This window comes from Papio anubis, chromosome 13 (genome assembly GCF_008728515.1).
Source record: "Papio anubis isolate 15944 chromosome 13, Panubis1.0, whole genome shotgun sequence".
In the NCBI taxonomy this organism is placed as follows: domain Eukaryota; kingdom Metazoa; phylum Chordata; class Mammalia; order Primates; family Cercopithecidae; genus Papio; species Papio anubis.
The window spans coordinates 17396174-17532109 of NC_044988.1; the positions used below are offsets into that span (position 1 = coordinate 17396174).

The 135936-nt window shown below is 37.7% G+C and overlaps 1 long non-coding RNA gene across 1 annotated transcript; it reads right to left on the minus strand.

The window, feature by feature from the left end:
• Positions 1–19633: 19633 nt before the first annotated feature.
• On the minus strand, positions 19634–77455 carry LOC108582447. Its single transcript, XR_001895973.3, has 3 exons — positions 73946–77455; positions 24906–25091; positions 19634–21360 (listed from the first exon to the last, which is right to left on the minus strand). It is a non-coding gene; the product is annotated as an uncharacterized LOC108582447 (long non-coding RNA).
• Between the last annotated feature and the right edge of the window lie 58481 nt (positions 77456–135936).

Consider the following 135936-nt stretch of genomic DNA (forward strand, 5'->3'; position numbering starts at 1 on the left):
TTTGTAGTTTCATACAGATTTTAGGGTTTTTTTCGATTTCTTTGGAAAATGTCATTGAAATTTTGATATGGATTCCATTGAATCTGTAGATTGCTTTGGATAGTATGGACGTTTTAACCATATTAATTCTTCCAATTCTTGGATACTGGATATATTTACATTTATTTATGTCTTCTTCAATTTTTTCATCAATGTTTTATGATTTTTATTATACAGATCTTTCACTTCCTTGGTTAAATTTGTTCCTAAGTGTTTTTATGCTACTGTAAATGGAATTGTTTTATTTTTTGGATAGTTTGTTTTTAATGCATGAAAACACAGCTAATTTTCATATGTTGGTTTTGTATCCTATAATTTTACTGAATGCACTTACTAGTTCTAACAGATTTTTGGTGGTGTCCTTAGGGTTTCTATATATAAAATTATGTTGTTTGCAAAAGACACAATTTTACTTCTTTCTTTCCTATTTGAATGACTCTTGCCTTTTTCTTACCTAACTATTCTGCCTAAGACTTTCAGTACTATATTGACTAGAAACGACAAAAGTAGGCTTCCTTGTCTTGTTCCTGATCTCAGAAGCAAAGCTTTCAACTTTCACCAATAAGTATGTTAACTGGGTTTGTCATGCAAAGCCTTCATTATGTTGAGGTGCATGTCTTCTACAAAGAGTTTGTTGAGATTTTTTTTTATTATAGAATATAATGTTGAGTTTGTCAAGTGCCCTTTCTGTATTTATTGAGATGATCATACGATTTTTATACTTTATTCTGCTAATGTGGTGTGTCACAAGAATTGATTTGCATATGTGTAATCATCCTTGCATCCTGAGGTTAAATTTCACTTGATCATGGTATATAATCCTTTAAATTTCATTTGCTTATATTTTGTTGAGGAGTTTTGCATCTATGCTCATAGGGATACTTGCCTGTAAGTTTTTTCTCTTGTGGTGTTCTTGTCTGGCTTTGGCTTCAGGGTAATGCTGCCTCATAAAATGAGTTTGGAAGTATTCTTTTCTCTTCAATTTTTTGGAAGAGTTTGGGAAAAATTGGCATTTATTATTCGTTAAATGTTTTCTAGATTCACCAGTGAAGCCATCAGGTCCTGGACTTTTCATTCTTGTGAGATTTTTTATTATTGATTCAATCTCTTGACTCATTATTGGTCTGTTCAGATTTTCTATTTCTTCATTATTCAATTTGTGTAGGTTTTACGCGCCCAAGAATTAATACATTTCTTCTAGGCTATACAATTTGTTGGCATATAATTATTCATAGCAGTCTCTTATAATACTTTGTATTTTTGTATTACTGTGGTATTAGTTGCAATGTCTCCTCTTCCATTATATTTTATTTGAATATTCTCTCTTTTCAAAAGAAAACTCAGTTTTATTAATCTTTTTAATTGTTTTTCTAGTCTCTATTATTTTCTTCCTTCTGGTAATTTGAGGCTTAATTTGTTCCTTTTGCTTTTAGTTTTTTGAGGTATAAAGTTAAGTTGTTTATCTGAGATCTTTCTATTTTCTTAGTGTAACTGTTTATCATCAATACAAACTTCCCTCTCAAAACTTAGTTTTCTGCACTCCATAAGATTTGGTGGACTGTGTTTCTATTTTTGCTCTTCTTTTTTTGTTTGTTGAACTTATTTTTAAATTTTTTCTTGTAATTTCCTCTTTGACCCACTGGTTGTTCAGGTGTGTGAGGTTTAATTTTTGCATATTTGTAAATTTTCTAATTTTCCTTTTGTTATTGGTTTTTAGTTTCATATCATTTTGTTTGCAAAAGATACTTGATATAATTTCAATCTTCTTAAATATATTAAAACTTGCTTGCCACCTAAGATATAATCTGTCTGGAAGAATAGTCCACGTGCAATTGAAAAGAATGTGCATTCCGCTGCTGTTGGGTGGAATGTCCCACATATGTGCATTACGTACATTTGGTCCATAATATTGTTCTAGTCTGCTGTACCTTATTGATTTTCTGTCAGATTATCTATGTATTATTAAAAATTGGGTACTGAAGTCTTCTACTATTATTATATTGCTGTTCATCTCTCCCTTCAGTTCTTATATCTTTGGGTGCTCTGATGTTGGGTGCATAATATATTTACAATTGTTATATCCTCTTGATGGATCTATCCTGTCATCATTATATAATCACCTTATTTGTCTCTTTTGATAATTTTGACTTAAAGTTTTTTTTTTCTGATATTAGTAAAGCCACCTCCACTCTGCTTTGGTTGTCATTTTCATGGAGTATCTTTTTTCGTCAATATGTTCTTAAAGGTAAAGTAGGTTTTATAGGCAGAGTATAGTTATATCTTGCTTTTTATCTATTCAGCCACTGTCTTTTATTTGGAGAATTTAATTCACTTGCTGCTTAAAGTAATTATAGAGACATAAGTGCTATTGCTACTTTGTTAATTTTTTCTTACTGTTTTGTCATTCCTTTGTTTCTTTCTTCCCCTATTGCTGTCTTCTTTTGTGATTTGATGTGTTTTTGTAGTGGTGTGCTTTGAGTCCTTTCTCCATGTTTGATGTATCGAATACAGGCTTTTTCCTTGTGGTTAACATGAGGCTTACATAAAACACCTTATAGTTATAGCAGTCTATTTTAAGCTGATAACAACTGAACTTCAACTACATTAAAAAAACAAAACAAAACTCTACATGTCAACTTTTCTTCCCTTCTCATTTTATGTGATTGATGTCACAAGTTATATCTTTTTATATTGTGTATCCATTTAGAAACTATTGTGGCTATAGTTATTTTTTATTCTTTGGATTTTTCAACTTTTATGCTACCATTAAAGTGATTTATATACCATCATTACAATATCAGACCATTCTAAATTTTACTATATCCTTACCTTTACAGTGAGATTTGTATTTTTAATATGTTTTTATGTTGTTAGTTAGCATTCTTTCCTTTCAATATAAAGAACTCCATTTAGCATTTTTTATAAGATTGTTCACATGGTAATGAACTCCCTCAGCTTTTCTTTATCTTGGAAAGCCCTTATTTCTCCTTTATATCTGAAGGAAAATTTTGCTTGGTGGAGTATTCTTGGTTGACAATTTCTTTTTCCTTTAGCACTTTGAATATCTCATCCTATTCTCTCCTGTCCTGTAGTTTCTGCTGAGAAATTCACTTATAGTATTATAGAGGTTCCTTTGTGTGTGATGAGCTGCTGTTCTTTTGATGCTTTTGAAATTCTCACTGTCTTCGATTTTTGAGAATTTGATTATAATGTTTCTGATTGAAAATCTGTTTATGATACATTTATTTGAGGTTCTTTTGACTTCATCAACTTGGGTGTTCATTTCCTTCTATAATCCTGGGTAGTTTTCTATCATTATGTTTTAAAATAAGCTTTCTTTCCTCTTTTTTTTTCTGCACTTTTGAAAATTCCATAGTGTCTATCTTGGTTTGCTTGATGGTGTCCTATAAGTCCCATAGAATTTCTTCACTGTTTTTTATTCTTTTTTCCCCTCTGACTAGGTAATTTTAAATGGCCTGCCTTCAAGCTCACTGATTCTCTTCTTCTTGAGTCTGCAGTTGAACTTCTGGAAAGTTTAGTTCAACGATTGGTTATTCAGCTCCAGAATTTCTGTTTGGTTCTTTTTTATGGTTTCTCTTTTTTGAACTTCTAATTTTATTTATATATTATTTTTCAAATTACATTTAATTGTCTATTTGTATTTTCTTGTAGCTTATGAGCTTCTTAAAAATTATTACTTTTAATTCTTAGCTAGGCAGTTTGTTTTTAAGGTCAGTTACTGGTGCTTTATTTTGTTCCTTCGATTGTGTCATGTTTTCTTGATTATTGGTGATCCTTGTGGTCTTGCACTGGTATCTGTGCATGTAAAGAAGCAGACACCTTTTTCAGTCTTTACAGGGAAAGCCCTTCACTAGTCGTCTCCTATAGATTTTGAGCAGACTGGCTGGGAGGATCTATGATGGGCTTGTTGCTGGAGTCTGAGAGTAGGATGGCCTGGTTCCTCAGTCAGTGGGCTGATGGGCCTGGCACCTAGGTCCACAGAGGCTGGCCCGGAAACTGGGTCTGCAAGGACCAGTCTGACTCTGGGGTTCACTGAGGCAGGCCTAGCACTGGGGTCCATGGTAAAGTCAGGTTCTCACTTCACTCTCCTTTCCTTATGCAGATGGTATCTCTCTCAATACTGCACTGTGTAAGCTTGAGGGAGGAATCTCATGAGTAATGTGAAACTGTTCTTCCTACTCTCCTCAATGTGCCTTTTATTATTTGTTCACTTCCAGGCGCAGTGATCTCTCTCATGGATCTTTTAATTATTCTGAAGGTATTTTTTTTGCAAGGATGATTGTTCAAATTAATGTTTCTGTGAGAAGGCAAATGCTGGAAACTTTTACTCAGCCATCTTTCTGACATTAGTTTCCCCTAAAGATTATTAAGATAATAAAATGGTAAAACAACCCAGAACATAAATAGAATACATGACATCAGGACATGTCCCTATTCCTCACCTCACATAACCATTATACTTCTTATAATTCGCAGGATTCTACAGCTTATTTTATCAAAATATAGAGAAGGGTTTTCAAAAACAAGCTTTCTTGAAGAATGATATTTTCATCCAGTTGATTAGTTACTATTACAAAGGTAATCATGTACCATTATAATAAAGAGATATGAGAGTCACCACCTTAGTCAAGTGATAATATGTGGCAACATCAATAGTGGAACAACCTGACATTAAAAGTCCCTGGTTGTAAAGCAGTACAAAACACTTATAAGAACTGAAGATGGTTCTTACCGAAATCTTTTACATAAATCTAAGTATGAGGAAACACAAATACAGCATGTGGGATGCTCTGCAATGCAACCTACTTGGACACTTGGACTGTTTTTAAACAGTTAATGTTATTAAAAATACACAGATTAAAAGTTCAGTGAATAATATTCTAGATTAAAACAGACTAAAGGCAAATATAATCAACCCAAAGAGTAAATATTGATTAGCTTCTGAGCTTAAAATAAGTGGCTATACTTAATATTTTTTCTTCAGGCAAATGAAAATTATGCAAGATTATGTATTAAATGATACTAGTGAATTAATAATTTTTAATATGTGAAAAAATTGTGTTTTGGTAAATAAATGTTTTTATCCTTAGCATATATACATATATTGAAATATGTAGTGTAATGTTATGTTTATCACTTACTTTCATATGGTGCAGGAAAAAATGTACCTAGACATGTATATATAGAGATAAACATATACATAAGCAAATACGGCAAAAAATTAACAGTTGGTGAATTATCCTCTCCAATTCTCTGCTTAAAGCTATATCATGCAAAGCTCTCAATGAAAAATATTAATTAATGGTAGAGTAACCATCTAACAGGTAATTCTATGCATAGCCATGCTACACCTCACTCCCGCATTTTAAAAATAATAAAATGATAATAAACTGTGTTAAAATATAATGAAGAAAATATATAACAATTTGGTATTTTGTTATTACATAAATTCACTCAGGCTGCTAGTACTTTAAATACTGGAACATGTGTGGGTTCTGGGAGACATTTATATTCTTGTAGGCTCATAAAGTTCCAGCTGGTAAGTCATGAAGACCACAGGAGGCAGCCAAGATTGGTCTCCTTAATGGCAAATGTTCACGTTCACGTGCTCCACCTCAGACAGAGAAGGAAAGTGAGTCCCGTGTCCCTTAACTTCTCTGGGATGAGGGAGATCAGCAGAGATTCTCCAAACCAAAAGGGGTCAAAGGTGCCCTTCCTCTCCACAACACCTGCCAACCACGGGTCCAGATCTCTGCTGCTAGCCTTTAGGCTTACTGCTTTTCCAGAGGGGAATGGGGTCTTGGAGGTCCACTCTCTTTCTTCTTTTTTTCCTCTAAGGCAATCACTGCGGGAGCTGGAGGATTCTCACAATCAGCTCATGAATGGCTGTTGATCAGATTGAAGCTTAGAAGGGAGGATCATCGCAGTGATGCATAAATGGACAACCTACTGGAGCCTACAGCCGTTGCCCTGAAACCAAACTCCCCTCAAGAAGAGTGTGCTCTCAAATACTGCAACAATTGGTGCGGATCTGAACTTATGCTGTCCTATATGTGTGTCATTTCTGCAACATTCCCACCCTGCACACACATTGTGTAGCTTGTATCTATAGAATGCTTTAAGTGACTTAAATTCATCTCTCTAGTGCAGATCCCTGGGGATCATCAGGTTAAGGAATCAGAGTCTAAGAATTAGACTCCAGCCCCGTGATATTCTCTAAAACAAAACGAAACAGAAGTACCCACAATGTTAGAGTACTAGACAGTGATTTCCAGGAGCACCTTCCTATGAATTCCAACTGAATATAAACAAATTGCAGTTTCATCATCTTACAAAACCTTCAGACAAACGGCTGTTTATTTCTTAGATTAATCTGATTGATTACACTCATCCCATTTTAGAAACAGGAAACTAAATATCACATCCAAAAATCCACCCTCCTTTCCCAGCACTCACACATGGTAATACCAGAAAGCCAGGAAGATATGGATCACAGTTGCCTTCAAAGCTTTGAGAAATCTGTGGAAATTCATAGCCATGGTTTCCAGATCATATTTTTAACCTGATTCTGAGAACTTCAAGTCACTGCTATTCAGAAGAGTGTGGGAACAAAAACACTTATAACTTTCTAAACTTGGAAAAGTTTTTTTTTTTTTTTTTTTTAAATAATCCAACTTTCTTCCAGCTTGGAAGGGCCTAATTTACATAAATCCCCTCACCCCCACCTTACCTCTGACAGTGGAATTCTAAACAAAGCAATCAAGCTGGCAGATGAGTCAGATTTGCTTATTGTATTGTATGCACGCCTGTTAAAGAATGGTACTAGCTCTCTCTTGTTATTTATTGGTGTCAAGAGGTACAATTTTAAAATTCTGCTCTTTAATTTTTTTTTCTCTCCTATGACAGGCAGATTGCTTCCCCCTACACCTTCTTGAGAGCTTGCTAAATATTTGAGCATTCAGAAACCTTAATTTCTCCTCTTAAAACTAACTAGAAACATTTATTTTGATTTAACTTTTTAGACAAAGAGAACCCTTTGATTTGGGGGCTTTCAGGTTTTGGAATAAAATGATTTTTGGTAAATTAACTGCTTAAATTACTATTATTATGCTCATAAAAGCTGCTAAAAATAATCAGTTCATAGGGCAAAAAAATTCATATATATATTTTGTTCCTGACAGATATTTCAGAAATTTGGCCTATAATAGATGTTAGTTTTTTTTAACTTGTAACAGAATTAAATTACCAAGAAAATGACTGTTGCACCTATAAATCTTTAATAGCACTGGTATTTACGTAAGTTGGGCTTTTCGGACACAAAATGATAAATGCCCAAAGACAATTTGAACCATATCTGTCTGCCTTTGTTTCTGATCCAACTCAAGAAATATAGGTAGGCGATAACAAACACCACATTACAAATTGCTTTGCTTTTACTCTTAGGCATTTTTTGTCTTGTTGAGCAAATATGTCCACTGGATAGTGGCTGTCCCCCATCTCTTCTCAGTCCCCATTAGAGCAGGAGCTATTTGAACATGAGAAATAGAGCTCTTCCAAACAACAAATCTTTGCTCATATTTTCAAGCATGGAGGCAAACATTGGCAGCAAACATGAACAGCAATGAAAAAAAGTCATTTGAAATGTATTTTTCCTCTCTTTAGAATCAGCAGCACATTGGTTGGTGCAGTCACCACAGCAAAGAAGTGCATCCTGGTGACTAATGCAGATGGTCTTGACCCTGAAAAGGCTTCCCAGGGGTTGTTCTCTTCTATCTCCCACTTCTGGAATTAGAGTGGCCCAAATGCTCTTCCTTTTCAAAACATCAGCTATCTGCCTTTTCCTATTAAATATACAAAAAACAAGCCAACAAAACCTTGCTTTATACTTTGTGTCAACAATTCCTAATCCAGAGATTGAAGAAACTCTAATATCCTATTACCTTAATTCCATTTTTGACAGTTCTAGACATTTCCCTCCTGTCTACTGAGTAAAAACATAAACTTGGGCTATATGACACTCTAAAATTATTTTTTCAAGAAACATTCAACAGTCTAAGTTAAATGTGATTTTGTTTGAATTATTAAAGATTGCCTTATATTTGAACAACACTTTATAGCTTATAAAAATTATTTTGTGTAGCATCTCATCTGACTCGACTAATAGCCTCCCAAGAAGGGCAGAAGAGGTATTGTCCCCAAGTGCAAATAAAGAACCTGAGGCTCTGAGAAGTTTAATAACTTACCTCAAGAAAGTAACCATGTCAATTCAGAGTCAAGACTAGTATTGACTCATCTGATTCCCAATTTAGTGCTGTCCACTCCAGCAAATTGTCTTTCTTTCTCCGTTGCATTTGGTGTTTATTTCCCTTGAACCTTCTGAAACTTCTTTCACTTCAGATACAAAAAACTGGAGCAGAATATGGTGGATTTTTTTTGTTGCTTGTTTTTTGTTTTTGAGACTGGATCTCATTCTGTCACCCAGGTTGAAGTAAAGTGGCCCAATCACAGCTCACTGCAGCCTTGACCTGCTGGGCTCAAGTGGTCCTCCTGCCTCAGCCTCCCAAGTAGCTGGGACCACAGGCCACTGCCACCATGCCCAGGTAACTTTTTGTAATTTTTGTAGAGACGAGGTCTCCCTGTGTTTCCCAAGCTGTTCTCAAACTCCTGGGCTCAAGCAGTCCTCTCATGTCAGCTTCCCAAAGTACTGGGATTACAGGTGAGAGCCACCACGCCCAGCCTAGTGGTTTTATATAAAGTGTATTTATGCGTAAGAATTAACATACTTCTGAATAATGACTTTATATTTTAGTACGTCAGTGGTGATGTAGATGTAATTTGAAAACCATGATGCCTGTAGATATTTTTCTAACTTATTTACATAATATTAGTCCTTGAGTGATCAACAATTCCTAAATTTTATTTGTAGTTGTTTTATTTATAAATAGTATTGGTGTTGATATGAATGGCAATATCAGGAGAATGCAAGAGCTGACAATGAGAGGGCTAGTTTTGATACAGTTTTATCATATGTGATTAGAAAACATATATGTGACTAGTGATGCTTTTCTGAAGTTTTACGCTTTTACATAGTCCCCTTGCAATGCCCTACAAAGAGAGGAGATCCTTTAATGAAATGGAGATTCATCCTGTACCTTCGCAGCTGCCTTTCCATTTGGTGTGCAGTCAACTGTGTATTTAATACAAATATTGCTTCAGGATTTCCATAGCAGATAAGAAGTCTGCTGATGTCAGAATGCAGTACAGAGAGAATCTGCACACAGGTAGCCCTGTGAAATTTAGCTTGGTGAATAATTACCGTGATGATCATAATTAATAATTATCTTGTGCCAGTGGAGAATTGTACTAATTGGTAATCTCTTCTCTTAAAAGTCCTAATATTTTATTTCTGCTTATTGCTAACTATCAAGTGGAATGCTAATGGAAGTGTGGATGACTGGTATTGTAATAATTATAACTGTAATCACATTCAGCAGCTAACCTCTAATTAAAATAAATCAGATGATGTAGCAAATTGGCTACGTAGACTTGTGTTTCCAATAATATATCTTATTGGGAAAAAATTTTTTTTTTCCCACAGAAAACCTTTGAAGATCAGATTAAAAATTATGTGGATGTGTTGTATTTCTAAGGAGATGTTTTCTGTGGTAATAAGTAGGTTAATTGCATATTCATCAGGTGGTGGAGTTTCAGGACAAACACAAGTTAGCCTGTAATAAGTACGACTCTTTCTAATGGAATTATAATATTGTTATCTTGCAATTATATGCAGGTCACTCTTGAATATTCAGCCAGTAATGAATATATGTACACAAATCTCAAATTTCTTGACTGAATTCTGAAAAGCAACCAGGTTAAACTATTCCTGTGATTTTTAAAATTTTGAATCATGTGATTAGGGGGTAATCATGTTTTCTTTATTTCTGAGCATTTTCCAAAAAGAGTCTAAAATTAAAAATGATATATGTCATATACATGTGCATATATGTATGTCTCTGTGTGTATGTATATATATATACACGGATGGATGGATGGATGGATGAACAGATGGATGGGTGGATGGCTACATATCCCAAATATCAGTTCAAGTTATCTTGGACTGATCACTATTATCATTCACCATCAATAAAGACAAGAAAGCTGACAATAACTGCATATATTCCTATCTTCATGTGGATGGAGATGAAAGACAAGGAAAGTCTCCTGAAATGACAAATGTGAGTAATAACTAAATATTTTTAGAAACATTTTATGCTGCTCTCTGATCGTGCCTCTCCCTGCTACACAGCCCATTTTCATTCATTTGGTCAGAAAATTTTCTGTGGAAAGTGCCGTATAGTAAATATTTAGGCTTTGTGGGTCATACAGTCTCTATCACAGCTACTTAACTCTGCCATATAGAGAAAGCATCCATAAGCGATACGTAAAGGACTACCTGGCCGTTGTTCTGGTGCGGTGGCTCATGCTTGTAATCCCAGCACTTTGGGAGGCCGGGGTGGGTAGATCACTTGAGCCCAGGAGTTTGAGACCAGCCTGGGCAACATGGCAAAACCTCATCTCTACTAAAAATACAAAAATTATCTGGGTGTGGTGGGATGTGCCTGTTGTCCCAGCTACTCGGGGGTGCTGAGGCAGGAAGGTCACCTGAGCCTTGGGAGTTTAAGGCTGCAGTGAGCCATAATTGCACCACTGCACTCTAGCCTGGGTGACACAGTGAGAACCAGTCAAAAAAAAAAAAAAAAGAATATGTGGCTGTGTTTTATTAAATCTTTATTCATAAAAATGAATATCTTCAAGAAAGGAAGATATAAACTGCTATTGCATACGATTTCATGAAGATGTTGCCATTTGAAGATTGTCAGTCATAGTTATATCAAAGGCAAAGAGCTACAGAAGATGAGGGCGTATTTGAGACCCAGTGAGTGTCCTGGGAGAACACTAGTTAATAAGAATCAATGACGATGAGCCTGGAAAGTTAATTTGGACTGAATTGTGGATGCTCTCAATCTCCATTTTGAAGACTTTAAACTTTACCTAGAGTGACTGGTGTGAAGAAAGTGGAGCATCACAGAGTGTTTCTAAGCATTAAATCTGAGTATCAGATTTAATGATTTGATCTGAGTATCAGAAGAATGAGTGTGGGGAGAGTATGGAAAGTAGATTCGGAGGGGAGCTTTGTGGGACTACAGGTTAAAACTACAATTCAGACTGTAATATAATAGCCTTATAAAATACAATGAAGGCCTGAGGTCACTTGTTGTCCGGGGTTATGGAGAAAAAGATGGCTTCTAGAGGCTTCGTCTAGAAGGGGGTTAGAAGATCTTGGCCTAAAGCAACTCACCTTGCTCTAATCACAGCCTATCTAATGCTTACACTTGAGTTCAGCTGTCTGATCACACTTATTGTTAGCTTTCAATGAAAGAAAATGAGGAACGAGTAAGTGATGACAAACAGCTCTTAGAGACAGGTGCAAAGCTTAATGTACTTTTTCTTCCAAGTCTGAGTGGGAGCAGGAGAAGAGGGTCACAAAAGCTAGTAAATGCTATCCATTGTTAATATGTTTGCTTCCTTTCTAAATGGGCCTGAGTTCATTTTCACTGCCTTTCCTTTTCTAAAAACAAAAACAAAACAAAACAAAAAAAACAAGCTTAAAAAAAAAGTTTCCTTGATGTTCTTGCCTGTCGAGGTGAAAGCCACATAATCCGGGGTCATTGGATTCTAGGATTAGTTTAAAGAAGAACCCTGGCACCTGGACTTGCAGCACTGCAATCTTAAATGTCTACAGGTTTAAGTGGTTTCTGAGTTCTAGAAATACGATAAAGATGGCTGAGATTCATTTATTAAATGTATCACTCCAAAAAGTAACCCAGTGGAATGATAAAATACGGAAAACTACTTCAGCGATACAATGTTTAACTTCAACAGATTTGAATTCAGGTATTGTGTATTAATCACATCTATTCACATTATCAGATGATTTTTACTTATCTACTTTTCTTTGGGAGCCAAAAAACCCAAAGTGTTACGTGAACATGAAAAATTTGCCAAAATGGGTGTAATTCAAATTCTACAACTACATGAGGAAACTCACCCCCATATACAGACATGCATGAATGTTCATACAAATTCTATTTGTTAAAGAGAAAAATTAGAAATTACCTACTTTTTAATCAACAGGATAACAAAGAAACAAAATGGAACAATATGTAGTAGCTGAAAGAAATGAAACAGATACATATAAACATGGCTAAATCTCAAAAAGCATAGCATTAACTAAAGTAAGACAAATTACAGAATGGCATATTTTATTTGACACCATTTATAAATAACTTTCAAGACACAGTAACAATATATTGTCCAGACATAGAGATTAAAATGTATGTAAATTATTTAAAATTTATTAAAGTAATTGTCTTTGGAATGAGAGACGGTAATGAAACTATTGAGGACTTCAACTTCATCTGTAATATTTTATAACTTTTTATTCCACAAAGATTTGAAGGAAATGTTAAAAATTAGCAGATCTGTGTGGGATTATTCTTTGATCACAGTCAGATTTCTTGGAGGCAAGAAATACATTTTCAATCATTTTAAAAATAGTTATGTTTTAAGGGCATACAGGTTTATTTCAAGCTAATTTTTGTCACATGTATATTTTCTTTGTATTTATTCAATTTGTGACATTACGTTCGCACATTTTACTTAAATATTACTGATTAAATAGCAATTTTTTTCAATTAAGTGCTGTTTTTCAATTAAAGCTTCTATATAATGAGAAACTTTTAAGATTAAATTTTGACCAGCAGTATTTACCTAGAAACTTGCATTTTGACTCGGTAATATGGACAGTGCTTTGGAATCGATGGAGGTGATGGTTCACCAGTAAAATCAAGGTATATTTTGCATCTAACTGAAAAACACACACCAGAGCTAGGAGAGCAAATGAAAAGGCCAAGTATATCTAAAGCACAAGCCAAAGAAAACCACTAAAGCACCAACATCTGTGAAAAAGTTTTTTATATATATATATAATATATATATAAACATATATATATTTACATATATGCTCTCTGTGTGTGTGTGTGTGTAGGGGAATGGGGAATATGATACATACGAGGAGATGTCAAAAAGTTTGTGGAAAAAATGAATTAAAAGGTAAAAATAAAAAATATAAACCTTATTTCTCAACATGAACTCTGTCAAGTTCAAGACATTTCGGTATGCAATGATGTCAGCTGTTTAGTCCATCTCTGAAGATCTGAGGGTCTTGGGAATTTAATCATGTCAATGCAACCTTTTTTACATTATTAATGGAAGAAAAGTGGGTGCCCTTCAAAAAAAACTTTTAAGAAACAACAACACAATAAAACCAGAAGACGCCAAAGCTCATAGTCTTATAGCAGACTAAAGCCTAATGCTTTCCCGTTGAAATGCTCACAAAATTGTCCCTGTTTATAAGAGGAATGAGAAGGGCATTTTCATGGTGGAAGACTCCCTAGTGAAGCTTTCCTGGGCATTCTTCTGCTAAAGCTTTGGTTAACTTCCCCAAAGCAGTCTCATAATAAGCACGTCTTATCATTCTTTGACTTTCCATAAAGTCAACAAGCAAAATGGCTTGAGCATCCCAGAAAACTGTTGCCATGACCTTTGTCCTTGACTGGTCTGCTTTTGCTTTGACTGGACCACTTTCCACCTCTTGGTAGCCATTGTTTTGATTCTGTTTTGTCTTCAGGATTATACTGGTAAAGCCACACTTCATCTCCTTACAGTTCTTCAGAGAAATGCTTCAGGATCTTGATTGTACTTGTTTAAAATTTCCACTAAAATTTCTGCTCTTATCTGCAGCTGATCTGGGTACAGTTGAGTCGAAAGTTTCCTCAACTTTAATTTTTCTGTTAGAAATGTGTAAGCCAAACTAACTGAGATATTTGTAGTGCTGACTATTGTTTCTGCTGTTAGTCACCCATCTTGTTCAATTAGTTCACAAACAAGGGTGGGCACAGTGGCTCATGCCTGTAATCTCAGCACTTTGGGAGGCCACGGCAGAAGGATTGCTTGAGCCCAGGAGTTCAAAACCAGCCTGGGCAACATAGCGAGACCTTGTCTCTATGAATTTTTTTTTTTTTTTTTTTAATTAGCTGGTTGTGGTGGTATGCAACTGTAGTCTCAGCTACTTGGGAGACTTAGGTGGGAGGATCTCTTGAGCCAAGGAGGTTGAGGCTGAAGTGAGCCATGATCATGCCACTGCACTCCAGTCTGGGTGAGTGAGTAAGACCTGATCGCCAAAAAAAAAAAAAAAAAAAATTAAGAACACAAACAAGATTAATTTTTTTCTGGCAAATTAATGTGAATGTCATATTCAACATCATCTTTTCCCTTCTTATAACAAGTTATCCATTTGTGAACTATTGATTTCATTAAAGCCTTGTCTCCATAAACTTCATAAAACATCAGCGATTTCAGCATTCTTCCACCCAAGCTTTACCATAAATTTGATGTTTGTTCTTGCTTCAATTTTGGCAGAATTCATGTTGCTCTGGCACGCGCTCTTTTTACACTGATGTTTTATCCTTCTTAGTGTCTCAAACTAGATTCTGTTCAGACATGTTGTAACAAGTTAGTATGAGTTTATTTTGTTGCAAAAAATTGGAATTTATGCACAGATTTTTTCATAATATGCACTTTCCATGTACATTTTGAAGGCCCACATACATATACCCATACACACACATATCTGGAAAAAATTAGAACACTATTTGACTTCTTTATACATATTTTACTATTTAGATTTTTAAAATTTGACATCATATGATTGGTTATTTTCTATACTGTTTTCAGTGTTTTGGGCATCTTAATCTAGTTCTGCACATGCTTTTTGTCTATTCAAGTTTACATAGGGAGAGACTCTTCTGGACTTTTCCAGATAGATCTCTTTGCAAAATGGTCTTTTATCAGGGATCACCTAGCTCTGTTTCATATAAACTTGAACTTTTCAGAGTCCAAAGTGAGTACAGGAACATGGGGCAGGCTGTACTCATAGACTCCACAGAAATGACCTCTAATTCACAAAGCGGAAGGAAGGTCTGTTCCCCAAAACCAAGGGGGTTGTGGGAATGATGAACACAGGCCAGTCGGCCCGTGCAGATGCCAATCAAAAGGCAAAAAAAGCTCTTCACCAAACGCTGCAACCTGGGAGAACAGCAGACGCTTGAGAGGTTTGACTCCAGCACGTCTGTTTTCCACTTTGCCTGAGATCTCATGGAGGCTGCTCTTTGTTTTTCCCCTGGAGATCATGCAGGAATCAACTGCCAAGCATGCCTTACACCTCCATGCCATCTAATTATAGCCTGTAACTCTCCGGAGTGCTGACAGTGCTGAGCTATTGACTCTTGACACTCTCTAAAGCTCTTAATTATCTTTTCACATAAGCCCCTTTCAGACCTGTCAACTTCTTTGTATTGTTTATGGAGGAAAAAAAGTAGCATATTAAGATTTCAGGTCTGTGCACTCAGAGGCAAACTTGCAGTTACACTTGTGAGTGCTCTTGAAGGTCTGTGCACTCACACACACACAGAGACAAGTGAAAAGTGTGGAACACACCTGCCGGATGACAATTCAGATGCCAGTTTGCCATGGGGATAAGTAAACTTAATCAGACAAAATAAAATTAACCCAAACCTTAATTCATATATTTGAAGTCATTTTAACCTTTTTCAAAATTCAAACATATAGGGATATAGATATAGGTATACACATACACACATTACAATGACTGAAAATGTTTTTTAAAATTTATTCAAAACCTTACAACGTTTTTTAGCTCATCATGGAATCAGGGAATTTCAAAAGGATACCAATGCTTTACACTCTCTTAGAAATTATTATTATATAACTGAAATGTTTAAGTACTTAAAATATGCACATATATTTTTCTTATTAAATATTCAAAACCTCTGAAAGACACAGACATTTGGGCATTACTGCTAACTGTGAATATTTCAAATAAAGCGTAGCTCAAAGATCTAGTGATGTGACCAAAGTCCTCTAATAAATAGCGAAATAAAACTACATTTTGGCTGGGTGCAGTGGCTCATGTCTGTAATCTCAGCACTTTCGGAGGGCGAGGCAGGTGGATCATTGGAGGTCAGGAATTTGAGATCAGCCTGGCCAACATGGTGAAACCCCAACTCTACTAAAAATATAAAAATTAGCCAGGTGTGGTGGCGCATGCCTGTAATCCCAGCTACTCAGGAGGTTAAGGCAAGAGAATTGCTTGAACCTGGGAGGGTGAGGTTGGTCTCACCCTCCTCCTCACCCTGGCAGGAGGGTGAGATTGCGCCACTGCACTCCAGCCTGGGTGACAGAGTGAGACTCTGTCTCAAAAAATATATAATAATAATAAAGACTACATTTTGGCTGCTTTGTCTGTTGAGTAGCCATTCTTAATTTCCTTTTCTTTCTTAATAAACTTGCTTTCTAAGAAAACAAACAAACCAAAAAAACCAACATTTCAACTTAAAAGAGTTTCTATCCTAAAGTTAGCATGTATTGCAAAAATTGTAATTAATTAAAATTACCATGGAAAAATCTATATCATCCATAAAATAGAATGCACGGATGCACTGTGCACGTTATTTGGCTGGTGTTGTCTTGGATGTTGCTGCCGCTATTTGTTTCTCTTACCGCTGGAATCAACTTCTGCCTCCTCCGCAGAGAATTCTGTGATGTTGCTGGTTGGCATTTAGGTACCATGTTGAATAGGAAACATATCTGAAAACCCCAGCATCCCTGTTCAAATGTGGGGATGCTCAATGAGAGGTAACAGGAAATGAGGCCGTTTTGAAAGGTCAAGGATTTACATTCCATAAAGCACCGTCCCTCCAGGGCATACCATCACCCACCAGCATCACTGGAATTATTCCACTCCCCTAACTTTCTTACTATTTCTTCGCTGATGTGTACGGTTGAAGTCAAGTAAGTTAAATAGACGTATCGTGACCCTCTGCCAAATGAGGCTTTGGACCCTGATTTCAGCCCTTTCCTCATATGCTCTTTCATTCATCTCTAACTTGCTGAGCTGTGGAAGCAAATGGAATAAAGTCTGGCACTGAAAGAACACAAGCCTGGGCAACCTAGTGAGACTCCATCTCTACAAAACAATAATTAAAAACAAATTAGGGGACCAGGTGTGGCGGCTCACGCCTGTAATCCCAGCACTTTGAGAGGCCGAGGTGGGCGGATTACGAGGTCAGGAGATCGAGACCATTCTGGCTAACACGGTGAAACCCCGTCTCTACTAAAAATACAAAAAAATTAGCTGGGCATGGTGGTGGGCACCTGTAGTCCCAGCTACTCAGGAAGCTGAGGCAGGAGAATGGCGTGAACCTGGGAGGCGGAGTTTGTAGTGAGCCGAGATCGTGCCACTGCACTCCATCCTGGGCAACAGAGCAAGACTCCATCTCAAAAAAAGAAAAAAAAATAGCCTGGCATGGTGGCGCACACCTGCAGTCCCAGCTACTCAGGATTCTGAGGTGGGAGGTGAGGTGACTTGCCTGAGCCCAGGAGGTCAAAGCTCTAGTAAACTGTGATCGCCCCACTGTACTCCAGCCTGGGCAACCAGGTGAGATCCTGTCTCACAAACATAAAATAAAATAATAAAATAAAAGAACACAGACTTCTTGGTTTTCCTTATGGAACAGAAAAATAGTGAAACTGCCCATGTTCAGCAATGAACCTACCGAATGCTTCAGGCCTAAAAGTAAAACTGAGAACAGGAGGGCAAAAAGATACCAGTGACCATGAAATGGGAAAGAAACATTCATTTACAACTCAGGACGATGCTTTTCTAATGGGGAGAGACAGAAGGGGTCATCTTTCATTGGATGGTTTATACCCCAGACACGATGTGAATGAAGAGCAAGGAGCCTTAGCTGAGAGAGCAATGTGAGTAACGCACCTAGAAGAAAGTCCTGGCCCTTACCTAAATTGTGGTACTTTGTCTTAAGATAGTGAGGGGTGCCCAGCAGGCCCAGGTGTAAGCAAATCTCAGGCTCAACCATGTGCAGTTAAACAAATTCTCTAACTCCTTGGGTATCAGTGTTCTAATCTGTAAACTTAGAGTCATGATACTTAGTTCACAAAGTTGCTGCAAAGATCAAAGGTGGAAATATGTACAAAGTATCTGCAACACCAGGTTTGGCATTCAAGTCTTATCTTTCACCAAAATCTTGCAGGGGCAAAAGGGACACAGAAATTCACAATAAAGAGACGAAACTATCAAATGCATCAGCTCTAATCTCACAATTGCATTTAATAATGATTGAGAATAAAGTTTTATCAACATAATAATGACCATAATTGCTTAGATAGTATATTATAATGGGATTAAAATTATAAGAATTTTAAGAATAAGATAAAATTATAAGATTTTTTGTGCTGCTTACATATGAAAGACATCTTCTATCAAAAAAAGAAACCATCATATTTCAAGAAGCAGCGTAAGACTGAATTATCAATTCTCTCATTTGTAACTTCGTTGTAGAACCAATTTCCAGACATTCTTTTCTTTCATTTTTTCTTTTAAGAAATGCCATTTCTTAGCATGAAAAGACTTGTAGGTTGAAAATCTGAAAAGTTTAATATAGAAGCAGTGGGTGATAGTTCCACTGCATAAAAGCATAACCAGGACTGTAAGATGGATATGAGTGTGCTCATGATCTGGTGGAAGACCACCAATATGTTTTATTTCTCAGTCTAACTTTTGCACATCCCTGCAGGTTTCTCCTTCTTCTAATAGCAATAATGCAGAGTGGACTCCAAGGAGGAAAGCTGCACTGTAACTGCCTTGAAAAATTCACTATGAGGTAGAATTTTATAGTCTGGGTTAGAAAAGAAGAGGAGGCCTCCGGGCAGGAGGCAGTAATAGGGAGGTAAAGAAGAGCGGTAGCAAAGCTCAAAAGATCAAAGGGCTGAGCAGAACATAGAAAGCTCAGCTTTAGTTTACATCTACCACTCAGACGTTAGCTCCAACTCAATCTCATTGGATATTAAATGAAACATTTTCCAGAGCCACTTCCTAGCAGGGGTACAGCATCTCCAATAGTCCCACCTTCCACAAGCTGCTTTCATATGACATCAGGTAATTGGGCTTTATTGGACATTTGATATAGAAAGATAGAAGAGAATATATGTGATATTCAGAATAAGTGAGAAGACCAAATGTACCAGTTACGATGATTATCAACACTGGTGAATGCTGGCTAGTCTTCATTTCCCAAGTAAGCTGTGTTAAAAATAATTTTGTAAATCAATGTCTAAGAATTTAGAATATATTTTTCTCATAGACACTAAATCACCAGTAATTGTCATTTTTGAGACTAGTCTCCACAGTCTATTTTATCGACATTCTAACAAACATGTTTTGCAATGTGCATGGTAGAGGGGACAGTATAAGGAAATAGAACACGAGAATAGCTTTGGCTTAATTCAAATTTTTCGTTAGAACTTATTACAGGATAAGTCAAACTTGTTAAATTGCACATTTTAAGCTTGTGCAGTTTACTGCGTGTCAATTAAAGTTCAGTGAAGCTATTTTTTTTTTTTTTAAGTCCAAGAAGAGTTAAGGGAGCTCTTTCTTTTTCCTGTCTTAGGCATCACATAATAAGAGAGAAGACAGTAAATTTCAGTTTCTCTTATCAGTGCTGAAGCTAAACTAAATGAAAGTTTCAGAGGTCTTTGTGAGCTGACCTCAAATCAAAACAGAATTTAAATTGTCATCTTTATCTAAAAACGTGGTCTTATCTACAATCAACATATTTGCCAATGAATTAGGCTTATTCAGAATTTGAGAATTGGCTCTATCTGTTTATCAACAATTATCTCCTTTAATTTGTTTACTAACCTGTGTTAATTGTAGAACAATCAGAAAATAACAATGTGCAGACAAAAATCACATTAAATCCTATCCCTGGAGATCTTCTTACCGTCAACTTTTGATTTTTTAAATTCTGCTTAAAGGCTATGGATACAAATTATCTGAAGTGGTACAAAAATCAAAAATAATATGTATTTGGCTTTAGAAATTCCCTTGGATTTGATTTTTATATATTGGGAAATCATTCACCTATCAAATTACTACTATCTTCCTGCCTTGAAAAAGTAATTATTTCATTACAAAGGACTGCTTCACCAGCTCCTTATGAACTAGAATAAGTAGTAAGATTTATGCCCTTATTATTAATTCACATAAATTAGATACAGTTGCAATATGATGATTTTCTCAATTCAGAATTTACTTCCTACATTCATACTGATAGGTAAATATGACACCACAAAGATCCCGTCCCTGCCCCACTCATGCACAGACACACACTTAAACAGGATATCGTGCAGTCTAGCTTGTTAACATTGCACTACTTGTGACATTAAAAAGGGACCACTGAATTCTGATTATGCTTTTTATTTACAAATATATAAATATTTGGAAGCAAGTTTTATCAATATTACTTCAAGAAGTTACTGCCATGATTTTTAAAAAATGTTCTGATGCCTAAGAATGGTGGTGGTAATAAAGCAAAATATAACAAATGGTCTGTTTTTCCTTTCACCTCGTTTTGGCTTCCATTATTGTCTTTTCCTTGCCTTATCCGTTTCTTAGTCCTCATTATTTTCTCTTTCCTTACCTTCACAAGAACACAGCCCATTAGCAAAAACCCCTGTTGCTTCACATATTCAATTACATGGTCTTTCTGACTCTTGCCTCTAATTCACCAACAACAACTACTTTTATTGCAAATCGTACTCTAATTTTACTTTTGTTTATCTCACAGAATAAACAAGTTTGGAAAACACTGGTATGGATTCTACTAGGGAAAGAGTATTTGTGAATTAGAAAGCATGGTCTCTGAGATCAAACACACTTGGGTTGTAATCCCAACTCTTTCATTAACTAATTAGGTGACTCAGTTAATAGCTTAAAAACACTGATTCTCATCTATAAAATACTATGAAAATGTATACTTCATAGGCTTCTTCTTCTATCATTCATAGAAACAGAAGTACAATCAAAACCTAAAATCAAAATCTCTCAGAAGGATTTTTCCTGTGACCTACAGCAGTCCCAGAACTTCAGGGTAAATTACTTGTCTTCTCATCTGTAGGCTGCTCTCCTCTTGCTGTCTCCTACCTTTTCTGCTGTCTCTACTACGTCCTCAGCTCCAGCATGTATCTCCTGCCATGACTCACTCGAGATACCAGTATCCCAGCCAGAAGCTCTGGTTTGATCTAGAGCAAATGAAAAGGCAGAGAACCAGAATCAAACAGTAGGATACAAATCTAGACTCTGCCACTTACTATCAAACTTTAGCAAGTGATATAGTTTGGAGGTTTGTCCCTTCCAAATCTTATGTTGAAATGTGATTCCCAATGCTGGAGGGAGGTCCCAGTGGGAGGCGATTGGGTTATGAGGGCAGATCACTCATAAATCATTTAACATCATCCCCTTGGTAATAAGTGAGTTTTTGCTCAGTTAGTTCACAAGAGATCTGACTGTTTAAAAGCCTGGGACCTCCTCATTTCTCACTCTCTTGCTCCTACTCTCACCATGGAATGCATCTGTTCCCTGTTCACTTTCTGCCATGATTGTAAGCTTCCTGAGCCTCTTACTAGAAGCATGCTGGCACCATGGTTCCTATGTGCTCTGCAGAATCCTGAGCCAATTAAACTTCTTTTTAAATTACCCAGTTTCAAATACTCCTTTGCAGCAGCACGCATACACTAATACAGAAAATTCATACCGAGAAGTGGGATATTGCTATAAAGATACCTGAAAATGTGGAAGCAGATTTTGAACTGGGTAATGAGAAAAGGTTGGAAGAGTTTGAAGAGCTCAAAAGAAGACAGGAAGATGAGGGAAAGTTTATCACTTCTTAGAGACTTGTTAAGTGGTTGTGACCGAAATGCTGATGGGAATTTGGACAGTGAAGGCCAAGCTGATGACCTTCACTGTAAAGTTTACCCATCCTATACCTTAGCAAAACACTTGGCTGCATTGTGTGTATGACCTAGGGATCTGTGGAAGTTTGAACTTAGGAGTAATGACCTGGGGTATCTGGCAGAAGAAATTTCTAAGCAGCAAATCTTTCAAGATGTGGCATGGCTGCTTCTAACAGTCTACGATTAGACAATGAACTAAAAAAAAAAATGACTTAAAGTTGGAGCTTTTATTTAAAAGGGAAACAGAGCATAAAAGTTTAGAAAATTCACAATCTGGCCATGTGGCGGAGAACAAAAAAAAGCATTTTAAAAGAGAAATTCAAGTACGGTGTAAAGCAACCACTTGCTAGAGAGATTAGCATGACTAAAAGGAACAAAGTGCTAATAGCCAAGGCAATAGGAGGAAGTTCTTGGAAGCACTACAGAGATCTTGGAGATAGCCCCTCCCATCCCAGGGCCAGAGGTCTAGAAGGAAAGAATGATTTCAGGGCTCAAACACAGGGCTCTGTTGCTTGTGAAGACAGGACACTGCTCCCAGCATCTGGGCTGCTCTGGCTCCAGCCTGGCTCAAAGTGCTCCCAAGTATAGCTCAAGCTGCTGCTTTGGAGAGTGCAAACCACCACAAGCCTTGGTGGTTTCCACGTGATGTTAAGTCTGTGGGCACACAGAACGTAAGTGTGAAGGAGGCTTGGCAGATTCTCCCTAGATTTCACAGGATGTATGGAAAAGCCTGGGTGCCCAGGTAGAAGTCTGCAACAGGGGCAGGCCCGCACAGAGAAACTACTAAGGCAATGTCAAGGGGAAATGAGTTAGCACCCACACACAGAGTTCCCACAAGGGCACTGCCTAGTGGAGCTCTGGGAAGGGGATCTACTGCCCTCCAGACCCCAAAATGATAGATTCACTGGCAGCTTGCATCCTGAGCCTAGAAAATCTGCAGGCACCCAACTCCAGCCCATGAGACCAGCCGCAGAGGGTGTACCCTGCAAGGCCACAGGGGTGAAGCTCCCAATGCCTCGGGAGCCCAGCCCTTGCACCAGTGTGCCCAAGATAATGGGAGATGGAGTCTAAGGGGGTTATTTTGGAGTTTTAATATTTAATGACTGCCCTGATGGGTTCAGACTTGCATGAGGCCTGTACCCCTTTTCTTCTGGCCAATTTCTCCCTTTTAGAATGGAAGTGTACACCCAATGCCAGTTCCACCATTGTCTTTTGGGAATAAATAACTTGTTTTTTATCTCACAGGCTCATATGTGGAAGGAACTTATCTCCAGGTGAGACTTTGGAATTGGAACCAGGGAATTGGGACTTTTGAGTTAATACTGGAATGAGTTAAGATCTCAGGGGACTTTTGTGAAGGCATGATTGTATTTTGAAATGTGAGAAAGACATGAGATTTGAGGGGCCAGGGAGGGAATGAAATGGGAGTCCCAGTGTTACAGGTGGGGCCTGGCGGGAGGTGGTTGGATTGTGGGAGTGGATCACTCATGAATGGCCTAGCCCCATTCCTTTGGTGATGAGTGAGTTATTGCTCATTAAGTTCAAGTGAGATCTAGTTGCTTAAAGGTTTGGGACCTCACCCCTCCCATTCTCCCACTCTCAACATGTGATATGCCTGCTCCCCTTTGCCCTCTGCAATGATTGTAAGTTTCCTGAGTCCTCATCAGAAGCAGATGCTGGCATCACACTTCCTGTACACCCTGCAGGACCCTGAGCCAATTAAACCTTTTTTCTTTATTAATTACCCAGTCTCAGGTATTCCTTTATTGCAATGCCAATGGAAATACAATTTAACCCCTTTGTATTGCAGTTTTCTCAACTATAAGATTGACTCAATGATAGCCACCTCTCTTGGTTTTTTTGAGACATGAATATGAAGTGTCTGGTACAGTACACTTTAGTGGAAAATAGTAGATGCTAAATAGCTGGAGTGATATCAGCATATCTCTTACAATGCCCACAAGTTAAATTACCTGTTTGATCCAAATCTATTGTACCCTTGCTGACTTCCTAAAATAAAAAATAGGAGCAAATATTCACTTGACGATGATAATCATGTGATAGTTTGTCATGTTAAGAGATACAGAAATCTCTTTGTGTATACTTTACACAAACATGAGCAAATGATATTAAATCACCAAATCTGTATTTCCCAAAGTAGAAGGAATTATTTTGTATGAGGTTTGTATTAAAATTCACATTCCCAGATCTCATACTTACTGATTCAGAATTTCTTATAGGGGCCATGGAGCTAGAAATCTGGAATTTTTGGATAATTTTATGTTGGCTTCAATTTTTTCCAAGGTTTACATACTGCTGCTAAGTGAAGGTCATTCACTGAGCATGAGTAGTAAATTTATTTGAAAAGTTCCCAGTGCATAGAATTATTCTCTGACCACATATATGGGGGGTTTCTTTTCTTTTGAAAAATAAAATAGTCATGAGGAATAAAAATGTGTGGGAGCCTGAAGCTAACAAATCCAAAGTCAACATTGTTATATTTGTTTATAAAAATCCTGGTTGAAATGCAATTATGTGGTACTTGGAGGTGCTTGTAATTCAATGGCTGAATGCCTTTCATTCTTGTGCCCACTATCAACCCAATGGGTCAGTTTCCCTCAGTTCATGGTCCTTTCACATCATGAGTTCTTATATGCACATACCTTCAGGAACTATAGAATTATATATTCATTAACAAGGCTTATTTTCTGAGGCTAGCCCTTGACCATGAAATCCCTTCTGCTTGAAAGCTAGACCAGGAGATTGCTGTCCACATATAAATGGTTGTATGGTTCACATTTTTTTTTTTTCCCAAAAGAACTAGGAAAGCTTACCAAGACAAGTCAATCAACAGGGGCTGTACTCTCTTACAGATCTTTTCATTACATTCCTGGAACAACAATTTTCCAGAGAGTGTTGCAAGGTAAAACAATCTCAGGGGATTATTGAAGCGTTTTTGTGTTGAGCGCTAGGGATCAGGGTCTTCCTCCTATGTACAGCCAAGCCAACTTAGTCAGCTCCTATGAGAAGACAAAAGGGAAAACATTACACCTGAATTGGGATTACGCTCTGCCAATGCCTCACACAAGCATACGCATATCCACTACTGCTGAACACGGCGTTCCTGAATGCCCTCTGGGGATTCGTGAAAAGCCTGGTCTTTTTATTCTCATTAACTGATACTTCATTTAAAATAATCAATTTACCTGTATTACAGTCCAGATACTTCATGAGTTGTTGTTCTGACCCAAAATTTTAGCAGATACTAGCTGGCTGCTTACTAATCCCATTTCATCTTCTCCTCAGGCACAAAAATCAAGCGTCTTCTCTAGCCTTCCTTGCAAAGAGACATGGTTGTGAGCCTGAGTTCCAGCCAATGAAATTAAACAGAAGGGATGTGTGCCACTTTCAGAGCTGGCTCATAAACAGCCTTCCACACCATATACACTAGGTTCCTTCTCTATCCAGTGGCTTGTATACATAGCTACGTAGGAAGCTATGTGTTAAAGATAATAAAGCAAACAACAACAACAACAAAAAACCCAAGTTCTTGAATCACCACTTGAAGAACAGCCCACCAATCAAGAATACCTATTTTATATGTGCAAGAAATACACTCCTATTGTATTAAAGAATTGCAATTTTAGCTTTTTATGTGGTATGGTGGTTAGCACTACCCTAATACATAAACCTAGCACATGAGTGTATCATATGTTGGAAACAAACCAGTTACAGCCACCAGACATTGAGTCCTCCAAAACACACTTCCAACTCAACTGTACACAAAAAAAGTTTTACATAGTTCTCATATTAAGAACTATTTTTCTCATAGTTTACTTAATTATCACTGAGAAAGGAATTCAGTTTTAAAATAATGATAATCCTTGACAAGAGTTTACCAAACATTTGCACATTGTCCTCAGATGAAGATGACAGAAAACATTCTCATTTTCTCAGGAAAAAGAAAACTAGGGGAGATGAAATGACATTTCCAAAATAACCCTGGTAAGTGAAGAAACTAGAAATCAGACTTTGGTCTTCTGACTCTAGATCAGACCAATGTTCTAGAATTCAGAACTTGGTCTTTTGATTATTTCCCTCAAACTAACTTTTTCCTTTGCACTCTTGATGAAAACTCATAGCCACTTCTCATAGAGAACAAAATCAGCTCAAGCCTGTTTGCCATAAGGCAAATATAGCACAAAACACTCCTATTTAGTGTCAGGGTCAATTGATAACTTGAATAGAAACCAGTGCATTGAGAATGTCCTGACTCCCCCTAAAAGTCTATGGGGTCCTATTCCTGATTCTTATTTGCATTTTTGAGTTGCTAGTGTCGTCTTAAAAATCATCTGGTCTGATTTGAGGCTCCTGATTCCAAACTCTGACTCTCAAATCATATTGTACTTGCCTCAAGCTAACATCCTGTATCTAAACTTATTTCGTTTCATTTAACCAAGTTTTCTCAGTTGAAAGTACCCGATTTTGAATCTTTTTTTCTGTAAGAGGTCAGAACAAATGTAAGCAACCAAGTTTGTTTTGCTGAGATCCAGTAGAATGACCACAGCTGGATTTGTTCTGATTCTAGACTCAGAAGAACATTTCTGTCTGTCACTAATTTTTCACTACCCTTAAAAACTTCTGCTGGCAAAGGATTAGATGTTAGTTTGTGTTTTTCCACAGGCATTTTTCTTTTAAGCCCAACAGATTTTCTCTCCATGAGATGCATTGACTTCTTAGCGGACTCTAGGATAATCCATCCCACTGGAACACCCAGTTTGCATCTCAGTGTGACAGCAGCCCTAGCACGCCAGCACCATCATGGTAATAACTTACAGCTGAGCTTGCTGCATTCTAGCCCTTTTAATGTAACTGTGTGTGTACAAGTATAAATATTCCCAGAGACGAGGAAAATATGCTCAATTATTTTATTGCATTATTCTACAGTGTACATCGTGTCTCTCCAGGCATTGAAAATAGCCCAAGTAAACCACAAATAAGATAAATCCTGTGATCATCAAAATGAGGACACAATCCAAAATATGACTTTGGTTTGTGGTTGAATATGTTTGAGTGGAAGATTATTGTCTGTTTCATCTTGATTCTGTTTCTTTTATGTTATATTTAAATTAATTACACATGGAAATACTTCTACAATGAGATATGGTGATGATTTCCTAAGAACAAAGTGTGGTGGAAATCCCTGGATTTATCTGGGAAACATTTGATGCAAAATTACTTCAATTTTTATTTAGTTATAACTCTGACATCTAACAACAACAACAACAACAAAATGCTGCATGTGACAATTCTCATTGTCAATCTTGTTTCTTCTTATTCAAAAAGAAGAAAAGAAAAGAATGAGAAAAACAAAAATCATTACTGTAACGATATGAAGGTCAATTAAAAAAACATATTGCAAGACCCAGGTAATTGGACTTGCCAATCATAGTTTCCTTTCTCATGTATTACATTATTTAGTGTCTATTAGGCATCCTTAACTCACAATATGTTATTTACCACGTAAGAAAGGCATGGATAGTTTTTACTCTAAGTGGAATACGAGTTCCTATTTTATGCTGTGTAAATATAGTTTCTAAAAGCATTAGGTCCCACTTTGAAATGCCTATGTGAGCCATAGATGAGGTGAACATTTCATTTCTAAAAAGCACCGTGATTTGTCTCTTTATCTTGCCCAGAAAAGATGTCCAGAGAACTAGCCTGGATACTCAATGAGAAGGAAATAGCCAAAGTATTTCATTAATATACTTCCTTAGTTATTGTAAATAATAAAAAGACTAGAAAGAATTGCTAGGTTTAAACAGAACATAGGAGTACAATAATTAATTGTTGAATGAATGCATGGAGGGATGAATTGATGAATGATTGGATGAAAATAGATGGATTATTGCTGCTGGGTAGGTCCATGTCTGAGCTGATGTCAAATGTGATGATAGAGGTATGAGGAAATTTCCTATGGAGACCTTGCTGAGGGGGAAGGGGCCCACTGTGATGGTTATCATCAGTATGGAGCTTTCACAAATCTAAATAAATTTCTTTCCATAAAAAGTATCTACTATTTTTCCTTACATGACCCTTTACAACGACATTCTGGGAAAATAAGACTTCATAGAGGAAAGTGTTAACATGCTCTTCCATAAAAAAAAGTAAAAGTCTGAAGAAGGAATAAGATTTGGTGAGTGTCACCATCAGAAATATCCATGGTGACACAATGAGAGAACACTCTATACTTGTTAGGATGGTTATCTTAAAAAGAAAGAGAAAGAAAACTAAGTGTTGGCAAAGGTGTGGAGAAATTTGAATTCATGTGCATTGCTGATGAAAATATAAATGATGTATGCACTTGAAAAAAGGGATGGTGATTCCTTAAAAACATTAAACCTATAATTACCATACAATCCAGGAATTCTATTTCTGGATATATACCCAAAAGAACTGAAAGCAAGGACTCAGATATTTATGCACTCGTGTTTACAGCAGCATAATTCACAATAGCTAAAAAGTAGAAGAAAGCTAAATGTCCATTAATAGATGAATGGGTAAGCAAAATGTGCTGTATAAATATAGGGAATATTTTTCAGCCTGAAAAAGAAAAAAAACTTGACACACACTACAACCTGGGTGAATCTTGAGGACATTATTTTACGTGAAATAAGCCAGTCACACAAAAAGACAAATATTGCATGATTCTACTTGTCCAAAATAACTAAAGTAGTCAAATTCAGAGACAGAAAGTAGAATGGTGGTTTCTAGGTGTTGGAAAGTGTGGGATAGGAAGGGAGGAATGTGGAGTTAGTTTTTAGTAGGTATAGATCTTCACTTGGGAAAGAAAAAGTTCTAGAAAGGGATGGTGGTGAGGGTTCACAACAATGTAAATGTACTTAATGCCACAAAACCATTCACTGAAAAGTTATGTGTATTTTACCATAATAAAAATAAATATCCATTAGAACAAAAGCGTTTTATGCAATTAAATATTCTCCCAGCTGAAGTCCAGGAACTATGAATCAAAGGCTAAGATTTAATGACCTTTGTAAGAGTCACTGGATCTTTGCATTTTCTTCTTGTATTAACACTTTTTCTCTCTGACCTCACTTATTATTAATAACAGAAAAGAAACTTAAAATTCTAATGTCTTGTTTGTTGACCTTTAGGAGGAAGAAAACTACCAGACTTTCTTTAACTCTGAAGCAAGCAAAAAAAGGCAGAAAATGCTGAAGGAATTCATAATTATTATTATAGACAAAAAGGAAAAGAAAACTAGGACTAGAACACTGTGACAAGAACGAAACAGTACTGGATGACATCATGTTTTATATGACTTTCCAATAACAGTTCAGATAGAGCCTACAAGAGACCAAAACCTCACCATCAAGAGAAATAGAAGCAGAAAGAATAAAAAGGGCACTGAAGAAGCACAACATAAAGCTGAGGTATGGCAGATCACCAGCTCTTTGCTGTATCTCGATTGTGTCATTCTTCTACATTGAATTCTACTTAGAAGTATTTGTGCCGATCTTGCCTACTAGGCTTGGAATTCTCTCAGTTGGCATGTAGTAGTCATTCAATAAACATATGCTGAGGAAATGCATGATGAATAAATAAATATGTGAATATGCTAACATCAGTTGGAATTCAATTCAATCCATAAAACCTTTCAAGGTGCAGTGAATGTTCTTCTCCAGGAATTGCAGTGTATCAGGCAAGCCAAATACATAAATAATTAATAGTAGTGGACTCTGATAAATGTATAATAGAGTTGAAAAGAAGTTAAGAAAAATGAAGACCACAGAAAGGCTTTTCAGAGGAGGTTAGATTTTAATAAGCCTTTGAAAAACGGGAAGATTCTGGAAGGTAGCTAAGAAGCAATTAGAATCCTAGAAAGACGGGAAGACCAGTGTGCTTCAGGACACAGAAGCAGGAAATATACAAGCTGTCATTGGAGAACAGCAAGTACCGTTTCTAGTCTCATAGAATTAAGAATGTATTAGTGAAGGTCTTTTGGGAGTTTGGGGAAAATTGTAAAAGTTGAGTTGGAAGCCTGAGAAGCTGTATGTTATTTTTCACATAATGGGAGACTATTGGAAAGTTTTGGGTAGGAAATAAACTTAGTTCCTGTGATGGTTAATACTGAGTGTCAACTTGATTGGACTGAATGATGCAAAGTATTGTTTCTGGGTGTGTCTGTGAAGGGGTTGCCAAAGGAGATTAGCATTTAAGTCACTGGACTGGAAAAGGCAGACCCACCTTCAACCTGGGTGGGCACAATCTAATCAGCTGCCAGTGTGGCCAGAATAAAGCAGGCCGAAGACTGTGAATTAACCAGACTGACTTAGCCTCCCAGCCTATATCTTTCTCACATGATGGATGCTTCCTACCCTCAGACATTGGATTCCAAGTTTTCAGCTTTGGACTCTGACTGGCTTCCTTGCTCCTCAGCCTGCAGCTGGCCTGTTGTGGGATCTTGTGATCATGTGAGTTAAAACTCCTGAATAAACTCCCCTTTATATATACATCTATCCTATTCATTCTGTCCCTCTAGAGAACCCTGACTAACATAGTCCCTTTAGGCTTAAAAACGATAACCCTGGAAGCAATGTGGATTATGAATCTGCAAGAGGGAGTAATGAGAGTGATTATGAACAATAAGGAGGATATTTCAAACAGCCAGGATAGGCATCAAGGACCCAACTAGGGTGATGGCAATGGAAATGGGGATGCACATGAGAGACTCCTACAATTCTATCTTCTGAATGGTTTGGGAACTTTGGGAAATGGAAATATAATGGGTATGAATACCTTTGTAAGGTAGGATGGAAAACAATGCATGCAAAAGAAAATGGTTGAAATAATATTTTTTACTATGTAACAATTTCATCCTTAGAAAATTCCTTTAACGTAGCCCTCTACAGTGTTCTGCTGAGGTTTTTTTTTTTTTTCACCTTACATGGTTTCCGCACTGATCTTACTTGAGCAATTGTAAGTTTATCAGCACAGTCTTTCTTGGAGAGCATAATCCATCTGTACTGATCAAAAATAGCTGTGGTCCCTAATTTCAGTCCTGAGCACTGTGAACATTATCATAAGCTGGGACAGGGCCTGAGATGCTGAGTGGACATTGACACAGGCTTATAGGAGGAACAACTGACAAAAAATGGGAACAGTTCACCTAGAAATGGAGGGAGGTTTGGAGAAAAGAGTCCCAACAAATGAGCCAGAAGAATCTTGATTTTTCCTTTATTTTAGCTGAACCTCATCTTCCTTTCCTGTAAACAATTAATTTCCCTTACCTCAGAGGGCATTTCGAACACGATTTTTAAGTGGTCCATAAAATTAAAAATAAGAAAGAAATAAGGTTTATTTTTATTGTATTGGAAGGGTCATGAGCGTTTCTGAATGCTCTCTGTGTGGGAGAAATGGGAGACATTTTCATATCCTCTTGGAAGGCTCGGTTAGGATCAAAAGCTTTGTGCTCAACAAGGGAACAAGTTTGGTACAATGGGAAATGCTGTGAAGATACAGTAGCTTGTTTTAGGCTATGGAGAGTGGTCTGTTGTGTCTCTAGGAAAGCATGCCAGTCTAGTGGTTGGTGAGATTAGAGCATGAAATGGGGAAGTGGAGTATGTGTTTCTTAGATCCCACATTCTATAAGTCTAAGAAAAGTTTCTCTCTCATTATGACTGAACACTTTTAGATGGCACTTTAAAATGCGGTGCCAACAGGTTTCAAACAAACTAAAAAGTAATGTGAAAACAACTATTTTCTTAACAGTAAAACAAAGAAACAAACTTCTCTGTGAGAAGCTGGAAGAAAAGCAAAGAAGTCTAGTTTCCCAGTGATTCTTCAATCTGGAGAATTTGAATGTGACTCTGTTGGAAAAAATTCTCAAACCATTTTTCCTCTGCTCTCTTACCAAAAGAACAACAACCATCAACACAGAAGACATCTGTGACCACAAAATATGGGTGATTTCTCCCCACCAGCAAGAAAGCAATCAGTTCTGCAGTAGATACCAGCTGGGTGTCTTCCAATGCAGTTCTGACCCTACCTACTTAGAGATATTGTCAGATCCCACAGGTTGAGGGCTCAGTCCCCAAAACTGCCTCCTGCCTTCAGATACTTCAGTCACAAGTTTGGGCCTCCAGAACCTCTGACTGGCTACAAGTTGGGGTTCCTGTGACCCCTCTTTGGGTTCAACTAACTTGCTAGAGCAACTCACAAAACTCAAGGTAACACTTGTTTTATGTTTATTGCTTTATTATAAAGGATATCACAAAGGATACAGATGAAGAAATGCATAAGGTAAGGTATGGGGCAAGGGGTACAGAGCTCTTATGTCCTTCCTGGGTCTGTTCTCACACTGCTAATAAAGACATACCTACCTGAGACTGGATAATTTGTGTAAAGAAAAAGAGTTTTAATGGACTCACAGTTTCATGTGGCTGGGGAGGCCTCACAATCATAATGGAAGGCAAAGGAGGAGCAAAGTCATGTCTTACATGGCAGCAGGCAAGAGCGTGTGTGTAGGGGAACTGCCCTTTATAAAGCCATCAGATCTCATGAGACTTACTCACTATCATGAGAAACATGGGAAAAACCCGCCCCCATGATTCAATTACCTTCCAGCAAGTCCCTCCCATGACATGTGGGGATTATGAGCGCTACAGTTCAAGATGAGATTTGGGCGGGGACACAGCAAAACCATATCACTGGGTGTGTCTAGGAACCTCCATGTACTCAGCTCTCCAGAAGCTCTCTGAACCCTGTCCTTTAGGCCTTTTACAAAGATTTTATTTGTTGTCCATAATTGACAACCATGTAGAAATTTGATTGGACAAAAAGGGTATGATCTAAACCCAGTGAGGCCTGTGTGTTCAGATTCTTCTTGGTCCCTCTGTGCAGCATGTGCAGCATGCCTTTCTCTCGGGTATGTGCCAGGATTCTCTTTGGAATGATAGACTCAGATGTAATGATGACAGTCAGATAGAGTCCTGCCTTGGGCGGGTGAAAGGAGGGCAGAAGAAGGTCAGAGAAAGACGTGCTGTTTCCTGAGACCTCCTTCTGAAGGCTAAAGGGCCACAACATTATAACCAGGGCTGTGGGAGCTACAAGCCAGTAACCATGAATAAAAATCTATAAAATATCACATAATCACTTCCTGATGAATGAGAGAGTAAACAAAGAGGATAGAGATCATTTCTCCTACCACTTTCTATAAGAGTTTTCTCCAGGAAATGCTACATTGTTATGCCATACCACAGATTTAATGGAAAAACAAGATGCAGTAGATATGGTCTGGCTTTGGAATCTGTACTACCTCTCACTGGATGTGAGGCCCTGAGCAACTTCTGTAAACTCTTTAAGGCCAAGTATACTCAACTGTAAAAATCAGGTAATAATTCATAACCTTTATACCTAGTATTAATGTGGCAAAGTGGGGAAGTGTCCAGATTTGTGTCTTAGTGGGATATATAACTCATAATGTCTAGCAGATAGTTGGCCCAGCCTTCCATAAACGCCTTGAAGTAGAGGTTGAGGAGCTGTCCATGAGAGAATCCAAGCTCAGTTCACCACTGAACTTATATACATGGACATGTCTTGTAAGCTGTCGAGTTTTGTGCAATCAAAGCCAAGAATAGGCTGGGCACAGTGATGTACACCTGGAATCTCAGCACTTCAGGAGGCTGAGGCAAGCAGATCACTTGAGCCCAGAAGTTTGAGACCAGCCTGGGCAACAGGGCAAAACTCTGTCTTTACAAAAAAATACATACACAACAAAAAATTAGCTGGGCATGGTGGTGTGCTACTCAGGAGGCTGAGGTGGGAGGACTGCTTGAACCGGGGAGGTTGAGGCTGCAGTGATCATGCCACTGCACTGCAGCCTAGGCAACAGAGTGAGAACATTTCAGGAAAAAAAAAAAAAAAAGCCAAGATTATTTATTGGGAATAAAAGACTCATGTTAAGTGAAATTGGAACCAATGAAAACAGTACAACAAGAACAACAAAAATAAATAAATATAATAGAAATATAATAGAACAAAACCTCCATTTGTGGAATAGATGAATGAGATATGAGCCACAAAAATCTATTTGTAGTAGCAATTATTAATAAGAGGCTCCTAGGGGGAATGTGACCTTAAGCACTAACAGAACAAAGGATTATGAGTTGGTCCATTCACAACACTTAGACTTCTGAATGACGTCTGCCATTCACAGTGTCTCCTGACTCGACAAGAGGAGTGGTGAGAGGGATGAAACTGAAATAATAATTTCTTTTAAAACCCTAGCATATATCTGGCTGCAGCCATGCTATGTGATATTTTCCAAACACTGTAATCAACAGGGCAGAAATGTTTTATTTCACTTTGCCATGGGTGGCCATGTAGGTTTATCATCACCAGGACTCCAAGGAATCAGTTTGGAGGTTCCTAGTTGAAGAGTATGGGTGAGCACATTCAGTGCAGCCTGGAGGTTCCCTGGCAGGTTCCCAGGAGCCAGGATGCTCCACAAGAGAGCATGATACCAAGAGGGTGCCCAGCAGAAGGACCTGGTAGAAGACTGGAGTGCTAGGAAGGGTAATGTTCATGGTAGAACAAGGCAATATCCTGTACCAGAGTGAAGAAGTCTCTGCTTAATGAAAATATTCTTTCAAACCCTGAATGCATAATAGTCAGTATTTAGAAACCAAAAAAGAAAAAGGTATATATCAGGGATGAAAAGCCACAAAATGTTCACCCATCACTTCTTAAAGAATTTTTAAGATGTTACTAATGTATGCAGAAGTTGACTGACAGACTAGCTGTCCTTTCATAATGCAATGCTCCAAAAGAAGTCGGCCTGATCACAGAAACTACAGAATCAGAATAGCTAACACACTAAGAAACCCCAGGGTTTCCAGTTCTTACGTTTTCTGTGACCTTCAAGTTTAACTTCAAATCTCAGATTTATGTGAACTTTTAAAATAGATTCATGAGTTTCATTTTAAGTCACTGTGATTTCCATGGGTTTCTTAAAAAGACATTAGCAACAAATCACTCAGGGCTCATTTCAATTACACCCCAGTCTTTTGATACTTCTGGAACCCAAAGAAGCAAGAAAAGTTTGGGGAAATTTGTTTTAGTGTATTTATATTTTTTTCCTATGGATACAAAATGCACCGGGAGAAAGGATTCAGGTTCACGCTTGTATGACAATGGTTGTAAAGAACTCTAGCTCTGATTATAGTAAAGGGGGAGATTAACGGGTTGATAAGACTTCACTGATCAAACGCATACTTTAATATTTAGTTTAAGAATCTGAAGTGAACTCCAGATGTGTTTATGTGAGCCAGGCACCCTGGTAACCAGACTGTGAAATAAACCTGCTTAGGCAATGTCTAGGTGAGGGTAAAATAACTGGTTGACTCGGAAATTTCAATGATCAGACAAGACATTGTAAAATAGAAAAGCCATCAATTCGTTGCTAAATTTAGCTAGCCAGTTTGGTCAGAAAGATCATTTTGTTAGACCTGACCTTTGAATTATGAAATATCTAATAAGAAAAATTGTGATATAATAAAATATTAAATTTCTTGGGTAGCCAGAGAACTGCCTACAATGCAGACACAGTTTTGAAACAGAAAATGTAAAATAGATAGCAATCTCCAGGAACAGCATCAACAATTTCAGCAATTGCTAGAGAAGTAAACTAAATGAAAATATTTACAAAAATTATTTAGGTAAGATCCAGAAAATATTTTGTAGCACTCCTCGATTAAAATAGCATTCCATTACATAGGGCCAACAAGAGAATGCATTTTTATAACCCTGGATATCTCTCCCAGTCCTACTTTTGGAAATGTAATGGATGGAAAGAAGGTAGGCACTGCAGTAAAAGGATACTCCATTTAATTGACTCTCCATTCATTTACAAGGAAACTCTGCTCCTTGAGTAACATGCAGTATTGGGTATGCTGGATGCTAGAGATCAGAGGCTGGCTCTGACACATCTACTCCTCATGTCTCCTACCACCTATGCGGCTACACGCTTAACAAGATGGATAGTGTTTGTTCCTAAAACTATTACAGCTACTTTTAAGGGGATGAAATATGAGGAAAATAAAAGCATTTCAGAAAAATTGTCATTTCTCTGAAAACTAAGTTGAATGCTTAGTAAAATCTCAGTAAAAATGGGTACTAAAAATGCTGCAACATTAAGTTTAAGGAAGAAAATTGTAAGGTGTCCTGTTTTAAATTGTTCTGCAAGTGTGTTTAAATTGTCATTCATCTTTAAATAAGCCAAATCTGGAATGTAATGACTTATGGGCTTGATCTACACAATAAATATAATATTCTAACTGATGATGCCAAATTCCAATCAGTGCAATAAAAGAGGTTTGATTGATGCCACATAAGAACTCAAACTGTATTGACTGATTGGCAGAAACTCTACAAGTATATAGTTCACATTAAAATAAAGTGTGTAAGATATAGGAATACATTGCATGATATTGTGTATATATGTGTATGTATTACTGTATGAATCATATTGTATGATTCCCTGCTTTAATTGAAATTTCTGCTTAACTGGCCAAATACTTAGGGAAGCCATTTTCAATAAGAGGACTTCTACAGAATGATCATGTACCCTTTTAAACTTATCAGCCTAAAATGATAGAAATTCAAGAAACCCTTGATATATAAGACCATTTATGTCACTCAAGTGAATTTTTTTCCACTTAAAGGAAAAACTAGAAGTTGCTTCACCCTGCCTTTTTCCAACATAGAGTGGAACTTTGTACAAAAGTACAAAATGAAACAAGTAAAAAAAGTCTGAGAAATTGCAAGATCAAAAAGAAAATGTGAACACAATGCAATTGAACAAACTGAAGTACAGTATAATTGAGTAGACAGGAGTGAGCTCAGAATCAAAAGACAGTTTGGGTATCAAATATCCTGGCTGTGATTTTGGACAAATAAATGACCTTCTCTGTCTTACTTTCCTCTTCTGTTAAATAGTAAATGAAAAAAAATACGTAATCTATAAAGATATTTTAAGTATTAAATAAAATGCTATACTCAAGGTGCATAACAAAATACATAAGACATATATGGTATTGAATAAATGCTATCATTAGCAATTTAAAAAAACATTTGTTAACATAGTACTAGTAGCTACTTATATGTTGTGCTGCTAAAATCCTCTTTTCAGCTATGAAAACTTTTCCCAAGTAGATGAAGAGTTATTTATCTGTTCTAAAAATATACTAGACTCACACAATACAATGTAATTATTTTATGTATAAAAATAACATTTGTCTTCATACAGTGCATGTTTATGTGTATCTATGTGTATATATAAGAATAAAGTAGAATTAAAATTGATTATAAATGTATATCATATGATTTCTTATGTAACACATATTTTATATTAGATTTAAATGTATATACAGATATGTGTGTATACATAATACATATACATCTATATAGTGAGTGTTTGTATGTGTAGTTTTTTCTGCTGGCCTTAAACCACCAAACACATTTTGCCTAAGATGATGCAGTCTTTAAAGAATACTGCATAGCTACTCATTCACAGATGCATCTGTCTCTGAAATGGGATGTTACAAAGAGCCTAGAAGCCACTCAAATCAAGGTCTTATAAAAACTTTATCCCTTTAGAACCAATAAAAGAAAACAATGAAAGATGAATGAACACAAAATGCATTTTGCCCCTAAGATGAAAACAAATCTAATTTTGTTCTTATTTGATGGAATTACTATGTCTTCTAAAAATTGATGAAACTCTGTATCCAAATTTTAAATGCAGATTGAATAATTTATATAGAAAGTTATTAAAATAAATTAGCACAATGGTTATGCTATAATCCTTTTATAAAAAGTACATATATGTATATAAGTTTGTGTATGTATATATAAAGGTAAATATAGAGTTATACATACTGGAGATTCGGTATTTTAAGGAGCAGAGGTTAGTCAAGGATGTGAGAAAATGAGGAGAGAAATTATTGCTTTTATTAATATATTTTATATTAGTATAGTAGAGTAGATACATATTTTTCTTATCTAATTTTAAAAATCCAATGTAATAAAATGAGTAGAATAGAATCCAGGTTGTTCTCTACAATGATTGACATGGGTAAACTAATTTCACATTCTCAGGTGGCAGAAAAAAAAATAACTGATATTCCTACTTAAATAATTCTAGGGTGTTCTATTGCAGTAATGATACCCTAGGCATTTTATACCAAATCTCCCATTGAAACTATGAACAAGATTAAAAATCTCTTTGAAGGCAATGGAGAAGTAACCTTTCCATGAAGAATTACAATGCCAAGATCCAAGAAAATTAGAAAATCTAGAAAGTTGAACCCAGCATTTCAGGTTGCTTTTCTTCTGGGTTTCTTCCAGTTTCTAATAAGATAGTTAAGAAGCCAACTTGTTGATTTGCGTAACCAAACCCTCACAGATCTAGAGAGATAAAAATTAGAATTTGGGTCTTGGCAATGTAGGTAATGGGTCCCTGGAAAACTCTCCAAGTTTTCAATTAGGATTCTGAAGGGCCACATACCCCTAGAAGCAAGGTAAGCCAGAAATAAAACAATCCTAGCAAAGTCTAAAACTTATCTTGGCATCATCTCAATGTTTGATTGGACTAATGTGACCTGGGATGGCTAGTTCCTCTGTCAAAAATATATATATATTTTTTATTTCCAGATGCAAATGTAATTCTTTTCAGAAGGAAGATACCATTAACAAGAGTCAATTTATCTTTTCAATTTTTCATATACAATGTCCAGCATTCAATCAAAACTACTCAGTATATGAAAATACAGGACAGTGTGATTGAAAATCCAGAGAAAAATACCCTATAGGAACAAACCTACAAGGATTCTAATAAATAGAGATAACAGACACAAACTTTAAAATAGCTGTGCTTAATATGTTCAAGAATAGCAAAGAGTTAGAATTTCAGTGGAGAATTAAAAACTATTGAATAAAAAGATTCCCTGTAAAATAAATTGCTTTCTTCTCTATTATGTAATTTTGTATGACTTTCAGAACCTTTGAATTAATCATATCAGTAGCTAAGACACCAATTAACCCAAACTTAATGACCTTATAATGTTTCTCATCACAGTATCTGTTTTCCTAGACATTTTAAAATTTGGAGGATCAAAAATTTATTTAACAATATCAATTTCATAGTTTCCAAAGATTATGGTTCTTTCTGATCACATTATAGTTTGGAAACACTGTTTTACTCTTTTTGATACGTGACTCATTTCATCCAGTTTTTGGTCTCTCCCTTCTTATTCCCACATAATTTTCAACTTGATTCCCTTCCTATTGAAAATGTCTTCTAACAATTTCCTAATTATAAGTATTATGAATATAGATGAATAGCTACAGAAAACGAGCTATATAATGTCTGCACTACAGATAATATACCATTAAACCATAAAAACTGAGAATTTAATGACAGAATAAGTGTTGAAAGGCATAAAATTACATGAAAATAAATTAAAAATTAAAATCAAGCTTATTGTTTCTTTTATTTAGAGAACAGCAGCTGCCTCTGCGTTATTTTTATTTGAAAAGTTTTATTCTGTATTGATATCTCAGCTTTTCCTATATATGTATGCATGCATACACATTCATCATATTTACAAACCATGGAATATATAGAAAACAGCAGGCCAAATTGACATAAATTTTGTGTTCTAAAATATCTCCCTTGGCCCAAAATTAAAAATGGAGAATTTCATCCAAGAAAAACAAATTCTAAAATTATGAAGTTATGGCATGTTTGAAAGCACAAGTTTTCTTTTTTGAAACAACTTAAATGGGTACACTTTAGTCATAATCATATGAGAAAGAAAGCAACCTTTGATAAAAATTATATGTTAAAAAGTTGACCGGGAGAATTCTGCTGCTTCTTGATGCTGTAGCTTATAGTATACCAGTGCTGCCGCTGAGAAAAACTTTTAAAGCCTTCAAAATACAAAACATCTGTTTGTAGACATCAGCATGCTACTGTGACAAAAAGGACTGAAGGACCCAGAGTATACACCAAAGGAAAGCTCGTTGAAGTGAGCTCAAATTCTGCCTGTTGATATATCCTACAGCACTTTTGAGCCATGGCATGAGATGATGGCCTAGAAAGGAAGGCAAAGTTTAGTTGCTAAGACATGGGAGTGCTTTAGGCCGTCTCATGAGCATGGGAAGCCAAAACTTGAAGTTTAAGGCTGCCAAAGCAGCCAGATATTAAGCCGAAATATAGGACAGACAGGCCAAGCATGGTGGCTCACAGCTGTAATTCCAGCACTTTGGGAGTCCAAGGTGGACGGCTCCCTCAAGACCAGAAGTTTGAGCCCAGCCTGGGCAACATGGTGAAACCCCGTCTCTGCTAAAAATACAAAGCAGCCAGGTGTGGTGGCACAAGCCTATAATCCCAGCTGCATGGGAGGCTGAGGCACAAAAATTGCTTGAACCTGTGAGACACAGGTTGCAGTGAGCCGAGATAGTACCACTGCACCACTCCAGCCTGGGTAACAGAGCAAGACTCTATCTAAAAAAAAAAGGATAGTGTTGAGGTACAGAGAACTAAGACTAATACACTAATATTTGGAACTCATTTTCTTCTTGAGTCACTTGCTTAATCTAAGAAAGACAATAGGCTAAAATGTCAAGATTAAGATGGCTGAAAAGCATAAGAAAACATTATCCCTTTTTGCTAGGGAGCAAAAATTAGAGTTTATGACATGCAAAGTTAGAAAGGGCTTAGGAAGCTCCAGGCTGTGAGTTGAATCCACTGAAGGTGGATCAATGGAAGAAAACCAGAAGTAGAATGATCCTTACAAAGACTGCAAACCAGCTTTGAGTCAGGACAGTCTGAAACTTAGATTGAGTTGATCTGACTTTCTGCTGTCTGCCAGAAGAAAGAATGAATCCACTCTGGAGGAAGATGACATTATTCAAAGCCTCTACAATTTTTCATCATAATATTCAATATTTAATCAGAATTACCAGCATACCAAGAAATAAGATGAAGAGAAAATAGAAACAACACAAACAAATCCAAAGACCTAGATATTGATATAATCAGAATGTATTTTTAAATAAGTTATACATTTCAGAAAATAGAGAATAATGTGAAATACCTCAGGAAAGAACTTTAATATAAGAAAAAGAGTTTAATGGATGTTAAAGAAATGAAAAATATGGTAACAGCAAATAGGAACTCAATACAGTTGGCCCACCATATCCATGAATTCTGCATCATGAATTCAACCAACCACAGATCAAAAATACTTGAAAAAAATAAAATAAAAAATAACAATACAATAACAAACATAATCCAAAGAAAATATGCAGCATATCGACTATTTACATGGCATTTACATTTTATTAGGTATTATAAGTAATCAAGAGATAATTTAAAGTATGCAAGAGGATGTGCATAGTCTATATGCAAATACTGTGCCATTTTATATAAGGAACTTAAGCATCTGTGGATTTTGTTATCCACAGGAGGTCCTGTAAGCAATTTCCTGTGGATACTTAGGGATGACTGTACATGGTTATAAAAGGAAATTGATCAGAGTTAAAGAGAGATTTAGTGAGCTGAAGAAAGTCAGTAGAAAATATCTAGACTGAAGCATGCAAACAAAATATATGGAAAGTACAGAAAATAGCATTAGAGATGTAGAGAACCTTATGCAAAGGGTGAATATAAAGGAACTTGGAGACACAGAAGGGAAAGAGAAAGACAACAAGTTAGAAGCAGTAGCTCAAGTGTGGTGGCTGAAAATTTCCAAACAGGTAGAAAACATCAAACCCCAGATTTCTTTTTCTTTTTCTTTTTCTTTTTCTTTTTCTTTTTTTTATTATACTTTATGTTCTAGGGTACATGTGCACAGCAAGCAGGTTTGTTACATATGTATACATGTGCCATGTTGGTGTGCTGCACCCATTAACTCATCATTTATATTAGGTATATCTCCTAATGCTATCCCTCCCCCCTACCCCCACCTTACAACAGGCCCTGGTGTGTGATATTCCCCTTCCTGTGTCCAAGTATTCTCGTTGTTCAATTCCCACCTATGAGTGAGAACGTGCAGTGTTTGGTTTGCTGTTCTTGCGATACTTTGCTGAGAATGATGGTTTCCAGCTGCATTCATGTCCCTACAAAGGACATGAACTCATCCTTTTTTATGGCTGCATAGTATTCCATGGTGTATATATGCCACATTATCCTTTGCCCACTTTTTTGATGGGGTTGTTTGTTTTTTTTCTTGTAAATTTGATTGAGTTCTTTGTATGTTCTGGATATTAGCCCTTTGTCAGATAAGTAGATTGCAAAAACTTTCTCCCATTCTGTAGGTTGCCTGTTCACTCTGATGGTAGTTTCTTTTGCTGTGCAGAAGCTCTTTAGTTTAATTAGGTCCCATTTTTCAATTTTGGCTTTTGCTTCCATTGCTTTTGGTGTTTTAGACATGAAGTCCTTGCCCATGCCTATGTCCTGAATGGTATTGCCTAGGTTTTCTTCTAGGGTTTTTATGGTTTTAGGTCTAACATTTAAGTCTTTAATCCATCTTGAATTAATTTTTGTATAAGGCATAAGGAAGGGATCCAGTTTCAACTTTCTACTTATGGCTAGCCAGTTTTCCCAGCACCATTTATTAAACAGGGAATCCTTTCCCCATTGGTTTTTTTTGGTCCGATTTGTCAAAGATCAGATGGTTGTAGATTTGTGGTATTATTTCTAAGGGCTCTGTTCTGTTCCATTGGTCTATATCTCTGTTTTGGCCACCGTGGCCTTGTAGTATAGTTTGAAGTCAGGTCACGTGATGCCTCGAGCTTTTTTCTTTTGGCTTGGGATTGTCTTGGCAATGCGGGCTCTTTTTCGGTTCCATATGAACTTTAAAGTAGTTTTTTCCAACTCTGTGAAGAAAGTCATTGATAGCTTAATGGGAATGGCATTGAATCTATAAATTACCTTGGACAGTATGGCCATTTTCACGATATTGATTCTTCCTGTCCATGAGCATGGAATGTTCTTCCATCTGTTTGTGTCCTCTTTTATTTCATTGAGCAGTGGTTTGTAGTTCTCCTTGAAGAGGTCCTTCACATCCCTTGTAAGTTGGATTCCTAGGTATTTTATTCTCTTTGAAGCAATTGTGAATGGGAGTTCACTCATGATTTGGCTCTCTGTTTGTCTGTTATTGATATATAAGAATGCTTGTGATTTTTGCACATTGATTTTGTATCCTGAGACTTTGCTGAAGTTGCTTATCAGCTTAAGGAGATTTTGGGCTGAGAAGATGGGGTGTTCTAAATATACAATCATGTCATCTGCAAACAGGGACAATTTGACTTCATCTTTTTCTAATTGGATACCCTTTATTTCTTTCTCCTGCCTGATTGTGCTGGCCAGAACTTCCAACACTATGTTGAATAGGAGTGGTGAGAGAGGGCATACCTGTCTTGTGCCAGTTTTCAAAGGGAATGCTTCCAGTTTTTGCCCAATCAGTATGATATTGGCTGTGGGTTTGTCATAAACAGCTCTTATTATTTTGAGATATGTTCCATCAATACCGAATTTATTGAGAGTTTTTAGCATGAAGGGCTGTTGAATTTTGTCAAAGGCCTTTTCTGCATCTATTGAGATAATCATGTGGTTTTTGTCTTTGGTTCTGTTTATAAGCTGGATAACATTTATTAATTTGTGTATATTGAACCAACCTTGCATCCCAGGGATGAAGCCCACTTGATCATGGTGGATAAACTTTTTGATGTGCTGCTGGATTCAGTTTGCCAGTATTTTATTGAGGATTTTTGCATCGATGTTCATTAGGGATATAGGTCTAAAATTCTCTCTTATTGTTGTGTCTCTGCCAGGCTTTGGTATCAGGATGATGTTGGCCTCATAAAATGAGTTAGGGAGGATTCTCTCTTTTTCTATTGATTGGAATAGTTTCAGAAGGAATCGTACCAGCTCCTCCTTGTACCTGTGGTAGAATTCGGCTGTGAATTCATCTGGTCCTGGACTTTTTTTGGTTGGGAGGCTATTAATTATTGCCTCAATTTCAGAGCTTGTTATTGGTCTATTCAGGGATTCAACTTCTACCTGGTTTAGTCTTGGGAGAGTGTATGTGTACAGGAATTTATCCATTTCTTCTAGGTTTTCTAGCTTATTTGCCTAGAGGTGTTTATAGTATTCTCTGATGGTAGTTTGTATTTCTGTGGGATCGGTGGTGATATCCCCTTTATCATTTTTTATTGTGTCTATTTGATTCTTCTCTCTTTTCTTCTTTATTAGTCTTGCTAGTGGTCTATCAATTTTGTTGATCTTTTCAAAAAACCAGCTCCTGGATTCACAGATTTTTTGAAGGGTTTTTGGGTCTCTATCTCCTTCAGTTCTGCTCTAATCTTAGTTATTTCTTGCCTTCTGCTAGCTTTTGAATGTGTTTGCTCTTGCTTCTCTAGTTCTTTTAATTGTGATGTTAGGGTGTCAATTTTAGATCTTTCCTACTTTCTCTTGTGGGCATTTAAAATTAATGCTATAAATTTCCCTCTACACATGACTTTAAATGTGTTCCAGAGATTCTGGTATGTTGTATCTTTGTTCTCATTAGTCTCAAAAAACATCTTTATTTCTGCCTTCATTTCGTTATATACCCAGTAGTCATTTAGGAGTAGGTTGTTCAGTTTCCATGTAGTTGAGTGGTTTTGATTGAGTTTCTTAATCCTGAGTTCTAGTTTGATTGCACTGTGGTCTGAGAGACAGTTTGTTATAATTTCTGTTCTTTTACATTTGCTAAGGAGTGCTTTACTTCCAACTATGTGATCAATTTTGGAATAAGCGCAATATGGTGCTGAGAAGAATGTATATTCTGTTGATTTGGGGTAGATAGTTCTGTAGATGTCTATTAGGTCTACTTGGTGCAGAGCTGATTTCAATTCCCGGATATCCTTGTTAACTTTCTGTCTCATTGATCTGTCTAATGTTGACAATGGGGTGTTGAAGTCTCCCATTATTAATGTGTGGGAGTCTAAGTCTCTCTGTAAGTCTCTAAAGACTTGCCTTATGAATCTGGGTGCTCCTGTATTGGGTGCATATATATTGAGGTTAGTTAGCTCTTCTTGTTGAATTGATCCCTTTACCATTATGTAATGTTCTTCTTTGTCTCTTTTGATCTTTGTTGGTTTAAAGTCTGTTTTATCAGAGACTAAGATTGCAATCCCTGCCTTTTTTTTGTTTTCCATTTGCTTGGTAGATCTTCCTCCATCCCTTTATTTTGAACCTATGTATGTCTCTGCATGTGAGATGGGTCTCCTGAACACAGCAAACTGATGGGTCTTGACTCTTGATCCAATTTGCCAGTCTGTGTCTTTTAATTTGAGGATTTAGCCCATTTGTATTTAAGGTTAATATTGTTATGTGTGAACTTGATCCTGTCATTATGATGTTAGCTGGTTATTTTGCTCATTAGTTGATACAGTTTCTTCCTAGCATCGATGGTCTATACATTTTGGCATGACTAATGATATAGACTTAACAGAATTAGTTTAGGAAAGTTACTAAAGAACAAAGCAGCAGAAACAAAAATAAACAGTAGCAATGAAATCTAGAGATGGAGGAAAAATTTTATTTTCAGAGTTATATTAACTTAATATTAACATAAATATTAATCTATTAATAGAATTATATTAATTAGAATGAGCAATTTTTGACAAAATTAAGAGAGACACAAAATCAAGAAAGTAAGAAAGTATGGCTTATACAGAGAAAGAAAAAATTAATCAATAGAAACTGTCCCTGAGGAAGAACAAACATTAGACTTACTAGGTAAATACTTTAATTCAACTTTTTAATTTAACTTTAAATATGTTAATTTAATTTAATTTAATTTTTAATTTAACTTTAAATATGTTAAAATAATTAAACAAGACCATTTTATGAGCTAAAGGGAGTATTAAAATAATTTCTCACCAAAGAGAATATTAGTAAAAAAGGAGAAATTACAAAAATAGAACAAAATGGAAATTGTGGAGTTAAAAGAATAATAACTAAAATGAAAACTTTACTAGATGAGCTCAATAGCAAATTTAAGCAGAAAGAAGAAAAAAATGAGCATACACAAAAACAAGTCAATTAAAATTATCTAGTTTGAAGAACCAAAAGAAAAGGAAAGAAGGAAAATGAACAGAGCCTCAGGGACCTGTGGGATATCACTAAGGATATCAACATACACAAAATGGGAATCCCAATAAGAGGGGAGAGAGAAAGGGGGCAGAAACGTGTTTGAAGAAATAATATCCAAAAATTTATCAAATTTCTTGTAAGACATGAATCTTCATATCTAAGAAATTCAACAAATTTCAAGTAGGATAAATTCAAAGACATTCACCCCTGGACACATCATTTGAATTGTCAAAAGAAAAAGACAAATAAAGAATCTTGAGCAGCAAAAGAGAAGTGACACATCATGTACAGGTAACTTCCTAATGATTTACAGCTGATTTTTCATTAGAAACCATGAAGATCAACAGGAAACAGCAAGGCAAATTCACAGTGCTGAAATAAGTCAGCTCTTAATCAAGAACTCTACATCCAGAAACATACTCTTTAAAAATGATGGAGACATTAAGAGAGTCTTGCATAAACAAAAACTGAGGTATTCTTCAATGGGATGCCCATCCTACAAGAAATCTTAAAGAGAGAATTTGAGGCTGAAATGAGAAAACACTGGAGAAAAACTCAAACACACATGAAGAATTAAGAGGACTCATAAAGGTAACTGCATTGGTAAATGCAAAAAACAGAATACATCTGTTTTTTATTTGTCAATATTTTGGTCCTCTTTGATTTAAAAGACAAGTACATAAAGAAAAATAGTAATAAATCTGTGTCAATGGGCATATACAAAGATTTAGTTAGTATGGTAATAGCATAAAGAAAATGAGAAACAAAGGAGCTACCCATATAGGAACAAAACCTGAATAATACTGGAATTAAATTGATAATATTTCACACTAAATTTGACTATTTAGTGTGACTATTAAAAATACATTTCAAAAATGTAGTAGAAAACCCTAGAAAATCAAAATTATACACTAAAAAATATTTATTGGCAAAATAGATGGCAATAATGGAGAGATTGAGAACCAAAGTAAGTATAAAGAATGTGGAAAACAAATAGCAAAATGGTAGTTATAAATTCCACTTATCAATATTTACTTTAAATATAAATGAATTGAATACTTCAATAACAAGGGAGATATTAGAATAAAAGATAAAAGAATGACATGATACCATTATATGCTGTCTACAGGAGATAAACCTTAATTTCAAAAGCACAAATATATTGAAATTAAAGGATGGAAAAGGGTATGCCATGCAAACAGTAGCAAAAACAGAGTTGAAATGTCTACAGTAATATAAAACAAAATAGACTATAAGGAAAAAGATGTTACTAGGGATAAGGAAGGATATATTACAACGATAAAAGAGTCATTCCATCAAGAATCTAGAACAAGTATAAGTATGTATGGGACTTAATTGCCATTTGGGATTAACAACATAGTTCCAAAATACATGTAGCAAAACATGACAGAACTGAAGAGAGACATAGATGAAGTTTTCAATACTCCATTTTCAATAATGGATAGAACAACCACATAGATAATCAGTAAGGAAACATAGGACTTCAACAACATCATAAACTAATTTGGACTAACAAATGTCTATAGAACATTCTACCCAATAAGAGAAGAATATGCATTCCTTTTAAGTGCACATGGAACATTCTCTAGAATAGATCATATGTTGTATGGTCTCAATATATATTAAAACAATATCAATATTTTTAATTGAAATGATACAAAATATATTTCCTAAGATATATTTCATAACCACAATGGAGTGAAATTAGAAAGTAATAACAGAAGGAAATTTAGGAAATACACAAATACATGTATTTTCAATGACACACTCCTAAATAGCCAATGAGTGAAAGAAGCTATTATAAAGAATATTAGAGAATACTTTGAGATGAATGGAAACGAAAGTACAACATACCAAATTTTTAGGATGCAGTGAAAAGAGTGCAAAGAGAGAAATGTATGTCTATGAACACCTACATTAAAAAAGGAGAAAAATTTTAAATCAGGTTTTAACCTAATTTTAAATTAGGTTAAAAAAATTTAAACCTAATCTTCCATCTTAAGAAACTAGAAAAAGAAGAGTAAATTAAAATAAGCAGAAGGATGAAAATAAGGATTTGAGGGAAATAAATGAGGTAGAGAATACAAAGACAACAGAAAAAAAACAAATATAACCAAAGTTGGTTATTGAAAACATAGACAAAATTGACAACATTTTGGCTAGACCAACCAAAAAGGGCATGGGGAAGAGAAGAAATTAAAATTACTAAAATCAGAAATGAAGGAAGAGGCAATACTATCAAGCTTACAGAACATATTTCAAAGGATTATAGAGAAATACTGTGAACAGTGATATGCCAACAAATTAGATAACCTAGAGGAAATAGACAAACTCATAGAAAACAAATTATTGAAGCTGATTCAAAAGGACAGAAAATCTGAATAGACAGTGATATTTAGTTTTATGTGTCAACTTGACTGGGCCACGGGGTACCTAGATATTTGGTCAGACATTATTCTGTGTGTTTCTGTGAGGATAGCCTTGGATGAGATTAATATTTAAATTTTAGACTGAGTAAAGCAGACTACCCTTCTTAATGTAAATGCCTTCATCCAGTAAGTTGAAGGCCTGAAGAGAACAAAATACTAACCCTCTCCTGAGTAAGAAAGAATTCTCCTGCCTGATTGCCTTTAAGGCTATCAGCTCTTTCTGGTTCTATAGCAGCTTCCAGCCTTTGGACATGACTGGGACATCTGCTCTGCAGATTTTGGACTTGCCAGCCTCCATAATCGTGTGAGACAATTTCTTATAATCAATTATACACACACACACACACACAGAAACAAGATATATATATATATCCATCTTGTTTCTGCTACTGCAGAAAACCCTTACTAATGCATAGGCCTATAACAAATAAAGATATTTAGTTAGTAATCAAAAAACTTCCCACAAAAAGTATCTGAGGTTCAGATGGCTTCACTGGTGAACTCTACCAAACGTTTGCATCAAAGGGCACTATCAAAAGTGTGATAAGACAATGCACAGAATGGAAAAGGAAATTGCAAATTGTATGTCCAATAAGACTGGTAGTCAGAATATTTAAAGAACGCTCACAACTCAACAATAAGAAAATAACCTAATTTAAAAATGGGCAAAAGATCTGCACAGACAACACAACAAAGAAGATATACAAATGGGCAAAAGGGAGATAGAAATACTCAGCATTATTAGTCTTTAGTGAATGCAAATCAAAGTCACAAAGAGATACTACTTCACAGCACTAGAAGGGCCATAATTTAAATAAAAAGGAAAAGAGTAAGTGCTCACAGAATGTAGAGAAATTAGAACCTTTGTAAATTACTAGTGGGAATTTAAAATGGTAAAGCTTGGCTGGATATGGTGGCTCATGGCTGTAATCACAGCACTTTGGGAAGATGAGGTGGGCGGATTGCTTGAGATCAGGAGTTCAAGACCAGCCTGGCCAACATGGGAAAACCTCGTCTCTACTAAAAATACAAAAATTAACCAGCATGGTGGTGCATACCTACAGTCCCAGCTACTCAGGAGGTTGAGGCAGGAAAATTGCTTGATCCTGGGAGGCAGAGGTTGCAGTAAGCCGAGATCACACCGCTGCACTCTAGCCTAGGTGACAGGACAAGACTCCATCACAAAAAATAAAAACAAAAATAAAAATAAAAATAAAATAAAATGGTATAGCTGCTGTGGAAAACAATTTGGAGGTTCCTCAAAAACATCAACATAAAATTAACATATGACTCAGCAATTCCACTCTTAGATATATACCCTAAAGAAGTAAAAACAGGTACTCAAACAAATACTTGTACACAAATGTTTATAGCAGCATTGTTTATAACAGGCAAAATGTGAAAACAACCTAAATATCCATCAGCTGATGAATAGATAACCAAAGATGGTATATCTAGATATATCCATATAATGATATATTATTCAGTCATCAAAAGAAGTGAAGTACTATATCCAAAAGAAAGGATATCAACATATCAAAGCAATATCTGCACTTCTGTTTGTTGCAGTACTATTCACAATAGCCAAGATATGAATTCAATTTAAGTGTCCATCACAGATGAATGAATAAATAAAATGTGGTATATATACACACAATGGGATACTATTCAGCCATGAAAAGAATGAAAGCCTGTCATTTGCAGCAACATGGATGGAACTGGAGGTCATTAAGTTAAATGAAATAAGTCAAGAAAGAAATATAGCATGTTCTCACTCATACGTGGAGCTAAAAATGTGGATCTCTTGCCAGTAGAGAGTAGAATGGTGGTTACCAGAGGCTGGGAAGGAAAAGAGGAAGGGGAATGAAAAGAGCTTGGTTAAGGGGTACAAAAATGGAATAAGTTCTAGTATTCGACAGTACAGCAGGAAAACTATAATTAACAATAATTTATTGTATATTTCCAAATAGCTAGAAGAGAAGAATTATAAGGTGTCCAACACAAAGAAGAGGTAAGTGTTTGATGTAATAGATACCCCAATTACCCTGATTTGGTCATTACATATTATACACTGATATGAAAATATCACATATACCCCCAAAATACATACAACCATTATATATCAATGAAAAATAAATCAAAAAATGAACAAAATGCATGAAATGGTGGTTTAAAAGACATTGCTTATCAACCAATGAAGGATGGTAATACCCAAGACATGTGAAAAAAAATGACATGAGCCCAACTATTGCCTCATGTTACTGCTTTGAGGGAGCTTCTCAGCTGTGTTGTGGTAAGGACCTGGGAACATTTTCTGAATTACAAAGGCAGAACTAAGAGTCTGAAGAACAAAGTAGTTCAATATCATTAAGTCATTCTCCACATTCAGTGATGAGAAAGAGAGCAGCCATGCCAGTCCCATCCAGACATAATTGCTTTGTTTTGTCATTAGTCCATGTAGACATGGGTCATAAAACTACAGGAACAATCCAGAAGAAAAAAGACACAAGAAGGCCTTCAACCCTTTCATTGTATTCCTGACTGCAAAAACACAAGGTACTTTGCATGACATGGACATCTTACAACAAGTTCAAGAATGAAGGACTACCCATTAGAGATGAAGGAGATAATGTGTATAAGTAGTTTGAACCACCCCATGTGGACCATAACCTGCACTTCCTGTGATTTCTTATTATGTGTGGCTGATAAACGTACGACATTATGAAATTGTTTTAAAAAAGAAAGAAGTGAAGTACTGATACTTGCTACAACACGGGTGAATCTTGAAAACATTATGCTAAGTGAAAGAGCCCACCACATAGGATGACTTATTGTATGACTCCATTAATATGAAACATCTAGAAGAGACAAATCTATAGAGAGAGTAGATTTCTGGTTTTCTAGGGCTGGAGACTATGAGAAGATTTGGAAGCGATACCTAAAGTTTTGTGGGGCTTCTTTTCATAGTAATGAAATAACTCTAAAATTTATTGTGATAATGGATGCACAGCTGTGTCAATCCACTAAAAGCCCCTGAGTTGTATATAGTATAAATGGGAGATTTGTATGGTATGTGAATTATATCTCAATAATGCTGTTTTTAAAAACTGGTGAGATTCTATTGAAGCAGTCATAGCATATATGAAAAATAAGTTAAATGATTTAAGATCATCAGAAAATGGTCTAAAAATTCACTTCGTAAAAGGGAATAGGCAAATGGATACTAACTATGAAAAATTTCTCAAAATAATTAGAGAAATGCAAATTTAAAACGCAAGATATTACTACATACCCATCATAATAGTTAAAATGTTAAAAACACTGTCAAGACAAAATTCTGGCTAAGTCCTATGATTACTTCATAATAACTAGAACGCTGATATAACGCTGGAGGGATTATAAATTGAACATTTTTCTTTGGAAAACTCTTTGCCAATAACTAATAAAGCTGAATCTGTGAAGACTTCTGATGCAAAAATTCCACTACTGAGAGGTATTGTGAACAGAAATGTATACATGTAAAATAATCAGACCAGTCCAAAGTGAGGAACATTATGCTAAGTAAATACCCAAGATGCTTCAAAAATATTAATGTCAAAAAAGACAAGAAAAGGTTAAGGAATTTCTTTTGACCAGAGGAGATTAAAATAACCTGGCACCTGAATGCAAGATTCTTAATTCTAGATCTTACAATAATAACCATTGTTTTTAAAATGGCAGCCATAAAACACATTATTAGGATAAACAGAGAAGTCTCAATATTGATGGTATATAATTATTAAATAATAGTATCCCACCAAAGTTACATTTCCTGAGTGTGATAATTGTATTTCCATAGAAAAAAAATGCCCTTGTTTTTAAGAGATAATTCAATAAAGTACTCAGAGGTGAAAGAAATAGAAACAAAGAGAAAATGTGATAAAATGTTAATAATTGGTAAAAGTAGATGAATGGCATATGGCTATACATTGTACTATTTCTCAATATTTTTTAACTTTTATTCTTTCCCAAATGAAAGATTGAGGAAAATTTTTAAAACTCCATATAAATGTACACCAAAAAATGCACACACAATATTCACAGTAGTAATATTTTAATAGTCAAAAATGTAAAAGTCCCTGACAATCACCGATAATAGAATGAATAAATAAATTGTTATAATGAAATATTTTACTGCAATGGGAATGGATGAATTCGTGCTAGAGAACATAACATGAATATCTTTCATGAACATAATAGAGACAGTAAGAAGCCAGCCACAAAAAATGGAATAGAGAATTTGATTACATGAAGTTCGTAAATAGGAAACACTGATGCGGATAGACATTAGGACTGTGGTTACCTTTGCAAGTATAGTGGCTGGGAGGGTGCAAGAAGGGGCTTCTGGGATGCTGATAATATTTTTAATCTGAGTCATATTTATAAAGTTATACTTTTATAAAGTTATATTCATCAATCCATACATCTAAGAGTTATTCATCTTTCTACATGTAGGTTATTCTTCAATAGATATATTTTTTTAAGTTTGGTGGCTTAAAAATTATGAGTAAGAATCCAATATAAAGTTGTTGATGTTTCCCCAAAATATCTTCAAATCCAAGTGAAAATTACTGTAATTTGCCAGGCACTGTGCTAGTTATATTTACATATTATCATTTACATTTTTATCCCCGTACTGTGAAAAAATCAGTCTAGATGCTTATGCCAATGAGAAAACAGAAACTCACAAAGGTGTTGGCTCAAGATTCATCCCCAGGTCATAGAGCTTTAATTTCAGTGACTTTTATTCTTCTTTACAGAGCCTTACATATTATAAGTTACAATTAACTTTGAAAATTACCGTAACAATAAAACATAAAATTTATTCTCACCATTTATCTAAAATCACCCTGCTAGCAAGTCTCTACCAACTAGGTCTTCTGTCTATTGTGACAAAGCCAACAAGCTGTCATCTAAATCACTTTGCTTATTTGTGTCATTATTTAGACTGTGCTTGTCAGTGGCAGCAACTAAATACATCACCAGCTTGGAGGAACAAGTTAAAGAAATTATGGAGATTATTGACTAGCCAGAGACAAAATGAAAATTGGTTGATGCAGAAAGAGACTTAAACTACGGATTTCTAAGGTTAAATGTTTCCTTAAAAAGCCCTGGCCACAGCACTGCAAAGTTAATCAGAAAAATTTTCCACTTTGCAATCAATAGTGCTTCCTAGTTAAAATGAGTATTAAAGAAAGAAAGAAAAAGGTGCTGAAATTTGTCCAGGTAAAATAAAACAAACTTCAAAATGCTGAGTGGGATCTTTCCTATTCAGGTGGAACATTGCCATATTATAAAAGGCTTCTGCCTCACACCTGACATTCTACCTGTTAATATTTAAAATAAGTATTAAATAAAATGTGTTAAGTGGGCAAAGCAAACTTCTTCTCCACACTACTCCTTTCCTCTAACATGACAGCTTTTACTCCAAATAGCCAGGATTCTTTCCTCTTCTCTATCTCCATGTGCTCTTGAAAATGAACTGAAATTAGGCCTTTATACCTCAGAAAGAGCACATTTATGCTTTTGGAGTCAGATGCCCCATGATACAGCCTTTTTTCCCCTCAGTGAAAACATCTTCCAGCAGCTCTTTGGGTAGACAGAAATAGAATGCTACCTTGATGCATATCGTAAGTAGCACCATTTGACAAAGGTGAGTAGAAGAACCCCTGGCCTGGAGAGGAGCAACATTCGTTTGAATTAGCAAACAGAAGCATGCATTGTGAAATGATGGCATCGGAGGAAGGGAAAAAATGTCAAAGGAACTCAGTGGTGCTTCCAGGAGAGAAGAGAGTTATATACAGCAAATCTCTCTTCTCTCTAGGATGTAGAGTGAAGGAGATAGAGTAGGACTGTCAAAGCTCAACAAATGTCCAGTGGAAAGGAATGAGAACGTCAAAATGAAGCCCCTAAGTAAACTGTGTGTACTGAGAAACATGATACCAATGGCCCTCTTTCTCATCATTGCTGCAACCTGAACATTCTACACCTGCTAGAAGAAGCTACCTATGACAGTGACTAGTCAACTCCAGACATGACACGTGGACATGACCTCCAGAGGCCAGCTCCACAACTGTGAACAGGACTGACTTGCCAAGCCTCTAATTCAGGATCCAGAGAGTGTAGCTGCTCTTCTGCTCACTGCATAGCTTCACTGCAGAGGCTCTGCTACCTGCTGTAGGTAACTCAGTCTCCTTTCCACCCCATCCAGTTGCTTCTTCCCAAGGCAGGGGCATACCCAGTGTGTTTGCTGAACATGAAGGACAAGCAGTAAAGAGGGACAAGAATAGATGACAAAAGAAACAAGTAAGAGCCAGATCTTGTATGACTTTGTAGTTACAGTATGAATTTCAACTTTTATTTTGAGTGAGATGGGAAGCCATTGGCAGTCTGTGTATAGAAGTGACATCATCTGATTTATATTTTAACAGGATTATTCTAGCAGCTGGGCTGAGAATAAATGACAGAGGAAATAGTGGAAGCAGAAATACCCGTTTAAAAAGTAATGACTAATAGAGGGAAAATATGATGGTAGTTTGAAATAAAGTGCTTGCATTGAAGGTGCCAAAACCAATATTTATATACTTTAATGACTGCAGTTTTTTTAGTATATTATAATATCTGCTCTCTATTCTTACTTTAAATTATTTCTAGATTTCTGTTGATGCTTTTTTCTTTCAGATGAACTTAGGAGTTCACCAAGCAATTTCAAACACACAAAAACATCATATCTGTACTTCAATTAGAATGATCATAAATTTGATGCATTTGGGAAGAACATTCATCTTTACAATATTGAGGCATCTTATTTAAAACAATTTTCCATCTTAATTTGTGTCAATAAAAATTATATTTTGAAACAAGTCATGCATATTTTAGTTGAGTTTATCTATACATGAAGCATATTGATTATTGTATAGTGAATTATACACACAGCTCACTAAATTTGTCTTACTAGTTTTACTAGTTTTAAGGGCAATTCTCTAGGCAAATATAGATCATCTGAAAATAGTAATGGTTTCAACTGTTTTTACAACATGAAGGTGACTCCTAATATTGAATAATAGACAAAGAACATTTAAAAGTTATGATCAGTATGTTTAAGGATTGGAAAAGTGATCTTAACAAATGAAAAGATGGAAGATATCAGCAGAGAATTAAGTACTGTTAAAAATAACTAAATGCAATCTGGAACTAAAAAGTGTAATCTTAAAATGAAAAACTTATTGGATAGGCAAAGCACATTGAAAACAGAAGAATGGGCCAGTGAACTTAAAGGCAAAACAGTAAAAATTATCCCAGCCAAAGGAAAGAAGAAAGATGAATTAAATAAAATAAACATAGTTTAATGACTTATGAGCTAGTATTAAGTAGTATAATACATGTGTAACTGAAGTCCCAAAAGGAGAGAAGAAAGAGAATGTGAAAAAAAAAATTGGAAGAAAAAATTGCTTTACAAATGTCAAATTTTGTTCCAAAAATATAAACAAAAAGATTTAACAATCTCAGACATCCCAAAGTAGGATAAAACAAAGAAAATCATAACCAAGCACAGCAAAGTCAAACTGATAAAAATCAAAGAAAAGGTTGGGCATAGTGGCTCATGCCTGTAATCCCAGCATTTTGGGAGGACAAGGTAGGTGGATCACGAGGTCAGGAGTTCAAGGCCAGTCTGGCAAACATGCTGAAACCCTGTCTCTACTAGAGATACAAAAAATTAGCCAGGTGTGGTGGTGCGCGCCTGTAATCCCAGCTACTTGGGAGGCTGAGACAGGAGAATCACTTGAGCCTGGGAGGCAGAGGTTACAGTGAGCCAAGATCACATCATTGCACTCCAGCCTGGGAGACAGGGCGAGACTCTGTCAAAAAAAAAAAAAAAAAATCAAGGAAAACAAATCTTGAAAGCAGCCACAGGAAAAAGATACATTCTGTATATAGAACAATATGAAGAACAGCTAATTTATCATTAGAAGCAATGGAAGCCAGAATATGGTGAAAGAATGTCTTCAAAATGCTGGAATTAGAAAAAAAAAATGTCTCAAGAAAACAAGAAGGCTAGGAAAAAATATTTGCAAAAGACATATCTAATAAAGGACTGTTATCCAAAATATACAATGAATTCTTTCAACTCAGCAATAGGAAAATAATCACTCCAATTTAAAAATGGGTAAAAGACCTGCACAACTCATTGAAGATGACATACAGATGGCAAATAAGCATATGAAAAGATGCTCAATAGTATGTCATTAGGGAACTACAAATTAAAACAACAATAAGATACTACTACACACGTATTACGACGGCCAAAATTTAAAACACTGACAATACCAAATGCTGACAAGGATATGGAACAATGAGAACTCTCATTAATTGCTGGTGGGAATGCAAAGTGGTCACCTGCTTTGAAAGGTAGTTTGGCAGTCTCCTTCAAAGCTGAACATACTTTTACCATATGACTCAGCAATCACATTCCTTGGTTTACCCATAGGAGTTGATCAATAGAATGGAAAGCTATTTTTAAACAGTTTTAAGATGAATAAAATATAGAAAATACTGAAAAACAAAGTCAACCTTGGATACTGACAGTTCCAAAGTCTGTTCAATGCATGAAGGATGCTGACAAGGAAGAACGAAGAAAAATGATAAGCCATGATCTTTTTATTTATGCATTATGTTTTATAGGCAAATTGTGTCATGGTTTGTCTTCAGAAGCTGTTAGCATATTGTCTTTATCTTTGGAAGTCTGAAATTTTGCCACATGGTATACCTAGACACAGATTTTTTTCTTTGTTTTCATTGATTTTGGTAGGCCCTTGGGAAGCACTTTTATCCCAAAGTTCCATGTTTTACTTTATTAAGTTTTTTAATATTATGTGTTTATTTCCTGTCTTCCAGTTACTGTCCTCTCCTTTTGTAATTCTTATGAAAAGAATATTTTAAATTCTATATCTATGATTCCCACCTTTTAACTATGTTTTCAAAGTTCTTATTCTTTTCCTCTTTGGTGATAAATGCTGGACAATTCTCTGGCTCATTATTTCTTTTCAACAATTCACTCTTCTGCTGCCTCCATTCTGCTACTGAGAATTGAGCTTCTGTTTACAACCATAATTATATTTTTTACATTCTAGTTTTTCCTTTTTCATGAAAAACTCTTCTTTCTTCCAGATGAAATATGCTTTATTTTTATCTGTGTATATTAGTTATATTTATTTTATGTTTACTATATTACTTTCTCTTTTATGGTGTTCATTTTCCTTAAATATGAGTGGGGTGAATGTGTGTATGCACGTGGGGGTCTTTGCTAATTTTCAACCTGATATTCCATGTTCACCTGTTGATAGGGGTGTGTGTGTGTGTGTGTGTGTGTGTATCTTTGGGTTCTAATGTATTCTTCAGCCAGTGTTAGGGGAGTGATTTATTCAAATAGTCATACCTACTTGACTTTGTCACTTCATTATTCTTTAAATTACCTAATCCACTGATGACACTTCTGTGTTTCCCATAGCTAGATATTATTGTAATTCTAAAATATCCCTCTTTCACAATTTCTAGAGCTGTTTTTGAAAATGAGTATGCAGATACACGTACCTAGTCTTGCAGTTTAATCCATTTCTTGTATATAATGTTATAATAATAAATTTATTCCAATATGCAAGACTCATATTTATTAAGTGTGTATAATGCATAAAGAGTTTTTTGCTGGTTGATAGGAAATATAAAATACAGAAAGAACTCAGAAAAAAGAACTCACAGTGTAGGGAGATGGACAAACATATAAACAGATCATTATAATATAAAGTGGCATGTATGAAGATGATAGAAATAAGTAGAAAGTATATAGTGTGGGCCAACCGTGTGTCAAGGGAAGGGGTGGGAACAGTTTGGTGGCAAGGAGTATTTTATTACAACATTGCTTAATGGTGATAATTAAAGCAAACCAACAGTTTTATTATTTTTAAAAATTTTTCACAAACAGTAACAAAAACAAGAGTTCTAGCCTGCATAGGTGACAGATCACTCCCACTCTTCCCCCTTGTTATACCAACTGTGGAGGCTCAAAACGGCCAGTGATGGTGTTCTACTGGGTCTCATCACTTTAGAGATGAAAATCTTTGTAAGTTGGCATGTTAGAGAAGGTGAGGTTTGAGAGGAGGTGATGAGACACAAGAATGGTAAAAGCTAGACACGAGGGTTCTTATTGGTGATTTGGGTACTGAGGATGAAAGTGTGGACAGAGTCTAGGGTGACTCTTAGGTTTTTGATTGGCAAGACAAGTAAAAAAAGGAAGTGCAGGTTTAGTGGAATGAAACATGCAATGAATATGAGATACCCACAGAGCACTCAAGAAAGCAAGCTAGTAGCTCCCTCTAGAAACAGATTCTGAATTTCAAGAAGGAGATCTGGATTAAAACACAAATGTTATTTTAGTAACATGTTATCAACAAGTGATGCCCAGGTGTATTAAAGTGAGGAGAATAACCTGAATCGCTTGTTTAAAATGCGCATTCTAAGGCCCTCGCCATTTAGAAACTTTTGTTCAGTCAGACTCAGATGGGACACAAATATCTGCAATTTTTAAAAGGGAAGTTGATCCTGTAAAGATGGCCCTCTGACACTTTAGAAAATTCTGCTATAAATACATCAAATCAATGGCCTTGTCTAAAAGACCCTGTTCTATGTGGCACTAGCAATGCAATAAAATGTGTCAACCCCACGAATAGTTATCAGCTTAATCTAGCTCCCACAAATTTTCGCCAATCCATTAGTTGTCTCCTTTTTTACACCAGTTTTTATAACACTTTGCTAGCATTTTAGAAAAAAACAATAGTGAATATGCTTATCACATGGTATCTTTTCAAGAAAATAGAATGTGCAAATACGTATTTACATAATTGATATTATTCACGGGCTAAATATTTGCACACTTTAAATAAGGTTAAAGTGAAAAATGCAAGTTATTGACAATTAGAGAGACCAGTATAGTTACCTTACTTTTATGCAAACAGAAAAGAGCTGAGCTCACAAGAATATATTTGAAAACATGAAGGAAACACTTTGGAAAAATTGGGAGAGGAAATGAGGATTTTAGGGACAGTGACTTAAAAGGATGGGCAGGATTGGAAGTGAGAATGCCAGTATTTTAGCTTTTTTATGTGTTGCTATAAATTCTTTGCAGGAAGAATTTGAATTGCCTATAAATAAAATAACTTATGCCCTCTCATTTCCCTCTGCAAATATCTATAATGTCTCTGTGATGAGCGATCCCAAAGAGTTGCTGCTACACAGAAGGAAAGAGATGAATATTGCCACTGACAAGAATTGATACACTGTTTTTATTTTCTCAGACATCTATTAAAATTATCAATGGATCAATTTATTTTCTGTAGATTCAAAAAAGTAATGTTAAGTAGCAGGCTCTGGAAGCTGTGGGAATCTTCTCCATTTACTATTTCTGCACTACCTGGGAAAATATGTTCCTTTGTTGTATTAAATTGTGATACTGGAGTTAAGTCTTTCAATTGAAAAGAAAACAAGAACGCAGGAGAAGGAGCTTGGGAAAGTATTTCAACAAGTTATTTACATATTTTCCAAAGCAATTGCCAATGTCTGGCAAAGGAGGGCAAAAGTATTTTTATGTATTCTGGAGGGATTAATGGGAGGCTTTATATGTTATATATCAAACTGATCTTGTATAAAATACATAGCACTATTTTAACAAGTTCAAAAGGGTTCTTTCTGGCAACATAAATAAAACTAGAACTTGCAGGAAATACAATATGCTCATCCATTATCTGAATATTGTTTTGTTTTGTTTTTGTTTTGTTTTGTTTACAAGACAACGTTTCTGCTTCTTGTCTCTTCAACTAAAATAGTTTATAGGCCAATTGAAGCTGGACAAACAGAATCGTATCACTGAAGCTGATGTACAATGTCCATGAGGAAAACTTCACAAAACTAGAAAATGTACTTCTGAGAATAGAAGACTACAAAGGTTGTCTCTCAAATACCTTTAGGGAGTGGAATGGAGGTAATGCCTTAGTGATTTATGTATTCTTGATTTAAATACAAGGAAATGGACCAAATAGAAATGAGGGCCCACAGTTATGCATGTGGAATGATTTAGTAATAAAATGATTGATAGGTATTCAAATATTTTATCAAAGGAAGTTATTAAAAATAGGGCAAACCACAAACTCTGCATTACTCATTGTTAAAGCCTAAGGAGTAATTTTTTAGAGGCAGAAAAAAACTCAATTACCTGCTATACTTTTCCTAGACCTAAAATTTTATGACTATTTATAGCAGTTTTTCATGTACAGAAAATATTAATGTTTGTTCCAGGGGTCTTCCCTGACCTCCATCCCTATAGCAGGCCACATGCCCTTCCTTCACTATGATTTTTAAATTCATTTGGCCTCATTCATTATGTACAGTCCATAGTCAGGTGCCATTGGTTCTCCCTGCAGAGAGTTTGTCTTGTCCAGTTCTCCCTCTCTACTCTACAGACAATTTCTCATCCCAGCCTCTGTGTTCTTTCCTTCGCAGACTTCAACATTGCTTTGCTTTCCTACCCCACAGCTACTTCCAGCTGGCAATGGTATCAACATTCTTCCAGTCACTTGAAAATGAAATATGAATTAGTTTTGACATCTTCCTTCCTTTCCACTCACCACCTCCATATATCATCAGAGACCAGGTCAATTCTTTCTTCCTCATGTGCCTTGAATCTGCTATTTGCCATTTTCTCTGTGTACAAGCTGAACTTCTGTTCCTCTAATATGGCCTTTCTTAAAATTGTTTAATGGTTCATAGCTTCTTAAAAGTGTTTAATGGTTCATGGCTTCAGTCTCATTAAAATAAGCATCATTAAAACCTATCTTATTTCACATAAACAATGGTCTACTTACTTCAAACTATGTGTGATGGTTAAAAAAAAAAAAAATCACAGGATCCCTAAATAATTTAAATAATAAAACAGTGAAAAAAACGCTTAAAGTCAGATTTTCTAGCTTCCAGTCTTGTTTCTGCCACAAACCTCCTTTGTGATCTTGGGTTTTGTGTACTCATTTGTGCTACAAGCAGGTTAATAAGCTTCAAGGACCCCCTTTCTCTTAAAGTCTAGAATCCTCTGATAAATTTCTTTGAAATTAGATCCATTAACTACTGAGACTTGTTCTTCCTGGCTCTTTTATCTGTGGCAATTAACTTAGTCCATTTGTATTGCTATAAAGAAATAGCTGAGACTGGTTTTTACAAAGAAAAAGGATGTATTTGGCTTATAATTCTGCTTGCTGGACGACTGGCTGTCTGGTGAAAGCCTCAGGTTGCTTCCACTCATGGCAGATGATGAACAGAAAGCCAGCATGTGCAGAGATCACATGGCCAGAGACAGAACGAGAGATGGGAGAGGTGCCAGGCTCTTTTTCATAATCAGCTCTCACAGAAACTAACAGAGCGAGAACTCTTTACCACCAGGACAGCAGGATAGCACCAAGCAATTCATGAAAGATCAATCCTTGTGGCCCAAACACCTCCCATTAGGCTCCATCTCTAACTTTGGGGATCAACTTTCAGCATGAGGTTTTGGGGGGATAAATATCCAAACCATAGCAGCAATGATGTGCCATGTCTTCTGGTCCCCTTTCCTTCTAGGACCAATAATTTTTCTCAGCTTCCACCTTAGAGTTCTTCCTTCATTTACTTTGGTGTTCTTGTTGTACCGTATTTCTCTTGTATTTTCTCTTCCTGGATTATGCATACTCACACTGGATTTGGATTTTTCTAATATCCTGCACATTTACCCATCAGAACATTTATCATGGGGTCTTGTTACAATGTTTTACTCACGCACATTTCCAGTGCCTGGCCTAGGGCCTGAAACATAAAGATGGATCATTAGTTTCTTCAAGAGAACTAAGCCAAGAAGGTAAACACTACGGCACCACAAATGATTGCATTGCTTGGGCATTGTCAGTTCAAATGGATCCATGGCAATTCTACTATAATACAAGCAGAAAGCTGGTGCTTCTGTCTCATGGCCCTTTTTTCCCAATGAAACTGTCCCCAAGGTTTGATTTTAAGTGATCATTCTTCTCCTCTTTCCTCTCCAAAGCAACATGATAGCAAACACATTATTTGGGGCACTGAAGGAGGACATCACATCTAACAAGCAGGAAACATAGTAAATATCTCAGGCTTATCACTTACTTCTGTTTTTCTGCATGTTTTATGTAATCAGATTTTTTAAACAAGCCTTAAGTAGATGCAAATTCTAGGCCTTTAGATTTTTGGTTGACATGGGTGATAAGAGAAAGTTCTACATTTTATTGACTGATTATATTACATTACGAACATAAACATAGCTTAATTCTGAAAGTTTGGTCTCTTGTTTCCTCTGAGCTATTAGTTTTATCATTTTGATATAAAGAATCATAGGCAGTTGGGGTTTGAAAGAACCTTAAGAATCTTGTAGTATGACCTCACCTAAGCTGGGTTACTACAGAACACTTGATTTGCAAGATTTGATAGGTGTTCTGAGAAAAAATTTAAAGATTTGAGAAGCAAAAAAAGAAATGAAAGTTCTGTGAGTAACAATATTTGGGAAATGCCAAGTTTTTAACATCAGATTTGTTTTTCATATGTATATACACATATATATGATATATACATAAATATATATATTTCATCTATACATATATATTCATATACATTCATATATACACACATATTATATATGTATATGTGTATATATATATATTTGTTTTTAGAGACAGAGTCTTGCCCTGTCGCCCAGGTTGGAGTGCAGTGGTGCGATCTTGGCTCACTGGAACCTCTGCCTCCCAGCTTCAAGGGATTCTCCTGCCCCAGCCTCCCAAGTAGCTGAAACTACAGGCACGTGCCACCATGTCCAGCTAATTTTTGTATTTGTAGTAGAGACAGGCCTTCACCATGTTGGTCAGGCTAGTCTCGAACTCTTGACCTCGTGATCCACCCACTTCGGCCTCCTAAAGTGCTGGGATTACAGGTGTGAGTCACCGTGCCCAGCCTTTCTTGTATTTTTAATGCTTTAATATGATAACATTCCTAACGAATTTTCAAGACTACACCAGGATATTATATAACATATCCCCAATTTTTTGATTTTTGAAATCTTTTTTAGTGAAATGCATATGAATATCCTTCAGATGAGTTTACTGAAAAACATATTTGGAAATTCTGAGATCCAAAAGATTATAGCTTATCTATAAATCCAGATGATTAGTGAGTCCTAGAACCAGAACCAGAACACTTAGAACCTCTCTTTCATTCTCTATGATATCATGTATTCTGATACCAATCTATACTGTTTTCCCATATTTTATGCTGCTTTAGATAAAAGGACAACACCCAAGAACAAAAACTACTAGGTAACAATAATCATATTTAGACAATATTTTAAAAAGTTTGACCCGTTCCTAGTGCCAGTACTGTTACCTGAAAAAGCAAAAATTGCTAACCAATTAAAAAGTCTTAAAGATTCCAGCAAATTATTTATAACATTGAGAAAAAGCATAAAAATAAGTCTGAGTAATATTTTATATGTGTGTATATGTATGTACTTACACATGGTGTTTATAAACTGCCCCATTTTTATTTTTTAAATAGATACAAATTCTTATTTTTAAATAAATATGTCAGTTAAAATTGCTTCCATTATATAAGCAAATCAGAATCTGTGGTAGATTCTGATCTCACACAGATTTATCATTTTTATTGTGCTCTGCGGAATAAGTCAATTAATTTACATTTTTAAAAATATTCTTCAGAGACAAAATATCAGACGAGTCAAATTTTCAGTTCAACAATGACATGTGGTTTGATGTATCTTGCTAGTCTAAATTTGAATTTGCATTAAATTTTCCAAATAGGAATGTTTTTTTAAATGGAGTTATGATGGCTTATCACCATGAAATAAATAAATAAATAAATAAATAAATAAATAAATAAATAAATAAAACTACACATTGTTTTTGCAATGGCAAAATGCTTAAAGGTCACCATTAACAAATAGGAAAAACATGTCGCATAGTGCAAGAGAAATGGAAACAAATTTGACCGTGAAAATGACTTCTGCTCTTGTATGTCTGCAGAAATCTGGAAGACAAGTCAAGTCAAGACACCCGCTTAGCCTTTGACTCCACTAAGTATAGAAGACAGTTTATATGAACACTGTTGGTAACTCCTCCATATTTCAGTAAAGAAAATACAACGTAAGGAACAGAGACTTATAGAATCTTATGCCTGAAATAAATGTAGAAAGAACATTTTCTGTCTTGAAAATAATTCTCTCTAATAAAGTAAAAATACCAATACCTATTGAAATATGTTTGGACAAATATTTGATATAGAAAAAAAAGAAAATATCCCTTCCTTGCTTTGGAATCTTAATAGGCCCAAATATCTATATATAGATAGATAGATAGATAGATAGATAGATAGATAGATAGATAGATAGATGCCAAAATCCCAAGACAGAAAAACTCATCCAAACAGAGTGGGGTGGATTTGGGATACAGAGGACAAGAGTCCTTTCTAGGAGCGGCATCATCAAATGTCATGCATCACTCATATGTTCACTCACCTAAGGATTAGGCTTTGAACATCTAGGTGCCCAGTCTGAAATCTTATATTGAACAGATATTTACTGAAAAAGCAGTATGTGCCAAACATTATTGTAGATATTGGAGATTCAGTAGGGAAGTAAACAAGTATGGTACCTGTTTCAGAGGCTCACAATTTACCAGGAGAGATATTCCATAAACAATATCACACAATGGAAATGCCATGAAGAAAATAAAAGAGAATGATGCTATTGGTGGTTAGAAAGGGACAGTCTGAAGAGACGGCATCTGAAATGACAACTAAATGACAAGAAAAATCCATCCATAAAGGGTTCTGGAGGAAAGATATTCCAGGCAGAAAAGGATGGCAGATGCAAAAGATCTAAGGCACAAGCGAACTTGATGTGCTTGAGGGACAGATAAAGGGCTACGGATTGGAAACATACTCAGGAGGCAAGAGGGGCTGTAGGATCAGGAGGTGAGACAGGCAGGACCAGATCATGCAGGGCTTAAGCAAAGAGATTTTATTCTATGTATCTGAGAAGGTATCGGATGTTTTTATGCAGAGGAGTAGCATGATCAGATTTACATTCTTAAGAGGACTGTTTCCACTCCTGTTTGGGGAATCAATTGTAGTCAGAAAAATAAGGAAGGAAAACAGTTAGCAGGCGAGTGGCTTAATCCATTTGCAATGGTGGCTTAAAGACTTAGACTAAGGTATTAATAGTAAAAATGGGGGAGAATAAGATAGATTCCAGATATGTTTTAGAGATTGAATTGCCTTGACATGCTGATAGAATCAATTTTGGGGAAAGTGAAAGAGAAAAACAAGAAACATCTTCTAGCTGTTTGGCTTAAACAATTGAGGAACTGGAGGTGGGAAGGCACCTTTACTGATACAGGAAGTCCTAGAAAAGGAAGGGATGTGTGTGTGTGTTGCGGGGGTGTGTGTGTGTGTGCATGTGTGTGTTGTTGGAGACGGGCCATTTATCAAGACTTTTAAAAATATGTTAAGTTTAAGATGCCTATCAACATTTAAAAGAAGATGTCAAGTAGCACATAGATCTGGGAGCCCAGAATTTATGAGAGAAATCTGGTTTGGAGATATGAATTTGGAAGTTATTATCATATAGATAGATATGTAAAGTTACAGACCTAAAAGCATTCACCCAAGGAAAGTGTGAAGGCAAGAGGGCTCACTCCGAAGTCCTAGAGCACCAAAACATTTGAGCTGTCAGCAAGGTGAAGAGAAACCAACACTGAAGGCTGAGAAAAAAATAGCACTGTATGCCCATCTGTGATCACGAATGGAAAGTATGACCAGTCAACAGAGAAGGTGTTTCTCTTCAGTGGTGTTCACAACATGAGTTTTTGTCTTTTGAATACAGTCCCCTAGGTCCTCTGTGGAGTAAATGATCTAGGATTTCAGCTTATTACACAGCTCTGGAATAAAGAGGTCCTCGTGGCTAGAAATCTGTGGACCAGTCTGACAAGACTAGATGATTTGGACCCACTTTTATGTCCATTTGAGGAAAAACACCAAAAGTGGCTGATCTCCATGAGGGGGAGGAGAAGGGAGAGAAAGAAAGGGAGAAAGGATGAAGTTCAAGGTTAGAAGGCCTCTCTGGACTGACGTTTTTAATGGCCCTTGGTTTTTCCCCTCCTATGCCTTACTCTATAGCTTCCCTTAAGCGGATTACCTTCAGATACAGTAAGCCATGGAGAGGACACTTTCTGTCACAAAGATAATAGCCATTTTCATGTGAGCTGTTGTTGCGTTTTTAAGTTCTCGTGTCCTTGAATCAATTTTCTAATAACGAATTAGCATCCCTTTCAAAGTTCAGAAGCCTTGGAAAGGGCAGGCTATAGTGAAGTAGCTAATTTCTGTCTTCTGATTTTCAGTCCACACATCTGCTACTTTGCAATCCATCAGATTTCATGCAGTCCAGCTAAGATGTGATTTAACTAACAAGTATTCAAGCATAAGGTATGGTTTAATTTCTGTTCTCAGCTATGACATTTGAGGAATAGTGTATGATTAGAATCTTACGATCATACTGATGCTGGATTAATTCTCTACAACTATTTATTGAGGTAAAGGTTTATGAAAATAATCCATTAGCTTTGGCTGTCTCCCTTTTCTTTAAGGTTCTTTGGAGGGCTGTCATGAATATTAATGTTGTTGTTACCACTTAATTATTCTTCCTGTACTATTTCCTTCTCTGCAGCATTCTTTTTGAAATTCACAGGGCAGTTACCTCTCACCAAATTCACCTAGAAAAACTGTAATTCTTAGGGCAACATAAATGTTCTGTTTAATTAAATGTTCTTATTAACAAGGGGTTAACCCAAAAATGAAGCAAATAAAATGGTGAAATTCTCACCATTCTTATTTAAAACAATAATCCACACAGTGATAGTACTGGCTCCCTCAGGAAAGCCTTGGTGTTTGACACTAAACAATACAGAGGGCAGAGGAAGAAAGGCTCAGTCTCCAGACAAGCTAGAATTTGGTGTTGGAGAAGACAGGAATGATAATATAACTCCATCTAACAGAATACTCCACCAGAATAGTTTGAATATTTAGGAGTTTGTTTTTCTCACATCACAGGAGGCCAGGAGATAGGTAATTGCTGTTCTCAGTTCTGGATCTGGGTCTGCAGAGCTCTTGCAGCTTCCATTTTGCCCTTTGGACCCTAGCCATCATGGAAAGACCTGCTCTCCTGCTGGAAGAGAGACCATGTAAAGAGAGTCCCCTGGAGAATGAGAGAGAAGCCAGGTAGAGAAGACTGACGAGCCCCAACCAGCAGCCAGCACTGAATCCCAGACATGTGAGTGAAGCCACCTTGGATCCTCAAGCCCAGCTGAGCTGCTTTGGTTCACACCATGTGAAGCAGAAATGAGCCAGCACCCACGGCTCCCAGACATCATTCCTCACTCACAGAATTATAGCAATAAAATAGTTATTGTTTTAGGCTACTAAATTTTGGGGTGGTTCATTATGCAGCAATAGAAAACAGAAACAGAAGGTTAAGCAAGTTCTTATAGTGATACGTTTCCCCTGGTAGAGCTCAGTTCTTTATAGAACCCTTTTTCGAACTTTTTACATCAATGATTCCCCTTTAGATTGTTGTATTTAGTGTTATCAGACTCCACCAGTTGCTAGAAAATCAATGTGTGTGTGTAAGTTTGCACACAATGCATATATATTCTTTGAATAAAGACCAAATACCTACTGATCTACCAATGAATGTTAATAGCAAGGAAAGAATAATTATAAAATCCATATATTTATTTCATCTATCTTCCTAGTCTTGGAAACAAATTATTTACTTAAGAATTACAATCTTGTTTAGATTAATAGTAACATTTGGCATGTTTCTTTGAAACTCTCCTTCCTAAGCTCTGTCCTACATGATGTAACACTCTATAAATAACACTAATGTTCACAATCAGGCTTTCATCCTCTACTTGAACTTTTTCAACATGTTTTCAAGCCACTGGTTAATGTCATTTAATTTTTTTGAACAGTATCAGGTAGATAGTACAGGTTTTATTATCTCTGTTTCACATACAAAGCAACTAAGACATTGACTATTGCGCAAAAAATCTAAGCATATGTAGCAATATACCAACAAGACTCACTAGAAAAAAACTTTCATTCAGATATTCCTCTTCTCGGGCGATGTTCTTTGCAAACCATAATTAAGAAGCTTATGACATCTAAGTGTGCTGATATTTCATGGTGCTCTCTGTGTGTCCAAGAGAATTAAATGTTTAAAGAATCTTCAAAAAGAAACATACGATTAATTTACCTCAATGGGAAATACCTATAAAAGCAGGTGTCTTACAGCTCACACTCAGGGCCTAACATTGTTTTAGAAGCAAACAAAATCAACTCAGCCTCACAAAAACTTTCCAAAACCATTAGGCCTGCCAAAATGCTGAGCAGCCTTCTATCAGCAAATTCCTATTTTACCTTCTTATATTTATCTAATCTACACTTTCATTTTGTCCCACCACATATTCACAGACTGAGAGAGAACATGCTGACCCCAAGACAAATACAACTCTGACAAAGATTTCCACCTCCTCCCGCCCACCCCCAACAAATAAAGAAAGAGAAAGAGGGTCTCTATTAAATTTCCTATCGGCCCATTGCCTTCTTCTTATGAGGCCCACCCACCCTCATGATGCAGAAGAAGGAATACATAAACGTTCAGTTTTTATTTTACAACTATGGAGAAGAACCATAGCCTTGCATTTTGTAACCCAGATGTAATTAAGAAGATTACTGCTCAAATGTAAAACCGAAGCTTGTTTTTTCACATCTTTATTAGTCATATGAAAGAAAATGATTAGGTTTGCTTTGATTTCATTTAGGCGCTGGGAACACGGACTAGTGTTTGTTTTCAAGGCTGCCAACGTTTAAACCTTCCAAGCAATTTTGGATTCAACAACTGAACACATTTAACAGCTAATGTATAACACACTATGTCCTCAGTCGAAAACCCACAGCAACTCCTAAAACATTTTAAACCATAGCTTTTGTCATGAAACTATTGTAAATCTATGTTCAAAATCTTGTTTAAATTTTGTTTAAACCTTTCTGCAAGTGGATGCCCTTTGAGAAATAATTTCTGGAAGTGTTTATATCAGAGGCACTTATTAAAGTCTGAACTGCAGTTATTGCTAGGGATTTAGTGAGGCTAATCACTTTATTTCAGTTTTGGAGTCAATATTCCTTGATTCACTAACTAGAGTGCTAAGTGGAGAAATAAGTCTTCCGATTAAAGAGAATGAAAAAAGAGATTCTTAAGTTTTCAATGGAATGACTTTTCTCCTTTTCTCCTCCTTCCTCTCTTCTTTTCCTTGTTCTCTGCCAATTTGTGCCATGTGGTTCAGACAAAAGTGCCTAGAAGGCAATCTATGTGAAAATGATGATCATAAGATTGATTTCTCAGAAGAATGACAGAATATTGATCATTGAAGTTGACTGAAGGGTTCGTGATGAGAGGATTCCTTATACTAATTTCCTATCTTTGTATATTTTTTAAAAATTGTATAACGAAAAGTAAAAAATATTTTCTTAGGCAAAAATCAGTAACCAATTAACCAAAGCAGTTAACATAGTTAATAATTTCTGAGTAACAGAATTAATGCTAAATTTTCTACTTCCTACTTGAAAAAAACAGATACTAAATTTTAACGTTCCCTGCTCTGTACTGTCAAAAGCCCTATGACGTTTTAATGTGAAAACAACTTAAAGATTTGGTAACGTTAGGCTATGTAAAGGATAATTTGGCTCCAAAAGCATAAGTTAAAACTTTTTATATAGGTGATAAAGAACATTTGTGTTTGTTTTTTTAGAAGATTACCTTTTTAGTTTTATTGGCAAATAAAATGTTAATTTCTTTGTTTCAGTTATCTATTGCTGCATAACAAACTACCCCCAAACTTAATGATTTAAAATAACAGCCAAATAACATTTGCTTGTGAATCTATAGAGCAGGAATTTGCATAGCAAGAGTGTCTCTGCTCCATGAAAGCTGGAGTCTTAGCTGGGATGACGCAAATGGCTGGGAATCTGGTGGACAGCTCTGCTGGGGTCACAGGTCTGGGGCCTCACTTCTTCCTGTTGGCAGGGCTTCACAGTACTCCTCCCCATGGCCTTGCCAAATATATGACTGGACATAGTCACAGCCCAGTGGTCTCAGGGGTGGTTGGATTTCTTACATAGCAGCAGACTTTCCAAGAGAAAAAGAGGAAGCTCTCAGGCTTCAAAAAGATGGCTCAGGACTGGTACACAATGAATTCCTGCTGCATTCTATCAATCAAAGCAAATCACAAGGGCCAACCCAGTTTTCAAGGAAGGAGAACTAGATGAATCAGGATGCCTTACCTTAGTGGGGGTTAAGAGAGGTATAGGACTGTGGGCAGCCATTTTTGAAGACTATCACGTAGTGGCTCTAAAAGACCTTTATATTTGGATGTATCTGGTACTTGGAATTTAAAGCACATTGGAAAGTACCATCACCTAGTGGCAAGATGTCCTCAGTTTTGGCAGCTATCTAAAAGGGGAAAGGACTTTAGGATAGTGAAATAATAAAATATCTTTAGTACCCTTTCTCACAAATTAAATAAAAATTACTAGTACAGTAAAGGCACAGAGTTTAAGTCACATTACAAAGCAGATTTGGGGGGAAATGCGATTTCTTTATTCAGTCTCTAATCTGGATTTGTTCCCCCAAATGACTGTACACTGGTGAGTAGGAGAAAAAAACATATTGAGTACGCATTTTAGCTTAAAGCAATGATCTATAACCTAAACAGTCCACTAGGTAATGTTCAGCCATGCCCCTCTCCTCTATTAGTCTTCCAAAGAGAGCATCTGAGTGCATAGAAATAGAAGAACACCTTATGTGTTCCTTTGATGTTGACAGAAAGGGGCCCCTGAGCTTGTTCTAGTCTTTGTATATTTACCAAATATCCAAAGGGATACCCCTTTTTGTTCTGGTCATCGTGCCTCCTATTGGTGCTGTCATCTGTGGCTAACGAACTTATACCTCCTTTCTCCTTGGGAAAGGTTCTGGATGGTATTCCCTGGACAATTTGGCCCCCTTTACTCCTGCTGGCTGCAGATTCTAACTGCTGAGTTGTCCACCTGGACCAGTGATCCCCACCCATCCCAGCCTGTCTTGCACAATCAATCCCATTGCACAGCAGACTCCACAGCAGTCCCATGATCATTTAATACAGCACTCGTGCCACTTAAGAACTGAAGGCTGCCAGGAAAGCCTATCCCAGAGCCTGTCTGCCTGATTACCCTCTATGCAGAAAAGAGTCACAGCAAGCCTGAGACTGCCATCCTTGGGCCTGCTTATGAGGTTATCCCATGGCTAGTGTCTGGGACTTGGATTTTGGGAGGATTCCTGCCATATTAACTAATAAGAATGGATCACTGTCTCTCAACTATTTGTGCAAACAATGTGGTTTTTGCTGAAGACCTGTTTTCCTTCTGGGAGCCTGGAATTTGGCACCTGCCAGGAAGAGGCTACCTTCATGACCAGCTCCCAGTAAAAACTCTGGGCACTGAGTTTCTAATGAGCTTACTGGTAAACAACATTTTACACGTGTTGTCACACCTGCTTGCCAGGAGAATCAAGTACATCCAATGAGAGTTCACCAAGAGAGGACTCTTGGAAGCTTGGGTCTGGTTCCACCAAACTTTGTTCCAGGCCCTTTTTCCCTTTGCTGATTTTACTTTGTATCTTCTCACTTAATAAACCATAACCATGAGTACAACCACAAGCTGAACCCTGCAAGTCCTTCTAGCAAATCGCTGAACCTGGAAGTGGTCTTGGGGACCCTCAGCACATTCTCTGCCACCATGAGACTTTGATATGGTGGCATCTCAGATTCAGAATGTATGGTACAGCCTACAAGATAAGGTTGGAGGAAATCCAGAAAAGATGAAACTCGGAACTCACTTATCTTCACTTCTTTCTTCTTTCTTTCTTCTCCTGAGTCTGGAAGGGGGATCACATTATTCACCTCCACTATATCAAAATTTACTACCTAAGGCAGGTAAGCCTGTCAACGACATCAGGAGCTAAAGAAGTAGCTTCTCTAGACTGGAATAGAAAGTCCTCTTTCAGGTCAATAGCCTATCTCACAGGTTTTTTTCTGACTGCATAGTTGTAGGTTGCATGTTGAATATCATCCATCATGTTCTATCCACAGTCCCTGTGCAGACGGATGCTTTGAGTGGAATGAATTAAGAGCTTATAACTGCAAAAGTAAAGGACTAAAGCACAATGAAACATTTCAAGATATTACCTCCATTATATTAACTTAAAGTTCATTGCTTTTGTTCATATTAAGGTTAATAAAACTTTATTATGAAAAAAAACTAAACATGTGTGTATATACTATATATATGTGTGTGTGTGTGTGTGTATGCATATACACACATCACCTCAAGTTAATAATACATGGTTTTTTTCAGTTTTCATGTGTTAGTTTCCAAAACTAAATTGCCATTACTTTTAATGTCAAAAACCACAATTGCTTTTGCACCAGCCTAATAATTTTACTTCATAAATTTTATCTTTTGTTTTTCAATATAGAAAAGAGATTCACCTAATCAGAGCAAACCCACTGGCAAATTTTCTCTTGTAAAGCGATTTTAAATAAAATACTAAATTTAGAACATCACTAAATGGCAGTGTTTAATATTGTACATGATCCAACAAGTTTTTAATATATTGAGTCAAAAGTAAATTTTACCAATGGTCCAAAAATAATAATCAGGCTGAGTGATCAGTTTTACCTGGGAAGGCTGTGAACATGAAGAAAAGAACATTAAAATAAAACAACTAGTGACGAGAACATTCCTATAATGGCGAGTGCCATGTCCCTGGGAGAGCACATATCCTTGTAATAACCTCTTCTTCAAAATCAGTCTCTCCTTACCTTCTTTGCTTCCAAAACAACCTTCTCCCCTGCATACTAAATAAGGAGATAAATGCACTCAAGCAAGCAAGCATTACCTGGATTCCACGAGGTAAAAAATAGCGTGGTGAGGGTCTTTTAGAGGAGGTTAGTTGTTCTCATGCAGCGTAGTCTGATTTTAGTATCACCTGCTTTCATTTGGAATTAAGGAGAATCCAAAAATAAATGAACTGGCTCAGAACCACTTGATGAAAATAGTGTTGAAAGGCCCTGTCTCCAGCTGGCCGCCACACTGCAGAACCATGGCTGGGGTCCCCACCTCCCTCCTATTTCCCTTCCTATGTGAGAGCAGCTCATTCCTGCTGCCAGTGCATATTTAACATGAAATTCTTCAAGTACCACTGCAAAGCATCCAGCAAACACACCACCTCTAAAGTTAGTCTTACATATGTAGCCAGAGACATGGATAAATATAGAGACCTAGAAATATATACAGAACGCCAGAAAAACGTGCTCTGGGCCAGAAACATATTGTGAATATGCAAATATCTCAGTGTCTGGTACTGACGCTCTGCCCTTTAGCACTTGCCTAACTCCATCTTTCTCTCTTTTTCTCTTTGCACCGCGTCCCCCCGCCACCACTATCTTCCCATCTGTTTATTTTTTCCAAACTTTCGTTTTAAAAAATATGGTATCACCGCTTAAAAATAAGAAAAATATGGTGCCACAAATACGGCTGCCAGGTGTAACATATGATGCTGCTTCTGGGAGTCAGGGAACAAAATGTATAAAGGAGGCTGCATTCAAATTTTCTTACAAAGGTTACCGGAAATGGATTTTATCCATTTTATCTGAACTCTGTTGGTTCCTGGTTAGATTTCAGGTCTGCTTTGTACTTTAAAGAAATTGTATAATCCAGGCCTTGTCATCAGCTTTCTTAATTTATTTCCCTGAAATGACAGGCCTGGCAGAGGCAAGCCTGCCTCTCAAATGTCTGGATTACAGTGTAGCTATGGAAACAGGTGTTAAAGGGGCAATGGATGTCAAGTTACACTGGTACTTTGCACATCGCGTTCTATGTGGACAGCATGTTATTTTACATGCTGACCGATGCAACTGCATCCCTGTGCTTGATTTACAGGAGACCATCACAAAGGAGATCTGCCTCGAGGAAACTATCAGATTGGCCCAGGATGGAGAATGAAGACAGCAATTTGCTGTGTTCTCTAAAGCTCTGATTCAAGTTCCCTAGTCTGCCGAAAATAAATAAATAAATAATTTGACATGAAAGAAATGAACAAATAAATAAAATTAAAGGAGAGACAGGGAAATCAGAATACATTTTTATTCTATTGGGTAATTTTCCTTTTCTTGTCTAAAAGGAAGAAGAATGAGAAGATTATTTTAAGAAACAATAATGCTCTAATTCACATACCCTGTCTGTAACTTTCACGAGTATCCCTGTTCACAGTATTAAAGACCTAGTGAATCTCAGCATCATTATATAGGAGAAGCCATTTTCAATAACTTGCTAAAAACAATGCTCTGCATTAATCTGACCTACTCAGAAAGAGAAAGAAGCAAAGGAACAAATAGTTCTGGAGGAGCCACTGTGTGCTGGCCTAGTGATCAGACATGAGTTATTGTATTTCATTTCATCTTTACAAACAGCACTGCAGGGGAGGTATAATCCTTGTTTTATGGAAAAGGATACTGAGACTCAGAGAGGTTAAGTAATATGCTCAAGGCCTCAAGGTTACAAGTGCAACAGCCAGAATTCAATCTGAGGTTTGTCGACAAAGCCCATGTTCTTTCCGCTAATCAACCTAGGCAGTAAGTTTAGGGCATGTAAGGGCAAACTGGCATGCCCTCTCCCTGGCATGCTTCCCCTCACTTCAGCTGGTTTCAGAAGACAAGGTGTCACATCGCAGGCTGGGTCACAATAATTAGGTGTGGTCCCTTGGCACTCACATTATGTTGGCTAGACTCCAACTTCTGTCCCTATTAGCATTACTCAATTGGAATTGTATCCAATCCTTGATGAGTTATTAAATCAAAATCCAATTTAAACTGATATTGAGAAACTATACTTTTAAAAAGCAGTGGTATAAAACCTAATGGATTCTATTTGCTTACTTTATAAATACTTGTGGTGATCTTTGATGCATCATTGATCTTCCGACAGGCAAAACAAGAGTAAGAGCAGAGGTATTCCCAAACCCACATGTATATAAATTTTTTTAAAAATTAAATTTATGCCTCTGAAAAGTTGTGGTGAGATACATTTGCATTCACCTTAATGTGATCATTTACATGCAAAAAAGTCTAATATAGATGAAGCTAACTGATTTACAGGTGTCTATCCATGTCTATCTGACAAGCAGATAAAAAGAGGCTCAAATAAAACAACCCTAAAAAATAAAGAAGGTTGTTGTGAACTGGCTATTGAAACTAGCAGCAATTGGAAAGTTATAGCAAATTCTGCTTTACTACCATTGCTGTACTTATAGTTTCTTTTGAAAATCTATACTAATACATAGTAAAGATGTAAAGCAACATTACCAGCAATAGATTTTGGCCTCAAGTTCCAATATTCAAATTGTGCATCTTTCAATCCTGAGGAGTTGTTGCCGCAATCTCGGCAATGACAAGCCAGTTCAAAGATGCAGCTGTACCTCTGCAGTGAGATCTATCTTCCCCTTCCCTGGAGTAGGGCTGGTTTTAGAGAGGCTAACCAGCAAGCCTGAAAGAGTGGTGTTGATCAAAGTCAGAGGAAAAGCATCCCAGTTTTCTAAATAGGGAGCTTCCTTCAGTGTATTATTTGAGATTCAATTTCTATTGATTGGGATATGGGGGAACATTTAAGAAGTGTATGTGTTCCATGTTGAAGGAGAAATGGAAATGCATTCATTGTGACGATGTGGCTGGTATTGAAGGACTAGTGAGGCTCCCTGAAAGTTCTTACAGGGTCTGCTTTGCAGAATAGGAACTTGGTGGAACAGAGAAGGAGAATTTGGGCAGCACTCAGAGCACCTGACACAATCCAAACCACCTTCTGAGACACAGAGAAAGAGAAATTAATACTATGTATATGCATTATCCTTTTGGACATTTAAAATGCCATGGAAAATTGCTCTTATTATTCCTATTATTAAGTGGTGATGTCAGGATTTGAACCCAGGCATACCTGCTACCCCCTGGGCTCCTGCTTTGTTTAAGACCATATGGATTATCTGTCCTGCCTTGCCTGAATTGTGGTCATGCCAAGCCTTTCCTTGAGAGTTTAATTACACACCAATGAGCCCAGATTCTAAGTCCACAGCACTTAAAATTAGCAGAATTCTATACTCAGCCACTCCTTGGATAGCCTATTTTCTACCATTCATCAACTTGAAATATATTCCAATTTGATAAATAGGATTTTCTTTTCTTTTTCACCTCAGCTTTGAAATAGCCCCTTTACATCCATTTAGGAAATAATGATCTTGGAGGCAGTGGACACAACAAGCTTTTCCTTTGAGGTCCAGAAGGATTTATTTGTAAACATCCATTCATTCAACATTATTTGAACACCTACCAATATGGTTTGGCTGTGTCCTCACCCAAATCTCATCTTGAATTCCCACGTGTTGTGGGAGGGACCCCGTGGGAGGTAATTGAATCATGGGGGCAAGTCTTTCCTGTGCTGGTCTCATGATGGTGAATAAGTCTCACGAGATCTGACAGTTTCATAAAGAGGAGTTCCCCTGCACAGCTTCTCTCTCTTTGCCTCCTGCCATCCACGCAAGAAGTGACTTGCTCCTCCTTGCCTTCTGCCATGATTGTGAAGCCTTGCCAGCCTTGTAGAACTGTAAGTCCATTAAACCTCTTTCTTTTGTAAATTGCCCAGTCTCAGGTATGTCTTTATCAGCAGTGTGAAAATGGACTAATACACCTACTATGTGTTCAGTATGTTTAGTGTTATGAAATGCAAATGATTTTAAGTAACTTACAGTCTAGTTGAAAAGGCAAGCCAGTTATTATCTGGACAGTACAATAACAGAGGCATATACAGAATATTTTGACAATAGGAGAAAGGGGCAGATAAGTCAATATTCAAAGATGGGGAAAGGTGGATGAGAGCATTAAAGAAGGTTTCCTGGGGGAAGTCACATGTAATTCATAAGCAGGGGTTCATTCTGTAGGTTAATAATTGCATAAACTGTGTTCATGATTCAGCTCCAAATTATACTGTCCCATCATATTAGCATAAGAACAAGTATTCTGAGGTTGTATTCTTTTTTTTTTCTTCAGTCTCCAGTTTATGGGAAAATAAGTTAGATTTATAGGAAACTTTACTCAGACACAATCACACTCACATGCACACGCACACACCCTAGATAGGACACTGTGCTGCTGCAATTGCTTCAATCCCACACCAGCTCACATAGGGCACTGGGAGGATGGGCATCCACTTCACCCAATGTTGCTTCCAGTAAAGATCAAGTGGTGTATGTTTAAATTAGGCAAGACAACATGGGTCTGCAACTGACCAAAGTCAGAGAAACAACAGAGAAGCGTCACACCTAGACGTTCTGTTGCATGCAGGCTTAAATTAACTCTTGTGTACGTAACTCCAGGTCTTTTTCTCCAAGTCCTAACCTTTGGTCTGTGGCACAAAACTTTCCAACATTTCTCTCCAGACCATCCCCCCCAAAATAGAGATGGCTAGACCACGGTTGGGCTTCACCTGTAAATTAGCATTCATTCAGGTATCATTTTATCTGAGTAAGCTTTTCGTTTTGTTTCATAATAATAGCTTTTTCGTAAAGTATGGCCTCAATGCCCAGACAACCAGAAAAGGTACAGTTTGGCACGTATGGACTTTCTCTGCAGTTTGATTAAATCCCAAGTGAATTCTTGGCTTACCTCATTTCCTTGCTAACAAGAATGCAAACATTCTCTAGTCTTTCCTCCTTATTTTGTCTGTTTCCCCAAAGGTCCTGGTGACTGGCACATGTTCCCTAGAGGTACTGATTTCACACATTCCATTGGGCTGTATTACCCTGAAATATTTCCCCCTTTTCATGCAATAAATACTCCACCCCATCCGTACAAGCCACTCAACATATGTAGGTGTTCATATATCACTAAGTAATGAATACAAGATATATATGCCTCTGTATACTAGGTTATGACAAACCTATTTACAATTATAATCCCCTTGCCATTTGGTATCTGAAAATCTACTGGTGTCTAGAATAAATTTTCATTCAATGCACTGATACATATAATTGGTATATGGGCCAACGAGTTGTGTCTTTTTCACATATCTTAAAAAATAAATATCTTGTGATACTTTTGATAGCATGTAAATTTACATGCTCCCCCTTTTTATTCTTAAAAATAATGTTCTCTGGAATGATTTCCACTGACTGAGGATGTGAGTTCACAGGAAAAGATGATCTTAAACTCAGCCAGGACACAGAACTGTTGTACGTTCTGTTCCCTGGATTCTTTTTCGTATTTTAAATTGGCTACACTGGATTTACTAGCCTGACTTATGGAGTGCTTTCTATTTATCCCCTACCTTTCAATCCCCCTAAGGTACAACTGTGCAAACCTTGTCCTTTATATGGAAAAACACTTTGCTGTCCTGGTCAAATGGAATACTGCAGTGCATACTTTGGATGGCTGAAATTTTCTCTTAAATGAAATATAGGAGCCATAACTCAGTTTCTCTGGCAATGAACCATAGAGGCCATTCATCAGGATGTGGCAGACATTTATCTCCTCAAATACTCCAAGGCAGATGGAAATAGCATCTAGCCTCCTGTCAGAATAAATAACCCAAACATTGCCCCCTTCCCGAAAAGACCCAAACACATCAGCAGCCATAGATCAGCAGGAGGCAAAACCAAACCAGTCAGCCGTAAACCTTCGCTCCACTCCCACCTCTTCTTCAGGGGCATGGCAGTCTCATTTCACAATGGGTGGGCATTTTACAGCCAAGGCCTTTGTTCTGACCCTCTAAGTAAGAAGTCCAAAGCTAATGCGTTGTTTTTTGACTGTAAAGTTCCCATCTTTCCCGCTTTTGACTTTATTGAAAAAAAAAGGACTTTTTTCATGTTCAAACCTAAATACAAACATTTAAAAATTATCTCCTCTAGGGAATAGTTTGGGACAACAAGCTTTTTCCCCTATTTTGAAGCAAATTAGGCCTGTAGACTGGAAAATGTTTAAGTAATAAATCCTATGTTATGTGTATTTTACCACAATTTTTAGAAATTAAAAATTTTAAACAAAGATATTAAATTAGTCTTAAAGAAACTCAAGGATAGCTAAAATTAATAAAGTTTTAAAGTACTCATCTTTCTTAATTTTATCATATTTATAATATATTTAAGTCTTCTGGAAGACAAGCAGAATGTAAACTAGCTTTTTCCAGTGTAATGCTGGCCTTATATTAAAATTGTTTATTAAATTTCTGAGACACTCAAAGCTCCATGGTGATGCTTTCATTTACAAAGTTTATGAGCAGGGCCAACTCCACACCCTGAAAAACCTAACCTCAGCCTAACCAGACTAGCCTGAGAATTCTACCCGGGTTTTCCTTGCTCCACTCCCAAAGAGAATTTCTGACTTACAGGTTGTACTTTTTAACTTTTCTTTAAAAAGTTAAAAAGAACTGACTGGCTCTCTAATATCTTAGCTCATGAATTTTTAAAACTGAAAAGTCTCAAGAAACTAAGACACTTGTTTTGCTTTGTTTTGTGTAAAAATATGACTTTTCCCCCAAAAGTTCTCCCTACCCCTTTTTGAATAGCCCCATCATTGTTCCTGAGGGGTTGTAAACTTTTTAAGAAAAGAACTTAATGGCATGGTGTCTGTAAGTCCACCTTACATAGCACACTGCCATGTCTTCATGAGGCATTCGAAGTGCTAATGGCATTGATTCGAACTGGCAGGACAATAGAACACTCCTGAACAAAAATGTTTTGGAAATGACAAAAGTGAAAATATCGTCTTCAATGAACTGGTGGTGTCCATTCAATAGCCAAACACCATTCCTGAAAAGGGAAGCATGCAGAAAGATAGACAGAGGGCTTTGTCTGTTCTAGGCTCAGTTGCTTGGCCAGTAGTAGAACATTTTTGGCTTTAATGTCAAGCCACACTTGAGCATCTCCTTGTAAAGGGAATTTAGGAGTGTGAAAAACAGCTTAAGCACATTTTCTACAAGTGAAGTGGAAGAACATCTGTAAGTACCCAACTATGAAGTTAAGGAACCTCAGATTGTTCCCTTGGAGAGTAGACCCTAGGACATTTACTGAATATTCTCAGCAGTTTGTGGTTTTTACCCAATGCTAAATACACACATGCATACACAAAGGTTCTGAAAAAAGCAGAACCTTTAATACAGAGTTTGAAATCTAAATAAGAGTTAGCAGCTGAATTTCTTCTGAAGAACTAAATAATTCCTGAATATGATATGAAAACTGAAAACCCTTCAATGGTTCTCTAATACCTGTAAGACAAGGTCCAAACTTAAGGCTTTAATTAGTGTCCACCTCTCTAGCCTCTTACCTGCAATTCCTTCAATCTATAGCCAGGCTTGTTACTTTCCATGGGAGCCATATTCTCACACCCTATGCCTTTGTCTAAGCTGCCCTATCTCTATTGAGTATTCTTCTTAATACTGTCCTCCTGGCAAATGCCTACACACAAGTTAACACACTCAGGCCATGGGTGAGGCTTTCCCTGACACTACCTGGGGAGACTCAGGGACCCCTGCTTTCTCCCTCTGGCCTCTGCCGTGTTGCAGCCAGAGCACCTGCCATAGTGCAGAGTTTGCATCACTCTCTCTAGATTATATAGTGTCTACAATGCAGGGAGGCTATCTGTTTATATACAGGAAAAAGGAGGACAGACGCCACAAAGCAAGGGAGGAAGGAGGAAAAAGAAGATTCACACACACTGGTGCTAAAACACACACACACACACACACACACACACAGTAGGGCATTCATTCATTCACTGACTCATTCTTTCATTCACCCGAGGGACCTGGTTATAGGATGGTGCTCGGAGGAATTGAGAGAAAATGCTAGCTGGTGTCTTAAAGCCTAAAGATAAGATGAAGTCAGTGAACCACTGGTATAAAAGTCAAAATCAAGCTCAAAATCCAGAAACCAAGAAGATGGTAAAGTTGAGACAGAGCCGAGGGGTTGAAGAGCAGAGCATTCTGTCCTCTTCAGAGGGGACAGGTGTGGTTTTCAGTCTCCACCATTCCTTAATACTTCATTTAGCTAGACTCATTCCACTATATTACCAATCTAGATTCTGTAGGTATTTTGGTTGTGGACCTGTGACCTAAGGGATTTATTTAATACATGAGTGTTTGGAACTCATCTGATCCACTGGTTTGGATGCCAAGAATTTTGACACTTCTGAAAGAAAAATAGCTTATTACTGACAATGTTTTTAAATTACAGAGCCTTAAAGCCTTGGTAATATCTCTAGCTTCATTCATCAAACCAGGCATTCTAATAGTTGCTTGAGGGCAAGGAGCATTTGATGACAAATGACTAACAAAATACACAAACATACAACACACACACACACATCCCTACCCTCACCATCACCACCACCGCCAGCACAAGAACAAAACACACTGGCCCTTTTCCCTCATGATGCTAATTTTCCTCAACCTGCTTCCGCCAAAGAAAACTTTATAATTTTGTATGCGTTACAAAGCTCCTGTACAATACTAGAAATAACCTTTTTTTTTTTTAGTTCTTTCCAAATAAGAATTATGACCTCATCATTCAACACAAGAGTACAGCTGCTATCACAGGAGGGTTGTTCATTTTCCAGCAAAGCTGAAGGGTGACTGCGTTTAGTTCATCATATTTTTTTTTAATGAGGTGGTGTCTATGTTTGCTCCTTGAGAGGCAGGGCTGGAGGAGAGATGGCAGGGAACGGGAAGTCCTTGAAATCAATTGGCTCTGTGGAAAACTAAGGGTCTAAGATATCCTTCATTTGCTCTAACCATAATCCATTGGACTTGCATTTCGTGCTCTGTCTATCAAATCAAACTTTCCCCAAGGAAAACCTGATTCTTTTAGGCTGAGCCTGTGCTCTGAGAGCACAAGCCACATGGCCTCCTTCAATAAGTCCCCATTACTGCCGACTGCATTGGTTTCGGAGCCAAATCCCAAGGGCTCCAAAGATGGATCATTCAATCTTCTGAGTAATCAATCCCAAGAGCTTGCCGATCCGGCCCGCTTGGCTGAGCTACAAGAGTAGCTGGCCTCGTGGCCAGTGCAGTATCGGGCCTGGGGAAGGGGCAGCAAATGCATAACCTCCTCTTTAAAAAGCCTATACATGAATAACTTGGAAAGGGCAGGAGGAAGGTGTGAAAACAGAAGCAGGGGCTGGTGTAGGAGGGTGGGAGATTCAATCCCAAACAGATTTAACTTAAGGAAAAAAAAAAAAAAAAAAAAAGAGGTTACCTGACCCTGTGCAAAAGCCTCACGCCCCGCGGTGCCCTTCGGGAAACTCGAACCACCCAACGCTGTTGTCACATACTGAACCCACACCCAGCGTGTTAAGTATCACTGGCGCTCAGACAGAAAAATATCATCATTCCCTCCTCCTGGCTGGTGTCTTTAAATAGCTCCTCTTATTTACGGTGTACATAGTGTTAACGTCCTTCAGTTGCTCTATTTTCAAGGATGGAAAAGCCGTTGCTAAGCATTTCTAAATGACAGCCCCAGGGTTCATTAAAAATATGGCAAACATTTGCTAAGCTCATTAAGTGCAATTTTTGTGTGTGTGTATCAGATTCCTCCTCTGCATGTTCTGCGTGACCAAACATCTATTAACCCTAATCCCATTGATGAGTCTGATACATTCAAACCAGCAATTAGACAAAACAAAAGGGATATTTATGGAGAGACTCCTAAATGGGCTTTCATACTGGTCTAAGCTATTTCAAAACGACAGTTTAATTCCCCTCTGTTAATCCCTCGCTTCCAGAGCACTCCCTTTGTTTGATTATAGGCTGTCAGGTTTAGGAATTCTGATTGAATCAAAATTCGAAGCAAACTAGAAACACATAATAATTACACTATTTAAGCACTGTTGCCTACCGTATAAGCAAACGAAATGCTCCACAAATGAACACTCCTCAGCACAAAGGGTTTCTAAAATGTACTGCTTACACAATTAGAGGCCATAGAATGTGCATTAGGCGGTTGTTTGCCCCGATCCTTTTAAAAATGCTCCAGTTGATGAATCTGGTGGTAAAAAAACACCATGCATTAAATCTGTTGACTAGGCAAAAATATTTTAAGACGGGCTCCCTCTGCCCTTCCTCCAGGCCACCCCTTCACCTCTCTCCCGCCTCCCCCGCCGCAGCTGTGGACTGGTCTGACCCGCAGTGGTTGATCTGAGCACCGGCTCTCATTTGGCCATTCCAGCTTTCCATTAACTCAGGGCCGCGGTGGTGTTATTATTAGAGGCGGAAAGGATTCCGCATCACTTACATGGTGTAAAGCTGGACAAATAAACAAGTACTGACTGTGGATGTCTCCCAATCGCACCGGGCCTCAAATTTTGAATGCACTCTTTCAAATAGCAAAATGACCCTTCTCTCGCTTGTAAAACCTCTCTTTGTTTTCCCTTAAAGAAAAGGAAACTCACCAAGAGGAGTGGATTTTTGACAGAGTTCCCCCGCGGTAACATCATTTTCAAGTGGCTCTTGACCAGCTGAGCTTTTTCAAAGTGTAACTTTTATAGCCACAGAGGATCATGTCTTATTTAGGTTCATTAAATTTCCTCTTACTTTGCAAAGGGCAGACCAAATTCACAGCTGCCGAGAGACAGAAGCCAACCCTTCATCATTCTTCAAGTCGATTCAGCACTGGTCAGGGCTCTATTTTGAAAGCCCTACCCAGAATTGGACCTCATAATTTAGTCTCTGTTGGATGAAGCAAACAAACAAATAAAAAGAATTTTCCTCATTGGGTTACAAATGAATCTTTTGTGTTTTCGTTACTGGCAAAAGTTCTGGTGTTGCCATTGTTAGCGTGGCAACAAGATACAAGGTGATTTACAGAAGTGCTGCCTGAGTGAGGCAAGGGTGCCCGGACTCGCAGGGCTGGGTGAGAAACATTACCTAAGAAATAGAGACAGGATGAACAAGAGTTCAACTGCCAGACTGTCTGTTGTCCACAGAGGCATCCCCCCCACCGCCCCTGCCACTCCCTGCCCAGGAACTACACTTCCCAGCATTCCCTACCACTAGGATTCCAGGCCAGATGCTTCCAAGGAAGGGATCTCACCAGAATTTGGAAGGGGAAGAGAAAGAGAAGCCACTCTTCTCCAGCAGTAGCTGGGACAGGACTTGCAAGTCCCAGTGTACTACCGAAAATTACTATGAGGCTGCCTGAGCTTCCCTCTGCTTCCTGCACTTCCAGATTTCTTAAACAGGCAGTTCCTGCCTGACTTTGGCTCCTAGCCCTCCTCATGGATGTGCAAGCCTCTAATTACCCATGTTAAAATACTTCCTGCTTCACATACCTAGCTGAAACCTGACTGATGCAGGAACTGGGGAAGACAGCAGAGTTGACTAAAGCCAGACCATTTTGAAAATAGGATCTGAAGCTTAGTGTGGGGAGCGTGCCATTTCATTCGTGCATGCAAGCCTCCTTTCAACAATTTTTTACAGGGGACACCTATAGTATCCCAAACTTTCTGGTAGAAACTAGTGATAGAGCTATGTACCCTAATCTAGAGATCTTATCGCGTAATACAATAAGGGAGTGAGAAAAGGAGCTGCAGCTGCCATTTATGGGGAGATTGATTAAAAAAAAATAGTAATGAATTTAGCAATAATAATAATAACAACAACAACAACAACAAAAGGTTAGTTGGGAACCAAGCTATATAATCTTTCTATTCTTGCAGTCTTGAGGCAATCAAATCAGTTTACTGAGTGTCCACTTCCCAGTTCCAGTCTTCTTTCATACGTGATTGCTATGAAATTAGAGATAACAAAGGTAAAGTACCTAGCACAACAGCCAATGCACAGTAGTCAGCCAGCAAATGGTCCTTGTACCTTTTGTTCCTCACTAGGTACTAAGCTTCTGAAGGCAGCTGCCAGGTTTTACTGTCTTGGTGTCCCAAGTATTTACTTTGCACAGTGTCTTAGGTTTAAAAGATGTTCAATAACTCATGAATGAATGATGAATGCTGGAATAAATGAATACTTGAATAAGCTGTGTGGTACATAATACATGCTTGGTAATTGAGCTGTTCATGTTATAATTGAGTATAATTAGTATCCTGTAAATATGTACAAAGCCCAGTGGAAACAAAGGAGAAGGAAGTCTTGGATAAGTTAGGAAAGAAAAGGAGTATTAAAAGCTGAGACTTGAAGGATGAGGACGACCCAAAGGTCCTATCATTTGGACAAATGATGGCACAACACAACCAGTTGAAAAGTGTGCCTAGTATGCTGACACAATCTTCTTACTTGGGCATCTCTGGGCCTCTTGCTCTGAATGATGGCCAAGGCTTTCCCACTGGGGCCAGGGTGAGCCTCCTGTGACCTGTTGAGTTGACTCTGAGCTCTGTGATTCTATGAGTTCTTGGGTAGGGAAACCCACACATCGCACAAGAATGCCCCATGAGTGACGCAGGCTCTCATTTCTGCTGAAGGAAATGAATTCAGAAAGAAAATGATAATCTACAGGAGTAACACCCACGCAGTTATCACTCAAATGATCCCAAAAGGCTCTGAATCTGATTGGAGCAGTGCTTCATAAACTTCCTTTCAAGGGGTTTCTTTGTCATCTTAGTAATTATGAAAGACTTTTATATTCTGATTAAATATGCTCAATCTCTGTTCAATTTTATACTTATTTTTAAACTTTACCTATTGTTTCTTTTTTCTAATTTTTTTGCCTATGCATTCTTAATTTAATGTATTTTCTCCTTTTGCCTCCTTGCTACCTCCTTCTTCTCACGCCCCCTTCCCAAATGTCAATAGCAATATTCCAGAATCATTTCTGGGTGGCCTCATTCTTTATTCATGGTACACTTTTCCTGATCTTCTTGTGGGAGAATCTCAGATCAGTGATGGCTGTAGGCCTTGCTACTTTCTCTGCTCATTCAATCATTTAGTCATTTATTTATTCATTCATAAACAGCTACTGAGCATCTACTATGTGCCCAGCAGTGTGCTCTGGGCACTGAGAACAGATCAGACAGGTTCATGCTTATGGAATTTAGCTTTTGGTAGGAGAACACAGAACACAGGTGCCCCTGGATATATCATAAAATAAGTAAAGGGAATAAGTAAAATCTAACACTGACACCCCTCACTTTCCCTTTTCAACAACTATTTTGTCCTGTGTTGCTTCTTTTACTCTGCTCACTGACAAAACTTCTTTCTGCTGGATTTCCCACAGCTGCCGGGTCTTCATTGGAGGCCCCCAGTCAAGCAGACCCACTCTGTGTTTAGACCCAAACCATCTTACTCAAACGAAGTCAATCTATCTTATACCCCAATGCTTCTCAAATTAGGATATGAGCATGGTATACCAGGAATTTGCAAAACCACTGGAAAAATCCAACGCAGCTTCCTGGAACATCAAGTCTGCCGGAGGATAAAAAGGAGTATAACAGAGCATAGAATATAAAATTTACATGAAAGTTTTAGATAAAACAGAGGGAAAGAGAGATCATGCTTATGGTCAATTGCTTTTCACTGTTCTTCAGAGTCCTGAGAGACAGACAAATGGGAAGAGAAAGGGAAAACAAGGCAGAGGCAGGAGTGAGTTGAGGAGTGGGAAATGCACATTCAAAAGGATGATATCAGGAAACCCCTGAGAATGGTGCCGGATGCTGCTTCCATAGGGCCCAGGTCTCCAGCTGCTCTCCAGCTGAAAACCCTGCAAAGCCTCCCCTTGGCCATCAGGAACACACCCCTACCCAACACTACCCACCATCTGTCCTTGCCCAGCTCTCAAAGCTCACCCAATACCTTTTTTCTTTTCCTTCCTATGTACAATCATTTGGGTCCTTCTTGAGGGTTTTTTGCACTAGCTACTGCCTTTGCTTACAATGCTCCCACACTCCACCCTCTCCCATATCTTGTCTTCACAGGGTTAGAAGCTTCTTTCTTTCTTGTCATTGGCTCTTTGTTAAATGGCACCTTCTCAGAGAAGTGTTCAAAGTAGAGAGGCCTTCCTGTCCATTGTTCCAATGTCCCCCTGTTTCTATTCTCTGTATAGTACTTCTCACTGTCTAAAATGATGTTATTTGTGTATTTATATGCTTAATGTCTGTCTTGCCCAACCTGGATCGCAAGTCCCCTGAAAGCAGGGATCTTGCCTGTCTTATTTCCTGACATATCAATTCTCAAAGGTATCAGGGATATAGTAGGTATGCCATTAATACTTGTTTTGTAATTGAAGATTGAAATAACACCTTGCATAAGCCTTTTCTGAAAGAAAATAATGAGAGTGGTGTTTTAAGAAGAGGAGAAAGGCTGGGAGTGGTGGCTCACGCCTGTAATCCCAACACTTTGGGAGGTCGAGGTGGGCGGATCACCTGAGGTCAGGTATTTGAGCCTAGCCTGGCCAATGTGGTGAAACCCTGTCTCTTCTAAAAACACAAAAGTTAGCCGGGCATGGTGGTAGGTGCCTGTAATCTCGGTTACTCGGGAGGCTGAGGCAGGAGAACTGGAGGCAGAGGTTTCAGTGAGCAGAGATCATGCCATTGCACTTCAGACTGGGCAACAAGAGTGAAATTCTATCTCAAAAAAAAAAAAAAAAGGAGAAAAAGTTGTACAAATGAGAGTGATCTCTCTTTCTAGTTTGTCATAGAGCTACATCAACAGAGCCGCTGAAACGGGCAACTGATCATACCCACTAATTCCCAAGAACGGTTTCTGTATTCAGCCAGTCAGTTTTTTCATTTAGATTTATTATTCTAGACATCGTGTGACCACTGAAGACCTAGAGAGGAATGCTGCATTATTGATATCTTTGAGAAACTAGGGAGAGGGTTACTAACAGGATAGAAAGTGCTTTGATGGAGGTGTGTACAAATTATTTTGAGCAGAAGAGACCAACTAAGTCTTATCTAGAAGAGTTACAGAACCAGTACTCACATACGATCTGGGTTTTGGAGGATAAGAAGAAACTTTGCAAGCAGAGAGAAAGGGAAAGTTCAGGCTAGGTAGAGGGGCAGCAGCATATGCAGTAAGCTGAAGCTGTAAAACGTTCTTCTTTACAATCAGGAAAAAGGTGGTGCCCATATGGTGGGAAGCCAGAGAGTCAGAGACAGGTAGAGGGAGAGGGGCCTGTGAAGGGCTTTTGCTATCAAACTACACGATTGAGACCATCCTGTGGCCACTAAGGAGTTAGGGAGAGGTTTAAGGATAATGGAGGCAGTGTGAATAATGCATGTCCCGTAGCCACGACAGAAGACCATAAGGCTACTGCATGAACACAGGCAAGAGATCATCAAGGCAGTGCATTGAGGTGAAGAAAATTAAGCCAGAGGTAGGAGTGACAAGACTCACTAATTAGATGTGTGTGGTGAGGAAGTGAGAGAAACCATGGACAAATGAGGAAACTGTTAACAGTGCATGGCAGGAACAGTAGGAACATAGGAGAGAGACAGGTTTGAAGGGAAGTCTCTCAAATCTTCATACGGTTTAATGCGCAACTCCGTCCAGCAGTCCTGGCGTTTTATTGGTTGCTAAAGACCGCTAAGCCTTAGTCAGTGGGAATTTAAAGGCTGAGATAAAAGCATCATGACAGGCCAGCAGGAGAGGTCTTTTTAAAAAGAGTGTCTGTCCCAGAGTCCTCTCTCCGGTCACCCACAAAGACCACTGCCTTCATTAACAGAACATGGGCCATGCCTGCTGCCAGCCACCACTAACACCCCCCTACATCCCCATCGTCATGCATTATAAGTTATTTCAATCCATCCAACATAATGAGACCACTTTGCAATTCCGTTACAATTTGCTCTCAAGTTTAAAAGCTATAGCCAAACCACGATGAAGGAAAAGCATTAGGGAAGTGCTGTGCCATCCTCTGGGGTTCCACATGCTTCCCGGGCAGCCAAGCCAACATTTTGAGCATATAGGACTCTTAGAGGGTATTTGCCAATCTCTTTTTCCAAGAGTATTAGTAAATATCTATAGCTCCCTGTTGGATACCAAATGCAGCTGCCACACTCCTTGTTGCTGCCAGCAAAGTACTTCACATAGACAGACAGCTTTCTGAGGCTGCTTTATTTCTTGTCAGCTTTTCAAACCTCACTCCAACAGAAATCTTTTGTATTTAAGCTATAGTGGCCACAAAACCAGAATGTGTCTTCTGGTCAAATGTCCCTTTTATATGTCATGCCACGTTTCTTCTCCCTAATTTTTTTTTTTAAGATGGAAAAAATTGCAGTGGACTCTTTCGGATACTACTTTCATTATGGCCACAAACTTCCTCACAGAAGCATATCTGTTCACATGGAGCCTTCTGGTGCCCAGAGAAATCCCATTCACAATTCAATAAATGTATCAGCCTCATCGCCTTTGAATACAGGCTTCCTTGGTTTAAATTTTCTGTGAAACCACTGACACATTGTCAGAGTTTGATTAGTTAAATGAACCAATACATTTCTTCTTTTTTTTTTTCAGCAACAGTTTGTGTAGTCCAGTTCTCAGCCTCTCCAGGGTAATGTTTGTGCAGTTTTAAAAGTGGAGCCTAGAGCATTCTTCTTTAGCCCAACACCTTCTTCTACCACCATATTGAAACTGAAGGTTATAGGTTTCCAGATCAAAGCTCTGAATTGGCATGAAGCCTAGCTAATTACTCTGCTGGCACTGAGCCCCTTGGGAGATCAGATAGGCCTCCTTCACCTTCAATACAGCTCAGTAATGGGGAATTAAATACTGGATAAGAAACTGAGAGGAATAATTCACTGCAGACAGAGCTGAACAGAAGTATCTGTTGGAGGACAAGGGCCCCTTGGCACCATATCTGAGGCTCACAAATGACAAAGCAGATGTGAAACACTACTGGGGGCAAATAGATTGGGAAAGACCTGGGAAAACTTTCCCATCATGCTAACCCTGAGAGATGGTATAATCCAGAGAATGGAGAAAATATCCTCCAGCCAGAAAACTAGCAAATCAAAATATGCAAATTTGTGTGTTTGAGTTATAACCTTCCCTTTAAAAAGTGATTTTGAAGAGCATCTCTATAACTTCTTTGGCTAATCCCTAAAGAAAAACCTCAAATATACGATAAAACAAATATCTGCTCACATTTTCTAACTAACAACACACTGTGTTAAGCACGATGAAGTCTTGAAAAATCAACAAATTATGGTCCTTGCCCATCAGAGCTTCACAGTCTGTGGAGACAGGCAGTCACTCCATGAATGTATGCAGAGGTCTTTAGAAGGAAAAGAGATAGTAAAAATAGGTGAAGACAGCAGGGATCTAGGTGTTATGGAAGAGGAGAGATTTGACTTGAGCCCTGAATAACAATTTGAACTTCAATTAACAAGGTAGATAAATGGAAGGAAATTGTCCCTTCTTTACTGAAGGAACAGTAAAAGCAGAGGAAGAAACCTGTGAAAGTTTAGGGCATGTTGACAGAATAGCAAGCAGAGTTGATATATGGAATACATGATGTATGATTGAACCCTGTGGAGGGGTGAAAAATGGGAAATATGAAAGTCATCATTAAAGTCTGAGGTTTGAGGGTTTTCTCCTCTGTTCAGTGACGAACCATTGAATGACGTGGATGAAGGGAGACGTGTGGACACATCCCAGCTGTAGGATAATAATGGGAAGCAGTGTGCATGTTAGATTGGAGGAGTGAGGTATTACAGATGGGGGATCTGGTTATGAGGCTATTATAATATTCCAAGCATGAAGTAAGTCAAATCTGATGGTAATGGGAGAAGGGAATGGTGGTACGTATAGTAGGTGAAATAATGGCCCTCCAGAGATGTTCACATTCTAATCTCCAGAACCTGTTAATTTACATGGCAAATGGGACTTTGCAGATATGATTAAATTAAGAACCTTGAGAAGCAAGGGTTACTCTGGATTATCGGGGTGGGCATAATCTAATCACAAGAGTCCTTATAGGAGGGAGCCCAAAGGATCAGAGTGAGAAAGAGAATGAAAAGATGGACGCAGAGGTCAGAGAGGAGAGAAGATGTTACCCTGATAGCTTTGAAGATAGAGGAAGGGGCCATGAGCCAAAGAAAGCAAGTGGCGTCTGGAAGCTATAAGGCAAGGAAATGGATTCTCTCCTAGAGGTTCCAGAAGGAACTCAGCCCTGCTGATACCTTGATTTGAGTCCAGTGACCCTATTTTGGACCGTGACCTTCAGAAATGGAAGATAATAAACTGGGGTATTTTTAAGCTACTAAGTTTGTGGTAATTAGCTACAGCAGCAATAGGAAACTAATACAATGTGACACACATTTCCCAGGTAGTATTGATATTACACATCCACTGATTAAATTGGGAGAATAAGAAGAATAAAAACTTGCAAGTGGCTTAGTGAAATCATTGATAAGTTAATTCACCACTAACAGGAACACTGGGCAGAAGACAGCATGGTGAAAGAGGATGAAATTCAAAGGGGAAGAAGATAGGTAAAACAAGGGAGCTTAGAATAGGACCTTGGAGAAGGGGACATCAGTCCTTTAGATGTCCTTTAGAATGAGGTTGACAGATGTTTCAAAGGAGGGGAGGTAAGGGAACATTATAATGTCCTGGATGTCACTTTATGCCTTACTATAATAGGCAATTCACATTATTCATCTTATTAAAGAGCTTATAATTAGTCATTTCTGGATTTTATAAAATGAATGCCAGGACCATTCACAACTTGATTTTCGGTAGGTTTCTCTGCATACCATGTGTCCCTTTGCTAGAAGACCTGTTCTGATTTATATTAACCCTGTTATATGTATTACTTAGAGTTTAATTTCCCCTTGGTTGTGAGTAAATCAAGCTCACCAGAAAGAACTCAAAACAACCACCTGGTAGTTCTATTTAAATCCATCTTCTCTCCAAACTCTCCACTATGCCAGGTCCAGCTCTCCTGACACCTGTTCCCTCTTACTTGGATGTTCCCATAGTAATTTTCAATATCTATCCCTTTCATTAGTAACAGCAGCATCCCAACTCTCAGGCCTGGGCATCAGTTGGCACTCAGGACTGTGGAAGCTCTGCTTCATTTCCAATAGCTTTCCCAAGAACTTCCCAAACAAAGACGTTCTCTTCTTCCAATGAAGTATAAGAAAATAATGTTTACTTCATAGTGTTACACATTTATTTGTAATACATGACTTCAAGTTTTTGTGGAACAAGGTAACATGCAAATAAATAAACACTGTCTTGCCTTGACAAGTCAGTGCCCAGAACTTTCAAGTGTCTCTTAGAGCAAAAATCACTTGCCCAGTGATCAGAAAATATTCAACCCTTTCCTTTCTCTTCAGTTGGGAATGCAATTAAGCATACTTTAGAAACAACACACCATTCCAAAACTGAAGATAATAGGTCATTTGTTCATATCTTTGAAAAATCGTCCTTTCAAATTGTACCCAACTGTCTACACTGGCTTAGCAACTGTCTTCCTTGTGGTGGGCTCAGCTGGGAACAGCTGCCTTATCCAACTGGCATACTAAGCACAATGACAAGAGCACAAGAGCTTGGGAGCTATTTGGGAACCTATGAAAATGATGGACACCTGAAAAAAAGTTATTGCTTCTAAAATAGAAAAAAACAAAAGACTGAAATTCAAAATTAATAAATGTTTAATTAAATGTCTATAATATATTACACTCTTCAGATTTATCAACCATTAAATTTGATACTGATAAATTTTCACTACAACTTGAAAACAATCAGCACACATTTTCTCACATAGGCAGAATTTTGAATGGACAATGATTTCAGAGAAGTCACAGCAAATTGTAAAATAAATGAGTTATTTGATATCAAATAATTTTGAAAGTCAGTTATAAAAATCTTGTCACTTTACAAGAAAATTTATATTTCATTTTGGATGTGGGTATATATTAATATTTGATGTTGTGTGACATAGAAACTCCAAAATACCATTTCTAGTGGTTTATGAAGACTAAAATGGCCCTGACTGAAGGTATTCTATGAAAGATCCTCTCTACGCTCATCCTCTCAGACAGTGATGTTTCTAAGCATTGCTCCCCATTCATTCGCTCACTCAGACTTGCCCATGCCTTATTGAAAACTCTTGAGTCTTTCGCTTGCCCTCTGCCTGCTCCAAAGAACATATCTCTTCATTCATTTATTCAGCCTTGCTCTGATCTTCTGAGGCATCTTGAACTCTTTTTTGAAAGCAGCTGCGATACGTAACAGGCTGTACTCTGGACTCTTCAAAAGAACTTGACAAAGGCATTGTGGTTGCTGTAAAGTTCCAGAACTATTCTCCTGTTATCTTCTCTCTTAAGCTACAGGTGCAGTCTGTACATAGTGATACAATGGTACAATGTCATTTATAATCTGAACTCAGAATCTAGCACATTCCATTATCATCAGCACCAGCAGAACTACTCAAGGAGGAATTCATCTCTAGCCCTGAGCTTCCATTGAATGGCTCCATGCTCCAAATCCCCTGTCCTTTTGGAATCCTGTGGCTTCTCCGTATGCCAATTCCCTATTCTGTGTGGCTAAATCTCTCCACTCTTCCTGTGTTCCAGCAGAGTGGCCCAACCAGAGTCGGAAAGCCAGACTCTTTCTACATGTATAGCTGTGCGACAAGTGGTTCTTAAACTAACTGCCCCAGTTCCCTAGAAAAAAGCCAGGCTTCAGGCAACACCAAAATAACCTATCTCCTATATTTAGAAAAATCCTGAGAAGACTACAACTTTCCACAAGAAGCTCTGAGGAAAATCCCTGCCCTTTAAACAGAGGGAGTAAAAGAGAGATGCCCAGGATTCAGAAAGCCTACACCCTCACTCCACCATTTAGCTTTGGAGACTACAATCACCAAATTCTCCTAAATATATTGAAACTCTCTATTGTCTAAAAGCACACAGAGGAGCAGAATGTATGGTTTGTAAATGGACCCATTTAGTGCATTTTAGGCTTTTGAACAATCCCTCACATCCCAGGGCCTCCACAAGTAAGTAAAGCACTAAATATATTACTTGTTCCCATTCGGGACATCCTGGAACCCAGAAATGCATTTCATTTGGGATTTATTGGTAAGCTTTGCAGCCTCCCTGAACCAGCCTTAGTTTTGTTGCTGCTTTTATTCTGCTGGCTTGCTGGCCTCACATACTTGAGAGAGGGAAGGTTAAGTCACAGCAACACAGCAGCCTGGGCATTTGGCTTTCTAGTCTAGTCACTCATTTGCACCAGTTTCTATAAGGTGGCTGGCAAGTCTTCTCATAACTCCATCTAATTTCTCTTCCTTCCCAGATTCTCAACATCAAATACAACAGAGCCTTTCCCCCTCTCAATCGATCTTCATTTTCATAACCTGCACTACATTCCTGAGGTGGTTAGAAATGTCTGTTTCTATCAGAGGTTTAATATTACAGTTGAGAGCTTGTCAGGTTGTTACAATGTAGAGCGTTTGTTCACTAATTCAGCTGCAGAACCCTTGCCATCTGGACTGAAGAGACAGTCGCCTTCGGACTCCTGGACTAGCATCGCAGGTCTCTCCGTCTGTGAAGGAGTTTGACTCAGCAGGCCTCGTGCCTAGTCATTTCTGTGCAGAATTCCTACGCTAGAGATGTTAAACTGATGTGGAATGGAAGAAAGAGTCGCTCTCCTAGTCTCTTTTTCCTTCTCCTCCCTTTGGTCTCCACTTCACAAACTGGGGAAAGAGACAAGGGGAAAGGAAGCCGCCATGTTGATCTCCTGAGGCTGACCAATTGCACAGAGAAACATCAAACAGCTGTTACACGTGACTCACTATTTATAGGCAGTACTTTATAAATTAGGTAAAAATGTATGTGTGAAGAAAGGGAGTGGTATCCTATGGAACATTTTATCATGAATGAGGCAATTATCAGTACCTCTAGAAATGACCTCCAGTGTTCTTCGCTTATGTGGCAAGACTGCTGAAGCAACCGCTGCCTCCCGGTTGCATAATCTTGGCGAACCACAGAAGTAATTACTTAGCGTACTTACGGGTCTTCTTCTTCCAGCACTATTGATAGGGACGCTTGTATCATGCTTGAGGAATGTTTTCATGAGCATTCTATATTCTTTATAGTCTCGTCTCTTCTTTTGATATTTGAAAGCTTATGCATCTACTTTGTGCTGGCAATCTATTCATCCCTATAAGGCTTTTCAGAGTGAGAGTAGTATAAGTGAGTGGATAATACAAAATATGCCACTAATTTTATGCAGTGTTATATTTAGAAATATAGGCGGACTCTCCAAATTATAGTAATTTGCATTAAAATGTGAAATGGGTCTTTGTTTAAAGAGTTTTTGTGCCCTTTTCACAGAAAATCTTTAGCGCTTAAATAGTTAAATTGCAAAACCTTTGGAGATTCCTCCTAATAGCACCAAAATATTTTAACAACATCGTAAAGCATCCTAAAACCCTCACCAAACTGTTAGTGCGGTGCCTAGGGCCTAAGCCAATAGTGTGCTTTTTAACTCGTTTTGTAAATTCTGATATTATGGACTAAAAAGAAGATGCATTTAGAACGTGAATTACACAACAAAACAATTGATATTTTCTACTTGTGAATTTCATAATAAAGGAATTCTTATGGGAAAATAAAAATACAGCATTGTGGCAGGTATTGTAAAAGAAATTTCAGCTTTATACCCAAAGTTTGGAAATAACATCTTTCTAAAATCCTAAGTGCAGAAATAACATGTTATAAAGGAAGAGAACAAACAGCAGAATTTATTTGCGATGTTTTTCTCCCAGTGGTGGAGCAGAAACAAAATATCGACATTAAAAGCAAGATGGTCCTAGCCAGTCATGCCTCCAGCCCCAGAGGCCTTCAGGCTCAGCGATTCCAGAGGACTTAGTAGATTTTCCCACTGGCTTGCTGAATCTAACACTAGCATGAGTATCCTTCAACTTGCATAGCTCTCATTTAAATGCATATCCTATTACAATGGAACAGCAAGTTTCTACATCTTGACCAGGCTGGCATTTTGTTCCTAAGAAAAACAGAACAAAACAGTTTACAAAGGGGCCACTGATGTTAAACTGACTCTGGCTAAAACCACAAGCAGCTTGTTAGGAACCAAGCAGATGATTTGCCTGGGTTTCTTAAGCCTGTGTCAGCACCAATCTGTAAAGGACTTGGGGCCAAAATGAAGGAGGGATGAATGGCAGCCCCTTGCCCATGACACCTTACACAAAAGAGCAGCCCCTGTATCAACTTTTGCTGTTGCCTTGAGAAAAATTAAATTGCTCTGAAGAATTCTTTCAAAATTAGTCTTCAAATTTTCAGGCTTATTGCAAACATTGAATAACATTTTCTGTAGCATTTGTTTTTTGCTATTTGCCAAGCATTCAGGTTGAACTAGCATTTATTGAGCACTGTTATGTGCTAGCAGCTTCGCAAATATTATCTTGTGTCATCAGCAAATAAAACTATAAAATAGGTACTCATATTCCTGCTGTGTAGATGAAATATAGAATTTCAAAAAGATTAAATGACCTGCCCAAAGTTCACTACTAGTAAATGATGGGAGCAGGGTGGATCCCTTGTCCTTAAGGTCAAGTCTTATGTCCTTTCATCTACAACCCAACTAACTACCTCTAGAAATCAGTGTACCAGAGCATATCAAGCTGCATCAGCAATATTGGAGTCCCAACAGTCCTGCAGGCTGTAAAATATCTTGAATTTTTACAAGATTTTTTTTCCCCAGAGCTTCCATGGATCTCTTGTGCTGTCACAGAAAACATGAAAAAGCCTCGGATTAGAATTCCGGCTGTGGCACTAGCCATCCATGGGAACTTGCACAAGTACTTATCTTTTATGTACTTCAGTTCAGTCACCTGCAAATTGGGCATAATGATTGTGACTCAATGGGATTCTCGATTCTCTTCACCTGTCTTTTCCATTCTGTTCATATCCATGTTAGGCTGTGTAAGGCAGCAAATATTACTCAGAAAGAGATTTGTTTGATTTATTCTTAAGAAAGCAAGGATCCCTCTTGTTATAACAAATCATCTGGGAAAATATTATGAGACAATACAGAAATTTGGGCAGTACCTTCATTTTTAATAATATGAAAAGAACTATCGTTAAAATTTTTAGTGTGTGATGGATTGCATCAGTGTCAATTTCCTTGTTGTGATATCGGACCATAGTTAATCTAAACGCTACCACTAGGAAAAATTGGGAGAAGGATGTATAGAATATCTTTGCATTATTTATTACAACTATAATACATTTGAATTTACAATTATATCAATATAAAAGTTTTTTTCCTAACTTAGATGTGAATATTTTAGATGTGTTATTTTGGTTATGCTAAAAAATTATCGTATAGAGATTAATAGTAAGAAATTTAGTATGAAATAAATAATTTTAGAGACATATATTTGACAAAAAAATACAGTTTAAATGCTGTTTTCACATGATACCAAAAAAGATTAGATTTTCAAAACAGGATTTAAAGAAATTATCAGTATAAATGTCTATTAAACTACTGAAACCTGTGTCATAATCCTAAAAATAATTCATCTTTGATCTGTGTTCGCATTTTTGTGAATCAATTATAAGCAAACCATTATTACATATATACACATATATATTTATGAGAAATGTATATAATACAAATACAGAATCAATCTATAATCACTTGTGTGTCAAAATGAAAAGAAAAATAAGTGGTATGAAAATAAAAACGTGTCCAAAATCTTATTGGTAGTACAAGTAGAAATGTTGAAAGGTGGGCATATAAAAGTAAATTTCAACAACTTATGGCAAAGAATTCAGGGAAAATGAAATGAGACTTGCAGGCTCAGTCATGAAGTGATGCTGACCAACAGTTAGGTCCCAAGAGAAAGAAAACAAAAAAGGGTTTAAAGACCAGGCTCGGAAGTAAATGCTTTCTCAGTCCTTTCATGCGAAATACTTTTTTCTTACTTGGAATTTGATTTACATAAAATTATCCTCATTTTATCCTCACAACACCATAAATACTATTACAGCTACACACATTTCACAGATGAAGAAACTGAAGCATCAAGAGGAGAATCAGCTGACCCAACATTACGAAGATAGTAAGTGATCGAACCAGGATTCAAATCCAGGCAGTCTGATTTCAGAACCTGCTCTATCAGTCAAGGCAGCCAATACAGGTAAAAGGTTTGGTTGTTTTGTAGATACTCCTCTCAAGTATTTGAAAGACCTAAAGCCTCCTCCTATAATGCACACAAGGATGTTGCACTGTAATTTAAACTAGAATCCATTTATCAAATGAAGTAGAAATTTCCAACGGGAAGATGAAGCACACATACAATTAAGGACCTGTGTCTCCCAAATCAATAAGAATTGATTGAAAAATAAGCAATTGCCCTTTATCTGTTACAGTCAACTGCCATCCTTCTCTTTCTAAATGGTAATAAGAAATGTAGATTGAGCTCAGTGGTTTCTCAGAAAATAGACACATTTCCAATGTGGATTGGGATGATGAAAATTCGGGCAACCTACTTTATTTGAATGCTGAGTGTCTCTAAGTTTCCATTGCAGAGAAAGTTAGATAAAGCCTTTCCAGAGGGAGGGAGAGAAAAATTCCTGGCTTCTAACATTCACTCACCCCATTTCCTCTACCTGGATCCTAAACAGGAGGGTGAAGTAGATTAAGTCTGCATCCAAAAATGGTAGAGAACTATCTACAGTGTATCTTTTCTGCAGTGCCTCACATGGGGCCCTGACCTTTGTGTGTTGTAGGAATACTTGGTTTTGTTATATTTCTTGTTCCAGAGCCCTCCTTTTTTAGGGGAATATAGAAGAAATCATTCCTTCCTCAGTTAGAAAGTTTCCCAGTTGGATATTCTCTCCTCCTTCCCATCATTAAAAACCTGCTCACAGGAAATTTTCTGATTGAGCCATTTATCCAAGACTATAACCAACCAATCACCTTTATTATTGCCTTGTTCACAGTGTTTACATTCTTCAGTCATTCGTCAGTCAACAAACCTTTATTGAGTATATACTCTATGCTAGGCTCTGTTATGTGTACAGACTGGAATTTAGACCAAACAACAAATCTATAACTGTGGTATTTTGTTTTCGGTGATTTAGTCAAGATTTTCAGTTGCAAATATCCAAAATACATTGAGCTAACTTGAATAAATAATAATAGAATTTATTAGAGAATGTAGTATTATATAAGAATAAAAATGTTATGAAACCTGAGAAAGGAAATGCAGCCAAGGCCTTGGAGAGTCCAGAATGAGGAAACCATCAAAAATAGGCAACTATTTTCACCATTCTCCCTCTTTAGGACAAGCTGTCTTGCCCCTTGTTTCTGTCCCCCTAAGTCTGCATTCTTCTTTTGGCAAATTGGCTTTCTCTCTTTCTCCATGCCTACGTTTGTCCATAGCTCCAGACGTTTTGGTTCTTAGAAAAAATAATCTGCTTTCTCCAAACGGGTTAGGTGTATACACCACCCAATAAGCAGGGTCAGGGGAGTGGAGTCATTCGTAGAAACACGGCCACAGGGTCTCACATGGGTGAGGCTGGCGGCAAGCAAGCTGTAAGAGAAGCGGGTATGGCTCACATCTGTGATGTACACTCAGGGAGCAAAACCCTTCCTAGGGTCCACAGAAAGGCTTGTACGAGAAGATTCATAGCAGCTTTACTCATAATAGGCAACAATTGGAAATGTCCCGGTATTCACCAATTGGAAAAAGGATAAACAGTATTATGTCTGTGCAGTGGAATCTTATTCAACAATTAAAGGGAGTGGACTACTGATAATAACAATGTGATGAGTCTTAAAAACATGTTGAGTGAAAGGAACCCTACAAAAGAGTATCTAATTTACGATTCTACTTATATCAGCTTCTAGTAGAGAGAAATCTAGTCTACAGGGAGGCGGGAACAGCGGTTATTTGGAAAGAAAGAAGAATTAGGGAATTTCGTTTCTTTTTTTCTTAACCTGCACAGGGGTACATGTGCAGGTTTGCTATATAGGTAAACTGCATGTCACAGCAGTTTGGTATACAGATTATTTCATCATCCAGGTAATACGCATAGTACCTAATAGGTATTTTTTAGCCGTTGTGGAAAGCCACGTGGAGATTCCTCAAAGAAGTTGAAACAGATTTACCATTTGACCCAACAATTCCATCATTACATATGTACCCAAAAGAATATAAATCTCTCTACTGTAAAGATGTGTTAGGGAGCTTCCTAGGGTGATGATGATAATGTTCTATCTCATTAGAGGGATTTGATTTACACAAGTATATGCTTTTATCCAAACTCCTTTAATGGCACACTTAAGATTTGCTCATTTCATATTATTTAATTATACCTCAAAAATGAACTATAAACAAATTTTGAACTCTAGATAATGATATGCAGGCTGAAGTGTTTTGGGGTGTACCGTACTTATGTCAGCAGTATACTTTGTCATATCAACAAAGGATAAGATGATTGATGGCTAGATAGCTATATTATAAAGGAAATACAGAAAAAATGCACATTGTTGAATCCATATGAGTATCTACTGTATAATTCTTTCAACATTTTGTGTAATAGTAAACTCGGCAGAAAAAACTAAGAGATTTCCAATTTAAAATCTTATCGAAACCAGGAGACAACTGTAAAGGGCTCTCAATGTACAAACCTGGGTCAATTTGAGTCACAAAATATATGATTATAAATGAATATCCACGAGTATATACTGACATAAATAAATAGTTTCATAAGCAAAGAGAGGAGAAGTGCAAGCTCTTGTTACAGCAAAATTCCAATGAACAAAAGTAGATAGAGTGATGGAAATAAGAAATTACCAGTTTAGTAAACATCACAGTAATAGTTGTGAATGAGAATGATCAACAGGTATTAAAATTGATGCCAGTACCATCATCAATGAATGATAATATTAGTGGGCAAAAATGGGAAACAGGATCAAAGAGAACAGGAAAAAGAAAAACTAGCAATCCCTTACACAGCCTACTCCAACAGTTCACAAAAATGCCCAAGAAAAAATAGATAAAAACAGCACACTGAAAACTAAGGCTGACACCCTCCCTAAAGGCTTGTTGTGAAGACTGAATGTGATGATGCATGCGAGGTGTTATAGACCAACGGTATTAGAGAAAGTAGTGGTAGTCATAATAATCATAATAAAAAAAAAGCTAACATGCAGTGCTTAGCATTCAGGAGACACCAGACATGGATTATCATGTTTAGTTATGATAACAACTCTATGGAGAAAGGTCCACTCCATAAATGCCGACATTCGAAAATGCTAATGTATTTCCAGCAACTGAGAAAAAATTTAATGGAGGCAGGGAACATGACTTTCTTGTTTAGCTATGTGTCACCAGGGTGAAGTACAGTGCCTTGCATATAACAGTGATCCAATATATAGATTTGTTGAATCAACTAATTAATACATAAAGTAAAAAAAAAAAATGTGCTCTCCCCATCCTTTGCATTATGGCTAAGCAGTTCTGCTCACCCTTCAAAATATAGGGGGATAATTTTCACCCTCCCACAATTGGCTGGCAATCTGTATTAGTCACTTAAAGAATTTAGTCATCTCTGTGCTGTCAGCACTTTGTTTTACTCCTTGCCTCATCTTTTTTTATCTACCCAGAAATCACTGGTCTCAGAAAACAACAGGTAGAGAAACATAGGGGAGAATAATGGCATGTTGCTCTGTAGAAAGTATAGTCACCTAAAGTAAATTGTTGTGGATGGACATAGAAAGAAATCTGGATGCAGTTCAGCTTAAGGAAGTCTATTTTGTATACACCATATTATCTGGAATCTCAAGAAACTGAGCAGTTATCGAGAACAGGAGAGCATTTCACCTTTTTCAACAGAGCAACACTAGATTAGAGCATGCTTCGTTTTAGAATTTAAGCTGCAATCCTACAGGTATTTCCATCTGTGGATGTAGAAAGGGGTCTCAATCAGTGCCCAAGGAATGCAGAAGTAAATCAAAGTTATTACAGATGGACTGAAGGCTGATTAACTGTGTGGATCGAACACACCACACTTGAGGATATGTAAGGAGAGAAAAGACAAAATTGGGCCTATTCAAAACAAAAAGTACTGAAAAATAAGGAAAAGGTAATTTCATATTAAACAAATTTCTGAAAATGATTCACTATAGAAACCAGAAGAAAATACTGCAAAAGTTTTGTCAGTGTAATGTAGTCAGGCCTCAGATAAGATTTGAAATGCAAATCCTCAAAACCAAAGCAGTTGGTCTCTGCCTCTCTCTCTATGCAGCAGCATATACTTCTTTCCACTTTTCTTGTTATACCTACTTTATTTTCTTTTTCTCTTGTTACCTTCTGCTCTTTGAAACTTGGGCATATAATGAAAAGGAACCAATGGGCTGAAACGTAATTATAGCAGATGCAATGCATAGGTTACAAGCTAAGATAAAATGTTATATAAGAAAGTGTTGCATGTAAACCCAATTTAGACCAGAAAAATTTTTAATGTTGATAAAGAGAATGGCATTGCAGATAACAAAAAAAATCAAGGTAGAAGAAAAACATAAGAAACACTCTAAATTTATAGGGTGTAAGAAAAGAAGAAAATCTTTGAAAGAACATGACAGATAAGGAAATAAGACAAAGGAGATCAAACTTATTAATTATGTATGTTCCCAAGGGGAAAAAAAAGTGAATGACTGGAATAGAAGCAGAAATAATAGATGAAGAATGAGTTCCATCACTAACCATCATTGAAAAAATGGTTGAATATACTTATCAAAAGTGTCAAGATCGTAAGACACTGTCACAAACCAGAGGATATTAAGGCAGCATGAAAATTAAATGCATTGGATACTGAAAGAAGAAAAAAAATGGAAAAACTGATGCAATCCAAATGAAGTGTATAGTTTAGTTAATAATACTGCATTAATGACAATTTTTTAATTTTCACAAATATATCATGGTTGTATAAGATGTTAACATTAGGTAAATTTGAGTAAAGAGGATATAAGACCTCTCTGTACTACTTTTACAATGCTTCTGTAAGTGTAAAATTATTTCATAATAAACTTTGGGTTTTTTTTGAGGCAGAATCTCACTCTGTTGCCCAGGCTGGAGTGTAGTGGTGCAATCATAACTCTCTGAACTCTTGGACTCAAGCCATCCTCCTGCCTCAGCCTACTGGGTAGTTGTGACTACAGAAGACCACCACTACATTTGGCTGATTTTTCTAATGTTTAGTGGAGATGGTCTTGCTATGTCGCCAAGCTGGTACTCAAAATAATTTTTTTTAAATAACTGAGTTGTCAAATCGAAGGAGTTGTCTTGGGCAGCTCTGACCCTGTGGCTTTGCAGGGTACAGCCTCCCTCTCAGCTGCTTTCACAGGCTGGTATTGAGCATCTGTGACTTTTCCAGTCACATTGTGTAAGCTGTTGGTGGATCTACCATTCTGGGCTCTGGAGGACAGTGGCCCTCTTCTCCCATCTCCACTAGGTGGTGCCCCAGTAGGGACTCTGTGTGGAGGTTCTGACCCCATATTTCCCTTCCACATTCCCCTAACAGAGGTTCTCCATGAGGGCCCCATCCCTGCAGCAAATTTCTGCCTGGGCATCCAGGTGTTTCCCTACATCTTCTGAAAACTAGGCAAAGGTTCCAAAACCTCAGTTCTTGAATTCTGTACACCCACAGGCTCAACACCACATGGAAGCTGCCAAAACTTGGGGCTTGCACCCTCTGAAGCCACAGTCGAGCTCTACGTTGGCCTCTTTCAGCCACAGTTGGAGTGGCTGGGATGCAGAGCACCAAATTCCTAGACTGTACACAGCAGAGTGACCCTGGACCCAGTCCATGAAACCACTTTTTCTTCCTAGGCCTCTGGGCCTGTGATGGAAGGGGCTGCCATGAAGACCTCTGACATGCCCTGGAGACATTTTCTTCATTGTCTTGGGGATTAACATTTGGCTCCTCGTTATTTATGCAAATATCTATAGCTGGCTTGAATTTCGTTTCTATCGCATTGTCAGGCTGCAAATTTTCTGAACTTTTATGCTCTGCTTCCCTTATAAAACTGAATGCCTTGAACAGCACCCAAGTCACATCTTGAATACTTTGCTGCTTAGAAATTTCATCCACCAGATACCCTAAATTATCTCTCTCAAGTTCAAGGTTCCATAAATCTCTAGGGCAGAGCCAGAATGCAGCCAGTCTTTTTGCTAAAACATAACAAGAGTCACCATTGCTCCAGTTCCCAACAAGTTCCTTATCTCCATTGGAGACCATCTCAGCTTGGACCTTATTGTTCTTATCACTATCAGCATTTTTGTCAAAGCTATTCAGCAAGTCTCTAGGAATTTCCAAACTTTCCCACATTTTCCTGTCTTATTCTAAGCCTTCCAAACTGTTCCAATCTCTGCCTGTTACCCAGTTCCAAAGATGCCTCCATATTTTTGGGTATCTTTTTGGCAACACCCCACTCTACTATTACCAATTTACTCTAGTAGTCTATTTTCACACTGCTGATAAAGACATATTCAAGACTGGGCAATTTATAAAAGAAAGAGGTTTAACTGGACTTACAGTTCCACATGACTAGGAAAGCCTTACAATCATGGCAGAAGGTAAGAAGGAGCAAATCACATCTTACATGGATAGCAGCAGGCAAAGAGAGAGAGCTTGTGCAGAGAAAGACCCGCTTTTAAAACCATCAAATCTCGTGAGACCCACTCTCCATCATGGGAACAGCACAGGAAAGACCCACCCCCATGATTCAATCATCTCTAACTGGATCCCTCCCACAACACATGGGAACGATGGGAGCCACAAGATAAGATTTGGGTGGGGACACAGAACCAAATCACATCACAAATATTAATTTTGGGGGAAAAACTATAAATAAAAATAAAATATAATAAATGATGAATGTAATAAATAATAAAGCATATATTTGTATAATAAATATTAAAATAGAGATTAAGAAAATAAAAAACTGTATAATTATAAAAATTAAAACATCTTGATAGAATGTTTGGGTTTATGGAAAAATATGTTATCTAAAATGATTCCATTAAAAAGCATAAAATATGAAAAGACTCACAGAGAAGTTAATTAAAAGTTTATCTAAAAATTACCTTTAAAAGTAGCTTACAAATTACATAGACTTTCAAAAATCAGATTATTCTTGTGCTACAAAATCTACTCAAATTTTTCATAAGCTAACAAATCCTAAGGCCAAAATTAGACATAAAGAGCACACACACATAAAATCTCATTTATTAATATGAATATTTCAAACTGAATTCATTAATACAAAAGAATTAGCTACCATGACTAAGTAGGGTTTATCCCAAGAATTCAGGCCTAGGATTGGGAAATCTCTTAATATAATTATTCAAAAAATAGGCCTAATGAGAAAAAAGATAAATAATTTAATTTAATCATTCAGCTGTTTCAAAGGCATTCAACAGCATTCAATATTCCTATTTAATTTTTATAAACTATAGAAAATTAAAAATGAAATTTTTTCAACGTTACAAACTTGTATAGATAATTCAATAGTGTAAGAAGCAGACAAAATAGAGAGATGACTACTGGAGATAACTTTTTATCATTAATAAAAGCTTATTCATGTATTCATTCAGAAAGCCCTGTAAATATACTCTACAATTCTTGGGATTAATAAAGCATATAAAGTGATCAGATATAAGATAAATATACATGGCTCAATTGTTTTTCAAACAAAGTATCAACAATAGCACATCAATAACACACATACACATAATTTTGGAAATGCTTTAATTAGAAACTTGGGATTTTAATGTGAAGAAAATATTAAATTTTCTTGAGAAATATGAAAACTACCTGTGTAGCTAGCAGACTGGGTATTGTAAAAGTTTTCATTCTTATTTCTATTAGTTAGGCTCTTTTCATCTGAGTCTAGTCACACTATGGTGACACATAGCAGATAGTAAGTACATAATACAGACCTTAAGGAGGTATCATGACTAAGGGAGGATATTTTATGCCAATGGTCATGGAAAGGTAAATGCTGCCTGAGATTTAAACTACAAACTTGACCACCAATACCATTCTTCTCAAACTGTAGAGCACAGCAATTTGCCAAGGACTATGCAGGAAAATGTAGTACATTGTTTCTAGAGTACGAGTATTTATTTATTATTTTGAAACATTATTATTAGTATAGTGAACTGTAGAGAGCTGTCCTTGTTTAAGAAATACCATACTAAATCACTCTGATTTTAACCGTAGGGTATTGAGGAAGTGATATGGACACAGATGGGAAAAGGAGAGAGCTAGACTGTTCCAAGACTCAGAATGTTCCTACTGACTCAAAGATGAGTCATTAGGAAAAAATCCAAGAAGAAGTAGCATGATATGGCAGTTTGAGTCTATTGGGGGGGGCGGAAAATGTTCCATGAGAAATTCAACTCAACATGATAAGATTCTGAAGCATTTTTAGGACACAAATGTCTAATATTCCATTCCAAAGGCTTTGCTATATAATGCTGTGTGTTAAAACCCATGCCTCCTGGCCTCCTATCTACCCCCAACACTCTTACCCCATCATCACCCTAAACTTTCAGTAAAAACCCCACTACAAAGAAACATTTTGAGGCCGGGCGCGGTGGCTCAAGCCTGTAATCCCAGCACTTTGGGAGGCCGAGACGGGTGGATCACGAGGTCAGGAGATCGAGACCATCCTGGCTAACACGGTGAAACCCCGTCTCTACTAAAAAAATACAAAAAACTAGCCGGGCGAGGTGGCGGGCGCCTGTAGTCCCAGCTACTCGGGAGGCTGAGGCAGGAGAATGGCGTAAACCCGGGGGGCGGAGCTTGCAGTGAGCTGAGATCCGGCCACTGCACTCCAGCCTGGGCGACAGAGCGAGACTCCGTCTCAAAAAAAAAAAAAAAACAAAGAAACATTTTGGGTGAGCGAAGTGATGAAAATCAAGAATGTCTTTGCTCCACATGCAGGTCAGGGTGGAGCAGAGGGATTCTCTCGGAAAAGGAGAAATCCTTCAGAAAAAAATAAAATCAAAAATAAATTAGAACCACTATTACATAGAAAAATATAAGCCTCCCAGCATCATGTAATTCTTGAGAGAACTTTACTTAGACTTCTGTGTGGTCCAAGGAAACTTACTCAATTTCATACAAACCTCAGTGGACAAGGGTTCAAGAATTGATAGCAAACTGCCTTCTTCTATGGACAAAGGTCTAAGGTTTTAGAATTATGAGGAATAAAGAATTAAATTCAAATAAATTATGAACTTCTCACATATTCCTTTAGGTCTTCTCATCATATCTACAGAGGAAAGTTAACTTCCTTTTCCTATTAAGTTTGGTAGACATTAATGTGATATCTCGAAATAGATCAGTAGAGCTATGTGTACAAAATCACACAACAGAATGATTCAATGTCCAGAGCAAGATCTGCTTGCGACTTGTCTGAATATCTTAATATATTCTGGAAGCCATCTGGTCAGTTTGGTTTTCAGAAAAACAGGTAAATCAAGCAGATTGTGTCCAGGACTTCTTAGAGCTCTAAGAGGACTTGGTGAAAGGGTAGCAGTACTCACGTCCCTTAAGGAAAGCTATCTTCAAATGAAAGTGAGTGCATCGCACCAACCTATAGCCAATATTTCTCAAATTAGACTAACGCCTCTTATTCTGGGGCCACACTCCCTTCTGGTGTAAGCCGAAGGTATTTTGGTTTTTATAACAGTTCGCTTACTGTAAAAGAAACTATTGTCTACCGACATAAGAATACTATTTCTACCAGTTGTATTTCTCACTGTGCACTAATAAATTTGCATTCAGACTTATTTAGCAGTCTCCTGTGTAGTCACACTATCCCTGAAAGACTGACCTCCACTCAGTGAAATAAAAAACTTAAATTTCTAGGCCTAGAAAACTAAGCGTCAAAATGAAGTTAATCACGATTAAATGTCTCTTTGTTTTCTTACTTGTAAATGACACATCCCACTGCCACATGCATTCCTTCAAATATTTTTAAAGGACTCTATTAGCATAACTCTTGGTTTGAAGGCTTAATAAAGGAAAATGTGACAATTATGGGAAATAGCAAGGGTGGCATTTGGAACAACTTCCTTTCTTCTTTCTATCACAAACTCAAAAAGTTAACCTTGACCATGAATCTTTGTTAGTATCTCTCACCAGTTCCCCATTTCTGTTGGATTCCATTCTTGATATAGAGCAGCAGTTCTCAAAGTGTGGCCCCCAGACCTTCAAGATCAGCATCACCTTGGAAATTGTTAGAAACACAAATTCTTGGGCCCTACCCAAGACATATTGGATCCGGTACTCTGGAGACAGGGCCCAGCAGTCTGCGTTTTCACTAGAGTGTGTGAAGTTGTGATAGCCTTTGAATTTTTTCATTAACTTTACTAATTGAAAGTGGCAAGAATACCACTGTCTCCACGATATCAGAGTGAATTTACCCTCCCTGAGGTATTTTGCAAGTGTAGGGGTCATTAATTTAAACTGATTTGTCTCTTAATGTCATTTGTCACCATTAGCAAACCAAGTTGTGTGCCCCAATGGGAGAGAAAAAAATCAATCACCACTGTTTGGTCTTAAGCCAAGTAAGCATTGTAATAAACTATAATCAAGACACCTAACTGATTCCTGAGGTTCAATAGCTTATCAAAATCTAGGTAGAAGATGAAAATGAAGGGTTCTAGTTTTGAGAGGCTGAGAAGTATACTAAAAAAGTGACTGGACCAAAGTCCAGAGAACTGGACGAATTTTACCTTATCTCTATTGACTTCAGTGCCCTCAGTTAACATTAAAAATTGAACAGAAAATTAGTCTGAAATTAACATTTAAAAAAAATCAAGCACAGGCCCTTGGTTCCTATATAACTTTTAACTCATGATTTCCGTCAAATGCACTTTAAACGAGTGATCCAATGACTGAGCTGTTATGTGGTGCTGATGAATATCAGAGACAGTAGAATGAAGAAACACTGTGCTGGGAAGTGTAGATCTAGCTTTACTCTCTACACTTCATTAAAGTTGTGTGACCAGGAACAAGTGTCAACTTCCAAGAGCTTTAGCCTTCTCGTATTTATGCCCAGAATTCTTTCAGTTGTAAACAAACAGAAACCGAAGTCAAACTGGCATGAAAATAAAGGAAAGGGGTGTGTGTGGATGGTTGAGTGTGAAGAGTTATGTATTGTGTGCCCCTAAATCTAGGTGAAATCAGTCACAACTGAAGAAACCAGGCAATATGTAATTGTTTGCCTTCAAACAATTCATTTGAAGGCAGCCCTTCTCCACCCCTGGGTCTGCTTGCCTCTGCTGTGGCTCCATTGTCCTGTAGGCTGCTCCATATGGTAGCCCCAGAATTTCTAGACTTTCATCTTCCCTATTTCAACTGTATTGAAAAGAGAGACTGCTTCCCAACAAAAGTCCCAGAATAGAATCTCACTGGTTGTGATTTTGTCACATGACTGTGGCTCGATCAATCACTGTGGCCAGGGAAAGGAAAGGTCTTTGGCCAGGCTTATGTCACATCTCATCCCTGATGACAGGGATTCGGTCAGCCCTTCTTGTTTTGAACAAGGATGGTACGAGGGTGAGGTAAGCAAGGCATCTAGGGGACAATCTTTAAGAAGGCACTATTTTGGTTGCCAACCTTGTACTTGTACAACCCTGGAAGTGAGCACCTCCTTAAATTTCACAACCTAAGTACCTCACTTGCCTCATTCTACTAACAGCAGCCCTGTTAATGAGAGTTAGGTGAGACCAATTTCCTCAAAGGAAAATCAGGGTGCACCTTACCCAAAGAAAAGGAATGAATGATGCAGGGCCCAAAGCAGATGTCCACTATAGGATTATTTACATGAGTGAAGGCAGGGGACTTGACTAGGTAATCATTCTAGGTTCTGCCTTGCTCTATATGGTTTCGTGTTCTGTTCTCCATCCCACTATCTACATTCAAGAAAGAAACAAGATCAAATAGAGTCCTCCAAAAAAGAAAGAAAAAAGAACAGTGAATGCCTACAGATGAGAATCATTTCACCTCTAAGCTGCTTAAAAAACACACTATATCTTCTAACCTTTCTACTTCTATGGAAATGAAATAAAATTCACCAATTTCCTTAACTGGCAATCATGAATATAACAGAAATAGATAGCCTGGCCATCGGATGATACAAGGATGATCCTTGGTCGAATGAGGACATAAACCACATCTAACTTCAATATAAGGCAGAAATGTAATTAAGTTTTATAATGACCATGACCATTATAAAGTAATAATGAAGCTGAGACCACAGACATAAACAGTGACTGTCCAGAACAAACTGGGATGTATATCATCCTAGCTTAACAAAGGTTTTACATAAAGTGTCAGGAGAGCACAGAGCGAGAGGCTTTGAATGGATTTTCTAGAGCTCAGTACGAACAGTCTTAATCAAGGCCTTGACCAAAAAGAAAAGTATCCACAAAGGCAGGGAAAAGATGTGGTACCAACAAAAGCACATGGATGAGAAAAAAGAAAAGAATAGGATATGTTTAAGAAAATATGAGTGCCGGGTGCCTTGGTTCACACCTAAATCTCAGCACTTTGGGAGGCTGAGGCTGGCAGATGGCTTGAGCCGAGGAGTTCAAGACAAGACTGAACAACATGACAGAACCCCATCACTACCAAAAGTAAAAAATTTACCCAGGCATGGTGGGGCACACCTTATGGTCCCAACTACTCAGGAGGCTTAGGTGGGAGGATCACTTGAGCTTGGGAGTGAAGGTTGCAGTGAGCCAAGATTGCCCCGCTGCACTCCAGCCTGAGTGACAGACTGAGATCCTATTCCAAAAACGGGAAAAAGAAAATACGAGTAAATGAGGTTATCATAAATTGAAAGAGGACAGAGAAAAATAAATGAACATAAAAACAGGTTGGGGCCAGATCAGGGAGAACATTAAATGCCATGGAAATATTTCCTTCATTCAAAAAACAATGAGGAGCCCTGGAGAGTGACATGACTAACACAGTGGTAAGGGACACCATAATCTTAAGTAAGTTATTCTAGGACAAGCATCCGCTTCAACAGAGAAACTGAATAAAATAGAAGGATGATTACCTAAAGCAGTGTTACTGCCCTGGCATCCAGTTAAGTCAAAAAACCTATTTTGAGTGGCTAATGTGATGGGGGAAAAAAAAGTAAATTTGAATGATTTTAGACATGACATTCTAGTTCAGCCACAGACTTCACTATTCCCAATTGCCTCACACTAAATAAACACATTTACTTGAAAGCCTTGAAGCCATTTGTGTTTGAGAGAATTACTCAAAACAGATATTTCTTGGTTTATCCTCAGGCTATTGCTAAGATTTTGTGCAGATAAAAAAGTTTATTTTCATCTGTCACAGATTTAAAAAATTCACAATGCCTCTCTTCTTTAATGAGGAACTTTATTAAATATAAGATAATAGCAATAGGGAAATATGCATTTGTGAAATTTATTTCTGCTGATGTGTTTACTGGGCTCTACTCTCACTAAGTATGATACAAAGGAAAAGAAATTTAATGAAACAAAGAAGAAAAAGAGGTGAGAGGAAGATATGAGGAAGAGAAAAAAAGATATGGAAAAATAAAAGAAGAGAGAAAGAAATTTGAAAGTAAATTTAGTACCTGGAAAATCTGAATATAGCCAATTCCAGGATCAAATCTCTACACAGATGGAGTTTGGATGTCCCCAAATACACAATATTTGTATCACAACATCCCTATACAACATGTAAAAACAGACACAAGTGTGAGTATGAATAAGGAGAGGTGGGGGTGGAAAACAATCCTGTCTCCCAGATTGAGGAATAGAGTGAAAATAAGTTTTTTATCCAGGATTTTCAATCTAGGAAAAATAAAAAGATGTCAACCCCACAGTGTACTGTATAGATGCAGAGAGTAATTGGTCCAGGAAATAAACATATGTCATCAAAAAGACCGTGTAAGCTTGAGAACACATTTCTGTATGTCAAGAAAAGCATGAGCACAGCACTGTGTGCAGACAGTATGGGTAGCAAGAGCTCAAAAATCATCCTTAATGTGCTTGGTGGGTTTCAGAAAATACTTCGTAGCAGCAGAAATCCTACCCCCACTGGTGGTGGTACCAAGGGCCCAAGCTCCATGGGCTGAGGGGCAGATGATTGACAGAATGCTCCCAGGCCACTGTAGCCCAGGCATTTGGGGTCAGGAAATGGTAGGTCCCTCTGGTTCAGACATGTTCCAATGCTCCAGTTGAAATGGACATAAAGGAAGCCTTCTGCTGCACTGAAACAGCTATTGAGTTCTTGACTTTGCTCAACATTTATTTTTCTTTCCCCAGCCATCTGACAATTGTTTGGTTTTGGATACTGGCTGCTGGCCATTTTCCTAGTCAAAGCACTGCTCAGAGAAAGCTCCACACTATCCACCTTCTTGGGTGGGCCCCACGACGGCTGCCTACACAGGTTAAGACATCTCACAGGGGCCATTCTTAAGCCGCTGGAGGACGGTCAATGAATATGAAAACCAATGGTTGTAGAAAGAGCTAGGTTTAGGAATAATAATAACAACAATAATAAATTTTTAAAAATACTTACAATTGGGTCATTGCATGTTAAGGAGCAAAGAAACTTTAGAAATCTAATATCTAGGCATATGGATAAACTAATTTTCTCAATGTGGCACAATCAATCAGCAACAGATCTGACATTAAAACTGAAGACCTTTGTCTCCACATTTAATGGGGCAGGTCATTTGGGGAAAGGGATAATTTTGGACATCAGGGTGGGTCACTCAACAGTTGCGTGAGCTTGGTCAAGTCACTAAGACCTCCAGGGCTTCAGTTTCCAGGTTTGGAAAATAACAGCCTTCAGTTAGATGATTTCCAAGGCTGCTTTTAGCCTCCAAATTCCAGTACTGGATGCACTGTGCTCCTCACAACGTTTCCCCAGGCCCTGCCACAGATATACACACGCTTTCATCTGGGTATTTTCAAATAGAGTCCCCTGCTTGATTTTTCGTTGGACTGAGTTTTATCAGAGGCATGTGACATTTGCTCAGTGGATCGTGGGGAACCATGAACTTTGTACACTTTTAAAGGGAGGTCAACAGGGACCTGCTTCCCAAGAAAACAGCCTTCTGTGAGCCTCATCAGTTTATTCTGAAGCTAAAGGGCTTGAATTATCTCAAGTCTCTTGCGGGTTGAGTTGTTGCAGAGTTTGCCCAATGGCATTAAGCTCTTCTATTATATTTCTGAGTAGGTAAATTCAGTGCCCTCCCTTATTAAAAAGATAGGAATGGGATATTTGCTCCAAACCTTAAGTGCACATTTGCTAGCTTTTGCTTCCTTTATCTCCACCTCCTTTTCCTTGTCCACTTGCCTCTAAAAACACTATTAATAGTAGTAACAGTAATCAGATAACAGTGATATGAATAGTAATTAGTATCAAGTTCATTTAGTTGTGAAAATAAAAAAATAAGATCACAGGTTTAAAGACCTGAGAAAAGTGCCCTGCCTTTAGTGAGCACTCAGATCAATGTTATGATTATATGTATTGTGCAACAACCTAGAAGGGTAATGGCATTTTAAGAAGAAAGTAAAGGTAAGTGTTTTTAAAGAGAAATGGATTACGTGGTCACAGAAATTCTCCTAGGCATTAGGAATGCTGGTGGAGCTGTGACTCTGACTCACAAGTTTTATAGAAAAATATGAATTACTTCTTCCTGTGTAGAAGGTGACAAAAGGGCACCAACCAGTTCACTGAAGGAGTCAAGTTTGAAGACAGATGAAATGAGCCAGAAAGGAAAAACCAAGACAGCCCAAGAGATTTAAGGAAAAAAGCGAGGTGGGGTAGGGCGGGGACTCTGTCCTAGACTCAGTCAGAGAGCTAAGGCACAAGGAATGAAAGCTAGAGAGGTCAAGATGACAACAGCTATCTTGGCTGAGAATCAGAAACTAAGCCTGAATATTAGCAGGGCTGTCTCGTACAGATGTGTGGGTTGAGCACTGCACAACTCTACAGAGCCCCATTAATCACTCACAACTATAATCATCCTTGATTTGTTTATCTATAATAGCAATTCTCTGGTAGATGGCAGTAAAGTGTCACGAGGAAGGGACATCTTTTTCTAATCTGTTTAAGATGTACTATGTGCTGGTGGCAGTCCTTCATATTAGAGAGGAAATAGGTGAGAATTCCTACCCTCAATTAATAATTAGCAACTTTCCCACAATGAATGGCCAATAAGCACAGGAAGAAATATTCAACCTCACTAAAAAGAAAAGAAATGCAAATTACAATAACGAGAAGATGTAAATTTTATTCATCATCTAGCAAAGATGTAAATGACTGTTCATTCCTTAATATTGGTGAGAGTATGAGAAAACAGGAACTCTCATACAGTGTGGCAGGAGTCTAAATTAGCATAACCTTTTGTGAGGCACTTCAGCAAGGTATATCATAATTAGAAAAGTGCATTCCATTTGACCTATCATCCCCACTTGAGGATTAGCAAGAGACACGTGCACTGGTATACTTACGCACATACATATATATATATTAAATATATATCAGGATAGGTATCACAGTATTGCTTTTAATGGTAAAGAACTGGAACTACAAAATTTGTTTACCAAAGACCAGTTGAATCTATCTGGACACATCCGTACCGTAGCACACTTATCATAGAAAGAGGTTGCTCTGCAAGTGACTTTGCTAAAATGAAAGATCTTGAAGAAAAACAAATACAAAATTGTTAAAACACTGCAAAGAAGTGTGTATGGTACCTTCTAGTTTTAAAACAGAAAGAGTAATGAAGGAAAGAAGGGAGAGAGAAAGTGTAGAAAAGAAGGGAGGGAAAAAGAAAGGAGAAAGTAAAGACAGGTATAGGGTTTTACATGTACAGGAAAACATCTAGAAGGAAACATAATGAACTAGTTCAAGTGCCTACCCCAGATGAGTGGGAATATAGGAAGCTTTTGTTTTCTTTGCTTTCTATTTTCTTATTTGGATCTTCCACAACATAAATGTGATAATTTGCCTAACACGTGTTACCTGTGCACTTGCTATTGCCTTTGTGGGAAATAGTCTTTCACTCCAGATGTTTGCAAAGCAACTGCTTCACCCTATTCAAGTCCCCGCTCAAATTTCACTTGTCTTAGAAGACTCCCCTGACCTTTCATCCAGCCCTATCCCTCCATGCTGCTTCATTTCTCTTTATGGCTTTTATCAGTACCTGATGTTGGAATATTGTAACATATGTTTGTCTGTTTTTTTGTGAAGGCTCTTCCCTGCTAAACGTTCAGTCTGTGAGGGTAAGTACTTTGTTGTGTTTCCCGCACTATGCCCAGAGCCCAGATGCCTAAGTTGCTTTAAAATACTCCCGCAAATGTAGTGAGAGACGGACACTAGGGTTAGCCAAAGCCTAGATGCTAATCGGCAATGTGCAAAGGGTGGCCTACCCAGAACACACAGATGGGGTAGTCAGATGGCAATCCGAAGAGGAAGGGTCACACAGCAGAGGAGGCCACCACGCGCACAGGCATAACTTCTCACCCTTCCTCAAAGTGAACGTCAGGAAGGGTTCTTATTGTGAAGTTAGCAGAGTGAGAAACAAGGTCTCTAGCTATTCCACATACACAGAGTAATAACTAAGCACACGTTGTCGACACCTTCTAACCTGGTGCGTAAAGAAGGTTCAAGAATCCAGTGAGGTTCAAGAATCCAGTGAGTGCCCTCACCTGCACCCTTAAAAATGTCACCCAAGCTTGAGCCCTGCTCAGCCTGCTACCCAGGAGGATTTCTGTTTGTCTGACACCAACCAGAATGCAAAGTACTGACTCTGGAAGCCTGGGTCAACCTACCATGAGAAGAATGCTGGGACCATCTCAAAGAATGGAGAACTGGGATTTCTTGGGCTAACAAAAGAGATGATTTCAACCCTTTGCAGTGCCATGCAAAACCATTTTGAAGTCTGAGGCAGGAGATAAAATCAGTGATATCGATCCCATCTTTATTTAAAACTTGTATGTTTTTTCATCATGTGTCTATTGCATTGATTTTGGTTTTAAAAAATAATATATTAAAATATTATTTATTTTGATGACTGAATTTTTTGGCACCCCCTTATATGTTGTGCCCCAGGCAAGGGTCTCACTCACCTCACACTAGTCCTGCCCTCGTTTCTGGTTCCTGCTTTGCTAGCGAATATCTGTTTAATAACTGTCCATGTCTGTGACAGAATGTGGTCTGAGACTTCCTTTCATTGTACCAGGTAGTGGCATTGTAGGGAAGCTGCTAACCCTCTCCACCACAGACTTCTTGGATGGCTCACCTAACTTCATACCATCATCTATCCAAAAGAATCATCAAATTTTCTGCAACCAAATTGGCAGATGTCAGTTCACAAGAGCCTACCAAGTAGCTGGCAGGCAAGAAGCGTGCATCGAGAGTGGAGACACATTTGCTGAAAAGCCAAGGAAACTCAATTTCTAGGGCAACCCTTTCACTTGCTTGGCCTGCTACCAATGCACTTGCAGAAGACTTAGCAATTGTCAGTTGTAATTCTGTCATGCTCTTAAAAAGGGTCCCCCATTTGTATAAACTTCAGCCTCCTCCAAGCTTGGATTCATCCCTGAGCCATGGACATACCCGTTCTTAAGCAAACCAATAGTTGAACTTTTAGGTTTAAAAACATAAGTAGAGATTATTTACTTTACTTACTTCTCATGGTGACAGGTGTTACTGGATTCTTGTAATACTCCTTTCACCTTTGCCCCTCTAGCACCAAAGGCTTTTAGCTGCTGCTACTCCCTGGGTGCCTTAACATGCACCCTACAAGGTAAGTTCCAAACCTTTCTTACGCCTCTGTTAAGTAGCCCCATCTTTTGAGTTTTCTTGTTTAAACCATCCAAATGGATTCTGTTTTACCCAAAGAATACATTATAATAAATTGCTTTAAAAAGTTTAAACAAATACAAAGTGTAGGGGGACAGTTAAAATAAATAACACAGATAAGTTAGGCTTATATGGAAAGTACTAAGAAAACATCTGTCACAACAGAGTGTTATTTGTGAACCCTTTTATTGCTTGTTCCATTTAAGAGCTGACATTCCACACTTGGAGGCCTCTTCTTAGCTCCAACTGTGTTTTTACTATGATTTGACCTTAATTGTGGACATTCACTATGGGCTGAATTCTGGCAATGCCAAATCTAACATTTATCTGTCGTTTAATTTACCCTTCAAAGAACATTGAAAAAATTATTTTAGGAAGTTTTAACATGTATGTTAGACCAATATCTATCCATTTTAACACAATTATGTCAGTTTTTACTAATATATTAGACATCTTAATAATCTGTCGTGTGTGAGAAGAGGAATATTTACAAATTATGAAACTTGATTAAAGTACTTAATATTTATAATTGACACTTCTGCAAAAGCATTGACTAGATGTCTTTGAAAGTGTTTTCTTTTCTGATATTATTGGTCTCACAATATTAAATAACCAAATGAGAAGAAAAGTCCTACACAAGGAACCTTTCTTCAATTCAACAAGGTATAATGGTTAATTCTTCATTTTAAAAATTAATAATAATTTTCAGTAGCATACTTACTCTAGACTCAGAATTTATTACATGATAAGAATGTCTTTATTTGGTATATTAATGTTTCTCTGATTATTTTAGTGAAATCTATAGTATTGCCACGAATTTGGCTTTAAAGATTTGTGGAATATTTCCTCATCTATGAGTATGAGCTATAAACAGTCCTGCACATGTATTATACTTATATTTTTCAAATTATACAAAGCAAATTATACAATTATACACAGGGAAACTCCCATTTCCACCTGAGTGGCTGCTGGGTCTGGACAAAATGTATTGCTGAGAGGATAAGTCAATGACGTGTAAAGTGCTTGCAACAGTGGTCCGTGCAAAATTAGTGTTCAATAGTGTCAGCTGTGATTGCTTTCTGTTGGCAAAATTTATTCATTCACTAGACCAGAGGCAAATTTGGCCTGAAGTTAATGAGCTTAAGCTTCAAGGCGTCTCTGACACTCAAAACTGAGCATGTCGACTCCACGGGAGCTGTTGGATGTTGTAGGCAACAGGAAAAGCCCGGCTGTGGGAGGAAGCATTCTATGAGGTCATTTCTGGCCAGTTGTTTGAAAGGATGTCAAAACAAAGGGGCCTGAATCTCAGACTCCAATAGTTTATTGTGGTTTCTTTTCTCACTCTAAAATAAATATTCGTTTTCTTACCTGCTTTCATCCAGAATTCTGCATTAGTTTTCTTAAAATGTCCAGTAAGTTAAAGAAACTTCAGGTCAGAGATTGTCTCATCGTATTCCCCAAATACAGGCTTGTCCAGAAATGTGGGTCTTACAGATGACTTGTATGAATGCAGAAAGAGTCTTATTGCTGAGAAGTAATGACTTAATGACTTTATCATTTTTCAACAAAGAAAGCACATTTGCTAGCCAAAGAAATGTGATGCAAGAGGTTTCAGCTTTTCAGAAAAGCACTGTGTGCAGTAAGGGAACATCAGCTAAAGCCGGAAGGCAGTGTGAGGATCAGACCTGTGAGAAGCCAGGGGCAACAGCAATGGACACCAAGAGAAAATGAGAATTTTAAACAAAATATTCCTTAAAAAATACATCTCTCCATTTATGATTCATTTTTCCATCACATTCAATTCATGATAGGGCTGAAAGTCAATAGCATTTTACAATTTCTAACTTCCTTCCTGAGGCAAGGAAAGGTAGCATGATGTTCTTGAAGATCCAACAAATACAGTGAAATTTTAACTCACTTTTCTTCTCTACTTCATTATTTCGGACACGCATTAAATTAAGAAAAGCAAACATTTCATTCCTTTTGTAAAATATTGTAGATCTGTCAAAACTTTAAATTAGCCATTTATTCTATGTACACACTCTGAAATATTGACTTCTTTGTGTCACTTTATCCTTAGAATTTAAAAAATAATTGTGATGAAAATGATTTTGTTTATTTCCAAATAAATATTCAAGCATATGCATGTACTTCAAAAATAATGAACATATGTGTTTAAATTAAAACAGGATGTAAGGGGAGTCCATGAAAATACATACACTAGCAGCCATTGTAAGGTCTATCTCATTATGTTTGCCAAACTTTGAAGTCTGGGCGAGCATCCCATTTCTGTGCCCGCTGGAAATCCTGCAAGTAGCTGATTTGTGAGACAATGCCAAGTCATCCAAAAATGGAGAGATGCTATTAGGTTCTGCATAACACAAATACTGTGATCCTATCAATATAATCTAGCTGCAATCCCTTTGTTTGTATGTCTAGCAAATGATTAATATTGCATTTCAAATCTGAAAGAGGAGAGAGATAACAATAACATACAAATAAAGAAGCTATTACGGGGAGGAATAGGAAGTCCAAGATTTGTTAATTAATCATCTGGACAAACAAGACGTTGTCTCCTTTCATTTGAGCTAGTTTTCCCATTCAAATGTGTATTTTCAAACAATTATCTTCTGATGAAACAGGGATACACACAGAAGATCCAGAAGGCATCCTGTCTGATGTTTATAAAGATATGGCTCCTTTCCTAATTTAGAAAAATGAGAAGGAAAAGATCCTTTAACGACACTGCAATTGGAAGAAAAAGAAAGTATATACAGTGCTTTTACTTTTTACAAAGAGAATGCATTTGAAAAATCATGTAAATACGTTTCTCTGTGTTTTATTGCTGACTTAGTGATCTGCAATGGGTTCTTGTTTTAGCACCACACTTTTCGCTGCCTTGTATTTTTCGCTAACATTGGTTAATAATCTAATGCTCCAGTATTCTATCGCAGCATAACAAATCATCCCAAACTTGGTGACTGAAAGTGACAACCATTTTATTAGACTCTGGGGCTTTGGGAGGCTGCAACCTCTAGGATTAGAGTCATCTGGGGGCTTCTTGACTTGCATGTCTGGTGCCTGAAATGGAATGACTCAAAAGTTGGGCTTAGATGGGACTACCCACTGGAATGCGGACAGATGACCTATCCATGAGAAGCTTGGGCTTCTTCACAGCATGGAAGAATCAGGATAGTTGCTTTTGACCTGGTAGCTCAGGGCTCCAGGAGTGAGCATTTCAACAAACAAAGCCATTCATGGTCTACTCTTAGAAAAACATATGGCATCCTTCCTGCTATATTCCAAATATTCCAAATATTACAAATCCACATAGAATAAAAAGGAGTGGACATAAACATCACTTCTAGATGAAGTAAATGTCAAAGAATTTGTGGCCATATTGTAAAATTGCCACAACTATATAATTGCCACAATCTACACTGTTAATTGTCAATAAAATAAGCGAAGAAACTACTATGTACTATAGATGCTTTAAGAACACAGCCTTATTTACTCTTTATGACAGCTCTATGAAGAAATTATTATTATCTCCATTTGACAAGTCAGGCAGCTAAAACTCAGGGTTACTCAAATACACATGGCACTATAGAAAACCCTGGTCTATTTGATTCCAAAGCCTGGTACTTTCTTATTATTCTCCACTGAGATCACCTTATGTTTACTTGCACTTTAGCAAAAATCTTTTTTCTAATAAAAAAATCATGTTTAAAATTAACTTGTATGAAAAATACAGGGTTTTAGAAAGTGTGCTTTAGTTTACACAGTAATCAAAACCTCATCAAATGCCAAAAACTAAACAATTTCAATGTATTTCAGATACTAATAGATAAAGAGACTGTATCAGTTTCCTATTACTGCTATAACAAATGACCACAAATTTAGTGGTCTAAAACCACACAGATTTTTTTAAGTTATTATTTTTTTAATAATAATTCAAAAAATATTTGAATTATATATTAGACTCCAGTCTTCGAGGCTGGAGTGCAGTGGCCCCATCACGGCTCACTGCAGCCTCAACCTTCTGGGTTCAAGCAATCTTCCTACATCAGCCTCCCAAGTAGCTAAGATCACAGGCATGAGCCACGATGCTCGGCTGATTTTTGTATTTTTTGCAGAGACAGGGTCTCTCTTTGTCTATGTCTCTCTATGCGGCCCAGGCTGGTCTTGAACTTCTGGGCTCAGGTGACCTGCCTGCCTCGGCTTCCCAAAGCACAGGCGTGAGCCACAGCACAGGGCCAAGATTTATTATTTTATAGTTACAGATGTTAGAAGTCCAAAGTAGGTGTCACAGGGCTAAACTCAGGGTTGGGCAGGGCTGAGTGCTTTCTGGAGGCTCTGGGAGAATGCATTTCTTTTCCTCACTTCTCAGCCCATGGGCCCTTCTATCTCCGAAGCCAGTCATCACATTACTTAAACCTCTGCTCTGTCCTCACATCTCTCTCTTTGACTGATCCTCTGTCTCCCTCTTTCACTTATAAGGACCCCAGTGACTACATTGGGCCCACAGACAATCCAGGATAATTTCGGCATCTCGAGACTTTTAATCACATCTGCAAAGTCCCTGTTGCCATATAAAGTAACGTATTCACAGGTTTGGAGGCCATCACTCTGCCTACCACAGAGAGCATCATACAAACACAGCATCAGAGCAACCAACACCTACATTCTTCATCCCAACAGCCTCCATATTCTGTCATCCACTCACAGGAATGTGTTATGTTTACCAACTGTCGGGCTGTTAATTACATTTCCTCTCTTACATCTAAATTAACTCTCCCATCAAGCTTACTAAAGACCCTCACTCTCCCATCCTAGAGGCTACAGAGAGTCTCAACCAGCTCCATGCATTCAGCACCCCAGAGGGGAACAGTGTCCTGTGCTTTGCAGAAGTCAGTATTCCCACTGCCCCTCCCCCTCAAATCCCTTGACAGACAGGCACACCTGTCTGCCCAAACAAACTTACCAACTCACAGAATTCAGCCCAGATTTGAAGACTCACCTTAGCACCTTCTCCCACAGTGTAGAGCACGTCTGATTATGCCTAAAAGGCGCCGAGGAAATGCGAGATTTCAAGCAGCGTGTCATGTCTAAACACGACAGGGAAGTCTGTGCCCTTTCCCCACACTTACTGCCATCTTTTGTCAGGTGTTGTTTTTTACCCCCCACCCTAAGACCCAATGAGAACAAAAATGCAGTAAAAAGTCAAAAGGTAGAATCTTAAAGTCCCTATTTTTATGCAGACATTCTCATTTGTTCAAGCTTAGCATGTAACCATGAGCCATGACTAGAATTTATTAACTTGCTAAAATTGATGCTATGAGGTCTTCAACCATTGTATGGAGATTGTTTGCTTAATTATCCATATCTAAAGAATGGCTTTGGCTGATTTGTGATTCTTGCCGTTTTCTAGGCCTGGGCAGCCCTCTGTTTAGTAATGGCACAGGTCATTGAGTACCTACTGAAAAGTATCCTCTAGAGACACCTGGAGGGCCCACCACCGTGAGCCTGGTGCATCCCACATTCACAGAGTCTGTGGCCACTGGTGCAAAGACCAAGAATCCACTCTGGGTGGGCAGTGAAAGGCTCAGAAATGCCAGTATATGCCAAAGAGACGCTGGGTAATTTTATTCCAATTATACTCTTAGTGCCGTGATGTCACAGCATAAATTTGTACTTTTGCATGCAGCTCATGCTGGTGTGATGACAGCTCTTAAAATATTGAGTGATTGTGGGCCCGTCAGCATAAAATTATTCTAACATGGTGCCTTTATTAGTGCTTCAATAAATGCCATTCTTCTTGTGTTCTGAGGTGGCATTTGCAAATGAGCTAATTTCTCTGCAGTAAAATAATTGTGTTGCATTTATTTTGCGGGGGAAAAAACAGTGCTATTACATAAAGGGGGCTCTTTTTCCATCAAAACCGCATACGCAGTAGTTAGTCAAGTTTAAAAAAGAATGCATTAACTAAATGACTAGGTAATTATTTAAATGAACTCGCTGCTTTAAAAAGCTGTGGATGGGATAAACACCTTAAAAATTCCTTGTTATTACAAAAAGATGTGGCAAATTAGTCACGAGGTTATCCACGCTCCAACTCAGGGAAAGAAGGTGTTTGCTGATTGGTGACGGACATTTTAGGGCTTCATTATGGCTCTCTTGACTTCAGGTCACACTGGCTTTATTCTTCAGAAATAGTGAAATGGAAAGGGGAGAGGGGAATGGGTACTATCTGAATTTCACCCTAGGTGTTTGCTGCCTGAATCCTTTGGCCTGGAAGTCTAGAATGCTCTTAGAAGTCACCTGGCCAAAGTTTCACCAGCACAAGGCCCTTCTGTACATCACTGACAGATGGTGACAATGATGAGGATAGAGCCAGCTCTGCACTCAGTGAGGTCCTCTGCAAAGTATGCACCATCTCCTCTTCCCACAGTTTAGAGGACTGTGCACCAAGATTAAGAACCAATAAGCTGCCTGCTCAAAGTGTTTGTAAGACACTCCACGCTACTTTTCATTCAACTTGCAAAAATAAAAAGAGGACAGGGAAAGAAAGAAAGGAGATGGGGATGGAGGAAGGATAAACAAGTGCAAAAACAAGGGAGACAACTAATAAGAAAAAAGAGGAAAATAGGAGGAAAAGAAATACAGAAAAAGTCAACCTGAGATTTCTCTGAAAGATATTGCCAGGACTGAGAAATAGGAAGTTGTGTTTCAAGATAAAAGTCAAGCACATCTCAGTGCAAGGGTAAACTATGAAATTTACTGAGGCTTATACTTCCTCAATAAACTAATTAGGTTCCTCCTGACTTCCACATTGCTATGAAGATCTTTGAGCTTTTTCCTCCCTTAGACATTATTCCTCCTTTAACGTGGCCTGTGAGCTAAATAACAAAAAACTAAAAGGGTATTTAGCTTTAAGAAGAATGTAATATGCTTAGAGAAAAGTAATAAAACATAACTATTTAAAGGAGAATTAGGTCATGTTGGCCATCTGCCATGTAACCAGGCACCAGGTTAGGCGATTTGCCCTGCTCCTTTTGCTGACCCATCTCTACCACGGTGAGCAATAGTTCCAGGCTCTGCTAAGACTCCTGGAGCCCTAAGGAACACTTTCCTGACAATGTGCACTTGGAGCTAGCTAAGATCCAAATGTCAGCTCTGCGAGTGGATTGGAGAGGTAGGCTTACTGTTAAGCTTTCACTGGGTTTCCTAATTACTTCACCCAAGTCCTAGCTGGCCCCCAGGAAGAAAACCACACACCTCCAAGTCCGGGGCAGGTGAGGCCAGGGAGACTGGCAAGCAGGCAGTTCTGAAGAGGGAAAGAGCCTGAGCTGGACACACTCAGTTCCGTCTCCAAATTCACCAAGCAGCTGAGCTCCCTTTTATCTCTGGGGAGGCATGAGTGGGAGGTGGGGAAAAGCAAAATGTGTTCATTCTGTAATTTCACAATTTTCCCTCTCTGGGAAGTAGAGTGGAAATCTCATCCCTTTTACAGAAGTAGAGAATGTGTTGTCCCAGGAAAAATTCCCATTTTACAAATACAAAAGTGGAGATCTCTGAAAGTTAATTGTGTCTAAGTCTGAAGCGCCTGTAAATAGAAAGTCAGTCTCTGGCCCCGGTTTCTGACTGGGACTATGCTATTTTCCACTAGAGTGTGTTACACTTTCAAAAGCAGAAATAATGTTTACGGGAGAGTGGGAGTAGGAAGTCAAGCCACTTAACAACTGAGAAAAACTTATTCAATTTTCACCATCTACATTTCAGTCAAAGTGTGGGCTTAACAAACTATAGACACAGTCTAAAAAGTATTAGGAATGGATTCCCATTGCTGAGAAGAAGCAAAGTGTTGCTTATGTAACCACTTTAAGCAGAACTTAACTTTCGTGTAGAATGATGGTTCTCATCCAGGATTGATTTTACCCTTCGGGGACATTTAGCAATGCCTGGAGACAAACTGCCATCACAGATTTATTTGGCAAAATATATGCATATATAAAATATATATTATATATAATACATTATATAAAATATATTATATATAATATATAAAATATATAATATATAATACATCATATAAAATATATTATATATAATATATAAAATATATAATATAATATATAATATATAAAATATATTATATATAATATGTGAAATATATAATGCATCATATAATATATAAAATATATTAATATATAAAATATATACTACATTACATAATATATAATACATTATATAATATATAAAATATATAATACATTACAAAATATATAAAATATATTATATATTATATATATTTTGCCAAATATATGTTTTATATAATACATATTCTCTCATATATATAAAATATATATATTCTCTCATATATATTTTTTCTCTCATATACATATATTTTTTTCCTCTCATATATATATATATACACACACACACACACACATATGAGAGCAAGAGAGAGTCTCGCTCTATCGCCCAGGCTGGAGTGCAGTGGCATGATCACTGCAACCTCCTCCTCCCTGGTTCAAGAGATTCTCCTGCCTCAGTCTCCCAAGTAGCTGGGATTACAGGTGTGTGCCACCATGCCCAGCTAATTTTTATTTTAGTAGAGGCTGGGTTTCTTCATGTTGTCCAAGCTGGTCTTAAACTCCTCACCTCAAATGATCTGCCCTCCTTGGCCTCCCAAAGTGCTGGGATTATAGGCGTGAGCCACCACGCCCAAAATATTAATAGTTCGGTGGCCAAAAATATTAATAGTTCTGAGGCTGATAACCCTTGATGCAGCAAAAGTTGGTGGACTACAAGGTATGATTTGGAGGAGTGGGAAGATCTTTAAGTCAGTCTTCTCCAATGGCAGACCAGGCCAAAAATTCTACAGTTAGAGAATATTTGGGATTGCACTCTGATGTCTTCACAAGCCTGTAATTAAAATAGCATTTCCAATAGGAATAAATGCAAGCAGATATTGCTTTTAATGTGATAGCTAGCCAAGAAAAAAAAATATGATACCCAAAATGTAAGGGGAAGGGGTAGCAGAGAGGCCCAGGCAGGCTCAGATGGGAGGCTGTCGTGGGTCCATTGAGGAACAGAGAAGCAAGTGAGAGAGAGATGGGAGAAAATGGTCTAATTCATGATTTCGCTCAGGGCTGACCTTAAGCCCCACAACAAAAACAAGAAGCACCACCAAAAAAACAAAACAAAACAAAACAAAACAAAAACCCTGTCTATGAGGTTTCCAGACAACTAAAGCTACATTTAGCCAAATGCTGGGAAGCAGGGCATGATGTTTTGGAAGCCAGCAGATTTGAGTTTGAATCACAGTGCTGCCATTTTCTATACTGTTTGATGTAAGGGATTTTACTTAAGCTCCCTGGGCTCTACTCTTCTCATCTCTGAATGCACAGGAACAAGGCTGACTGAATCAGATTATTGTACAGATTCAATGAGGTATGTGGAGCCCCTGGCCCCTAACAGAGACACAGCAACACAGTTGAATTCTAGAGCAACTGACCAAGGCCCCTGCAACAATAAGCATATTGGTGGCCTTAAATCTTCTGTGGAATCAGAGTAGGTATAGATAAGTAAACACAGAAACCGAACCTGTCCTTGGGCAAGTGTCAGATATAAAAACACAAAAACATCATGTGGTTTCTATCAATGATTTTTCTCAAAGGTACTTGAGACATGAGAATAGCATTGCAAATAACCTCAGTAGAGAAGACCACACGATCCCCAAAGTTGAATCTCTACTTAATGGTTTGTAAATTAAGTTGTTCAAATGGAGAAAAAAAAATTCTCAAAATAAAAGGCAACTTGAGTGGACTTTACACTGATATGCCTTAATCCAGCTCCATGACACAAATGCTAATCCTCAGTGCATGGATTTCTCCCGTCATTGATCTGCATACCATTTAAAGGGGTGACTTTAATGCCAGAGGGGCATGACTAAATCTACTTTATACTCTAGGTATGATACAACTTATTGAGTAGGCTTAAAGTAAGTCATTTTTCTTCCCTGTGTTTCATTTTACTTTATCGTAAGTAGAAGAGTAAAATTTCATGAAGATGTCATGAGGATTAATGAGAGGGGCCTTCTTGAGTGATGTAAAAGTTATATATCTTGTTTTGATCTGCTTTTTTGACATATCTCAATATAAGCATGAGGCCATGGGCAAGTTTCTGGATCTTTCTGGGCCTCATTGTTTTTATTTGTTAAGTAAAGGAGTTGACACATAGAACTCCAAGGCTTTTTGATCCCAAAGCCTGAAGCATCCCCTGGGAGCTTATTAGAAATGCCGCACCCAGACCTACAGAGTCAAAATCTTTCCCAAGATCCCAGGGCAAATCATATGCAATTTTAGGTTTGGGAAGACTGTAGTAAGGCTTGTTCCATTGTACAAGCCTACACTGAATAATTTCTACTTTCAATTTCTACACTGAATAATTGTAGAAATCCATGACATGGTAAGAAAAGCTAGCAAATGAGAGGCCAAACATTGTTACAGAAAAATTAAAACATATCCCATTCCCTCCACCCTGCCTCTCTCCAGGATTTCCTTGATGTCTCTACCTGATATTCTCCTTGGGACTAAGGATCCAATGGTAGCTGAGTCAAAGGGGATAGGCAAGTAGAAAAATCCGTTAGTTACCACTCCTTTTACTCGTTTATAGTCAAAGCTATATGTGTCGTCACAAAACGTTCCGCTCAATGGGTTCAGCACTCAAATATTAAGAGAGGCAGCATAGTGTGGGGTTTCCTGGCACTGACCAAGGAGCCCAAGGTCCTGTGTGAGTTGTAGTTCTGCCACTGACGAGCTGTGTGGTTTGGAGTCATTACTTTATCCCCTGTATTTCACTCCCCTCATCTGAAAAGATGGAATGATAAGGACCTCCCCACGCCATTTAAATAAATAACTAAATAAGTTAATATTTGCATAATTCTCTGGCCAGAGTGTGACCCACAGTAGGCACTACGTAGATCTTTGTCCAATAAAATCCAGCAACATGTAAGAAATGCTTCCATTTTCCTCTTTTGCCTCTAACAACAGAGGAATCAAGTTCAGCCGACACTATCTTGTGGTAATATCTTTGATCAAGGCAAAAGATGTTTATAATTGGCATTCTGACAACTCTTCATGATTTTGCTATTAATTTTTCCCTTCAGATTTACTAAATGTATGGGATAGATAAACAACACAAATAGTTTAAATAACATATGTATGATGTATGTATACTTACTTAATAAGCACGACAAACTTATGAGATAGATATGCTTGGCATCCCCATGTTACACATGAGAAAAATGAAGCTTTAACTTACCTAAGGTCAGACAGCTATATGGAGAGTGGGGCTTTGAAATCAGGCAGCCTGGCTTTAGAATTTGTGTTCTTAAATATTATACTAGAGCATACTCTATACTATATACTAAATGCTGTGCTATCCTCCCTTTCTCAGAGGGATTCATCCTTTCTGGTTTTACTTAATATTTATGCCAGTGTTATTTGTTTTAAATTTATCTCAGATAACACATCTCTTAGGGGCAGACCATTTCTCTGCTTTTTTCTGTGTAAAGTCAACCAAAGCGACTTGTATAGTTAATCACTTACTAAATTCCTAGTCATAACAATGACATAATATATTACCAAATTCTAATAACATCACAGAAAAAAAACAACGTTGAAAACATTTCTTCCCTCTGATGTTCCCCTGAATGTGACTGATGCATTTATGCTACAATTTTTACAAGATATTTACATTAGGTTTGCAAAAAATATTTGGAAATCCACTTGGATAAATTATCCCAAAAGCTAGTAAATGACCCTTTTATGCTTCTTTGACAAGATCAGAGGCAGTAGCAATCTTTACTATCATAAAGAGAAAGGGGAAAACAACAAACTGAAGCTGAAATGGCACACAGGGCCTCTAAAGTTATATTAGAGATGTTTCCCATCTTGTTATTCGTACCCTGTCATAGGCAAACAGCTTAAAAATAGACAAGGGAGCATTCAGGCTTCTTGCAAACACAGGTGGGTACAGCCTCCATCAACACTGGCTGTAAATGGCAGACTGGGGAGAAGGAGGGAAGTGGATATTCAGGGCATGTGAGAGACAGGGCACTCTAGACTGGCTGCCTAGATGCAACTGTGAGAAGAGCCCAACTCCCCAGTGGCACCCACTATGCCTCCCCTGGCCCAAACACCCCTACTCCCAGGCCAGGTTGCCTTTTCTGTGATGCATCACTCCTCTGAACACACACAACACTTAGAATCTGAATTTCCACTTGGCTTAACCACAGATCAACGATCCTGTCCATTATCTCCTTCTGTGGGAGGCAATAGAATTGATTTAAAATGCAGCTTGGAGACAAACTTTGCATGCTCAGGTTCTAAGCCCCGCCGCTTGCTACCTGTGTGATGCTGACAAGCTTCCTACCTCTTTTAAAACCTCTGTTTTCCTATTCCTAGAGGAGGGAAAATAATGGTTTCCCAATCCTGGGGTTATGGGGTTATTGCAAGGATCAATTCCAGCTAATGTGTGTGAAGTGCTAAGGGAAGTGCTCTGGATAAATGTTAACTATTTTTGCAAAACCTCTTTTCTGCCTAATTAGGTTATACATTTCTCCCCCTGGTACTCCTTGCTATCCTACGCAGCAGCACCGTCACAGCAGAGCAATTTGCATAAAGTAGGTGCTCAGAAAATGCTAGAAAGACACATTGGCACATTTGTTTTCAGCTCTTGTTCTCAGGTTCATGATTTGCAAATAAATGTCAGAGATCTAAGGGTCAGCTGCATTCCAATCACTTCAGAAGCTTTTAAGAAATACAGATTCCTCACTCCTGCTCCAGAGATTATGTGACTGAATGCCTGACACGAAGGAGATACAGGAAAATACCCTGAAGCAAAATCAGCCAACATCCAAGCAAACTCCTCAGGTTGTAGAACTCTGGGCCAAGCTTGGCAGGGTCTTATCCTTTTGAGTTTTATATAACTAAGTGCTGACTTACGTTGTAACTTAGAGAAACAAAGGCTGTGAGCGCTGGGCATGAAGGAGGTGGGATAATAGCACATGAGATCACAGAGAGGGAGGGGAGCAGGAAGAAGAAATCCACATCCCACCAGTGACACCTAAAGCACTTCTCATCCTGGAGGCCTTGCCAAGCCTGAAGCCTCTGTGGCGGCTTTCCTCTGAGTTGAAATTTGTCCTGGCAGCCACATTTGGTGAAGGGTAATGGCAAAGATACCATTAGATCTTAAAGGGTGTGACTGTGCCAGACAATAGCAGGGGCCCTGCCCCAGAAAAATCCTGACTGCATGCCAAACGCAAAACAGAGATTCTGGGCAAAGCTCCCAGGTATAGCTGCCGCTGATGCTCTTCTCCAACTCTGGCTCTGGCTTCTGCTCTATCCCCATTTTCCACGGGCTGAAGGGATCTTTGAACCGGCAAAATGAAACCAAGTACCATTCTTTACCCTTCATCTGGGTGTAAAAATTTCAAACAAGGCCTCATACTCATGCCTGATAGATCCCCTTTCAATTCCCAATCCCTGACAAGCCTAGCTATGCCTTTGCAAGAGTGAACAACTAAGACAAAAAAAAATGTACAAGGCATATAAAAAAGATATGGTAGTTCAAAAGCAAGGGATCACCAGGAGAATTCAGAGCAAACGTCTTCCTATAAAATAACAAATTTACTGCAAGGAAAACGGGCAAGTGCTTTAGAACATCTGTATTATGTGCTTACAATAGGAATCAAAAGGACCTGTTTCTATAAAACTGTACCAAACGTGGAAATAAAAAACATAAATAACAAGCTTAATAAAATTAATGAAGGCTTACTAACCAGTGACTTATCTTAAAAATTCAAATTTGTAACCAGAAATTCTCCCCAAACTCGGGGAAAGCCGATAAAAATATTAAAATTGTTAAGTTAAAGGACCCGAAAGGTTAATGTAGGGAATTCAATAAAGTTACAAAGAGAGTCCTAAGAATAATAAAATAGAAAAACAGCACTGAAGCAATGATTGTGAGAATAATAAAAGAAACTTTTTTACCTGGAAGATACTATATTCAAGATTGAAATATTTTGCCCAAAAAAGAAGAATTTAAAGAAAAAACAAAACCTAGACATAAGCCAACATTTTTTTCCATTTTTCCACTAAAAATATCCCTCAAGTATAAAATATCCCTTTATGAGCACACAGATACATATAAACAACCATCACACACAAACACATCCAAACTCAGGCAGACATTTTGTTTCTCTGTAATACTTAATACAGAAGAGTAAAGCAAAGGTTACTAGAAAAAGACTGCAACTCAAGAGATCTTAAGTTTTGTTTGTTTGTTTGTTTGTTGATTTTTTTTGAGACAGAGTCTCACTCTGTTGCCCAGGCTGCAGTGTAGTAGTGCAATCTTGGCTCACTGCAACCTCTACCTCCTGGGTTCAGGCGATTCTCCTGCCTCAGCCTCCCAAGTAGCTGTGATTACAGGCACGTGCCACCGTTCCTGGCTAATTTTTGTATTATTAGTAGAGACCAGGTTTCACCATGTTGGCCAGTCTGGTCTTGAACTCCTGACCTCAGGTGATCCACCCGCTTCGGCCTCCCAAAGTGCTGGGATTACAGGCATGAGCCACCGTGCCCAGCCAAGTTTTTTTGTTGTTTTTCTTTTCAACAAGTCCAAAAGAAACAGAAGGACATAAACATGCAACAGGTCAGGTAATATAAAACTGTGTATTGTTCATTTAACTCAAAGATGTATTCCAGCTGCCAATGGGTGAATTAAATTAAGCCTATTTGAGTAACAATTTCAAAGGGTTAAATCTAGTTAATAGTCCCAGCTATTTTGAATTTTTATGAATACCAGGTTCTCATGAGCCCTGAGTTCAGTTCAGGATTCCCAAATTTACGCATCTTAATAATAATAATGATACTAACAAAAACATCTTAATTAAAATAGGCTAGGCATATTACATTCTGTTTGAAATGGGAAAGAAACAATGTTTTTTTCCTACTCTCATACTCTACCCACCATTCTCAATACAATACTTCACCTCTGGGTACCAAAAAGTGTGTGGGGATGTCTCCTCACCAACTACCAATTCCCCAGGGGACACCAACTGGCTGTCCTGTAATTCAATTTAATTATGAAACTACCTGGAGATAGTGGTGGAACACACAGGCTAAGGGCTCAGTCCCACAAGTCTGCCCCCATTCCAGATGCCAGTCGCAAGTCCAAGCCTCTGGTACATCTGACCAGGCAGCTATAAATCTGGGATTTCTACAACCCCTTCCTTAGGTTTGATCAATTTGCTAGAGCAGCTCACAGAACTCAAGAGAAATATTTTATGTTTACTGGTTTATTATAAAGGATACTATAAAGGATACAGATGAACAACCAGATGGAAGAGATGTAGAGGGAAGATATGGCAGGGAACACAGAGCTTCCATGCCCTCCTGGGCTACACCACTCTCCTCGCACCTCCAAGCGCTCAGCAACACAGAAGCTCTCCAAACCCTGTCTTTTTGAATTCTTAAGGAGGCTTCGTTAGGTAGGAATGATTGATTACATCACACCACTGGCTACTGGTGATCAACTCAGCCTTCAGGCCCTCTCTCCTCCCCGGAGGTCTGGAGGTGGGGTGGAAAGTTCCAACCCTGTAATCACATGGTTGGTTCTCCTGCCAACCGGCCCCTATTCTGAGGCTATGCAGGAGTCCACCAAGAATTACCTCACGAGAACAAAAAATGCTCCTATCACTCAGGAAATTACAAAGCTCTCAGGAGCTCTGTGTCAGGGGTCAAAGACATTAGAACAGATGAGGTGCAGAAAATCCCAAAATATAGTGCATTGGCATTTGAGAAGACTGCAAAAGTGCTTTCTGACTTCTCCCTCCCTCTTTCTCCTGAAGTGGGTGATAAAAACTCAAATTGTCCTCACCCTTTCTTCCTGGAAGCAGACCGTAAAACTCTCTGACCTTCTTCCTCCCTTATCCCCTGAAGGCACTCAGGAGACAGAGAGATGGCTGGCCCCATACCCAGAGGGAAAAAAATGTCACACAGGGATACCAAGAAGAAACTGAATAAACAGGGCCTTGCTAAGTTTACCTCCCAGTTTATTACCATTAGATCAGACCTTTTTGTCTGCCAGTCATACTTCTGCATGGCTGTCCATAAAAATATAGTTTTCCCGTTCCTTTGAGTGTTGATTTCTGAAGGCTCCTGTATCACGTAGAACTTATATTAAACACATGTGTATGCTTTTCTCTTTTTAATCTGTCTTTTGTTGTAGAGGTCTCAGTCATGAACCTTGTGATGGGGAAGAAAAAAATATTACTTCTCCTCTACAGAACAAAACATTCTCCTAGCACCCTTATCTACAAGAGTTTTAGGAACTCTGTCTAGGAAAAGGCGGGCAGAGACCAAATATATATTTCTTACCTTATCACAATATCACACATTCATTATCCCAAATATTTACGTAAACCTGACAGACTGATTCTATTTTCTACCTTTCATAAATAGCAAAATCATGTCTTAAGGAGATTAAATTACCTTTCAAAGAAGCTGTTAATAAGTGACAGGGTCATTATTCAATTACAAGTTTTCTTGTCTCCAAGGCCCAGGCATTTCCTGCTATCCCATTTTACTTGCTCTTGGACTCACGAGTCTGTAAGATGAGAGTGAGGATGCCTGTGGTTCAGCTTGGGTTACAAAAAGAGAATGCAGGTGACTAGATGCTAACTCCTACAATACGAATAAGACAGGCTGTGTGCCAGGGGGTGTGTTAACTTTGTTTCTAGCTTCTGTAAACTCCATATTTCACATCTGTTCTACATGCCTTGTTGTGCACAACCTAATAATATGCCTAAGTTACTTGCCTTAGCCTTCTGCTTCCCTCGCTACCTCCCCCTGTGCCCAGGAGGAATCTTCTTCCTGGGTACACTTTTCAACTAAAACCCAACAAACTTAGTCTGTACTTCCTACAGTTTTATATGGCTCTCACACTTTGATCCACTCTACACCTGCCCTAATCACCTTAGGGCCGTGTACTAGAAAAATAAGGACAACCCCTATGCCCAGAGCCTATTGAAATTATTCCAACTACCCAATCCTAAATCTGTTTACCCGGTATGACCTCTTCCTGCCTGCAGAAACCACAGGGAAAACTTACCCAGTTTCCCCCCTCCACCCTGCCTTCTGACCAAGCCCAGTACTCCCCAGATGGCCCCCTGTGGCAGCTACTTTTATGTGTCAACTTGACTGAGACATAAGATGCCCAGATATTTGGGCAAGCGTTATTCTGGGTGTGTCTGTGAGAGTGTTCTTGAATGAGATTAACATTTGAATTTGTAAACTGAGTAAGGCCAATTTTCCTGCCTAACGCGGGTGGCCTTCATACAATCAGTTGAAAACCTGAATAGAACAGAAAGGTTAGCCTTCCTGTGAGTAATGGGGACTTCCTCCTGCCGGACTGCTTGAACTATAATGAGAGTCTTCCAAACTGAAACATCTGCTCCTCTTGGGTTTTCAGCATGTTGCTTGCAGACTGGAACTTTCACCAGCTGTTTTTCTGGTTCTCAGGCCTTTGGACTCCTGCTGGAACTACACATCAGTTTGCCTTCCTGGATCTCTAGCTTGCCAACTAGAGGTTTGGGGATTTCTTAGCCTCCATAATTGTGGGAGCCAGTTCCTTATCTCTCTCTCTCTCTCTTTCACACATACACACACACACACACACACACACACACACGTGCTTATTGATTCTGTTTCCCTAAAGAACCCTGACTAATACTCCTACCCTACCTCCAGGATGTGGCAGGCCCCTTCCTTTTGGGAAGATAGTTTTAGAACTAAACCAACTTCTCGATGGTGGTTATTTCTTGATGTGTTGGCCTTACTATACTTCAAATTGTCTATCAATACACTATATTTTAAAACAAAGGTTTCAGCAGCATGAAGTACCTACC